This window comes from Buteo buteo, chromosome 18 (genome assembly GCF_964188355.1).
Source record: "Buteo buteo chromosome 18, bButBut1.hap1.1, whole genome shotgun sequence".
Classification (NCBI taxonomy): Eukaryota; Metazoa; Chordata; class Aves; order Accipitriformes; family Accipitridae; genus Buteo; species Buteo buteo.
This window is the reverse complement of record NC_134188.1, coordinates 20,405,709-20,527,093: the sequence shown is the minus strand read 5'-3', so window position 1 is coordinate 20,527,093 and position 121,385 is coordinate 20,405,709. Positions and strand designations below refer to the sequence as shown.

Below are 121,385 nucleotides of genomic sequence, written 5' to 3'. Positions count from 1 at the left end.
GTCAAGTCCAGGTCAAACTTTTAAACTGCTTCAGCTGATCTAAAAAACACATTGCAAGAGAAAGGTCCTGAAGCAGTCAATCAGCCCATTAAGCAGATGATCACAGTCAGTACCGGTGCTGTATGCTGACTTTTCCAGAGACCCGATTTCTATTATTCTGTCCTTCTTTTATAGATAACCTATAAATAATCTCTGTATGTTCATAAGGGCCAAGCAAATGTGAACTCTACAGACTGCACAGTATTTTGCAAGAGAAGATGACCTGAACACCTGGCCAGCAGCGCTCAGTGACCCGAAACGCTTTCCTTGTGTGGAGGAACTATTGCTGTTCCTGTCCATGCTGCCTAATGAAATACCAGGCAGCAGGTTTAAACCAAAGGGATTACTCACACTACATGGGATTATCTGGTGAAGCTCACTGCTACAGGAACTTGTGAAAGGTGAAATGGGTTAAAAAAGGATCAGACACATGCAAGGAGTGCTCATGCCTAATGATCCAGATGCAACTTTTCATTCAGAAAGTCCTAAAGCACTTGGGAATTAAAGCATAGGTATGCATGAAGGGATTAAGACCTACCTGCTTCATTCCTTGCTTTAAGCATTTGCCATGGAGAGATTATTGGGAAAGCCAGCAATTTGCACTCTCTCATTGTCGTGCTTTCCGCTGAATAGACAGCCCCTTAAGTGCTGCTGGTGGTCCCCTCTGTGTGTGCACTTGATTGAAACCCATGAAAATTAATAAATAGATCTTTAAGAGGTTGCTTGTTTTCTGCTTTAAACCAAGATAATGATTAAATATGTCAATCACAGGTCTTTTAAAATAACCAAAGTTGCTTGAGAGCAGAAATAGTTTATCCTGCAGTGGTGTCATTCAGAGGGTAAGAGGTGCTGTGCAGCATCTGCAGAGAAGAGCTACTGCAGTGACCCCACATTATTCCTAAGGAAAACAGCAGCAGGATGAGGTTCTGGAAGATCCTGACTGGGTCTGAAAGTCACTGAGGACTTTGTGCACCTCCCAGGCAATGCTGTAGAAACCCCTGAGGAGGCAGAGCTGAAATGTCCAGGTGACACAGCATCAAAAGCAGCTGGGGACCTCCTCCCTGCAGCTGGTAGGAGTAGGATATATGCAGCATGGACTGTTTTTTCTCTTACTCTAAATTCCTCTATTTTCATTCATGGGATTTTTAACGTATAGTTAAGAGAGCCATTAAGAGAGCTGAATGATGGTGAACATCATGGACTTCCCTACGGCAAAGCAAAGACGACAACACTAATTAAATGAAATACAGAAATCTTGCTTCTGCTATGCCATTCTCTTCCAAGTCGAACCAAAGTGCTGCGTTCCTCACTGAGCAACACCTGCTACACAGAAATTGTCCCTAGAGAAACCAGTAGGAGCTGAATTTAGTGAGCAGGCTTTTTTAAGGCAAAAGACTGTTTCCATTACACCACTGAGCCTACAAATAGCTCCACTAAAGCAAAACTGGCTACCATTCTACCCTGTAGTTTAGCTGCAAGTCTGTGGTATATTAGAGTTGAGCTCTTAGTCAAATTCAGCAGTTCCTTCTGTTAATCACTGTCAGCAGGAGGAACTTGGAAAGCCTAAATGGTTTAGGAGCTGTCTGTCCCACGGATTGCTTCTGTACTTGCTTGTGCCAGTTATAAGCTGTGAAGTCAAGGCAGCTCCTGTCAGTGTCAACACAGTTTTTGTCCTGATGGATCCTACACCTTTAAACATCATCTTCCTCATCCAAGAAAATCTATGAGCTCTTCTTCAACCCGACCTGTAAGGCACATCCATTTTCTGGATGGGCTTGGGGAGCTCAAAGGAGGAGGAGGAGGAGGAGGAGGAGGAGGACTGGTTTGTTAGGCGTCATGCAGGAGGGGCTGGACCTGGTTCAAGTAAAGTGCAAACACGTTACAACCTTCCATAAAGGGAAAGAACAGGAGAGGCGATAATGGGAAAAGCATTTCACAGGAGGGTATCAGATAAGAATAGACTTGCTGTGTTTACATGGCACCTTCCTCAGATGTGCTTTGCTAGCTTGCTGACAGTAAGCTGCTGACGCATTCCTGATGCTGCCATCCACTTTCCTCCAAACTTGGCTGTATTTTTAGCAGGAAACTCAAGCCACGGTTGCTGGACACCACAACTGTTGTGACAACACACCCTTAGGTAACCCATAAGCAGCAGGACGTCAGGCTGGGGAAACATGGTCAGCTGCGAACACCGAACACTGAAAGATTTAGCTCCCGCTGAGATCACTCATCCCTTCAGATATTCCTGGAACCAACACCCCCCTCCTCAAGCACGGCTTTTGCTTCCCCAGCTCTCTCCGCCTCCCAAGCCATGTTTCCATACTCTTCCCACTCCAGCCGACATGCCCTGGCACCTCCTGCCTGCGCTGAAGCTCCATCTTCAGCCCGCAGCTCAGACGGAATTATCCCAGCACCTGGCCTTGCACAAGTGTGGGCACTCGCGTAGCGTCGCCCACTGCCACAGCAGAGGAGTAAAACACGAGGATCGTGCCTGTCTTATTACGGGCAGAAAGAAACACGCTTTGTAGGTAAAGACAAGTTCACTGTTAGTATACTTGAAATCGTGACTGTGTGATCAAAGAATATTTAGTTGCTATTTATTACAGAAAAAGAAAAAACAAAGCATACTATTACAGACAAGCCTTTCAATAATGAAGCAATTAAAATGGTTACGAGCTGTTTATCTTCCTGGGGTCTCCAGTATCATCCTGTGCCCCTGCTCTAGTTGTCCCATGCCCACGGTCCTCTACACCACATGCCATACCTCAGCTGTCAAGGCCCCCGCTTCTATCAGGCTTGTATGCCCCTGCAACATGATGCTAGAATCATAAATATGTTGTTCTACACAGAAAAACTGCTTCTCACTAGTACCTGTATAAAAAACAGGGTTATACCATATAACTATAAAAGGAGAAACAACAGTGAAACGAGTAAGGCAATAGCCACCTGGTCACGAGAAAAATTCTAACAGCCAAACAAGCTACCACAAAGCTGCAGGCAGGCGGAGAGAAGTTTGGACAACGCAAGCCTGGCAAGTCCCGAGATGCTGCAGGGCTGGCACAAAGCTTGTGCCCTGCTGCTAGCCGTGGCAGTACTGTATTTATCCAGCTGTCAGCAGAGATCGGTGCTCGAGGACTGCTTGGGGGAGATCCCAAGTTTTTGAAAGAATAACCATTAAGGACAGCTACTTACATGTAGTCATATCTGTGCTTAGTACCTAGTCCTGGCAAATCGGAGAAATGGATGAAACGGTCCTAGCTCTTCTTTCTATATTTTCAAACCACCCCAGTTCACCTAATTCAGCCTGATTGGACTTCGGTTTGGCAAATATCATTCTTGTCATCTGCAGTCTGATAAATGATAACATGCCTGAGGACTAGATATTTATATAGGATTCAGAGTGTAACTGCAGCACTCAGCACGTGCCTCTCAGGCAGTATTATACTCCGTTTTGTGCTAAACCATAATTACCAGAACATGGAGAAGCTCTGGCAAAATCTATTAGCTCTCTCACAGCTACTGCTCATTCTGCAGATAACTGTACTTACAATTTCAGTGAATACCTACAATGTATGGAGGGAAAATGAGGAGGTACAACACTACAGATTGCAATATACCCCTGAAAAGTTATGTTAATACTTAAGTACCCCTATGGGACAGTTTCAGATAAAACATTTGTGTGTTGTATAATAAAACTGAAATGCAAAAACTCATTAAAATGACACATGCTTTAGCTTAAGAATTGTGCGCTGAAGGTTTTGGTACTGCCACTCAACCACGCTGAAGTTTTTAGCCACTTTTCATTGTACAAGTCCCAACCACACTGCAGTCTTCAGGCAATGTGCATCGATATAAAATGGTTCAATAATAAATGCAATAAACTTAACTGTCTGCATTCTAAAGCAAAATATTGTTGAGAAGAAATAACAGTGAAAGAAGAAATGCTGAACAATGCCACTGTGCTCACAGAGCATGTAGCAACAACGTGAACCTTTATAACGATATGGAAAAAAATTATAGAACACGGATTTAAAAGTTTCAGTGCTTTGGCTCATTCACAGAGTTGTTGCTTTGTATTAACCTTCAGTCTTAGCATGTCTTCTATGAACTACTTCATTTTTTCCATAAACATGTGAAAACCTTTCTCTTAAAAAAATTATTTTCAACTATGTTTTAATATTCTCCATTCGTTTTACCAGCTTTACCTTCTTTACAGCTGTTAACTGTTCTTGGAAAGCATAAGCATCCCATTTAAGTTATAAATCCACTGAAGTAAACATTTTGTAACAAGTGCCGACAGCCTTCCGATTTGCAGAGCTACAAATAAAGAATAATTCTGAACTGAATGCTTTTGTTGTAGGTTTTGTTCACGAGTAGACACTTCAAATGTTAACTGCTTTCGTGGATGAAGGCAGACATTAGAAGTTTGGGTTAATGTTTATGTATACAACAATGTAACTTGAACTACAAGGCATCCCTTTAAAAAAAAAAAATTAAGTCCCTTGGGGTCTAGAAGCGCACAGTATCAACTCTGCCTCTTGTACATGAGTCTGATTTTCAATAAAGAAAGAACAAATTAGGTCAAGCATATTAGGCTAGAAGCACATTAGGTTAGTTTTCCTCCCAAGCATTGAATTCAGCAGTAATATGGCAGTATCAGTATCATAAATTTAAAACACATTTCAGAGAACAAGGTTTCTGGACTAAAAATAATTCATAGATGGTTGTAAGGTAACAACTCTGCCTCCAGCTAGCTTTGAATGACTTTTGTTGCAATGCAGCTTTTATTAATACTTTACCAGGAACTAATTTTTCAAATATTTCTAGTAGGTAACAAAAATGTTTTATTCAAGAGGATGCTTCCTTCTCACACAGAAGCACACTGGCTGCAAACAAATCTGCACACTTTCTGGATAGCCAGAATCAGTCATCATATAGGTTGACTAATGAAGCTAAAGAAAAACACGTAGATGCATTTCACGTACCTCCAGATCACAGGTACCTGTTCCTACAGCCCCTTTCCTTCTAGGCTCATAGGACTGACTACAGACGCGTAGCTGACAGCGGTCATGTTCAGTAGTTCATTCCTGTTCATGCCAACATCGTGGTAGGAAACAAAATGTTCAGAAGTTGGAACAGAAAAATATTGACTTTATGAACATGGGTTGAAATCTGCGCTGCGTACAGAGAAGTCTTAAGGACCATACTCTGTGCCCGCCCACCCTCCTTACCACTAACAACACCTACCCTTCATTCTGCAGACAAACTCGGGAGAAACTGAATTTGCTTGACTAACAATCATTTGGCGCAGTAACTGTGGATTAGTTTATAACGTCCGTGGCAGTATTTGGGTTATATTTGGTTAAAACACTTACCCAAACTTTGAGAAAACACCAAATTTTTATTACCACAGAAAATTTCAGGCCCCAAGAAGTGAATCCTTTTTCTCTCCCATTTTGAGAATGCCAGAAGTTTTGACAGGTATCTTGTTCCATTTTCCAAAAAACTAGTAAAAAGCAGCAAAGCTATAATATCTTCAGCATTCTTAGAAACAGCCCAAACATTGTATTTTGAATTATTCCAGAAAGCTAAAAATTCTTGGACAGAACAATTTCTGTGAATGAGACAGGCTCCCATCTGAAGTAGCCACACTTACTCAAATTGCTGCAAAACTTACGTATCTTGACTGGACTGTTGTGTTAGAAAGCAACAGGCAACAAAAGAAACCAAGGGGTGGGGAAAAAACCACTTTGCCACACAGTTTCCCTCATATATAACTTGACCTGTGTAAAATGTCCGCTTCCATTTTATTTCAACCATGTCACAAATCCAAAGGGAAGTTCTCTCCCATAACAAAAGTCAAAAAAAACCCAAATGCAACCAGCATGTAGTAAGAATTTTATTGAATACATTTAGAAAAAAACTAGAGCATGAAGACATGAGATTAATTTCTGCATATAAGTTTTATGAATGTGCAGAATCAAGCAACCATGCATGAAGACATCTCCCCCCTTCAACTGTAATTCAAGACTCATAATGGCAAAATTATTACCACCTTTAAAAAGTGTTCCAGACACATAACTCATTACTTTAAAAAGGATCTCATTCCTGAATGGAGATAAAAAAATTTTAGTAGCAATTGGGAAAGACCAATGATTAACAGGTACAGTATTTAACCAATACTCATGCCATGTTTAAAGAATGCAAGCAAAAAATGCATCATTATACAGAATAAGTAGATTTTTTTTTTTGAGGCAAAATTCCTAGTAAAACTAATCCCTAAACTACTGAAATGGTGACTTGATAACGTAGATGTTCCAGAAGATCATACGACGGCAGATATTTTGTCAAGTTCCATCAGTGCCATGTAAAATGTTAAGAGTCAGAGCAGCTGAACAGCCCAGTGCTTAACAGTATATTAACAGTAAAAATAAATTCCAACTCCTCCAAGAAATGTTGTTACAGATATAATATGTAATGCTAGGTAGGAAAATGGGCTTATACATGAGGGAAAAGATTAAGATTTCTGTCACAAACTTGTATAACCATGCAATTTTTCATATTAAAAAGGGATTGTGAAGGACAAGTTTTATATGGACCTGGACAGTCAGTTCTGAGACATGTAATATGCTGCCTACACGTGTAACATGTAAACCCATACTGAAACACACTGCAGCTTTTAAAGACTCACCAATTATAAAAATATAGCTAGACTGTATCAAGTTAACCAACTTGTTAAATACAGCACAACTTCTGAAAACATGAAAAAAAGGGTAAATTTGACAACAAGTATTCCAGTACATACTTGTTTGCAATTTAGTTTCACCATTATGAGACAGGTGAAAGCCTATGTGATCAAAAATCACTTAGATCTTGCTTTTGAGGAAGTATTGATTGGTTTGGTACACTACAGTAGGTCTCACCTTCTCTCCACATCTACTAATAAAAGTTACAACCAACCCAATATTCCACTGAAGTGTCAGGTACCGCTACCTATGTCAAGATGTCATTTCATGAGATACCAGGATCAAACATTGGCGTGTTGAAGCCTGTAGGTGATATAGCTTTTGCAGCTTCATGATGCAGATATATAGTTATCAAAAGCTGCTAAGAATTAACGCAGTTAAACAAGAGACTTTTAGCAGCCTCTGAAAGTTTATCCTTTTACTGAAAAACATCACAGGCCATAGAAAACTAGGCTATTATTTGTAAAACCTACACCTTCTTGCCTGATCAAAGCAGGTCAGTTTGGGTTTTTTTTTTTTTGTTTGCTTGCTTTTTTAAACAGGTGAATTTTAAAAGCAGTTTCATTGCCACTGATAGGGAAAGTCATTATGGAACTCCTGAATTATCTTTAATTTTGTGCTGAAAGTATGAACAACAAGAAACGAGTAGGAAGAATGAATAAAAAGAAGCAAAACCAAGGACCATGTTCACAGGAGCTTTCTTCTACTCATGGCCAAGTTGACTCAGCTACCAGCAGGACGTAGTTTGAAAGAGTCTAAGAAATAGTTATGGGGTCCCAAAGTCTGAAGCCTTAACACCAGAAGGGCCATTCACCCACATTTCTCTCCATTTAGCATTTAGTATACTAAGGAAGAATACAACTTGCTTAAAAACAGAAATTGTTTTCCAAACCTACTGCATGTAAGGATGCAAATAAATTGAAAATACGTTAAAAAAATGTGGAAGACACAAGATATTTAGGGTATATGTATGCATATGGACAGACACATGTTTGAACTTGCTTGTTAAATAAGAACTCTATCCTGGGATTTAAACACTGCTCATTTTGCTGTCCAAGTTCAGAATTCTGCATACAAAAACACATATGGCATGCTACTAGCTATAGCTATCTAGAATTTTTCATTCATTGAAGTGATTGTTCTCAGTATTATACAAATAAGAGCTCCACTTGTTGGTTCAGTACACATCAGGGAACATCTGTTCAACTTTTAAAGGACCATTTGCAGGCAAACATTTTTGTACCCTATAACCTTACAGAACCTGGCATGTTCAAATTTCTAAAAAAAAAAAAAACCCCCAAAACCCCCCCCCAAAAAACCCAGAACAAAAAAACAAACACCCCCCCCCCCAAACCAACACAAATAAACAGCAGCATTATTAGAGGTTAACAGAATCTTTTAAGCAGAAATTAGAGCTAGAACTCTTAATAGGGGCCCAAGGGAGTAAGCAACCACACTCCCTCCAAGTCAATGAGGAAACAGGATCTTGAAATGAAGGTAAAAAAAGCACCAAAACAAGTTTCATATATACAGCACTGCTGTTACTTTCTTGGTGTTTAGGGATGGTTTCTTTGGTAAAGTATTTCCTACAACTTTAAGCATGAAGTAGGATTTCAAGTACTGCTAGAGACAGAACTCTGAGCTCAAGTCAAATTATACCAGTTGGAAAACAGTATGATTCTTAGAAATCCATATTTAACTTCAGAAAGCCTTTACTACGTTCTGTGTTTCCTTGGCATTACTCCAGGTCTGCCAAGGTAGGTAGATGAGCATCCACACATTTCAGCAGTCCACAGGAATGCCTGTTTACATATACAAGTTTTGGCACAATAACTAATGGCGTACATTTTACATGACTTGTATACAAAAACATTGTTCTTCTTTCAGCTGCAACCCAAAATTAAGAAACTATTTCAAGCAGAAAGAGAAAGCAACTTTACTGCATGTATTGCTGCTTGGGTAAAAGTCTTGTCTTTAAAACTATCCTGTTTTCAGCCACAAATATTTGCTGATGGGGAATTGAAAACTAAAATAAGGTCTTGATTTCTAATTAAAGTGTTTTGCTTATGTTGTTCAAAAGAAGTATTTTTAAAATATTTTAATTCAAAAGGTACAATTATGACTTGAGACAGACATTTTAAAGCTTATTGTTGTTTGTTTCTTCTAAGATTTGTCCTGTAGATAAATTTAGTTCTTAGATTACCACCCTCAGAAACAAAAGCTATGCATATCTACATGGAAATAATTTTCCTGAGACACCTACAGTGTGTACTGGCTTCTCCTACTACACATATCCATCTACTCTGAAAAAAGATTCATAATTTTGAATGTTGTAGAATAGGACAGAATATACATTCTAAAGACTGTCAAATATATACAGCACCTTGGTAATTTTACAATAGACTGCTGTTTGTATGCTAAGTTATTCAGCTGTTTCACAGTCCATTCACTTTTATATTTAACAATTCAAATACCAAATGGTACATGACTAAAAAAAAAAATCCCCTCTTGCCAACTTTGCTTTTATTTTAATCTGATCTCCTGCTTTTATACATGAAAGACAGCAAAAGAGTCAGCAAGTACTGAAATCCTTAGGAAAATACCATTTATTCCATCCCTTCGCAACCAACAGGTATTGAAACAAACCTCAGTTTCAGAAGACAAAAATGCAAGTCTACAAGTGTTCTTTCCTATTTATGTTTATGCACCTTTTTATTCTTGATGTAGAATTGCATGCTAACCACTTTGTAACCTCAGATTTTTGTACCTGTATTACTGTATGCTTTATAATGAACAGTGCTGAATTTAACACGTGCTACCCAGTAGATCCAGTCTAAACCAAACACCTGAAAAATTAACACACACAGCGGACTGAGAACACATCTATTTGGATAGTCAGTGCATGGCAGGTAAGGTTGTAAGCAAAGGGCAATAGCTCTTTTACTCTAAATCCCCATGGAGACACTCCAACTAGAATAAATATACTCATGGGAGCAAGAGCAGAAATAGCTATTACCCTTCAAGTTTACACCCCCGTTTACTGTGCGTCAAATTTCTTTGTAGAATGGAACATATGATCTAGCATAAAAAAAAGAATCTATATAAAAGTTAAATATTTGATTACAGTAGCAAGTCACCACTTCATAATGGGAGATAATTTGTCTCTTGGAATCATTATTGATCTGAATTCTCTTTTTTTTGCTGTGTGTTGGATACCGGTAATTCAAGACTTGCCCATAATAGGGGCTCTGCTTTTCTCATAGTAAGCTCTATCTTTGTAGCTGTCATGTTCACATAACTCCTCTTTACATCGATTACCTAGAACAGAAAACATATTTCACAGTTCAATTTAAGAAACAGACTGCAAGATATTTGGGAATTAAGTTAGGAAGAGTACCTTATCACTAAATTTCAGCAGATGTTTAGGTAGATGGAGTTCCCCGTTATCTAGAAAAGTCAGCCCTCTCCCATTGCCAAGCTATGAACATATGCCCATGCATATATAACATATACATTGGGTCTAACACATCCATAAGCATGCAACTACATAGTGTCAAGGCTGTTCTGCAACACCACTATCATGGTATTGAGATCAGAAAGGAACCCAGAAGGTCATCTTCTGCTCAAAGTAGGGTCAACTATGATGTCATACCTGATCACTTGGGGCATTACATCAGATTTAAACGTAATTATTGAATGATATGCAACTGAATTTCTCTTAATAAGCAGAGTAATGAGGAAAACCAAACTGTTTTGAAAAAGGAAGCTGAGGGTTTGTGTTTTGGTGTTTGTTTTTTTTTTAATAGAAAAATTCTTATACTTACTCCCCATAATTTCACATTGCGATGAAATTCCTTTTCTCCTTCAAATACAATATGGATATTTAACTTAACAGGAAAAGCAACAGAAAATTTTGTCAGGCTAATAAAAACATTTGACACGTGATATATTTTGCTTAAATGTACTTGACATTAGGACTCAGATCACTAAGCAAAATGATCAAATTGTCCCTCAGACATAGAATTGAAAATCTATTCTAACAGATTCTGATACAGTATCATAGTCAATAGTGGCCATATATACATCCTGGAAGCTGCATCATTTTCTCTAAATGCACGATTAAGAAATCAGAGAAGCATTTTAACACTTGTTTAATATTAATAGCTGTGAAACTGCATACTGTGAAGAATGATATTAAACTACATTAAGCCAAACACAATTAAATTATGAATCCATAATTATTTACACACATGGTGATGCAAATCCACCACACTCAGGTTTTAATTGCAGAAGTCAAATTAAAGATTTTTTTTGGACATATTATATTACAGCTTTTAAAAAAGCCCCAACTTTAAAGTACAGATGTCCAAACAGAAGGGGGGTGGGGAAGCTATACATACTTGAACAAACACAAATGCCAAGAAAAAGCTGTTTCTCAAAAAAGATTCTTACGCTACCTCTGCCTTGTAAATAAAGTAGAAGCCAGATCTTCCTAACTTCAAGCTGCTGTAAGAATTTAAAAAAATAAATTACATCTTAAGGTAGATGCTCACCATTGTGCTATTTGCTTCTACGTAGCTCAGATCAGGAACAGAGTTTTTAGCATACACAGAAATAGTCACTTCTCCTCCAGTCTGGTGCCAATCATGCCTGCATGGGACTACTTTCTTACCCTATATAAGGAAAAAGGTACAGAAAAAGAGACTTAAAATTGCATTCAGGAGTATTTTTACAAGACTAATCAGGATAAAAGCCCAGGACTATTTTAACAGCCAATAAGCATAGCTAATAAAGGACTATATTTCATGTTCACAGAAGATTGAAAGACTCCACCTACATCTCTTTTTACTCAGTATTTCAGCTACTGGTCCCCGACAAACATTAGAAGCAAGAAAACCAATGCTTATGACAGAGACTACAGTAAGAAACCAGGACATTGTGATAGAAAAAAAAACCCTAAAAAGCAAACCCAACCAACCAACCAACAAAAAAAAAAGTTACATGTTGGATTAACTTCCTTTCCAAGACTACAGTTGTCCAGCAGGTTGTAGAAAGTAACTGAAGAAAAAGAAGCCATGACTCTAAGAAACTTACATAATACTGCAAAAAATTATTGAATACTACCCTCTGTTCCCTGATGCAGGAAAAATAAACAGTAAAAAAAACCAAAATGGCAACAAAAACGTAAAGTCAAAAAAACCCTGTTAGCTAGAAGCCCATTATCTCAATATATACCTATTTAATATACACACAGTTTCTTAACATCTGGGTTAATTCTTTACAAGAACACTCTCCTGCTTTAGGCTCGCAAATTCAGCTTTTTGTTTTTTTTTTTTATCCCTCCTTTCTGTATTTGAAAATAATTCTTAAACACAAATGTAAATCTTCAACACAAGCAGCAACTCCATGACTTAAAGGAAGTAAAGGACGTGTGAAGTAATTGTTGTAGAACGAGGTAACAGAACTACACTTTCTATAATACACCCTTATTTTCTTCTGTTAAATGTTACTGATGTTTGCAGTGTCAAACTCATTTTGCCTCAGCAATAGACAATATATTCATAACAAGAATGTTGTGTTCACCTGCATCCAACATGTGACCAGCTAATGTTTTTGAAGTGTTCAGTTCCATTATTACATTCTATAACATTCTCTAAGAATCTTTCTAAACCTTGAATGGGAGTATTTTTCACCTTGTAATTCTGCAGTTTGTTCCCAACATCTCAATGAAATACCTACAAACTAAGCAGATGCTGTCTCTGTATTTGTTATACTGGTAGCCAAACCAAAACACTCAATCAGATTCAGACCAGAAAAATATTCAGATGTGTAAACAGAATCCAAATTAAACAGGAAGAGACCCTTCCATCCCCGCCCCCCACCCATGGAACCTCATTGACCTTATCCATCCTGCCATCCCCACCTAAACAACAACTCAACTATTCTGAATGAAACTGGAAGTACAGTTATTTTACTACAGAACATGTATGGTTGCTCCCTTCATTGTCTTTGGGAGAGGAAAGACTTCTAATAATCTTATTTTAAAGTCTTACATATTGAATATATTCTATATGAAATACTATAGACTTTCCTAACTAACAAAGCAGAAAAGACTGCTATTTTTTTCTTAATTTGCCAAAACCACTCTTGCTATAGTGATACTATACGTATCACTAAAAAGAAAGGTTGTACTCTCTTACAAGCATACTTCTACCACAGATTACTTCAAACTCCATTTCTCTGTGTATACTGTGCATAATATCCTCCATATTATTTCAGAAGTAATGATCTGTAACAGCTCAACTACAGTAATAACTCAAACAAGCTACTAACTACATTTCAGTATTCAAAATTCAGAATGGCCAGCTACAGAACACAATGGTAATGCTACTTACCGCATCCTTTTTAGTCCATACGTGTGTTCCTGTTGTGCAGCCTTCTTGAGCTAAAAATGTATTGAAGTCAGATGTTTTTCTTTTACAACAGCTCCAATACTTCATCCTTGAAAGTTTGCAAAGCAATTAACAAACAATATTTAGGACGCTATTTACTGTGAATACTTAAGATCTTTCCTTTATGCACTATTACTGTTAATTTAGTATACCCTCTTCAAGCATTGCTATTTTTGACTGAAGAAATACAGAATGAAAACAAGGCAACATCTACAAAGACAGCAGGAACACATAATAGACTAATTAAAAAAAATTTAAAGTTAACTGAATACTAACCCTTCATGGAATATAGGTACACCAGAATGGTATATACATACTTCTTCTGTGCTGTGTGGTCCTTCGTAGGTCTAGTAAAACAAAGCATTTAAAATGTATTACTATTGCAGGATGTGGACCAAAGGAAAAAACAAAACAAAACCCAACCCACAACAGAAACATTGAACAAAGCACTACAAAGCTTCTGAGTAAATAATCTAGATCTAATGGCTTGCCCTAGCTTTTCAGAGTAACCATTCAGCCTTCATTCACAGATGGTTCCCTGGCACTCCTTCTAACAAGCTATACTTTGCATTAGTTCAATGGCGTACATCAATGGTGACATCACCTATGCTCATAAAGGTCACTTCAAATATTCAGAGACATCCATCTTCAAAAATACTCTGAATATTCAGAGAAAACAAGTACTTAACTTGAAAATAAATTAAAATTAAATTTATCATTCATAAAACACATGGATTCTCAAAAGGAAATAAATTAAACAATATACAACTCTGCCACTAAATATCAGATCAGTTCTTCCCAACACAAACAAGAGACTGCTCTAAGTTCTACTCGCCCTAGAGTTTCAGTAGAAAATGCAAAATGTGTCAGATGTCCAGTGAAATACTTATTTAAATTCTACTGTCCCATTCTGGACAACACAAGGGTGTCACTGTAAAAAACTTTCAGTTTAAATTACTATGTAACATAAAGACTACTTTTGATGCTAGAAGTGTTAAAACATTTTCTTTGTGGATTCTTCTGGCACGAAGCATTAAATCGTAAGATCTGTAGATGCTTCTGACCTATAGACGGGTTATCAAGAGCAATCCAAGTGTTATCACCTCTCAGCAACATTATATTTAACATTTTAAGTTGAAACATGTCAGTATCATGGGTTTGGCAAGCTTACTACTTAGAAGTTCAGGCCAGGGTTAAAAAAAAAGTAATCTTAGGCTTACTGCATGCACAGTACAAAACAGCCCACATTTGTCCATACTAAAGTGTGTTATCACATGTGCATTCATTAAGCCTGGTGGACTTTGAGCCATTTCCAAATCAATTTGTAGCACACGAAGAAACACCCAAGAAAGGAAAACAAAACTGTGCACTTTATAGTTTAGCAGCTGGGTTTAAGAGTGGAACTGAACCACTTACTTTTGAACAGCCTGCATTTTTACACGCTGTCCCAATCTTGATTTCATCACTGTCTTCCTCTGTAAACAGAATCATATTATAGAAAATAGCAACTGAATTGTATAATGTACTAAACGTTTTGCTTTTATTAAGAATTAAAATGAGCTAAGGAGTAGATTAGAAAAAAACCCCAAACTCTCAAGCTGTCTATTTTCTGCCTGGCACTGAAGTCTGCCAGAAAGGTACAAAGAAACAGAAATTACACAAACATTCCAAAAGTTGTATTACCTATGCATCAGATTCTAGGTTCTGTACCTTTACACTGTTTTAAACGGGGCAAAAAAAAATTGATGAAGAAGATTATTACAATCATAGGGGAAGAGAACTATCACTCATTTGGTTTTGTAAAACTAAGAATGTAAAAGCTCCAACTGCTGTCTATAAATACACACAAGAAAAGAATTTGGATACCAAGTAGAAAGAAGAGCTAAATGACAGTTCTGGCACAAGAACAAAAGTGTATAAAATAGCCACAAATGTAGGTTGAAATTAGAAAGTGTTTCTTAAGGAGCAGTGTAGTTCTGGAACCAAATTCCAAATAATCTGAGGGAAGAAAAAAAAAAACAGAAAAACAGACGAGGGAGCACCAACTAGTCTTCAGAGGAATTTCACCAGTTTACGAAAGGCTTTAGATGACATCATGTTTGCAGTAACATAGGAGTAGAGTTCATTTATTGGGAACTCTTTTGGTCATATATTCAGAAATGGATGTTCCCATCATGTCCATTCTAACCAGGAAATCTTATAAAACAGGCAGTTCAAGTAATTTTAATGGCAATGGTATTGCTCCTAACACCCAAGGCTCCACATTGTTCAAATTTTGATTATCATTCCCTAGACTGGAAGGTATTTCCCAGATTATTAACAACAAGAACATAATTACATGAAATAATCACTTCAGAAACAACAGTATTTCATTTATTTGTGTGACAATTAGCATCATATACCTACTTAACCTCCCTATAACCCTTACCTTTTTTCTCTTCATTTTCTGATGACAGTTTCAGTTTATCTAGTGCTTGCTTCAAGGAAGCCGACACTTTCAGCTGCAAATTTGTCATTGGCTCATCTGGGCTAAAAAAATGTCCAGGTATTCATGTCAGCTTCATGAAAAAAAATTTACAAAAGATGACAAAGTAGTAACTTTTAATCTTGCTATAAGTCTCTTCCTTTCCAACTTCCCTTACAACAACAAACAAACAAAACTAGATTTGTAAATGCCAATTCTTACTGTTCATGGAAAAAGAGACTAGAAATTTAGAAGGCAGTCTTGGCTTTCAAGAGGAAACTCTAAATACCCTACAACAATAAAAATCAATCAAAGATATCAAGGAATCTAAATACAAACACTCTAAAATCATTTTTGATGAATGTTTAAAACACTAAACACAACTGCTAGTGGCATTCTAAGCTATGAGGCTTGAGACTGCAATTTTTGTTTCCTGTGAAGCTAAATGTCGAGAAATCCAGTACTACCTTGTCCTAACCAGAATTCTTTTATCTCATTTTGAAGCTTACAATAACATCATCACGGCTACCAAACACAAGATCTTTTAAAGTTAATTTGGGAATTTTTACACTATATGAAATCTGTAACACTGAATAACCAAACGAGCTTTAACTTGGCTAACTGATCAGAAATTTGGCAAAACTTAGTATCATATACTGTACCTTGGCCTTTTAATTGTTTCCAATGGTTTTGGTGCCTGAATTATGTGTTCTTGAAATTTGGGTTTCAGTTCAGCTAGCTCCTTTCGTTCAGAGGTAGTCTTGACTTCTGGTTTAACAGGCTCAGGAGGTTTTTCACTGTTATGGAGACCCTTTGTACAGCCCTATTGTGGAAAGCGTATGTTTATATATATATGCAGTGTAGTTAAGTGCCTACGATTAAAAATTATCAAGAACTGCAACAAGTTTTCTAGATTTATTTCTTCAGCCCCATCTTCTCCTTTAGCCCACTCTAAACATTGGCTGCAAAGGAAATCCTACAACTACAGTGGAAAATATCTTCATTTGGATATATATTAAAGAAAAATGCATACTTCCTGTAAACAAGCAAAGTAACAAAAAATATTGACCTTCCTTCACTGTTAACAAGCTTCTAAATAGGTTTTCATAGAACTAATTATAACCATTAAAGCTTGAAAATGGGACCCAACTTTAAAATTTTATCACGAAAAATAGTGCATGCAAGATTTAAGACAGTTGTAACAAAAGTACGTCAATTTTAAACACGTAAATATTAAATGGTACATGTTCTTATCACTGTCATTTGGCAAGTGTAAAAACTGTAAATAATCATGAGTACATACCACAATGCTTAAGAAGTCAGAAAAGTCTGTTGTTCTTCTCTTACAACATGACCAACCCTATAAACATTTTGGAATAAAAACAAAACAAGCATGATGACTACCTTACTTGCCAACAGCTTATAAAAAGCAAAAGACTAATTATATTCCTTTACAAGATGTGGCACGTCCTGATTAGAGATTATTTTCTTCCCTTCTTTGGACAATATTATCATCACTTGGATTTTTAAAAGCCAGAGAAACCTGTTACAGCTGCCTTTTCTAGTTCACTCATGCTGCCTTAATCAGAAAGCTCGGTAAACTTGAGGCAATATTTCCATGACAAGTTAGGTGCCAACTTTGTACAACAGAAAACAGAAATATTACTTTATCTCATAAAGTAACATGTAAGCAAAACAAATACTATACCTGAGACTAGGCTCACCTGTGGCAGAATATACAGGCCCCCTTCCAAAAACAATGAGGGTTTTTTGTTTCCTTGAGCACTAGTCAAGTCTTTCAGCTGCTTATTTCCAAGCACAAAGCCGGGTATCCGCATTGCATAGCCATCTATCCAACTACATCAATCCAGAGCACTTTTTATTACATAAACCAGAAATCCAATTTTAGAGAAAATTATCTTGCCACTGTGAATAATGCATCTTAGAAGTCGAAGAACCTTAGTAAAGGCAACACTTTGACTAATAAATGCACGACAGCTTTGAGAGCTTAAGTGGTGTGACACAATGGATTTTAGGTAGGTGGTTCTAAAGTATCCTCAAAATATTAACCATTTCCACAGTCAAGGAGACAAAAGGTTCACCCTGCCCACTTAAATTATCCAGAATTCATAGCAGGAAGAAAACTGCTCGTGCAAAATTGTGATGATTTTTTTAATTAGGCTAAGAGATACAATAAGGAGAGAGGGGAAAGTAGTACTCGTTTTAAAAACAGTGTGTATATAAGAGAAAGGGAGTAAACACAAGCTTTTGAGGTAACCGTATAATTTCTGTCTCTATAATTAGGTAGAAGTTTTATGTGCTGTGTTATGAGTACAACCATAATTTTGTACAAAACAACCTGCCATAGTCTAAGTAACTGTATCATATTTGATCCAACAGCATCTGTCCCAATTTGCTAGTGGCACATGGCGGCTGATTCCAGTCATGTACTACAGTATGAGCAGTAGCTCACAGAAAGCATGCTACCCAGCATACATGCACAAGCCTCCATGAGCCCAAAAGATACCACATTATGGGACAGGGATGAGACGCACTGCCAGTAGAAGCAGTTCCTAAATACCAAGAAAAAATGCTTGCCCCAAAGCTCAGTTAAATAGCAGTTTGGTGTCCTAAGAAAGGTCACTTAGGCTACAACTGTACTGAGTAAACAGTGCCAGGCTCCATTTCTAGACACCAGATTTCTGACCATACACAATTAAATGGTTAGAATGATTTCCAGTACTCTTTTGGCAGTTGTGTCTCAAATAATTCCCTGTAGCCAGTTTGGATGCATCCAGCAGATCCTGAAGTAGGAAGACAGTTTAATATAACAAATATGGGCTATGCGGTTGGCCTAAACACCGGAGACCAGCCACAGGTATATTTAATTCACTACTGAAGATGTAGCCCAAGAATCCTGGACAGCTGCATCAGAGGCATGGGTGACCAGTCCCAATCTAACCAACATTCTTATTTGGCCAATTAACAGAACACAATTATTTTTTACAGTAGGCAAATGTCACATACACATTAGCGCTCTAGCCACGTAAGACCACAAGCAGCTGGTTTGAATTCCAAGCAGGTTAATTAACTGAAAGAGTATAACACCTCTCAATGCCTCCAAAGACCTACTCAGAGGACCTAATTAAACTGTTGAGACACCTAAAGTCAATCAATAGGAAACATGTATCATACAGACTTGTATAACATTTAGACCATAGAAGTACAGTTTTTAATTTCTTCTTCAGGTTTGAGTACATGTGCTTTTCTAATTTCATGGCATTGCTCAAACACCATAGGCTGAACACCAGTTTCCGCAACACTGAAAGATTTGGAATTAAAAATGAAAAAATGCATACTGTTTAACATGTATGGAAAAAAAGATAAGACTTAAAAGGATAGTTGCATACTTACTTTGAGAGCATCATGAAAGACTGGCACACCTGGATGATATGTGCATGAATCTAGAAGAAAATCACTATTATTACTATTCAAGCATACCAAGAATCTTTATTCATCTGATCACAAAACCATTTCACACTTGCAATTCATGTATGCCATGAGCTGTCCCACTTCCCTGAGTGCACATAATTATGAAGGAAAATACAGACTCCACAGAACAAGCTGAGAGCATATATTAAACATAAATAATCAAGATTTTTTTTTCCTTCTGTATTATATCATACAAACCAGAAAGCAGGCACCTAAGAGAAACTTCTGCTTCCATATGGCACAAGTAAACTTTCTATGGACCATCCCTTGTTTTTATCAAAAAAAAAATCAGTCCTTACTGGTAATTCAGCAGAAGTAAAAAGGTGGCCCTGTGGCCACCCGACAGACATAAAATACTAGTTTACAGCATCAAATACACCTATTTGCATCTGATCAAGGCCACCTATCTAGAAACACTGTTAAAAAGTTCTCTTAACACAAATCTTGAGTTCATTATTTTATCCATGATAATGAGCTTGTTCTTTTTTTCAATTTTTGTAGTATCCTAGGTCACTTAAGGACTTGAACCCAAAGGCTAGTCTTCCACATACACAACTTAGACATGTCAATACTATTAATTATTAATAGGTTCTGGACAAACACTACACTGAAACACAACATCCATTAACAGAACTGTTTACATTCATAGATGTTTATAAACATTACATCTTTTTATGTAGCAACTGTTCCTTTTTTACTTAACATATGTATTTTTCCCATGTGTATTATAATTGCTCTGATTATGTAACTTTTCTTTAACATGTACTGCATGGATAATATTTTAATGACCTGACTCTAAAAGCAATGGGAAACACTAATTATCTTTTAGCCTTTAAAGCAAAATTTTTATTGTTGTCAGAAACGTCTAAAATTAAGTGACACAGACAGTAACAATTTTATAATAAGCTTCCAAATAACAGAAGTGAAAAATATCACAATACACATGATAGGAAGCAAAAGAGAAAAGTGATAAATAACTTTTAGTAATCTGCCTCCAGATATTAAATAGGTAAACCCCCCCCCCCGAACTTTGTTGTTTTCATTTTTTATGAATATGTAGATTTTTAAGAAATACTGCTTAGTATAATTTTCTTTAATTTTATGTTCAGTGCCTAAGTCTAAGGCACTAATACAGTCTGAAAGACATCAGTCCCCACCTTAACTCAAAAGGCACATATTTTGGGACATTCAGTCCTTTAGCAGGACTTAGAAGCATATTCATGAACTTCTACCAATTCGTGCAGGTTCAGGATAAAAAGTTAATGCTGGTAAACCTCAGAGGAAAATTAAAAAATGTTGGTATTTTACATAAAGAACCCAGGACTTCACTGCTAAATCAAATAAAAATACAGGTTATTCTCTTCCAAAAGTATGAAACTATGTCATCATAAGCATCACGGTAGTAAAACTAAGCTCTGTTTGCAGCAAAGCTTATTTCTGAATCAGAAGACTTAAATGAATATTTCTAATCCCTCACAGGCACGTGGGTTAAATGAGAGAGGTGCTGTTAATCAGGGTAACATTTTTAGAGACTAAAAGCATCTTATGATCAATTAACTCAGGGGCGGCTATCCTCCAGCTCATAAGTCAGACACAGACAAGTGTCTATTTGTCCACTTGGCCAAGGCCAATCCTTTTTCCTTGCTTCCTGAAGCCCTCTCTGCAGGAGGTATATCATGGAGCAAATGACAGCCTACTTTGCTGCTATCTCATGAGGGCCATGCATGTTCCACAACAGAAGATGCTGAAGCAAGGAACTCTGCAATGCATCAAGCAGAGGCAGTGGGACTTGCCCACTAAGCAGTCTGACTATTTTGCATACCAGAGGACAGTAAGACATCAACTCGTTTTCACTCACACTGAGTCAAACAACTCTTATCTGAGTAAAGTGTACATCCATAAAGTATCCCATCTCAAACTAGGTGGGGAAAAATGGGAATTTAGGATACATTGATAGTCACCTGAGCAGTTAAAAGCATGTTCTATTTCTGATTTGTCCGAGTTCAGATTCCAGCCTTTGGTTGCTATTCTACATTTTTCTCTGCAAAAAAATCAAGTTCTCTCTCTACTGCTGTTAATATCTTTCCTCAACCAAGAAAAACGTAAGGGTTTTCAAAGCAAGCTATTTTCTCTCACCCTCAGGTAATTTTTGGAGATGCAAGTACCACAAATTTTCAGGTTTGCTTTTTTTAATGCTGATTTCATACCCAAACCAATCCCACTCTCATAATGCACACATTGCTGTTTGCTGTTACCTTACTGCTACATCCTTGCTTATTCACTGAAGCACTGTATTAGTCTTTCTGTTAAATGTCAAAGTAGGAAATGGTACAGGTCACCCAAACTTAGAGGTATTTACAATGAAATCCTGTTGAATTCTTGAGGATGAAATGAGAAATCTGTCTATATACAACCTGCAAACCAACCTGCTGTCCTGTAGAAACACTGCGATACTTTGCAAGCTATGCTTTACAGCCCCAAAGCAATGGAAGGTCATTAAACCTGATGAGGTTCATTCAGTATCTTGAGGAAGGTGATGCCTTCAAGTGGTTGCTGAAGCTAGGAAGCTAATTCCACTGAATTTCTCACAGCATTGGAAAAAACCCATAGAAAACAGGACAAACGTGGTACAGCAGCGAAAAGAAAGGCTCAGCCTGAGAAACAGAAAATGGTGGGGAAGACAGAGGATTACGGGGTGCACTTTATAGGAACAGAGTTTGAACTGCGAGGACCAGACAAGGTTAAAAAAAACCTGACTCTGGGCAGACAGACTCCAAAAATCTAAGCTAACTTCTCTCACTCATGTCACCTCAGAAATACATAAAGTAAGTTTTCATCAGCTCGGTGATCACACTTATCCTGCGAGTGCAACATCACTAAGTTTGATCTAAGGAAAAAGGATATAAACAAACACAAAAGAGTATGTGCTTCTGTTCTGGCAATGGACCAAATTAAACCACATTAAGAAAGATCTGAATTATAGCCTAAATGAAAAAAAACATTGCAGTACAGTGAAGAAACCAAGACAAACACATATAACATACACAATTTCAGGCTGGTTTTGCACACCATCTTTTCAACTGTCTTTAAGCAGCACTGATTTCAAACCTATGCCAAAGTGTGCATGTATTACCTCATACCACTGTTTTAGTCACAAAATTTGACCAGGCCTTGAAATGGATTAGAAATGTTCATATAGTCATTGACAGGTTAAAAAAAAAAAAAGTTTAAAAAAATTAAAAACCTACTACCACTTTAGGTTAAATTCTACCTTCTACATCAGATGCTACACCAGTCTTTAACAGTATGGATTAACTAGTAGTTAACATATCTCAAATGCATGTGAAATTTGTACCTTGCCAGGCATGCCACAGATGAATTCATAACTGTGCACTTGGTCACAACTGTGTAGACATACCTTTAATGCTTTCCCTCAGGCTGTTTTTTCTGCCTCTCTTTAAGAGGCATATAGTCCATGCCAGCCAGTTGCCACTTGCTCATTTTTTGGAAACAATGAGAGTTTCTACAGAAAATACATACATATATTATTTCAGCCATCAGATTCTGAAGAGAAGATTAACGGCCTCTTAAATCAATCATCACTATGGGAATATCTACACCGCAGGCTGAATGTAGACAAAAAAACCTGAAAGATCTAAAACTGCTTTGAGGCCAGAAGGCCTTATTTTCTACCTATCTTCATTTGAGAAAACTTCCTAATAATATATTTATCCTAAACTTAACTATTAGATTATGTCTATGCAAAACTTCTTAAAGGGATAAGTATTTTGGTGTGTGTTTAACACATGTTCTAGCTTTATTCCCCACAATGTTTTTGAGGTAACTCCAAACACAGTTCTGAAACACAAACAAACATTTGAACCTGACAGCCATACACAGATAAATGTGGATTTAGATACCTAAGTAGTAATCATCCCATTGACCTTTGTCACGTTTAAGGATGCCAAAAGTTATAATCACTCTTCTTCCGCAGAAAATGTCAAACTTGATTTTCTGAAGTGGTCTGTGAATAACTATGTTTACCTTTAGAACTGCTTAGTCTAGGAGACAGTAATTCCAGTAAGTATTCCAGTCACTTACTGAAGCAAACTTCATCTCAAGAAGTTGTTTTCCCCAATCCAAGCACCACAGTTAGCATAGGACCAGATCGAGCTTACTACAACTTGATCACAAACACAGGAGCACATGGCAAAAACTGTTATTTTAGTAATAAGTAGAGGTCGTGAAGCCCCAATAAGAATTTTTAGTCTGAAACCCCCTGCCTGCTTTGTCTTTGGGGGCAAAGGGGCGCAGGGGATGGTGGTGGAAGAGATCACTAAATGGAAGCATTCCACGACCGTGCCTGCTTTTGCTGTTACTAACATTAGTGAGTCTTACTCAAAATGCTGCCCCTCTCTCTGGAAATATTTAGCTCAGAAAAATAAACACACTTTATACCATGGTTCTTAATCACAGAATACGCACATGTTAGAACATACTTCTAATCTTGTGGGTTGCAAAAAATTAAGCTAATGCAGAGAGGCCACTCTAGAAATTCAGCCAACAGAGCTACTTCACAAACCAGTTGAGGACAAGCCTACTGCATACTCAGATCACCCTTTTGCAGCCTCCACGGAATTATGAAACTTAAAGCGACAGCGCTTTAAAGATGTTTCGCTAGGTACTGGATTCCCGGTATACATAGGGGGAGCGCTGCTAGAGCTTACAGCACTTGGCAAAGCAGACGTATCATAAGATAAATTTAATTACCTGCTGCAAGTCCACATACTACAATTAAATAAAAAAAAAAAGGTAGTTGATAACTGCTATGTATGCAACACCCACGGAGGCCCTCAAAGGAAAAACGTGTGTCGCTGAAGGCCTCCCGTTCCCACCTTCAGAAGGCAGGGCAGCACCGTACGGAACTGCTCCGCACCGCCTCTCCCTCACACACCGCTCTCCTTCCACCCCCTCAGCGCCAGGCCCACCGCCAGCCCCGCAGTTCCGCACCGAAGGGACGACCCCCAGCCCGGGCGGGTTTCGCGGTCCGGCTGCAACCCGCAGCACCGCTTTACCACACCGGGCCACCCCCGAGCGACAGAAACCACCGTGTAAAAACGCGAGGGGTCTCCGCGGGGAGAAGCCAGCCCGGACCGGCACCCTGCAGCGGCGGGCAGGCGAAGGCGGGACGGACACAGACCCCTCGTAACCCCCCCGGGACGCCCTCCCTCACCCCCCCAAACCGAAAGCTGGGGGGGGGGGGGGGGGGCAGTGAGGGAGGCACCCCCCGCTTCCCCCTCCGCCGCCCTTCCCCGCCGCTCTCACCCACCCTCCGTATTGGTTTCGGGGTCGAAGCGCTGGCCGCAGCCCCGGTTGTAGCACAGCAAGGACATGGCGGCGGAGCGGCCCCGCCGCTCGGGAGAAGCGAGCGCAGCCCGGCGGAGCGGCGGGCGGCAGGAAACCGGGCAGCGCCGGGGAGGGCGGAGGCGGGTCGGCTCCCTCAGCGGAAAAAGCCGGTCGGAGCCTTCCGGAATCTTCACGAAGCTTCGGGGGAAGGGGAGAGCGGGCAGCCACGGCTGCGCAGGCGCCGCCGCCCGGCGCGGGAGCCGCTGCCAGAGCGAGAGGAGGAAGAGGAAGAAGGAGCCGGGGGAACCGCCGCGGCGCGCATGCGCGGTGAGGCAGGTGAGAGGGGAGCGCAGGGCGAGGCGGGAGAGCTTGGGCGGCGGTGGCGGCGCGCATGCGCGGTGGGGCGGGTGAGGCGGGAGCGTGTGTGGGGGGCGCGCATGCGCGGTGAGGCGGGTGAGGCGGGATGGCGCCGGGCAGGGCGAGCGTTGCCGTCCCCGGGCGGCTCTGCGGCCTCGCCGGCCGCGGCAGGGCTGGCGCCGGGGTGAGATATCCCTGGAAAGCCCTTCATCCGCAGCATGAAGGAGGCGGGTTGTCGCCGCCGGCCCCCCCCGCGGTGCTCCCCGTCGCGCCGGGCCGGTCTCTTCACGGCCCCGTCCGGCGGCTGGGCCTGGGGGGTGCTGAGGGAGGCTGGCCGCAGCGGGGCTGTGTGTGGGAGTGCCGCTGAACGGCGGTGCTGTTCCGCGCTCTGGAGTCGCCAGGAGACGGCGAGCACCTCAGCTTGTGAGCGGTGCTGTTGCTGGGCTGGTGGAGGGGATGGTCAGCCTCTGGCGAGTTTTAAACTTTTTTCTTTTGAGAATGTTAGGTTGTCTGAGTCACTTCAAAAAATATTTGGCCACATAAAAAGACTGGTTAGGAAACTATGAGTGCTTACCTCCTAAATGCCTATGGTACATGTGAGTTCATTTTTTAAAAAGTACTTTTGTGTGTGTATTAGATTGTCTCGTTTGCACAGAAACAAAGATACCAACACCAGAAATGACTGTGAAGAAGATAATTTTCTAATTATGTTCTTGCAGTTCCCTGCAAGTTACCCTGAATGCTCCTGTCAGCTGACCGATTTATGTGTCCTCTATAGTGTGCCAGCTTCTTTGATGTATTATAATAGGTTGTATTTAATAATTATAGCTAGTTACATTTCTGCAGGCAAATACAAAGTGGTTTCTTATAATTAAACATCTACTGCGCAGTTTTTAAAATAGAAGTGCCTAGGTGTTTATATGGCATACAACAAATCCTGAAGCACATGTGCATAGAATGAGCAGATGAAGTGATCCCTACAAGTGCTCCTTTAAAGGGAGTTTAAGGATGCAAAAAGGATAATCAGGAGACTGCTGCTAATGTAGTCCTAAACTTCTGGAAACTTGTAAGTTTGTGAGATGCTCTCCACTTGCTTTATTATCTGTATATCTTGCACAAAGATACGCGTTTGCTTGAGCCATCAAACAGCAAGTGCTTGCTTCTGATCTGAGCTCCCGCCATGGCCTGTCGTGAGACTGGGAGGATAAGGTTTCAAGGAGAAAAAAATATTCTTTTGCTGTTTGCCAGGAGTGTTTAAAGTATAAATACATGTGGTGGTAACAATTTGGAAAGAAAGGGGAGGAGTAAGAATATAACTAACTTTTATGCTTCCCTTTTTACATAGAAAGCATTTAAGTTGTTTCTGTTTGTTGGATACCTTATTTTATAAGAAGACGACTGATGGAAATGGTGCATCATTAAAGTAGGTGTATTTGCATTGTTATCGTAGGGCCCAGAATTGTTCTTAAAACATGAAATTCACATTATTTGCTGTCAATGAAAGTAGCACATAAGAATAAAAGTCTGATTTATATCCATAAAATAAGTTTTGTGCTATTTCTGTGACTGTGGTTGCATTTCATCCATAGTGAGCAAGCATACTTCCATTTTAGAAGGAGCCAACATTTTTGGCTTTGTGCAATGCAAATAAGTTACGCTTTTGCAGAGGTAGCGTCAATTTGTGTTCTGAGAATATTTGTATAAAAATACAAAAAGCGTCACTTTACCAGCATGATATTTACTGGGTTAAACAGTAGCATTCCTATGACCTTAGTAATAGAGTTTGGTTCAAACACTCACAGAGGAAGCTTTTGGGGAGAAAAATAAGATTTAAAATCCATATAGTTCACAAAAAGTATCGGGTGGTGCTATTCCATGCCTAGTTACTATCTCACTGATAGGGAGACGTGCCTTTAGATCTTTCAGAAACAAATCCATCAAGAACGTATTTGCTTCATAGTTCAAAATTCTGTAATGTATCACATTAAAGAAAATGAAAAACTAATCTGAAAACTCAGTTTGTTGTTACCTTTAACACACACACACACACACATACAATCAGTTCTCTGAAGGGTTACTGAGCTGTATCTGTCTTCTTTGTAGGTGATGTTAAATAGAATGAGATTTTTGTTTCACAGAACAGTGTACAAGCAAATAGTGGTTTGTAATTAAGTGAGTCTTTTGAAATAGTGAATGTTCTGCCTACACAAAACACTACAGATTCAAAGTACACAATAGTCATCTCACAGAAGTCCACATGGCTTAAAAAAAGCAGTTTCTGTGCTTGGAAGGTGTAAGATTGTCAACCCAGGTTTGGAAATACAGGGAGTAACTTGTTCAAAGATTTAGGTAATCATGTTCTTGTGTGCATAATAGATTTGTCATTTATTCCTGTATATTTTGGGTAGAAACCTCTGTTTTTAACCGAGATTCAGAATGACAAGGAATGGTGTCTAATGGTTGATCGCTGGATTTTGGGTCCCTAGAACTTAAAACATGAAAAGTACTTACATAATTCAATGAGTTTAGTCCTTTACTTACAGTTGCAAAATCTTCCAGAGTATTAGACAAACTTTTAGGATGTCTTTAACAACGGGATCTTGAGATACCTTATCTGAGAAATAGTCAAAGATTTGTGTTCATACAACTTTATTTTATTTACACATGCTCTATTTTTCTCACATCAGAAAATCTACACTTAATAAAGTATGGAAGCAGTGTTTTGCAATGAACAGACATACACAGGAGAATGTGCTGCTGCTCTGGACTTGTGTGTATGTATGCAATTGGATAGACTTAAAAAGTTGATGGGAAATAATATGTCAGTGCCAGTCATACTGTTGGTAAGAACACAGGTGGTTTTTTTCTGATCATAGATGATTACAAAATGTCAGAAATGTTCTCATTGAAGTGATTCTAGAGAAGGTTAAGACTTGGTCATAGTTTGTATAATTCCATGGAAAACTGCCATTTTTGATACAGGGTCACTGATGTTAACAGAAAGGGATAGGAAAAATCAGTGGCTGGAAAGGGAAGCTACACAATCTGTAATCCAGAAATCAGATGCACATTCTTAAGAGTAGTGACGAGTGATGGGATTATTTTTATTATTTCATTGCTGGAAGCTTTAAAAGGATGATTGGTTTTGTATGGTATCTATTGGTTTTATGTATATATATATACATATACGTACACATATATATAAACCAGTGTCTTTCAAGCACAAGTTATATGACTGAAGCAGGAATTGCTCCAGGAAATTCCTGTGTCTTGTTACTCAGGGGGTCAAATTAGACGATCAGACAGTGAAAATGAGTTTCTCTTGTGGTGAAGGAGTTCAATCTCTTTTTTCTCAGAGAAAATCCTTTTTAATTTGAGATTCATTATCCACAATCTGGACCAGAAGATTGAAGCATCACAGCAACACATTTGCCCAAAGTGGTAGTTGGACAGATTGAACTAGTACAACCAGGAATGCATGTTGCCTTTTAGAGTGCAGAGCTATTGCCTGTCCTGTGGTGTTGAGAACCTGTGAAAAATATTTTCTTATTACCCCCTGGAGATGACCACTGTCATGTGAAGCTTTCTCATCCTTTACACCTGTCTACCATGAAATACTACACATTGTATTATTGTTAACATTTATGTTCCTAAAAACAATAGTTCAATACTTTAAGGACTTGTTATGGAAGTTTTCAGTTCAAGGCACTCTGTACCAAGTAGGAAACCTCTACCAAGAACTGTATTTGGTGCTTTGGACCAAACAGGTAGGTGAAATGAGCAGAACATGGTGTTGAATTCTGTCAGAAGATAGATTGCAAGGCAATTCTTTGCAAAGACAGCTTTAGGCAAGCAGAAATGGTGTCTATTTGTTGTGCTCTAAGCTTGAAAATTTATAATCAGATCTGATGTGTTTTAGTAACGTTACCCTCTGTTGGCTCTCACTGCTAGGTAGAATGTCAGTGCACCCTTCTCTTGGACACTGAATGCTTTCTGTATGTCCTGACATGCTGGATGTGTTTTCTGGCTGATAACAGAGGGGTTTATATCCCCCTTTTTGCACAGAGAGAGATTCTGTACAGAGATTTCCTCTGCCAAAAGCCATCCTGAGTTTCTACCAGTCAAAAGTTACCCCATCTCGCCCGTGGTTAATGGAATTTACACATGAGATAGTCACGCATTTCCAAGCATTTGAAATGGCAGGGTTTCACTGTAAAACCCAAAGCTGTAAAGAAACGGCATGTTTCAGTTCACTTTGCAAAATGCAGAATCTGCTGATTTGCTTGCCAGTTTGTTTGGTGAGGAGCCTTTCATCCCGCTGTCTGCAAACCAGGACATTGTTCATGCAGAACTGCCAATTCAAGGATTGCAAAAACCCCCCCAAACTAAACCAGATTTGAATAAAACTGAGGGGGGGCTGGGGGAGAAGATTGTCGGGACTCTAGCTCCAGACTAGGGCTGCTATGTGGGTAGCACCTGTTGCAGCTGAATGTTTTGGATTCTTGTCAGTGGCAAAGGACATTTTGGGGTCCTTCAAATTCCTTGGAACAGACAGGGAGTCCTTGAATTTTAAAGGGATCCTGGGAACTCATTGACAGTCAAGGCAGGTAGCTCCATTTCAGATCTGGAAATATCAAAATATGAAATAATTAAACAAATCCTTTCTTTAGGAAGCTTAGCAGAGGTTTAAAATACAAATGTAAATCCCTCTAAAGCTAAGAGAGTCAAAAGCCTGCAGAGTTTTCAAGAAACTGTCCAGTTCAACTGAATATGCTCAGATTTGATGGGCAGAACATCTTAAAACATCACAACTCATGGAGAAGCAGAACAACTGGCTTTTTAGGAGAGAATACTTTTCTCCTCCTTCTGTGATTGCTGTTGCTAACATTTTTTAAATGCCAGTTTTCTCCCAGGAGGTGAGAGAGATTAAACAGCACCCGTTTCTAATAATCCACCTGAGTGCTTGCTGCCAAAACATGGCCTAAATCTGAGTAGATGCTTCATTAAGACTCACCACCTGCTTTTGATATCTGGCTTTAGCATAGGTTTGCCGTGTGATCGTAAGAATTCATTTAAGGCGGAATTTTCAAAGGTGTCTTCTAAGTAACCTAGGTGCCTGCATTTCATTTTGAGAGGCTTAGTCACTTATGGCTGGATTCTCAAGGGGCCTTTGAAACCTAGAAAACATTATAATTTTTTAATCAGTTTTCAGAAGTCTGCTTTCAGGTCCTGCTAAGGAGACTGGAAATTTCGTTATTGAGTTCAATAGCATACGGGTTAAGTCCGAATAATACATTGGTGCCTTCCCATTCAGGTTTTTCTGTGCCTTTGACCTAGCTGCAGAGAGTAAAACCTCTTCGATGCAGTCTGTACAGCCTTTCTGTAGAGTGGTACTTTGTAATAACTTGCAGTGATGCATGTATTATAATGATCTTTTTCATTCTTCCTGCATCTGAAACAAGGGTGAAATACAACAGAATCTGTGAATAATGAAACATAAATGCTATGATGAAATTTTAAAAAATTCAGCTCCCTAGATGAGAGAAAATACTCAGGTAGTTCATATAGGTACATATAGTGCACTAATGCTGTGACCCAGAGCAATTTGAAAATAAAGTTGATGGATTATATAAATACTAGTGGGAGAAGAACAAAAACTAAATATAGATTGGATACTTAAACGTTACACTGTAGTAACGTTCACTTTAATTTGGTGGATATTTTCACAGAATGTTTAAGCTTCCATTTGCCCCAACTCCAGCTTCTTGTCCTTTTTCCTCTTTTCACCCTGGAGGGAACTAACACAACTAAATCTGATTTTGTGCATGGTGAGGGGGTGTTCTGATCACCTGTTTCAGCAACAGAAAGGACTTATATTAGATGAAGTGACCTGGTCTTAGTTACAGAAAGTAATGATGACCTTTATTCCTGTTCTCTTTGCTCATGTGATTACTCCCACTTCGTCAGTGTTGCCAGACTCATTCAAGGTGCTCTCTTGGACATTTCTCAACATCAGATGTTGTTTTAAAAATAAAAGTATTTAAAATGTTTAAATACAAAGTTCTTTTTGTTTATCATCATGTCTCTGAACCTTTAATCTTAGAGCTTCAGGCTTTTCTTGAGCTGAAGGCTGGATAGCTACTTAAGAGCAAAAGACGGAAGTGCTGATTTTGTTACGTAACTCCAGAAGTTTTAAGAATAAATTGTGGCAACGGTAGAAAAGGTCATAACACAGCTAACAAGACTGTGATCTGGTTATGCTTTTTTTTCATTCAATTTGCTGCAAGCAGTTGTATTCAAGTAAAAGCAGCCATCCAGCATACTGATTGTCTTTGTTTCTGGTGCTGTGAAGTTAGTGGGACTAAGTCACATGTGCAATGGGAAAAGTGTGCGAAAGACTTTACAAGAGTGCACCTTTTGTGAATTATTTTTACAGTGATGTAAACAATGGATTTCTCTGTTCATTGATAACTAAATGAAATAAATTGGATTGAACCACAACACTTTTTTGGGAGGGATAAGAAGTGGGAAAAACCCACTTAGTTTTATGTCAAGAAGTTTAATTTTGATTATGATAAATTTAAATCTTCTCAGTTACAAAACTACGATTTTCAAATCCTTAAAAACTTTCAAATTCATTATTTAGGCTTTGCAATTTGTTTTTTTCTTTTTATCAGAAAGGTTTGCAAAATGAAGGTGTAACTTTTTTGTATTTCCTATTTGCGTATTAAAGAAAATGGGGCAGTAATGTGTGAAGAGTGCAGACTGAAAAAATGGCAAACGCATTACGAACTCAGTGTACGCTGGTTAAGTAAGTGCTAAGTATTTCTGTCAGCCAGAAGGTGGTAGCAAAATTCTCCTGTAACAGCTCTGAATTGTGTTCCAGCAGGCATTCTCAATACAAAGTGATTTTGAAATGCAGTTCAGAAAACATATTTTTTTTAGTAGCAGGAACAAATAGCATTGACATTTTTTTCATTTGGCAGCATCTTTGAGTAGAAAAGTGTCTGCACTTACGCCTGAGATGTCATGTGTCGGGAATGCATGTGGGATCTGTTACTTGGGTTTTGTCTCTGTTTTTTTGCAATTGTAATTATGTTTTTTACAGACTTTTTAATGCCAAAGGGAGCCATTTATGGGCTGAAATGACAAGAGATTTGTTTTCCTCATAGCATTGCAAGACTGGAAGATGTCAGTATCATGAGAAGACCAGATAACACATTATTTCCATCCAGAGGAATTCTGTCATTCTTTCACAGATACGAACACAAATGCAGGGAATATTATCCACCGCCTGGGACTGATGTAGCACCCCAGTCATACTCTTAACAAGTGTAACAACTTGAAGATGCGAAGGGATAAGTTTTATTACTCTGTTTTATTATTTTGTGATGGACTTCTGATACTTGTGTGACCCACTGATAAGTCAGTTCACTGTGCAAATAGCCATTCCTATTTTGGCAGAGACACTCTTCATCACTGCAAGAAACTTGTGAGAAATTCAGGCTCTGGAGCACAGCCCGTCCCTCATTTTCTTCTGAACCATTGTATCACGGCTCTGATGATACTCAGTACTCCTCTGCAGACTTTTAAGAAATTGTTCTGTATCTTAGAGATAGTTTCTATGGCAACTATGATTGTGGTTGTGTTTTTTTTTTAAAACTTAGTGGATAGTTTGGAAATAGAGGGAGCGGAGTTTTAATTTGACATTAGGAAAAGTCACCACAATAAAATAAGCTAGAAAAATAAAGCATTCTGTGCTTGATCTGTTTATCAGTAAACTGAAATGGCAGTTCAAGAGAGCATCAGTCTCACTGCCTGGCTTATACGGCAAGTAGGCTGGAGCTGCTAGAACTCTGCAGGAAAGCAAATTAAAAGGATGATCCTCAGAGTAAGCCCTGCCACTCCTAAAATTTTGCAACTGGTGGTCTTTTTAAAATTAGCAGCTTTTGAGAGTGACCACAGCTTTCATAGTCTCCTTTTGCTGAAATTGTGACAGAGAAAAACATTGACCCAAGATTGCAATAACAGAGCATTATTTCAGTGTGCTGCTCTCCCCGTTTCTTGGTCTTCATAGTATAAACGTAAAATTGTTTGAGGCAGTATGTATAGGGCAGTTATGTATGGAATTGGTAGTAGAGCCACAACAATTACAGTGATGAAGATACTGAATGAGCTGATTTTGAACACAGCAAAAGATGGCAGGAAATACAGATAATGGGTAGATATAGATACCAATACAGATACAGAATGTAGATATTAGAATACAGATATAGAAAGCATGGTTAAGACCCAATATGTATGTACTATGTGGAAAACATGCCAAGATACTGAGACAATCACAAAGTTCAGACATCTGTTCTGTACATATGCAGGGAAGGAACATTCACAGGTAAGGTGTCTTTTAGGCAAAAATGTAGGTGTTGCAAAGATGCCAGAGGTAAGATTGACTGTGGATTACACCATAACACCTGAGCATTTGAAAAACCCCAGAGTAGTTTTGCCAACAGCCCTGTTTTTTCTGTTGAGGCAGAAGTTTGTAGAGGGTTAACCCAAAATGAACTTATTCAATGAAAATATAACTGTTAGGATAATAAATAATACATTTCCGAGGATTATATTTAGAGAGCATTACCATAATGCTTACCAGTTCCCTGTCTATATTTAAGTGTTTCAGCACAAAAGAAGGGGACAAAATGTTTATTTTGGGGAAGTGAAACAATGATATGAAATCAAAGGGAATTGATGAAGGATGATGCAAAGGAAAAGCTGCTATTAGTAGAGCGCTCTGGTGTTTTGTCAGTACTGTTACAAACAATACATTATCCTTCTGTTTCTTTGAAATATAGGGGAAAAAAAGACCACATTATTAAAAAATGCTTTGCAATTATGGAGTTCAGTTCAGCATAGTAAAGTGCAGTGACTGCACTTTCAAATGTGCAGGGTACAAAAGCATAATTTCTAGATAGGCATAAGTGAATATTGTAGAAATAATATAAAATTCCTTTATCTCCAAGTCTGTGAGAAGTCCTAATGAAACCCAAAGGTGTTCGTGCTTGATTTAATTGGTACTTGGCATCTTCTTTGAGATTATTGAATGTTATTTTATCTTCGTATAATGCCAAATGACTATTTGCTGAAAAATTGAGGTTCTTTTAAGATGCCTTATGTTGGACGCCAAATTAATTGGGGTATCTGAACTCTATTAGTCATCTGAAACAACTTGGTCTCTATTTCCTGCTCTTACTGACTTATTAATGTGGTTGTGGCAAGAGAGTAAGAGGGCAAAGAAGAAAATGTCAGTGCAGTTATTTGCGGGTAATGCTTCCATCTGGAGAGCAGTGAACACCGCTATTCTTGCAAAGAGGCTAGAGTGTACAAACCTTCTGTAGAGTTGCTTTCCTAGAACTAAAGTGAAAACCTTATTGCAGTAAAAAGTGGAAAAAACAACATTCTGTAGACTGTCCTAGGCTGACCACTTTGCAATTTTCCATTGCTGGCAGTGAGAGACCAAGCGAGGAATGACGAGACCCAACTGCTGCTTGTCCTCCACGCTGCTCATATTTCCCTTTATCCTGTCACACTGATGGAAGTGAAATCTGTAGCCTGTGTCTGTAACTGTAAATAAATGGATGTGTCAGTCAGTGAGAAATTTTAAAAAGGAGGAAAGCTGTACAATTGATCATATATAACCAGTATGAGAAAGTAAGCGCTGAAACTGCTGACACTGATCATGTTGTCAGGCATGAGTGATTAGAAGTAGAACTGGCAAAACCAGGGTACCTGTAATTTAAGCTGCCTGGCTGGACTTGGAATTCTCCAAAGCAGGATGCAAATAGTGATGTGACCAGCTGTTTAAGCCTAACTCTGTTATAAAAATAATGAGTTACTGCATAAAGTATATGAGCAGGCAATCAGTTATTAGAGGTCTAAAAGAAAGTATCAATGTTCTTTGTGTAAGAGAAGCTGCAGATCCTTGTCTTCAGACTCTTGTGGTTGGAGAATTGGTCCTGGGGGATGCAGGTGCATTGCACACTGAACTTGCGCTGGCAGTAGAAGACAACAGAGGCTTTGGAACAGCTGTTCTGAGTGGATGCTCGGCTGGAGAACAAGTGACGTGGTGGCCAGGTCTGCCTTAGGATGGTTTCAGCACCGTAGATCAAGCCCTAAACAAGAACAGTGCCCTGCAGTAATACATAGTGGCGGATATGCTTCTGAGCAGTGGGCGCATGTAAGCTACGTGGTGTAGTCTGAGCACGACAGCACCTGCCTGAGGATGGGTTCATGGTCTAGAAAGGCTGGCACACTAAAAGGTGAAGACATTACACAAGATTAGACTGACAACAGATTTTCTTAATTTTGAGTTTATTTGGTGAAATTGTCTGGGTGTTTTTTTCCCAAGTTGTTGCTCAGCTCTCTATAGTTGATGGCAGCTTCCTTTCCATGTCATTTGCCTTTATTATGTTGTGCCATTATCCCTGCATAACATCCCCACAGAAAACTATAGCAGCGAGGAAAATATTTGTCTCCACACTACAGCCTGTTTCTGAGCTTGAGGTGATGAGATGTGTATTTTCCTTACAATCTTCTAGTAATTTGAGCTACTATTCCACATTGGAAAAACAATCTCATCAGTAAGAGCTGTGAGATTTCCCTGTTTTCACAGTTATGTGAATGCCACCCTTCCTGAAGTAATAACCACTCGTTAACCTTACATTTGCTGCTCTTTCAGATTTCACAGCCAGAACTGACACTGCTGACAGCTTGATAAACTGTTTGCCACTTACGATGGCTTTGCCTCTTCCAGGAGCACTATTTTCTGCGTATACTCACGTTGAAGAACCACCCTGATTTTAATCTGAAGCTTCTGTGCAAATTAAGCAGCCTTTGCTGCTGAAAAATTACCGAGGGTAAAAAAAAGTGAAATTCTGGCTCAAGAAAACGTTGCCTATAGTAAAAGAATGGTTCGCGTGGAGGAATAGTTCTGTGGCACTAATAATATGGGTGCCCCTTGGTGTGGGTCCTGGTTTCACATATGGGTCTTGGCAGTAAGACGATACAGTTGAAGATATAGTTTGCAAGTTATATCTTAGCATTTCATTTCATGGTCTGCTTTGATAATTTTCTATTTGCTTTTTAGATAACTTGGTGACAAATTTACCGACAGGTGGTGCTGCCGCACTAAATCCTGGGTATTCAGTCCTGGTTTCGGAAAGGAATGCTGGCACTTGAATTTCAACATCCCAGCGATTTCTCAGGCTCTAAAGAAAAATATTATGAAATATGACTCGGGTATAATCTTTTTCATGTATTCCTGGGAAGAGAATTACAATAATGAATCAGGATCTTTTATTATAACAACGTTATTGTGCTTGTATATAGCATTACTCAAAACAATTGGACTCATCCCACATGGGAAAGATCTTGGACTGTCTGACTCTTCTTGCCATAGTCTTTTGTAACATGCAACGAGCATTTTCTTAATACTCGCTGAAGTAAGTAACTATTTCCATACATGATGCTTGGGAACAGAGAGACAGAAAAATGACTTGTCTGAGTCATGTGGGAAGTCTTCATCAAGGCAAGGAATTAAATCCAGGTAACCTGTGTCATACCTAATTTACTTGCTGTTGGTCAGGGACTCTTTCCTTAGGAAATAATTTGGGAAAGGATGTCTGTCCTGTCTGGCAGTGATAGAAACATCAGTGTAATGTCAGAATGCGCAGGAATGTGGTTATGCTACCTCTGTCCTCTTTTCCAGAAGCAATGAGGCATAGCTATTTTATTACGTTTGTTGTCATTAGTCAGGGCTACTGCTTGTTTGTCTGAGGCTACCATTAAACACAATGTGATTCATGCAAAACTGCTCGAGGGATGGCTTGACTCCAAAAGCACAGTTTAGCCTTTATTTGGCAGTTGTTTGCTTAATGCAGAAAAATGTGTATGAGAGCTGTGAAAAAAGAATCTGTGCTGTAACACACAGCTTGTAAAATCCACTTGATTTATCCTGCAGAAGATATTACAGTGTAAAGGAATAATAAAGACAATGCCTACCTTCATTTTCTTTTATTTTTTGGTTATGCTGTCATCTTCCATATTATTGCAACAGATTCTGACCTATATGGAGTCATCATAACTAACAAAATGTCTTTATAATCAAAATTGATCTGTGATGCTGAGCTTTGAAAAGGACTTTTTTTTTTTTTAATCTAATTGTAACATATGTGGAATTTTGTTTCCCTTCTATAATTACTCTGATTTAATCCTGAACCGTATGGGAGAGATGCAGTGGCACAGAGTAGTAGAGCATTTGAAGAGGCATCGTTACCCCTCCAGAAGTAGGGCATCGACCGTAAGTACTACATTACAATCATAGGCTGAGTATTGGCCCTGTCCTTTGTTCTGTGGGTAGTCTAAAGCAATGGTTTCCTTCCTGGGGCCTCTGAATCTCTGGAGATCCTTGGGCCACTTCCTTGGGGTCCTTGGCCTTGGAGAAGGTATCAGAGAAAGGCAAGCTTATTGTTTAAATGCGATATACACAGACTGCCATTTCCAATGAAAAAATAAATATATTAGGGTTCTACAAAGTAGGAAAGTTTGAAAATCACTGATCTAAATGATGCTCCCTGCAGGAGCTGGAAGTGTGGAGGTGAGTAACTGTTGTGGTTTAACCCCAGCCGGCAACTCAGCCCCACACAGCCGCTCGCTCACTCCTCCGCGGTGGGATGGGGAGAGAGAATCAGAAGGGTAAAAGTAAGAAAACTCGTGGGCTGAGATAAAGACAGTTTAATAGGTAAAGCAAAAGCTGTGCACACAAGCAAAGCAAAACCAAGAATCCATTCCCCACTCCCCATGGGCAGGCAGGAGTTCAGCCATCTCCAGGACAGCAGGGCTCCATCACGCCCAACGGGGACTTGGGAAGACAAACGCCATCACTCCCAACGTCCCCCCTTCCTCCTTCTTCCCCAGCTTTATCTGCCGACTGTGACGTCCTACGGTCTGGAATATCCCTTGGGTCGGTTGGGGTCAGCTGTCCCCCCTGTGTCCCCTCCAACTCCTTGTGCCCCCCCAGCCTCCTCGCTGGTGGGGTGGGGGGAGAAGCAGAAAAGCCCTTGGCTCTGGGTAAGCCCTGCTCAGCAGGAACGAAAACATCTTGGTATTATCAGCACTGTTTCCAGCACAGATACAAAGCATAGCCCCATACTAGCTACTGTGGAGAAAATTAACTCTATCCCAGCCACAACCATGCAGAAACAAAAGGGCTTCATGCTAGGAAGGAAGCCCAGATTTTTCTGACCCAGCTGAGGAGGGCTAAGAAGACAATTGCGCAGCAACTCTGAACAATTCAATTAATCTCCATTAGCGTTTTCATTTGAATCGAGAGTACACTTTTGAAGTGGCTCTCCCAGCCGTCCCCAGTTTCTCTGCTTTGGTCAGAGTGGTCTCAGAGCACCTAAACTAGAACCGTCTCAGATGAAACCAGGCTGGAAGAGGTACTCCAGCAGCACACCTAGCCCATTTTAGTTGGTAGCGAGCATGCGAGAGACAGGACTGGACTAGATGTAATCTGAAATCCATTGGGGCGTGCATCACATCCTCAGTGACAGGGCTTTTGGTCTGCTGATCCACCCGCGGTGGTCACCGCTACTTGCTTGCGCAGGTGCAGCTCAGCAGGTAACGTGCAACGGGGTCCCACCACCGCCCGCGGTGAGCCTGTGGGCAAGTCTTCACGTGGAGATGCGTGACAGCCTTCACGCTTTCAAAGGAGCCTTCTCTGAAAGAGGTTGGCTCTCACAGGTGTTTCTGTTATAGGTAAGACCTGGGTGGGCACTAATTAACCCCGGCATTGCCGGGGAGAGAAGAGCGCTGGGCTGAGCTGAGCTCCAGCCAACCGAGGTGATCGACATGGGTGGCAGGGGACTGTAGCGGGTGGGTCCTGCCGTTGAGAAAGGGGATGGCTGAAGGGCCAGGACCTAACTGGGTGACCAGCAAGAGAGCAAAGGTCTCACGAAACTTGAGGAGTGTGGCTTTCTCCCTGCTGGAGTCCCAGTCATGCATTGTTGTTCTCCTAAATTGTTCATACTGTCTTGCCCAAGTATTTTCTTGTTTAAAATTTGCGGGTCCTGGTAAACGCAAGTTGGTTTAGCTCTCCTGCACAGTGTGAATAATTCTCTTCATTCCTTGGTATTGCTTCCTTCAGGGTATTTAAACTGTTTTATCATTTCCCTTCAGGCTCTTTTTATCTGACAATGTATATTAGACTCCTGTTTTCTCTATTTTTATGTCACAGTCTCCAATCTCGCTCTCATTTATTTGCCTGTCTCTGTCTTTAAATATGTGGGATAAGGTAGCATACTGATATGGCATTTTGCTAAGGTAATAGAAAATTTCATATAATTCTAGGTAGATCATTACTGCATCATATAAAGCTCCTCAGGATTCAACCTGGACGGTTTTAAAGACACCTGCTGTTCCACTTTCTTTTACATACCCTGCTTTGTGAAATTACATATCTAACAGAGGGGTTTTTTATGTTTGTTTTTTTTTGTTTTTATTTCAGCAAGTGAGAGCAGCAGAAAATGTGTTTATTTAAATGAGAAGTTGAAATTGTCTGAAATAATTTTTTTTTTACTTGGTATTTGTCCTCCTTTGCTTACAGAGAAAGTCTGCAAAGTCTGCAGTCCTGCAACAGGACTGGTAGCACTTGGGCATAATCTCATTAGTATCACCAGGGCTTTTTACAGGCATTAAGGTGCACCAGTATAAATCCAATTTAGGGATTAAGACATAGCTATGACAACACACAAACCAAAAGAAAAGTCTTAGCTAAGGAAGTGATGCATGGTTGAAGGATGAGAGACAGCAGGTATACGTGGAAATGAGACGGATTCACAGGGTGCCCAGAGAGGTTGTGCAGCCTTTCTCTCTGGAGGTTTCCAAGACCAAACTGGATAAAGCCCTGTACAACTTGTGTGATCTCAGAGCTGACCCTGCTTTGGGCAGATGGTTGGACTGGAGACGTCCTGAGGTCCCTTCCAACCTGAATTTCCCTATGATCCTGTGAAAAATAATGGCTACAGATCTACATGGTGATGTATGGGAAAATAGTAATAGCCCACAGGAGTAAATCAGTGTTTACTGAGCTTCCTTCCATAGTCATTATTATATTAAATTTGTACAACCTCAAGAAAGAACAGATTTTCATTTCTTTTAATGGTTGGGATCACCCAATTGCTCCCGTAATACATATTATGGAATATTTTGCTGGTCATATCTTCAAGATGGCAGAACCCAATTTTCAAACATCCATAGATGTTTACGGTTGAAAATAGAGCCTGATTTTGGAACCACAGCACATTTTATAGGTAGCTTGCTGAAGCAAATGCCCTTTTATATGACCATTTGAATCAGTCAGGATTTATCACTGTGAAGGGGCCAGGGCCATAAAATATAACAGGGCATAGACTCCCTACTAAAGATTCTTCTAGTCTGCTTTTTTTTAAAAACGTATAGCATTTTATAATCCTATAGCAAATTCTATAGCACCTTTCTGTAAAGGTGCGGACTGCCTCCTCACAGAGAAAAACCTTATGTTCTGAACTACCAAAACTACTGGTTTTTTTTGTTTAGATGTGTTTTTCAAAGCATCTTCCATCTAAGTGTAAATTTAGTCCAAGGCTGCTCAGAATATGAAGTCAGAAGAGATCATGACACTAGACAGCACAGAACAGACTCGTGAGATAATTCTAAATGTGCTTTAAATCAAGAAGGAAGGGGTCAAGTATATTACACCATGGTAGAATGAGATGAAGGATGTTGCTGTATTCAGGATGAAGCCCCTGAAAAAAAACTTTTAAATAAACAGAAATAAGGCACAGATTGATCAAAGCGAAAAATTTTAGATGTAAACATGCTTGTTATCCACAAGGGTTTCCATAGAGGACAACTGACCGAAGAAACCACCTCTTGACTTGTGATTTGATCTCCAATTCCCTCAGCTCCGTTTCGCAGTGCAGTCAGATCTGTTGATTCCTCTAGCCACAGGGTAGCTGCCCGTTTTCCTTCCTTCCTCCCTCCCTTTCCCTGTTCCTCCTCTCAATTTTCTTTTCCTTCCTGTATTTCTGTCTTTTTCTCTCCCTTCCTCTTTGCCTTCCCCTTCTTTTACCCTCTGTCTCACATATCTGTAAATAACTACATGCAGACATGACTTTCCCAAACATCCAGTATGTTACTACTATATTAATACAGAAGTAAAGGCATTTGTAAAGTAAAATATTAACCATAAAATCATGGACAGATCAAGAAAAAAACTGGTGTGTATCACATGGGACCACAGCACTCAGAATAAGGTGGGTTTTTTTTATTTCTAAGGCAGAATTATGATATGTAAATTAAAGGCAGGAGTAACAGAAGAATGTAAGCCCAGACTGCTGCATGAATAATACTTCTGTAGTTCTGAACAATGAATTTAAGAGTTTTTCAGATGGCTCGTACAGCCACTTCTATACCGGTCGTGTAGGAAACCATATCATGTTCTGTCCAGACATTTGAAGTATTCATCTGGGGCTTTCTGTTCAGGAAGCATTCCTGACAACCTAACACACCGGTGAAAGGAACATCAGAAAATTGAAAACAGAGAACATTTTTGAGTCAACCTGGACAAGTGTAGGAGATGTTGTTGCTCACCTTTCATAGACAAGTAACCGAGAACATCAAGTCTAATGTTCTTTAAATTATGAAAAGAATTATTAATTGTCTTATGGCTAGAGAGTGGTATATTCACAGGCAGGACTTTTTGTTTTCTTTTCGAGTATGGTGCTGAAAATAATTGAGCAATGAAAAATCCTGTTTAGGCCTGTAATAACAATTAATCAAAACTGGGTATGTTATAAAATATGGCTTGGATGTTCATCCGATGCAAATCAGCTCTTGTTTGAAATCAATAGAGCTGTGACAATTTATGCCAGCAAAGGGCTTGGCTCTTTTTCTTTTGAATGAATAATATACCCAAACTATTCATTTTTCTTTCTTATTATAAGTGCCAGATTTCAACCTGTTCATTCACAAAGCTGTGGAACACAACCAGTTGTAAACCACTCTGTCTCATGTAATTCAGTGCTCTCTAGGATAGAGTTCGTCATTGTCTATTTTTCTCTTCAGTGTCACCCAGGTGAAATGATGTGAGTTTAGTCAAGCTGCTAGTCTGAAATTAAGAGTTAAACAGGACTGGAATCTTTTCTTTTCTACACCTCCAAGAATCTGGTGTAATGCTCATGAAGTCTGGAGTGTTACAGTAGTGCGAAATAATTCCTGCCCTCGGATATTTACTGACATGAAAGAAAAGAGAGGATGATGCTGATGAGCTGTTTTTTGACAGGGACAGAGAAGTACTTTTTTGGAAATAATGGTGCAGCATTGTAGCAACAGCATAGCAGATCTCAGCAGGACACCTTAGAGAGGGAAAGGCAATTATATTTTAAAACAAAGCTGACTTGATTCATTCATCCACACATTCCCACAAGCACGTACAACACCGAAACGTGTTTGTCCAAATAGTCCGTCTACCCTTGGAGCGCAGGAGTGCAGGTAGGCAGACCAAGATTCCCTGTGGTGACACAGAGGACAAGAGAAACAGGCCAGTTCCTCTTCACATCTTCTGGGTTCATCTTAGGTTGGTGATTTTGGATACGCGTTTTTTGTTCCCCTTACAAACTGACAGGGAGTAGTCTCTGCATCCTGCCCCACCTGTGAGTCATCAGGATTTACTTACTATCTTTTGTTTCTCAGGCTGGGTGTCCTGAGAAGAAACACAGAGATGTGCTGGGATCTTGATGATCTCCTACCTAAAGTGACATCAATACATGTCATTCTTCTAACCCTCCTCCTGCCATTTGATCCTTCTGGTGCTCCCACACCCGTACATTTTTATTCAGACCAATCTAAACATCACTACTGCAATTCTTTACAACATGAGACAGATGCTGTTCTCCTTATATTTAATGCAGACATTTATGATGAACTGTGATGCTGAAAAATATGTTAATAGGGGCATTACAGAACTGATATCCAACTCTTGTCATAAATTGTCATATTAAATATCAGTATATCATCACTGGTGTATTACTTCCCAGTAGAAGGAATGTTGCAAAAGCAGGACTATTATGGGCTTGAAGACAAAGGTACATTAAACTTGTTTCTTGCTTAATCCACAGTTGACTATACCTTATAACATGGGTAACTGGTGTTAAGAAGCATTAACATAATCTGCATCTCTTCTTATTCTTGGGACTGAATTAATCTCATCTAACTATAGACATCTGCAGTGCTGAAATTTACTTTTCAGCTACCCACCTGAAGTTCTGTGTTATTGGTGAGGAGAAACGGGCATTTCTAAGGTGCAGTTCTTTTGATCTATTTTAGATGCCTACTTTAGCATAAGAAAGATAACAACTGAAAACGTTTCTTTTTCCCCACTGATTGTAAAGGAAGCCTACAGAGAGTAGTTCAAATATAGAAATCTACATTTAGTTAGTAAATATCACCCCAGATGTCTGTTTTGTGTAATAATGGCTCCACAATTATTATTGTGACCAGGTGTGGACAAACCAAAATTTGCCTGCTGCCCCCAGAAGAGTCACATCAGTGATGGAAATATTTCTGGAATATGAAGAATTTGAATTGAAGTGTCTTTTCCATTGACTTCCTTTTGGGTATAATTAAATGTATTTCTGTTTAATGTGGGGGTACAAAATCCATTTATACAAGGGGAGGATTTGATCCAGAATCTCAGTTTTTCATCTGGCACTTGATAAAAATCAATCAAATGTCCCCTGCACATGGAAGCATTTTGTATTCAATTTGCTTCTGAATGATAACTAAATTGATAACTCGTTTAGCTCTTCTAGCAGGTAGAGATCAGCACCCATCACAATTATGAATGGCAATTACATTGTAGCTGCTCTGTTTTTTATATTTCAGTTTTCAGTGGTGACTACCATAGTTTTGAACTAATGCTGCTTTTGCTAGTTTAAAGGCTCAGATTTTAACTTTTCCAGATGACTGATGACTATTTTTGTCATCACTGCTGGTAAATTGTAAAGGCTGCACAACTCCTGTTCAAGCATTATGGCCAAGAATTGCAAATGTGGCTCCTGATTTCCAGTGCTCACTCTGAAATACTTGTGTCCAGCCAGAATGGTGTGGGTCTTCCTGACGACACAGCTGAAAGCTCCATACTGATGTTTGAATATCCTAGTGGGTCCAAAATAGTGCTATATGCCTAAGTTTGGGCAATTGAATCCTACTCCAGCTGCTTTTGAAATTTTTGGACAAAAATACCGAACAGGTTTTTTTGAGCCCTGTTTTAGTAAGGTAAAGGAGAAAATAAATAATTTGTCATGAATGGGATTCCCTTTGAATGACTCAAGGCTCATTCCTCTACTGAAAGCCACCTTTCCTGCCCCCTCAAAACCCCCAAACCCAAGCTCTTTTCAGCATGTATAATTACTATTAAATCTGATCCAGATGTTAAGAAATAACAAACTGGTATTAAAACCTCAGTGGAAACATTTCAGCAAAATGCAGTGAAGATGGTCACAAATGTATACTGTCCAATGCTGCACTGCAAATGCTGAAGCATTTTTCAATTTTTGACTGTAGCACACATGTTAACAAAGCCAGATTCTTTCTTTTTTCTTTCTTCTATTTTTTTAATGTTAATTTCTTCATACAAGAGACCTTAGCAAGTCATCCACTTGTCATGTTCAAAGAACTTGCCTACAGGAAAGACTGAATTCTTTGAAAAAGCGCGTAGGATCAGGAACACTGGTTAATATTTACTGGCTTACAAGAGCAGATGCTAAATAATAATTGGTTGCACAGCAACACTAAAGTCAGAATATTGCACAAAACCACAATTAGTCCTTGAGCCTTCCTATCATATTGAGTCTATTGTTATAATTTGCACCAAAATTGACAACACACTTTTTATGTGCTGACTTAGGCCCCTGTTCAGCGTTATTACTAAGTCGAAAACTATGGTTTTAGCTGTACTGAAGAATGCTGAATGCAGGTTCTCTTACATTATGTCAATACTCTTGTGTCATTAGTGCCACACTTTCATATTGCTTATCATACTGTAGTCCATGCTGAAACTTTGCACACCGATGGTCAGGTCTCGCTCTCCTTATGTACACAATGCATTAGAGCCAATGGCTCAATAGCAACTGGTTGCAAGATCAAACCCTGAAATTTGCAATAACCTTTGACAAATCCATAGTCAATGAAATCAACATTATGAATCCTATAGTTTCTCCCATCTATAACCAGAACTCTGAAGAGCACATTTCAGATAGTGCAATACTTAACGAAATCTGAATTTTATATGTGGTGGATACTGGCCCTGAATGAATAAGGCAGAACATATTCAGTATTCTCAGGCAGAACATGTAATTGATGCTAAGGACAAACCTTCCTTGACCTAAAGACATCTCTTTTAGAAGCTGTATCACCACCTCTCTTCCAAACCCCTATCATTCTTAATTAGATGACAGTGAATATTGATAAGAGAACAGAATAAATATCCACATGGTGGTGCTTTATCAAGACCTCTCTGGATTTGTGCCTTCATCACATACTTATGTTTTCATGGTCCAATGCATAGAAAGAAAATGCTTAGATGCTGTTGTGCTGCATATTTCATGTCAGAAATGCTGGGAAAATATGCAGGGGTGGAGAGGGAATTCTTTCTGCAAATGGCCAATATAAGCTGCATACATCATGTAAACTCTATCCCATGCTACCAGCATGACTTAAATAACTGAAGGTCCTCTGCTGGCTGTCTTCATAGAATAACAAATTTTACCAGCGTCGTTAAAATGAGCATTTAAAAATATGGACAGGAATTTGAAAGATGGCAGTGGAGCTCTTGCTCTGAAATGTTTCACACAACGCTGAATCTGTGAAACTAACTGAATGGCAGGTGTGGAAATGGGGTAATTTACCTGCCCTAACTCAAGCAGCTATAAATTTGAAGACAAACCCGAATGAATCATCACAGGCTTCTTCTATAGTCAGGGTATGATTCATCTCATGCTAGCACAGAAACTTTTAAACTAGCTCCCAGGACTCCAAAGTTTCAGAATTCACCTGTTTACATCCTTCTGCACTGCATGTTTCCAGGACCCTGTTATTACACCCATTAAGAGTTTTTTAGCACTTTCTTTCAAGTGCTCAAAGATAGTTATTCCATAATATTAATGAGCAGACTTTTACTGCTGACAGATGTGGTAGTAATTTGAAGTTATTGCCAAGACTTCTGAATTCTCAAGAAGGTGGAGACTCCAAAGATAAGGTATTTCTATATATGAATTGACATTAGAGTGATTTACACAAAGGCATTAGATGATAGAAGGAGGCACTCTAAGTCCAAAGCATGAACGTAATTCTCATTCATTGAATTCAGTGATTTTGCACCTGTTATAACTTGGTGTCAATAGCAAGAGCGAGGCTCCGTGTTTACCACACACCTCACCTTTCACAGGGATTTTCACAGTAATGATTATAACAATTTTGTATTGCCAAACATCAGCAAAGTGTCTTGGGGCTGTATTTTGACTGTTGCCAGGTTGCCTAAGCAGTCCGTTGCAAAATAACTCTTGCTCTGGGTGCTTTGCCTCAGCGGCAGAGGGAGTATTTTTCTGTCTTCACTGTATATGGAGCCAAGACCTGGAAGTTGTGGACAATAACGTAAATTAGCCACTTGCTGGGGTGCCACCTGCTCTTTGAGCTTTGGCACGGCAGTAGTTATGATGATGAGGTTCAGTACCTCTGTTAGGTGGTCTGAATGTGGCCTGGAGTGCCTTTTCACTTGAAAATCAATTGACAATAACAAAATCCCTGGGTGGACTTTTCTTCCTCTGAGTATTAAACTCTCTTACTTTAGAAAACTGGTTTCATGGTTTAGTTAGTAATTATTACTCTTTTTCCTCATAATGTGACTTAGATCAACATTTCATTTCACAGTACCAAAGTGAGCAAATGCTGTTGTGCAACTAAGCCTTCGCATACAACAACAGTACCATCAACTGCCTTTTTGGGGATCAAGTAACTGAGAAATGTTTACACAACAAATGAACATCAGAGCTATATATTATTTCTTAGTAAACAGAGACATAGCAACCTCACAACACTATAAATTGGTTTCTTAATAGTAAATAAACCAATCTCTCACTTTGTCAGTCAGCAGTGGAATCTGATATTCCCTGCACTCCAACTCCGATAATATTGTTTATTATATACCCCCAGAGGCTGTTTCCACACTGATCTAACAGGCATTAACATCAACCAATCTACTTGGTAAATAGCTCTGAGATGCTTTATTGCCCAGCTCCCTGGTACTCCACTTTACTTACGTACTAACACCAGCCACTTTTAACCTTCTACTGACAGAGGGAATAAATCATGGAAAGTCTCTTTCCTAAAACAGGGAAGTGCTGTTTTCATTTCATTTCTTTTGGAGAGTAGTTGGATGCCCAGAAGCGATGGTGGTATTGGAAGCTAAGGGCTGGTGCTTGAACAGGTCGAAACTGTGACAACTCTAACAGATGCAAAGGAGCTATACTGACCTATACCAGCCAATGTGATAGCTCGGGGGACAGGTATAGGCTGGGCTATAGCACTCCAGCCGCCTTCTGTGCGATCAGCTCACTGCTAGGGACAGCAAATCTCAGGAAGAGAAATCAGCTTCTGCTGGGTTTCTCATTTCGTGCTCTCCTTGCTAAGATCACACACACAAAAAGAGGTTTGGTGGACCTTAGTTTGAATAATAGGGTTTGCAGTGTGAATCCTTGTTCCAGAGTGCATTTCCCAAGGCACTGGGAGACTGCAGCCCTTCAGCTCCCACGTATTAGCTCTCCTGGGTGGAAGAATGCTCCACATTGTGGGAAGAAGGGGATATTATGCCAAGGTGTCATGGCTGTTTAAGATGCAGGCAGAAACCTAATCTAAAAGCAGGTGGAGGCTTATGAATAGAAGAAGGGTAGAAAATTTCAGTATAGGGCTTGATGACTGCACCAATACGGACACATCCCTTTTATGAGTGAGGAAAGGAAACAAAGTAAGACCTCTTTGAGCTATTATAAAATGAATGTTTGGAGCAAGAAAAAAGGGGAACCAGAAACCTGAACTAAAACTCTAATCTGTGCTAAGAAATATTTCTGTGGGGGCACAGATGGGAGGAGTCTTTGCCATTCATGCCAGAGCACGTGTCCTGTTATATCCATAATCAGTGCTGCCATGACGGAAATAATTGAAAAATGCCATGTAAACTGCTCAAGTGGTGGATGGAGAGAGTAACATCCAGCTGGTGTGTGGCAACATGCAGCCGAGGTAGCATCATCCGTGGGGCAGCTTGTCTGCTCCTGGCTTTGAGAGTCAATGAAATTGGAAGATGAGCTGGGAAATACTTATTCCATGGTGGAAAGGCTGGTGGAGGGACAGCTGGCTAAAAACATGGAATATCCATGTTGTTCGGTCTCCTCACCTCTTCTCCTACGTTCTCTTTGTGCTTCCTTCCCTGCCTCTCTCTCTCTGATAGAACCTCTCCTCTTCCTGCTTATCAAGAAATGTCTCTATGCCTTGAAATCTCTAAATTTTCTTTCTCCACTGCTTCCTCTGCCTGAGTTTTTCTGCAAAGAAAGTAATCTCTTGTGTCTTCCCGGGACACCTGAATTTCCTCTGCTACAAGGAGCTATTACAGGCAAGACCTTTGTTTTTTAATTATTTCTAATTTGTTTTGCAAAGCCAGGATGTAACTTGAAAGGCCTCTGTAAATAACAGCAGAGTACAAAGATAATCTCTGATACCTATTAACTGCATTCAAAACTAACCTGACTGAAGAATCTAGGTATATTGCTTAGGGAAAAAAAAGGAGAAAAAGAAGGAAATCTGGTTTTGTCTAAATATTCCCTTTAATTAAATTAGGTTGTAGGTATATCATAGACAGCATCTAATGTGCCTAAGCAAGTGCTACATATGGGGACTTTGTACCTCTAGATATTTAGAAATCAGGTACTCGAGTTGCATCTGACAAGGAAATTTTCACTTACAGTATTTCTCAATCACACCAATAGATGGCAATCTGTCTTCACGTCCCTTCACTTCAAAAGTGAACTAAAAGGTGAGGAGGAAAGAGAGAAAACAATTTTTCTCAAATGCTTTTTCCCTTTTATGTGTCAGAGTTTCAAAGCTAAATGTTCAAATGCCCTGGAAATGAGAAATTATCTGAAAACTAGTACACTGCATACTACCACAGCACAAATTACCCCATGCTGTCCTGTCAGATTTAATCTGCCTGAATCATTTTTGGAAGGGTTTATATGGGATTTAGTTACCTGTGAGCTAGTAAACTGAGATTAGCACTGTTCTTGATACTATTGCATATTTTAATCTATGATTCAGTTTATTGCCCAAGTTCTACATTGTGAAACCTTCAATAGATATCAAAAAGATTAGAAAGAAAGAAAAGAAAAAGAAATCTCAAGTCATATAAAAGATCCCTGATCTTCCCATCTGATTCTGCTCTGTACCTCGGTACTGTAATTCAGCAATAACAGCAAAGAAAATATCTTGGTGTCAGAGTAGCAGATGTGATGGTAAAATTAAACCCTGGCTGTTTCGCTTGTTTGCTCTGCTGTGATTGTGGGAGCGCTTGTGGAGTTAGGAGCTAGTTTTTCTGGTTTTGATGGCCTCGGTTTTGCTTAGAGCATCTGATTGTTGAATTAATTTAACCTTTTTACTTCCTTTATTTACTCATACACTACTACTACATCCACAGAGCCCATGGGCACGTGAGATTGTTTTTAGGAGCTATTTCCTACAAAACCTAATTTCATTGCTGCCGATTTGGTTAAAAAGTGAAAAATAAAACGGGCATCATCTGCCGGGCATCATCTGCCACGAGCTCTTCACCATCTTCACCTTCTGCTTCCTCCACAGCCCTTCTCCTGTCCTTCCCTCGCAGCACAGGTCTTCACATGTCCCGCTTCTCTCCCGCAGTGTTTGCACCGGGGTCTGGCTTTCCGGCGATGTGTGTGTGGGTCTCTCATTCAGTCTGGCACCATGCGGAAGCTTCAGGCTGTTTGGAAAGAAATTGTGCGCTTCGACGCTACGTACTCGTTTCTGTTGAATTCTTGGCATCCTGTAATTTATTCTGTCCTTCCTTTCACCAGCAGCCAGAATATTGCAAGTCAGTAAACAGGCTTTAATCTAGAGCCATTGTTAACTAGAGAATGCAGGTAGTGCTGAAAATAAATTGCATCTAGTAGCAGCGCACGGCGTGAAACCAGAAGTTTCTTATGTGACCCTCCTCTTTCCCAAAAATAGAGCCTCGTATATAAAGAATAGCTATCTTACCTAAGTTGCAAGTATTTGGTTTTGTGAGGTGCTCATAGCTGATGAATAGGGCTGAGGCTGGAGAGGGTATTGCGGATGCTAACGGCAACAATAGGGCAGGTAGAACCGCAAGCTAAAAGAAAATGAAGTTTCATTCACAATTTACCCATTCTTCAGGCTTCCGAGTGTAAACACATTGTGCTTCCTGGGAATAAGATGGCCGTGGGCCTTCAGGTACAGAAAATGGTAGGAAGGGCTTTGCACTGTTCTTTACCTTTCACAGCATTTCTGCTCTGAATGAATTCTGTCATTTTATGCAGACATTTTATGTATTGCATGCATGTCAGAGGTTAGGTGTTTTTGTAATGGGACATCCATTTACTTCCAGAAGGAATATTATTCTGCCTCTTTGCATTTTATGAAGCTTTTCCCTTTAAGAAAAAAAAACCCAAACCAAAAAAAGCCCCAACCACAGTCAAGGATTATGTGAAGTGGGGAGACAACACACAAAACCTGGCCTTCAGCTTCAGAGACGAATTGCCATAACCCGAAGCCAGTACCAGATGAACTGCTGAAGGGTTGCTATTTAAGCCTTGATACCGTTACCTCTCATCTTTGACCTGAAGGGATTGATTACCTACTTCTGGAGTATTAATGAATTTGCTGAGCTTCTTTGCAGCAAAACTGTGGGCAAGAACTTTCTCTTGCCTGAAAGAATGGAGGTGAAATCTCTAAGCTTTTCATGGCTCCAATTTAATAGCTGAGACAGGGGATTTTGTCATCTCTGCAATGAACGGCAGCAGAATCTACGAGTGTTACATTTCCTCCACAAAAAATGCAGGGCAGGGAAAATGCGAGGAGGGAATGGGAAAAAGGGGAAAACACACTAGCATTATTTTCCTGCTTTCAGAAACACATTTGCTAACACAGTTAATAAACATTAACAAGGCATAAGTCTCCATGCGGCCCCTAGCCAGTTCCCCAGTAGTTCCATAGCACTCTGATCCAAGTGAAAGGGTGTCAGCTTCATTAATGGCAGCATTCTCCAGATACACACAAATTAATCAAGCATGTTATGAGAAGTTAATGGGTATAAAATTAATAGGGTATTTTCGCTACCTTTTGTAGATATTTCTGAATAAACCAGGGTGCTTATTCCTGGAGCTAAAGAACAAAGTCCAAAGACCACTAGGTCAGTAGTTGTCTTTTTATTCATTGTCAGTGAACTTTTGAGCAGGATCTGGTAGTATAGGCACAGCAGAGAAATGCAGTCCTGGGTACAGGACCAGGCTTAAAGTTACAAGACTCAGCTTTAAAGTCAGACTGTTCGTCTGCTGCACCTTTACGGGTCGCTTCACCACTGTGCCTCAGTTTCCCCCAGCAGCTCCTTCTGTCTTTCTTCAGGGTGGGATTGATTCTTCCTAGTGGGGATTTGCTGAACCCCAATTGTGAGGGGGATGTGGACTTTCTGGGAGACCGTCAGGGGGTACTGTAACACAGATTGTCAGGCTCTGACTTGTAATCAGAGGTTAGGAAATTCCTGGGCGGCAGTCAAAGCCCAGGGTGCGTTGCTGACATCCACACGCTCTGTTCTGTCTCACTGTGGACCTTTGGCATTTCCCCTGTTTCGGTTCTGGATCCTTTCTGAGCAGATTGTCAGTCCCACCAAACAAGGGCAAAAGGACTAAATACAAGCAGTTTTCAAAACAAATGCATCAGTTCATGCAACATGAAGTTTACTGTATGAATGCTCTCTCAGAGTTGCTAGCTCAGCCATGCTGCGTGTCCTGTTTATGTCATAGCGTGCTTCCACATTTCATCTATGAGTTTGAAAAGGAAAAACTAGCTTAAGGAATGTAACTTCACCTGTCACCTGGGGAAAGTTACCTTGTTAATTTTCTACTGGTCAGCATTCTGAGCTCTTGAGGAAGAGCGTCAGGAGATTTATCCCTGCCAAAGGATATGGCCTTTGGTGAACTGAGAAACACAGCATGCAGTTTCTGTCTTAAACTGACTGCTGCATCGCTTGTCTTATTTATGCAGATGTCCTCTGGCATAGCGCGAGAAACCAGGAAGGTTCACATGCAAACTCACGGGGATTATGTTGATTCATTCCCTAAAGAAATACATAACTTCCACACAAACACAGCTTTTCCCATAATGTAGGAATAGGAAGAATGCTTGTATTGAATTGGAATGACTGACTATCAAATGGAAGCTACATCTTCCTCTGGCAGGGGCAATGGGGCCATGATTGGTCCCACAAGTGGAAACTGGAATTATTCTGAGTCATCGCTCCTATTGAAACGTCTCTGTTTAGCCAAGGATCTGTATGTGGGTACAGGAATGATAGATAGTCATATCAATTCTATGCTTAGTCTAAGCTGAGACAAGCAACATTAAAATGTCACAGCATTTTTTCTGTATCACCACATCTCCCTAGGCAGAGCTCAGTTTCTGTGCATCTTCTAAATGTAGATTTCCATAATATGGCATATAGTGATGTCTTTAACATGTTGCCTTGGCCCTGATTTTTCTGGGTTTATAGTATTGCTGGGCTTAGGGAAAAAGTCCCTTTAAGAGAGAAAGCTTTATAAAGAAGAAATAAAATAATGATCCCTTAAGAACCAAAAGGGAGATACAGGATCCATTGCAACCCCTAAGAAGAGATTATGCAAATCAACCTTTTTTTTTTTTTTTTTTCTGGGAAGGAGAAAGGGAGCACTGCAAGGGAGCTGGTAAAATAGCTTCTGAGAAAGGAAGAATCCTTCTGTCATGCCAAGGGCAAGCACCTTTTCTTTCATACTATCCTCTCGATGCTTTTCCCAACTTCCTGATATCTCTTGTGTCAGCAGTAAATTAAAATTTATTGAGGGTTTGGATACAGTGAGTGTCCTTTCATGTTCCCCAGTGTTTTCATGGCTCAGTATAGTACATTCTTCCTCTTCAGCCTTTAAATCCACTTCTGCTCCCCTTCAGGAAAACCTCTGGTACTTTCAGAGAATCTCTGGTGGATTTTCCCAATCTGCTTTGGCTGTTTTTCTTGAAAAGACTGCCTCTTGCATTAATAGCTCTGTCCCCAAGCTGCAGTGAGTAAACTTAAGATGGCAGTTTATGTCCAGATAATTTTGCAAAAAGGTCTTATTTACATGAACCTCTTCTGCCTAAGCAGCAGGACTCTAAAGCATCCAGCAAGGGTGGAAATATTTCAGTAACAGAGATGGGATGCACAATTTATTGTTGTTTCATATTTGTATTTTACTAAGAATATCTGATACTTCCTGTAATAAGACTTTGCCTGTTAATTGTAGCCCTGGCTGCTGGAGAACAGGGTGTGCAGGGTACCAGACATGAAAACATGGGCAAGGAAATGATGGAGAATGAGTGAAAACATGACCCAAAGGATACAGGTTGGAATTACAGGACAAGGAGCAGGTCTCTGGTGTACTGGAGGTGAGATGGGGATGTCTTGGACAAGGATTCAAGTTGGGAGGGACCTGGGACTGACTGGGCAAGGAGCCTGGAGCAGGAGAAGGAGCATGGAGTTGAGAACTGGACACGACTGATGACTGTTGGCTGGGATTGGGGTGAGAAGCCTGAATGGAAACCGGTGTGGCAAGGAGAAGGGATGAGGATGAACCATGTGGAGTGGGATGGAGAGCAAGAGGAGAGCAGGGTAATGTTAGAGTCGGGCTGTGGTGGGTGAAGGGAAGGGCAGACACTTCTGCATTCACTCGCTGCTTGCCTTCCCACACCGGGCAGGAGCACAGGCTGGGGTTTCCAACCCATGTTTCCTTGTTCTCTGCACATGTGAAGGCTTCCAGAAAAACATCTTCACCCCTATCCATGCTGATCCACATCAAAGATGACAATCAGCTGTTGCTATCAATTACTCCATTAGTTTGAATTGGTTGAAAGCTATTTTGGTATACTTACAGGATCCAGCTTGAGCTTGAGCTCTGTGATTGACACCACGTGATAGAAAAGCTTCTGGGTTTTTTGATTGTGCAGTTCGCCTGCATATTGCAGCAAGAAACACTTTCCCCAGACTCCATTCCTTCATTTGCACATTTCAAATTAATCTCTTGGCCATTCTTACAAGCTGAATCTAGTCTGTTTATTTAGCTGGATAAATGTCTGATATAAAATCTCATTAGCCCTAAAATTACCTTTGACACCGTAAATGAACAAAGTCTCTTTGCCATGTAAATTAGGAAGTCACACCAAGTCACTTCCAGTTCTGAGACGGCACAGTTTTGAAAGACATTCAAAATGCAGAACAGTTAAAGTCATTAATATTTCTGCGGTGAGTACAGTTCATATTGGACAGCCTGGATACCACCAGACACAAGATTCTATTATAATTCCTCATGATAAAGCTGTCCTTATGCATCATATGCAGACCAAAAGCCCCATTGTGACATTAATCATTCCACTTGATGATTCTTTCAGCTCTTCCTCTATGGCATTTCTTTGGAAAATAGCAAAAAGAATGAGAAGAATAACGACTGATCTTCAGAGGAATGGAAAATAGGAAGGAGAGTCCATTCTTTGCAGCACCCTTATTATCAGTCACCATTATTAACCAGTATTAAGCACTATTAATGCAAAAAATGACTTACAGTACCAGAAATTTAGATTTGGGTCTAGATTCCCTCCTGCACTTCTGTATTTTCTCTGATGTGGTGAAGAGTTTCTGCTTAGTGAGTGTGCATGAAGCTCAAGATTTGGGTACTGAGGGAGCTGGCAGAAGTGCTCACCAAGCCACTTTCCATCATTTAGCAGCAGTCCTGGCTAACCGTGGAACTCCCATTTGACTGGAGGTTAGCAAATGTGATGCCCATCTGCAAGAAGAGCCAGAAGAAGGATCTGGGGAACTATAAGCCCATCAGTCTGACTTACTTTGGTGCCGGGGAAGGTTATGGAGCAGATCATCTAGAGTGCCATCACACGGCATGTACAGGACAACCAGGCGATCAGGTCTGGTCAGCATGGGTTCATAAAAGGCAGGTCCTGCTTGACCAACCTGGTCTCCTTCTATGACAAGGTGACCCGCTCAGTGGATGAGGGAAAGGCTGTGGATGTTGTCTACCTGGACTTTAGTAAAGCCTTTGACACTGTTTCCCACAGCATTCTCCTGCAGAAACTGGCTGCTCCTGTCTTGGACGGGTGTACTCTTCACTGGGTAAAAAACTGGCTGGATGGCCGGGCCCAAAGAGTGGTGGTGAATGGAGTTAAAGCCAGTTGGCGGCCGGTCACAGGTGGTGTTCCCCAGGGCTCAGTATTGGGGCCAGTTCTGTTTAATATCTTTATCAATGATCCAGACGAGGGGATCGAGTGCACCCTCAGTAAGTTTGCAGGTGACACCAAGTTGGGCAGGAGGGTTGATCTGCTGGAGGGTAGGGAGGCTCTACAGAGGGATGTGGACAGGCTGGATCGATGGGCCGAGGGCAGTTGTATGAGGTTCAACAAGGCTCAGTGCTGGGTCCCGCACTTGGGTCACAACAACCCCATGAAATGTGGCAGGCTTGGGGAAGAGTGGCTGGAAAGCTGCCTGGTGGAAAAGGACCTGGGGGTGTTGGTCAACAGCTCCCTGAATATGAGCCAGCAGTGTGCCCAGGTGGCCAAGAAGGCCAACGGCATCCTGGCCTGTACCAGAAAATTGTGACGAAGTGATCGTCCCCCTGTACTCAGTACTGGTGAGGCCGCACCTTGAGTCCTGTGTTCAGTTTTGGGCCCCTCACTGCAGGAAAGACATTGAGGTGCTGGAGCGTGTCCAGAGAAGGGCAACGAAGTTGGTGAAGGGTCTGGAGCACAAGTCTTATGAGGAGCGGCTGAGGGAACTGGGGTTGTTCAGCCTGGAGAAAAGGAGGCTGAGGGGAGACCTGATCGCTCTCTACAACTGCCTGAGAGGAGGGTGTAGCCAGGTGGGGGTCGGTCTCTTCTCCCAAGGAACAAGGGATAGGACAGGAGGAAATGGCCTCAAGTTGCAGCAGGGGAGGTTTAGATTGGATATTGGGGAAAAATTTCTTCACCAAAAAGGGTTGTCAAGTGTTGGGAGAAGTTGCCCAGGGAGTCACCACCCCTGGAGGTATTGAAAAGATGTGTAGATGTGGCACATAGGGAGAAGGTTTAGTGGTGGACTTGGCAATGCTAGGTTAATTGTTGGACTTAATGAACTTAAAGGTCCTTTCCAGCCTAAATGATTCTAAGATTCCATGATTCTATGATTCTGATTTCAAAGAAGCCCAAGTCCCATTCATAGTCAGCGCCATTTGGGTGGCTCTGACACTTTGCTGTTTTGAAAATTTGGTGGAATCTTTCTGAAGTAACAGGCATTGATATCTTCAGTATTTGGTTTCCCAGTCCTTTTACAAATATTATCCAGACGGAGTATTGCTTGGAAGTGGGAGCTTTTTTAATGGGCTGTGTTTGTTCAGAGAACCTGTATAAGCTAACATGAAAGTGTGTGTGCATAGGAGAAAAAGAGCTTTGTATGAAGTTTTCCATTCATGCAGCTGTGTTGTGGCATTCTTTTTTAATAAATGGAGCTATGTAGTTTTTCCCACATAGCAGAAAAATAATTGGATTTCAAACAGACATGCCTGAGCCTTGTTTACGCAGATGTTGTTCCTTTATGGTACAGCATCTCCTCTAATTCTGTAGGGCTGTTCTGGCCATCCGGGTCACCAGCAGCCTCATTAAAGAATACAAGTACATTATGCCCAAAGTGAAAACTATGACTGGTAAAAAGAACACATTGTAATTAACCATAGCATGGATCTCAATCTGGGTTGATGGTTTTTAATATTTAAACGACATTTAACCACTCCAGTAGAGATGAGCAGAAAGCAGGAGAAGTAGAGAGAAGCAAAATAATTATTTGACTAATATTCACACTGTAAAGATTTCACTCTTCCCATCTGACAGAGATCACTGAATGTTCCATACCTATCTGTCCATAAATCAGAAGCAGACTGACAATTTGTAAAAAAAAATAGCCATTTATTCAGAGAACTGTACCTTTCTTCATGTTTTAGTTTGTTGTCTGTTATCTTGGCTTAACAAATGTGGTTAATTGTCCATAACTCTTTCCTGATTTTTTTGTGCAAATGTATTTTCAGCCTTGGTCAGAAAGTGATTGTGCAAGATTGTCCTATTAAGTGTCGTAGATCTTGACTGTTAAGTGCAGCTCTAATTTCTGCTGAAAGCAGTGGGGTTTACAGCAATGAGCTTTAAAGACGGTTCTCCTGCTAGGTCTGGATCACTCGCTTAATCTCTACAAACTATATGGCTTTTGCTAGAGTAATTTCTTTGATCACTACACAAATCTTTTTGATTAAACAAATGTGTTCTGAGCCCAGAAGTCCTTTATTGCAAACATTTATACTGTTGTCTCCCTGACCTGAGCAGTTAGCATTTGGGGCCTGGCCAGGTTGTTTCCATTAAGAGGAGAAATTGATGACAGGAATTAGACAGGTTTTTTTGGTGCTGTCCTGCTTATTTACAATGAATATCCGCAAAGTTATGCTTCCCTGAACCTGGCAGAAACCACTAGAGGCAGCTTTGGAACACAGTTTAAAAATCCAGTACCTCAAGTACCATTAACTTTGGCCCTCTCTCAGGGCCACCCGCACAAAAACGTTTCATTTTTTCACCACCGGCTTTTGTCTAGCTCCTCTGTCACCGAGCAGTGTGTCCTTGCAAAAACTGTCCTGCTGCCTGCGGTGCCGGACTCTCAGCCTACCCACGTCAGTCATGCCGAGCTTCATTCTTGCTTGTCTTGACCATCAGCTACTGCTGCCATCAGGTACTTTCTTCCATAAAGGAATGTAATTTCCTCCCCTGTAGGTGAAAGAACAGTCTTTAACTAATGCTGTGGTAAATGGCAGCTGCTGATACCTTTTAATGACATAATATAAATTCACTATCACTCACACGAAGTTATTGGATGCATAAAAATTGGTGGCAAAAGAAAAAAGCTGTGAATCAAGACTGATTTTTTTTTGTTTGTTTCTGTTAGAATTTGCATATAAAGGTGATTGCAATTATTTTTAGGTGAAAAATACTGTTTATACAATGTCAAAATGTTACGCTTTTTAAAAAAAAATTCTGTTTTAGAAAACACACTCTCTTTTCCTGGGTAGGGTCTAGTAGGATTATTTTAGGTAAAGTTGGTTCAGCCCAGGTAAAAGTGTTTTAGTTTGTTGAGCTGCCTCAGAAGATTTAGCTTGCTCTGTTTAGCAAATTGTTACACTGTGTTCCCACTTTGTGCATTGGTCCATGAGATGGCAGTTTGAGATGCTATCACCCCGATGATCTAGAGGTCTCCAAAGGATGGTTTCCTTCTTTCACAAGACAAAATGGATTTCTTTCCGAGTATGCTCTGTGTTTCAAGGTAGAAATCATCTGACTCCGGTGCGTCATAAAAGATGATAAAACAATCCAACTTGTGAAAAGGAACATGGGCATCACTCTCCTGAGGTATAATGCTTGTGCAGTGAGGTGTTATAATGAAAAAGTCCTATGGGTGTATTAAATTAATTCCAAACAAAGCATGTGAGATCATATCAGTAATCAACAGTGAAGCTGTTCAACTGAACTTCAGTCAAAATATTTTATTCCAGATGACAACGTCAAAAGAAAAATTTGATTTTTGTATAAAAATGCTCTTAATTCAAATTTTTTGTCAGCATGCAGCACAAAAAAAAGCTGGCATGCCTGTTTTTCCTTCAGACGAATTCTGAATTTTGTTCATCTCTGAGTGTAATCCCTTATTTGCAGATATAGGCCCCTTGACTGTCTATATTGTAGCTTATTTTTATATTAAGTGTTGACATACAGTGCCAGTAAAATACAGGTTTCGGAAGAATCTATGAGTTGTTGCCCCATTTTGTTCTTAGCCTGTGAGTTCTCAAGTTGGAAGCCATCTTTCAGGAAGGTCTGTATGGACACTAGTTTCTCCTTTAGACTTCCGGATATTAACAATTTTATAACTTACATTATCATGCATTCTGTCTCTCTCTTTCATGTGTCTCGCCACTCCTGTGGCTTTCAACTTCTTTCAGTTTTGAACCCCTAAGATTTTTTTCTCTGGAAATGTAGACCTCTGTATACCATATTCTAGCCTCCTGACAAAAGCCTTTTATTTCTTAGTTACCCTCTGCAGAACTCTTAGAAATTTTCCACGGGCTGCCAGACTGAAAACCCACAAATCTGCTGTCAGACCCACATCCATTGGAATGTCCTTTTCTCTTTCCCCACTGCATATGCACACTTTTACTTACAGTATATATTCTTGACAAATGCAGAGTTCATCTCTGGCCAAGGGAATCCAAAAGAAAAACCTTTGCCACAATTACCCTTTTCAGCTTTTATTGACTTTGAGTCTTAAGAGATTTCCTGCTAAAGACTACTGAGGTCTTGTGCTAGTTAGAGAAAGAAAAAAAAAATGCTCTTTTTTAATCAAAAGAAAAAGCAAACTTGAAACAGTCAAACGTCAAAGTTTCCAAGGCAGTCTGAGCACCAGGAGACTAGACATTGCTCAGAACCAGTAGGCTCAGTTTTCAATACTCCTTTACAGTATTGTTTTCAGTCCAAACACTCTTCCAGCACAACAATTGTTTTCTACATCGCTACAAGGTCTTTTGTACTTTTGTTAATATTAACAGGGATTCTCAAGCTCTTAAACCCTATGTCTTACTGTGAGGACTCTACCTAGACACCTGTCTGAATCAAGACCACACTGAAGAAATATTGACCTCTCTTTTGTGTCCACGTCAAGTATCTCAGCAGTAGAACTTCAAAGTGCTTGTGAGACCTCTAATGGTGCACATGGCACTATATATTACAGAAATAGCCAGAAATCAGACAAGAGAGATTGAAAATATATAGTTAGGAATGCTGCGTTTGTGTATTTGCTGTAAAAAGTTATATGAGCTATGACTGTGCCCTTGTGTCTCCTTTGCCTTGATTTTTTACTGTGTGAACAGCAAAAGACCCAAAAGACCACAAAACCCCTGCCTTTTGTGCACCTGTTTTATGGAGAATCCTTTGAAATGATGCAGTATATGGTGTGCAGGCTGGTTTTGTGGGGTTGTAAGGACTTCTGTCATCTCCTTTGGGTCTCTCCGCACAGAAGGGTACTATCATACTGGCTGACAAGAAAAGTGCTTAAAACAAACTCCATATACCTGTTCCACCTATATCAGTATAGCTGAGGGGATACTCCTAGCTGCAATTCCAGGCTCTGCCTGGACCCCCTGTATCCCTCATTCAGTCTATTGATCTCCCTAGCATGAGCTTATTGGTGATCTTAACGATCTTTCTTTCTGAATATAAGAAAGTTACTAACTCCGAACTGGCTTCCCAAAAGAATAGCAAGAATCTTCAAAGCAACGGGTACAATTTATTGTAGCCATTGGGAGCAGCCAAACTGGCCCAAAGAGGACTTTAGAAAGGTATGCAGCTCCCCAGGTGCAGAGAGTATCTCAGAAGGCATTGCATGAGCTTTGCTCATTATTCACCTTGTCCAAGCTTAGAGGTGCAGTTTGAGACAAGATGGTGTTTGGAGCTTTTTAACGAGCAGGAGCAATCATTGTGCGTACATATATGATTATGGTGGCTGTGACTCCTTGACACAGCTATTTGAATCATGGATGTTGCATGGAGTAGTCATCAGACCCCACGGACAGTGGCTACGAGGCAAATTCTGAACAAGGAGAGTACAGACTGTCTTTGCACTGGCTCAGGAATCTTCAATTTTGCAAAATGGAAATATGAAAAATTGAATGGGAAGAAATCCAGTTTTGAAGCTCTCAGAAGGGAATTGCAAAAGAACTGATCTGTTTTTAAAATCCTTAAATCCCCTGAAGCTTCTGATTAATTTATTGAAAAAATGTTCATAAAAGATGTAACCGAATCCAAATCTGTTGCTTCAGTAAAGAACGTATTCAGAATGAAAAGCCCAGGGCTCTGCCCTGCCAGCACAGAGAGAGCATTTCAGCTGTCATCCGAGTAGGGACCTGTCACTCCCATCAGAGGAGGAACAGCGTGATTTCTGGCCTAATTTCTAGAACGTCAGTGATATTGAATGGAGATCAGGGTGCTCAGAAACTATGCAAACCAGGACCCAAAACTACAAATGCGGCTGCTTTTTCTTTTTCTCTGCCCCTGTGAAAGCCTCAAGGAATATGAAGTTATCCCTAACTCTATTTCTGTCCCCCAGGCTTTTCTTTCCACAGTGATGGGCTGATCCTCACATATTTGCATGATGGTCTGACCCACTTTGAACAAAGTTATATGCTGATCAGTGAAAAACTCCTTCACTGATCAGAATACTCTTTCTTGGCTTCTGGATTATTATTCAAAAGGAAAGGGAGGCCCAGAGCAGCATGCTATGTTCACGGCTGCATGACAACATTTTTGAGTAGCCAAGTTGTAGTAAAGCAGACACATGGAGAGACAGGAGTCTGCCTTATGGTACAAAAACTCTCCAGTCATCCAGCTTAGTACCATCCAGAACACTGTTGTGGCAAGAGCTGTGGGATGCGAGTTCTATGTATGAAAATGAAGTTTGCTTTTTAGTTATAATTGTGGTTTAGCTGAGTGTCAGGGCTGTGCAAACCCAATGCACTTAAGACATTAATTCCTTGGGTAGTCCAGCAGCTCCTCCTGGCTTGTCACCTGCAGAGACGAGACAATGGACTGATTTGAGATAATGGACAATTTGAGGTAATGGCTTCAAACTTGGTGACTGACTGAAACTTTACGATTAGGTATTTGGCTGTCACAGGAACTCTCCAGGATGATTCTAGACATTCCCCAGCTCAGATCCTGCTCCATCTAGTCCACTTTGTGTACTTAAAGGTGTTAATTAACATCCTGAGCTGAGCGTCCCAAAGACCCCCCTAGATGTTCCTGCTTTAGAAGTGATAAAATTTTACATCGATAAGACATTTATAAACACTCAATAGAAACTGTTCCTGCAGATATTGTCACAGAAGACAGTCTTTAGTATGGAGTCGAGATGGATTATGGATGTGCTGGGCTGGTCACATAGGACTGTGGCCAGCTGGGTTATAAGAGCTGATCAGAACAGAGATTTGGGGTGTCTCTCTCAGTCCAACTGAAATCACTGCTGCAGACACCAGGTACCCTTGCAATGGAGACTACTGTCACCATTGGTCAGAAGCCTGCTGTCGCATTGGGAGACTTTATTTCCTATGCAAGTGTTGCCCTGTGCCAAGATCCTCCCAGATTATTTTTTTCCTTTAACAAAGACTTTGTCCTGAGTGTCCGTGTGACACCTTGCTCCTTACGCTGTGGCATGTGGGAGGGGAGGGAGCCTGCAAGCAGAGAGAAGGGGCTTCCTTGAAGACAAGAACTTCACAGCCAAACCTCCGACCACCACAGCAGCCTGCGGGGATCTCCCTCTTATAAGCTGTCTGCTCGGGGTCATTTACTTCATGGGCACCTCTTCTGCCTACTGACTTCTTTCTCCACTTTGTTTACATATAGGGACCGATCCAAGTCTGAGAACCTTAAACTGCACCAGGTAAATTGTTGAGACAAAGCAATTTCCCTGCTGGGAAATCAGTGCCGGGAAATCAGTGTGCTTCAGTGATGAGCTTAGGGCTTGGGGCAGCAGTGATGTGCATGGAGGTGAGAGCCTGTCGGACACTCCTCTCCTCCCTGTCATGCCACCATGATGCCATAGTTGGCATCAGGCTGTACTACTGGAAAGGGCTCGGGCTCCTTCTTCTCATGGCAGTCAGTAAATTCACCCTGGATCTCTAAATAACAGAGTTAGAGGAAAATGTTTTTTACTTTCCATATAAAACAGAGATTAAATATCTGTGGGAAGCTTTAGGCATCTCATAATAAGTATAACTGAATACTAAGAACCTGAATACATGGATGATTTGGGAGTTTTGATTTTTTTACTCCTACAAAAAAAATCAAGATTTTTTTATTAGGGAAAGCAGATGCATTCCACAAAATAGTTCATTCAGTCAAACCCCTAGTTTCCTACTGAAGAAGTATATATTTTGATGGGGATATTTTTGTCATCCCTTCTAAGTATGAATTTGGGGGTTTAATGTTAGGTGAACAAATGGAATAATAACAAAAAAAGGTAAGGTTTTTATCCTTTGTATTCCCACTCTCTCAAATTCCAGTCCCATTTAATCAAAGGTCATTCCACCTTCCTTATTACCCTGGTTAGGAAAGGAACAGCTGTATCAAGAAATCACATAATATGTGGCATTGCTGTGAACTACCAGACACAATGTTCAGGTAACCCCTGCCACCAGTTAGAGTGTTGTTCTGCACTAAAAATCTTTCAGGAGACCTAGTCCAAACCTACTGCTTGCACTCTTGAGTCTTGCTGTCCTGTCCTGTTCTTTGTGCATACTTAGAGTTCTATTTTGGGATTTAATATCTATTTTCTCTATCAAGTCTGTAAAGATTAAAGTAAAATTTAATTGATAAGAAGCATCTTATCCTATCCTAGATTTGATTTAACTGCAAAGTGAATAGGGCTTAGTAAATATTTTTTTCCCTGGACAGTGCTTAATATAGTTTTAAAAGCAATATTCATAAATTACTAGGCTCTTTTATGTTTCACACAGATGATTTTGTGTTATGTTTATGTCACTGCCCTTGTGACTGTATTAATTGCAGGGACTATGCAACATCTGATGCTAAACCAATATGAGCAATGGGTCTGCAGTTCACCAGATCAGTGCAAAGGCTTCCTTTTGATTGCTCTTACTTGAAAGCAAAAGTAGAGGTCCTGCATGTAATGTATATAAAAAGGAGAAGATCAGCTCCACCTGGAAGGTGCGGTCCTTCAAGGATTTGCTTCACCTTGCCTCCCAAAGACTTTCTGTGTCAGAAGCTCCCACAAGCAAATTTCCTGACATTCAGAGATCTTTGGAGAAACAGATACTTGGTTGTTGGCTTTATGGGACCCAGTCATAAAAACAGTAGTAGAAGCATGGCTTTGTGACAATTGTAATGTGCCAAACATTTGGCAAATCATTTGGAAAGCTGTCTCTATGCCTTAACTAAACTAGCACTCCTTCTTGATAGCAGAAAACCCCAGCAAAGATGGCAGTAAATAAAACTTAGTTTGAGATTGTCCCAAACTAGTTTGACTTGCTAAAAGTACCTTATTACTTTTGAGACAACTGTTCCTGTGCAGGTTACAGTTTCCGTAAATGAAGAATGTCAGGACCAGGCCAAATATTTCTATCAGTCAAGCAAAATGGATGTATTAGGGCCAGTCCTGCAGGCTCTGATACAACAAAACACTTAAACACACGCATACATTTAAGTCTGAGTATATTTTTGCAATCTTCAAAATTGTATAGAGTAGAATAGGGTATTGTAATTGTATAGCGTATAGAGTAGAATAATTGAAATAATTGAATAATTGAAAAATTATTCACAAATAAAGCATGTGCTTTGCCAAATTAAAGTTGGAAATACATAAGCAAGCTACTAGATTCCTTTTTTGGGTCATGCTACTCAGGTTCAGTATGCCTGAACACAACCTTTTAGGCTGCTGCATATCTGCTGCATACTTTGGTTAATAAGATGGTTAAGTAAAGGTCCCCCTTTTGTATTTACATTTGTCCTGCACTGTAAACTTTGCAATCAGTGCTATTTATGAGAAATGGACTCGTGGAAGCTGTGATACCATCCTGAGTGAACACAATTGCTTGGAGCCAGACAGTAAAGCAGGGAAGTGAGTCACAAGTAACCTCCTTGTTCCTTTTTCTTTCTGCTAAGTACAATCTCAGCCTTTCTCAGCTCTTAATCATACTGTTAATTTTGCACCTAAATTTGGCAGATCTTTAAAGTGCCAAGAGCTAAGTAGGTTGAAATGGCACTTCCTCTTCTGGTTGTTTTGGAACTAAAGTGATGGTGGCTACCATGCTTCATGCTGAAATCAGAGCTCCCGGCACATGTGAGTGTGATCTGAGCACAGCCACCAGATCAGATCTCTCAGGTTACTTTACACAAAAAGACACCGATTTTTTGAATCCCAAAGGGCCCTAAGCAAGCGACGTGCTTGAACCCAAGCTGGGATGCGGGAGTCCAAGACGTGCAGCATCACAGCTTTAAGCACTTGACTGTAGGTGGGCAAAGCAGGGCTGGCGGGTTGCTCAGCTGAAATAACAAGTCAACAGCCTGACGGTTTCTTTGGCTCTTGCTCCAAATGCCCAGAAATGAGGAGTTCTCGATGTGTTTGCAAAAGGGTGGGATTTAGTCCTGTGCCTTGCCTCCTCTGGCAACGCTTCCTGGCCAAGATGTGGTTAGTGGCAAATATCAGTGACAACAGCTTCTTGTCATTGATATACAGGTAATGTCTTGTACGTGCGGGATGTCACAGCTGTGCACATCCTTTGTGTTTCATACTTAAACAAGTGAGAATTAAACCCTTCTCCATGGAAGTTCACTTAGAATCACTGAGGTTAGAAGTGAAAATGACTAGGCAATGTTTTTAATAGTCATTAATTCATATGAATGGCATCAATAAATAACATAGCAAAAATAAATATGGTAACAATAAATTGATTTTTGTTGTAATTTGTGCAAAGAGTAAGGAGTCATTTGATCTCAACACTACTGCTGTGACATAGGCAAATATTTATAGCCTCATATATAATGTGCAATATGTGGTGCAGAGATGATGTATTCTTTACCAAAGTCAAAGAATCAGTAGGGAAGGATGAAGTTGCCTATAGGACCAGACATGCTGACACCCATAAGTAAGCACTTGTGAATTCCCTATGATTTGGTCAGTGTCTCTGTTAAGTGAGTTAAGAATGAGATTTTCAAGCCTCTTTGAGACATTAGTTGTAATTAGAGCTATGCCTCCGAGTTCCTTTTGTCCTCTTAGGAAACCTAAGGCGTTTTATTTTTATTGGCATTGCAGCATCTGTAGTTATAGACCGGGGGCAAATATGTCAAAAAAATCCCCCAAACAAACCACAAAAAAACAAACACAAAAAGAAGACAATTTCTGCTTCTAGCAGCAGCACAGAGCTAATCCCTGAAGTGTGCATTTGTCCTGGCTAGCTTTAAATAGCCAAAACAGTGAAGGCTTCCACATCTTTTTAAACTATTTCACTGCCTTTGCTGATTTCTAATCAGACTGAATTAGCACCTTCTTTATTTTCTAGGGGCTGCATCTTAGCATCAGGGTTGTTGGAGAGTAGGTGAGAATGAAATCGTGTAGCTGTGCGCGGAGAGAGGAGCAGCCACCGGAGCTGCGCAGGCCTGGCTGGAGTTCACAGAGCATAAGCCAATTTTTGCGCCCACAGAGCAGTTCATTTCTTGGCAGCTGAATCAGAATAAAGCTCCAAGGCTACAGCAGCCCACAGCCTGCTGTGACTTGGTGACCACAGAACCTAATTTGTGCTGGATAAAGCCCTAAAGAGATTAACTGACTCATAACATATGCTACTTTACCTTCTACAAATGAACCTCTGATACAGTGCCATGTTTCTGATCCCTCTCTAAATTTTGCAAATACTCCACCACTTAGTCACAGATAGGGGGGAACCTAAAGAATAAAAAACCCCACCCCCTCTAGTTTATCACTCATACATTTTTTGCAAACACTTCAAAAGACTATATGCTTTTTCTGCCAGGAATGTGACATTTCACATTAAGGTATCTATAAAAAAATGCATACCTTCCTTTTAGAGAATCTCTGAGAAACAGCAGTGCAGGTGCATTACCTGCGGCACAGCCATGTAGGAGAGGCAGGTACATCCAGTGTTGAGTTTAATGAGGAATGGGCCATATATCAGGCTATAAAAGTCACTGAATTTCTACAGTCTTCCTAGGACCATAAAGAGCTCATTGGAGGTGGTCAACAGCTTAAAAGAGGGACCATCAGGAGCAGGAGTGTCAGCCAACAGGGTCAGCGTGTTTCTAAAACAGCCTGATGAGTGTCTGAGCTGTGGAGCAGATACAGTCTGTGGTTCAGCGGTTCCTGACTCCATGCTGTGGAACTGACCAGGATGAGTTATTCTTCCCTGGTAGCCCACACGCAACAGTATTACACTGGGGAGGAGGTGCCGGTATTCGTTCAGATCTCATTCCAGCATGGAATTTGAATGTGGGTCCAGGGAAATGTGGTATATATAGCATACAAGACAGTGAGGCTCAATTAATTTCCATGTCGTGAAACCCTACCTTCCCAAAGGATTCAGAGAAAGGCAGCCAGTATGGTCACAGGTACAGGTCATCTTCCACAAATGCAATGACCTGACATCATTGGTCTTACGTTTCATAAATCCTTTTGAAAACCCAACCCTGTTCTACACCGTTGAAGTGAAAGGCATTTATTATCAGTGATTTCAAGTACAGCTAACTTGATTAAATTCAAAGCATTACATCCTATCAAAATAAAAACAAATATCACCACAAACAGCCATTATAAATGAGCTGATAAATACTGAATCAGATGAATGATGTTGCTGATTAACAGCTTCACATTTTTAGCCTACTTTACTGTCGTAACTTCAAACCAAATATATCTGCAGACTTTAGGAGCAGCATCCAGATGAGGCTTAAGTAGGAACGATTCTGTATTAAATGACGTATTAGAAAGGAATTTGGCTCTTTTAAGGTAATAGAGACCCCATATGCTAAAACCTCTCTGTGTCTACTCAGAATTGGAAACTTCATGAATTTAAAGTTACCAGTTAGGATCCTCCCTGATGTCCTTTTTTTCCTGAGATTTTTCCAAAGGCCCTTAAAAATCAGGGCATCCAAATCCAAGTGAGAACTGAAAACCTAACTCCTTTAGTGTCTTTTGAAAAGCATAGTCTTTCTTACACTGCTGTTCTCAGCAGATAGATGTCAAGAAATCGAGTTATTGCAGTTTACCTTCTAGCCATACGCTCCAAAGACCGAGCAAAGTGTGTCAGCTGCTATGATGCGATTGCACTCATTTTGCTCTTGTGATCATGGTCAGTGGCTGTGGGTGAGCTGATGAGCTGGAACTCGTGCTGCAGGAGATCGGTTGCCAGCCATTGTGCGAAGACAGTCTAAAGCCCAGCTTAGTGAAGTTCCCAGTATCAATGGATTCGAGGGGGCAAATTCGACACCATATGGTACCAGTGTGCCTTCAGGCTGATCCAAACACACAATTAATGTTCTCTCATAGATCAAACTTGGTTTTCAGCTCAAAGAGATAACCAGCCTGCACATTTTTGTGCTTAGAAAACTCTTTGATTTTTGTGTCTGGAATCTTCTTGACTTATATAATCATTGGTCTCCTAAAATATAGTGGGCTGGGCAGATCAAGTCTTTACTCTAGCTGGTTAACTGGGGGTCTTCTTCCTCTCCCTTTTCTTTCCAGATGTCTCCTAAAAACGAAGCTGGGTCTTAGAGCTACCAGAAGAACAAAGCTCAGAAGGTGTCAAGCTGGTAAGAGGTGAAAAACAGAGTTATTTTTGCAAGTGAAACCAGCTCAGAAGTGAAACAAGCTTCAGAAGTTTCACCACCTGAGCACAGACCTTGTGCTCCCCAGCTGCTAGATACATGTATTGAGTCTAGGCCCAGGTGAACAAGTCAATTCCTTAAAGACCATAAGATTGGCATAGACCCATTGGACTCAGTGGAATCTATGAAGCCAAGGATGCTTATTTAGCTCCAGTGGACTGGTATGATTTTAATATAGAAGTGTTACAACCTCTCTGGTAAAAACTTGGGAGAAAGAAAAAAGGAGAAAAAAAGAAAAGAAAGAAAGAAAAAAAAATGAGAGAAATGCAGAAAGGGAGAGAGATTGTAAATATCATTGGCAGCAAGCAGACTAGAAGCAGCTGTCTCTGGCAGACGTGTTTCATTCAGATCAAACAGAGAGCTGTGATGTTTGGAAATAACCCACATTTACTATATATTTAACTACAAGCTTTCGGTTTGTTTGAAGGCAATCAGGGATTTATGCTCAAACAAGAACTTTTCTCACCCAGGTTTTGTTCAGAAAGCACTGTTTTCCCGTGGCACTGGCGCGTGAGTGCCAGGATGCCACATGGAGCACAGGCAATCCACGGCGGGAGGAGGGCTCCTGATTTCACAGCTTTTGGTCACACAGTCCTGGAGGTAAATGGAGCTGTTTTCAGAATGTGTCTTTCTCCAGGAACCTAAATGCTTTCATTAGCCAGAGGGAGAAAGGTGAAGACGACCTTGTGCTTTGGATGTGGTGGTTGTTAAACCACGGCATCTGACAGCCATTACCACTGCTAACTCCTGCGAGCAATATTTCCTGCGAGGGACTCCGCCATCTGCCACATACTCACAGGGACGGCAATCAGTCTGGGGACTCGGAGCCCATCCTATATCATCTGCAGACATCCTCCGTCCTCCTTAATAAGAACATTGAAAGGCTGTAATTTTTGCTTCACCAGCTCTGTCACATTTCCTCCCTATTCGATTTCTTTTCTTTTCAGTTCTTCCCTATGTAAATGTTTTTTTGTTTGTTTTTTTTTTTTGCACACGTGCACTCTAGCATTTTAATTCTAGTGTTTAAGGCCTTAAATAATATAGTAGTGCTGCTGTCTACTTGCAGAACTGTCTATGGACTCTTGTTGCATCACGGCTATTAAGATCAATTGCAAGGAGAATATAAGATGATAGAATGTAATTACCTGTGTTGGAGGCTTGCCCAGACTGCCAGCACCTGAATTCCCTAAAAAAAAAAAAAAAAAAAAAAAAGAAAAGAGAGAGAGAGACTTTGGAAAGTCTAAGTGGCACCAGGCAAGCTGCCTTGGTGTGGACCGTGCTCTTGGCTAGTGCTCTTGAGGCAGGTCTTGAACCTGCCTTAGGGCTTCACTTTGCAAGCCATGAGGCTGCTTCAAGGATGTTCAAAGTCAGGTTGGACGGGGCTCTGAGAAACCTGATCTAGTTGAAGATGTGCCTGCTCATTTTAGGAGGGTTGGACTAGATGACCTTTAAAGGTTCCTTCCAACCCAAACCATTCCATGATTCTGTGATTCTGTGTCCCAGTCTTGCTAGAAGGAGAGCGGGTGCACCTTGCAGAACTGCTCTGTACCATGAATACAGTTGTCCATGGGATCTCGCAGTGAGACTAGGAGAAAACTGCAAATCCCTGTGATGGTTAAGTGGGGAAAAAGGGCCTGATGATCTTCTCGCATTAGAAAAACAGAGTGCTACTAGAGATTGTTTGTACAAAAGTGGTGGAAGTTGTTTGCTTTCCAAAACAGATCGCTTCACTGATCTGTATTAGTGTGTATCTCCAACAAAAAGTATAGGGAACAGGCAACCAGGCACAGGGAACGGCAAACATCTTTTATGCTGGTTTTGCTTTATGGGCAGAAGTCAGCATGAAATTATGCCCTGACATACCATAATGTGGAACTGCACTGACAGTGTCCTGAAGATCACCTCAAGATAATATGAGACAAATTTTCAAAAAGGACTGAAAACATTCCCTCAGCAAAAAGTCACTCTTGTTTCTAAATTATACAACAGAAAGACTGCTTCCCCAAATGATTACACACACCAGAAATCTGTGTTCCTATTAAAAAGGATCACAACTTTGTTTCTTATTCAAAGAAATACATGCATATGGGCCTGCTATTTATGTGTGTAGGCACCATGATAAATCCCCATGATAAATCCCCAGATGAAAGTAACAGTTCAGAATTTGCTAAAACACTGTGGTATTATGGAACAGTTTCAAAAGTGTGGATTTGTTTTCCATCTTTTTCCCCAATAATAAATATTAGACTCAGCAGTAAGTGCTTATAACAGAGCCACAGTAGTACTGTAAAGTGTAGGATTTACGAGCCAGATCTGTAGAACATAAATTTTCCAACAGGGGCTGTAATTATATAAAATGCTACATGAATCCAACAATGTGAAGAAATCTATTTTTAGGGCAAAAGTTTTCCAGTTATCAGAGTTTCAGTCTCTGGCTGGGAATTAAAAACTTTGCAGGACTGAGGTGCTCAACAGCTTGTTGGAACTGCCACGTGTCTTCTGCTAACTAGACACAAATCCCTCTCAAACCCTGGGAAGGGCCCCCCATTAACTCAACCGGTCAGTTCTGGCATGTCTCTGGTACCAGCCCTGGGGTTAGCACAACAGATAGTCCAGATTAGGGTGAATAAAAGGTTTAGAGCTTGTGGAGAGAATCAGGGTTTCATATGAAGAAGGGACCTGACCGAAGTATTTTCATATCCTAACGGTTCTGAAGTGCTATCAAGTCTACCGCAAGTCTTTACAACATGTAAAGAGCTGCAAGTTGTCTCCCTCGAGCAGGTAGCTATGTAGCCTAAAACCAGGTCATACTTTTAGGTCAGTTCCAAGGAAATGCCAAATCTCAATTCCTGTTAAGTGCATCTCAGTGGATGAAACTCTTCATTAAGTGTTGCTCTTCCCTGTCCATGCACAGGCTCTGTGCTGGCTTCACAGGGAACAAGCAGATTTTACTGTTCTTTTCTCACCCCAGATCATTAGTGCCAGTTGTGAATATGAATATTGTGCTAGTGAAATCAGCTAGAAATAACCTCAGAACTGTATTTTATATATCCTCATTTGGGCCATGCTTTTTATAAAAGCTTCAGTGTACTTTCTCAGATTTTCATGTCCATCTGTCCATATGTAAGCCAATTAACTCCTACAACGGATTGCTCTCAATGCTGTTTCTTTCTCCCTTTGCTGCCTTTTCTTTTTGCTACAACTCATCGCATAACTTTTGAAATTAGACCCACATCCTGCAGGCAGGTCCACAGAAGTGGAGGACTAGGCTACTCAATGTTTTCTCCAGGTAGGTGTTGAATCTACCTAGGCAGACCCAGTTACAGCTTTGCAAGTTCATTTCCTTTAGTTCTCCAGCTATGTTCATAGAGTGCACGAACATATTGTGCAATATCTCAAAAAAACCCATCTCCCCCTCACTATCATCATGACCATCATCAGTAATTTGGTGTAGTTGGGGAGTAACCACACCTTTTTTTTTAAGCCTGATTTAGGTATCTGAAAAAGGTACTTCAGATCACCACTCAATAACACCTGATTGTTTGGTTCCCACATGGGCTTCTCTAAGTTACACTGGAGCCAAATGTCTAAAGAAAGCCAAAGAAGGTTGTGGTCATGCTCACCAATGTATAAAAAATTTTAAAGAAAAAAAAAAGTAAATCTTAAGAAAAAGTGGATGTAAGCCATAAATCTAGCTGCCATAAGGTGCCTTCAGCTCTTTCTCTTTGTTTCCTCAAACCAGGGAGCACAGGATTATCCTACCTCACAGAAAGGTCATGGTAATAAATCCATTAAAGAGTAAGGTGTGGATAAAGTAGCACAACAGAAACCACTTGAATGCATGTATATTTATCGTTTGCAGACACACATAAAACAACTCCAAAATACTTATTCTTAAAAATGACTCCTTGCTTTTTTGTACCTATTTCCTAGTTTCCTGAAGCCTGGTTCATGAGATTTGGAAGTGACTCCTCTGTGGTTTGAAACAGTCTCCAGACATCTCCCATTGGTTCTTCACACTAGACAAACCTCTAGTGGAATCTCGCCACTGAACTTTCAAAGGATATTAAAATCTGCCTTTGTGTTCTTTTTTATAAATTTAATCTACCATTTGCTGTTTGCACATTTGTGGTACTAAAAATGACTATTTGGTACTTTCCCCTTAGAGCTGTGCATTTTTTCCTCCATAGATACTGTTTCCAAAGCTCATATTTGTCACTCTAGCAAAGCAGAGCTGAATGAGCTATTTAGCCATATAATAAAGTAACAATGAATGAAGCAAGAGGACCAATTGAATTGGTGCTATTATTTCAACAAAATCCTTTCAGCAATTGCTTCTCTCTTCATAGAGACCTTCACGGCATTATTTCACTAAATGACACCATGAATGTAATTACTTTGATTCAGAGTGTTGGAATCACACAGGTAACAAATTACACTGCCCCCTGATGAGTAATAATTCAATTATTCAGTGGCCTTATAACAATTTGAAATAGCCTATTCTCATTTCACAAACATCATATTTACTGCTGGAAATAAACCATTTCTACAAAGTGAAATATTAGATCTATATATCTTAGCACATGTAAGCTCCCAAATGGATCACCACATAACTGCATACCTTTGGTGGTTTTAATATTAAAGGGACTGCAGAGAAGCTGAGCCTCTTGGGTTACTCCATCTCAGTAGATGTGTACATATATTTTGCCTATTTACTACCTGGTGAATCAGGACTTTATTATAAATATCAAGCAGCAATTGTGCACAGAGTAAGGTTTGATCTCAGTGGCACCAGTGCTATTGGAATTCGTCCCCAACTGGGAGCAGAATCTAAATGTGTGTCCAAAGAGGCATTCCTCGGACATGACTCTTCCCTTCTGTGCTCCAGCAGAAACGAAGCCTACAACACTGCTGAAGCCAAGATAGTATAAAACAGGGGTGAAGAGGGGAAGAAACAACCCTGCTTGCTGAAAGGTCAATTCAAAGTTAGACTTTTGGGGTAAAATGTATGTGTAAAGCCCAGTGAGATTTTCAAATGCATTAAGTGCCAAACTCCTAATTATGCAATCTCCAAATCGTGTTTAGACACCTAGGAACTTGTGAAAAATCCCACAGACAGATGTCTATCTTCATCTTTAAGTGCCTGAATAGTTTTAAAAACTTCAGGTGTCTTAATCTGCGGTGTTGTGATTTATACAAGCTGTATTCAGCTCAGAAGTGCAACATTCCTCCAGGCTGACTGCAGGAGGCATCAGTGAGGAATTTCCAGACCGTAATTGCTGGGTTTGGTCCTGAATAAAAGCAGCAGCAGATGCTGCAACCCCTTTTGTATCTGATACTTGGTAGCTTAGGGTTTTTCTGCAGGATGTGGCAGATGTAGATTCCATTTCTGAATTTGCCTGAAGATGTCCAAACTTCTACTTCCTTGGGGACAACCTTGACACCTGGCTTATCAGTGATTTGATTGAATAGTTTTCAGTCTTTCCCATGGAAGCTGTGCCATTATACATGAAGTATTTAAAGATGTGTTAATCTTGTAAGAGCAAGATGGGCTCCACAAGTTCTCAGTTGAGAGACAGCGTACACCGCTGAGAGTGGAGGGGGTAGAGGGCTGTCTGCCAGTCACTTCTATTAAATTATCATTACAACAAGGAGGTGATTTTCCTCTCAGGTGAGGACTCAGTCCCTAGATGATAGAATCATTCTGTCTCTGCCAAAGAATTTCCTCAACCAGAACTAAAGTCTGGTATTGTAGCATATTTTTCCCAGCTTTGTTTAAAAGCAATGGTCATTAGGATGGTTTTGTAAAAGTCAGTGTCACAAGGTGGATGTAAAAATATCACTTTACAACTTGCAATAACTGCATTCCACTAAGGAAATGTACCAAAACTTTGCAATAAATGGCCACAAAGTTGTAATAAGATGAGGGATGAGTCAAGGGAAAATGAGAAAAATGAAAACAGATGAAGAAGAAAATTAAGCTGATTATCTACCAAGACTCAGTGCTGCTCACCAGTATTCAGACACACATCTCTGTAAGTCTAAAAAAATCTGCAAGATCATGAGCGTGCATAAACACTATGGATTACTGTGCACATATAGAAATGCAAACCCACATGCAAGGAAGGGTAATCAAAGACCAAAAGTTTTTCATGTGTTTTTCAGAGGAAGAAAGTTTCTGGTGACCTCAAGTTTCCAGGGATAATGCCTATCTTCTCTAAAAATCTGGCCATGTACTTTAACACTTACAAGTCTGACAACCCTTTCTTACGTGATAATTTCCAGGCAAAGATCTCAGTACAAGTTTAGCCTCAAACAAAATTTAGTTACCTTGATAATACAGCTATGAAATTCACAAATTCTGTTCACACTTTAAAATGAGCAAACTGAATAATGAAGATTGCAAGAGAGCAGGTCATTGCAATTAGCAGCATAGAAAAGAATGGAAAACTCAGTCCAAACTGAGCAGCCCTTCTGTAACACTTCACATCCTTAAAGCTGAGCATGTTGTATGTTTTTGTAGGATTAAGAACTAAACTTTTGCTATGATCTACCATGCTGAGATCTCTGTCTAGCATAGAGATTTTTAAGTAGCACTCCTATTCTTAGAGAGGAAGAAACTCAGTCATTCTTGTAAAAGTAAGTGCAAGTTTTAATCACACCTTTAAAATCAATAGCAAAACTCTCTGAGTTAGTGAGGCTGTGAATTGACCCATCTATGCCACGATCCAAAACACTGCTGACTTTTCCCCACCATGTAACATCTACGACAGTTCTTTCAGCTCTCAAAAGCATAAAATGACTCCTAAGGATAAAGATTTCAATTGATTGGAAGCCAGAAAAGTCAAGAGTAGCTAGTCTGCTGTTGTCTGTCCTGTCCTGATTACAGCTTAAGGATCCAAGTGTCCGATCCTGAAGTGGGTTTGAAGTAGAATTCAATCCCAAAACGTCCTGCTATGTTGCCACCCAATTCTGAAGGTGAGTAACCCCGGCAGCTGTCTCAATTTTTTAACTTTGATGTACCCCAGACAGCTACAGAGCAGCTTGGCCTCTCTGTCCTGCTTAAGCTTGACTGTGATCCCAAGAGCAGACACTCCTGTGCCTGTTTCCCTTGAGGGATTTTCTCAGGAAGAGAACAAGTCTGGCACACTTCGGTAAGACTAGTCTACATTCAAAGAGGAATGATGTTTGCTGCTGTCCTCTAAAAGTCAGTTGAAAAAGAGTTTTTACTTCTTAAACAATAGCATTTGGATGCAGAAGACCCTTATCTTTTTGACAGACATCAGCTCCCCACTTGCCATCACTCAGGGAAATTCTTTGCCTACCCAAGTGCACACAGGAGTTGAGGGGAAATCAGGAGGAGGAATTCAATCCCTCTTCTCAGTGCTTTTCAGAGAACAATTCAAGATTGATTGCCTTGGTGAAGCAAAGGAGCATGAACATGGCTGTGTAGTTTATTGAGTAAGGCAGTTGTTCAGGGTAGGAGAGAACGGGGATCTCTCCCATAATTATTCTAATGCTTTCTCAAATGATTGTTTAATATTAAATTCCACTCCAGAGCCAAGCACATGAAATTTAGAGGTCAGAACAGTCACTGACTAAGTTTATTTTTGGAGCTAGTGTTGAATATAATGTGTTTGCAACCTTGTTTTGGCTAGATGGAGACATTTATGTACAGTAATACATTTGAAAACACAAAGTTCTGTGGGAAGGAATTGCCACGCTGAATACCTTGGTTTATGCTAGGTGAGACTGCCTGCCACAAATTGTGCAAGGCTTGCCAGGGTGCATTTGACAGTCCTCCTTATCAGCTTTTCCTCCTGATCAAATAAAATCACCCTCTGACTGGTATGATGCTGATGACCTAAATTCCAATACTATTGAGGGTTGTTGAAACTGAGGGAAATGGATTGAGGACTGAGAACTATGTGTTTACAAAGAGACGTCACCTGGCAGCACACTGTACATTTTAAAGATTTCTTTTTACTGTGAAAACTGGGCATTCAATAGGGGCACCCAGACAGCTTTCTGTTTTATGGGAAATCGGTTGAGGGTTGCTCATCCATATTCCAAGCATAAAATAAAATGACAATAAACAAGAGTGTTATATAACAAAATGAAAATAAATTCTGCTAGACCTTTTCAAAACAGAAGTCTCAGCTTTTCTCACCCATTATGCAGGTTTAGTACATTTCAGATCAATATTTTATATGTGGTGTAATAGCCCTCTTTTCTCTTTAAACAGAGTTGATTTGAGAAAGGAAGGCAGAAAGGTTTTATTGCTGTCTAACTGGTATTGATTTCATAACTGCTGAATTGAGAGCAAAAGAGACTCCAGGAAAGGAATACATTTTTATTTCACGTGACATATTCCCTAAGGAAAAGACAGCAAAAAGAGGGCAAAGAAGGATTTGGGGAAGCTCATTAGCACAGATCATAAAAATCAAAGAAATCATAGGGAGAGAATTCAGGAAGGCTGGCATGGCCACTCCAGAGGAAGGATCAGCCATATCTAGGTCTTTCCTGACAGATGATTCTCTGAGCTGCTGTTAAAAATCTCTAGTGACAGAGAGACTAAAATCTCCCTCATGATCTGTCCTCATGTTTAAACAACCTTATAGTCAAAAAGATTTCACTGACACCTGACTTAAATTTCTGTGGCTTTAATTCTACAGCTGTCTTTTAGCTTTGACTTGTTTCCCACACCTATGAATTCTCCGAGTTTGATATTTTCTTGATGTCTATTGTCTTTATTCTCCTTCTTTCCTTTCCTTAGACAAGAATGCCATTATTCAATGGTCAGTGCCACCTTACCCTCCCTCTACTTTCACACTGTCAATTTTCTGTTGTTGCAATAAACTGTAGAAGACTAGCGTCCTGTCTCCAGTTCTGCTGTATTAGCTGGCATCTCCATTACTCCCAGCTTCTGATGATTTTTCTGTTTGCTCAGACGAAACCTTTATTCTTAATCTTTCTGGCTTGGTAGTCTAAGGTAGCTAGAAAGAGAAACTGTGGGATACATTCCTATTGTTAAACTTCTTGTCATCATTATTCAGACACTTTCAGTGAGTCTATTCTCTTTTTCTGCTGAACCTGCAACAAGTATATATATCTTTTATAAAGCAAAACTCTTCAGACTTTCCTGGTCTATTCCTTTGGAGCAGTAATTTTCCATATTAATATTCTAGCTATGCCAGTTATCCCACTATTTTTAGCAGTTAAGTTGTAGTTTTTATTATGCATTATGCTTTTAGTCCACGTGGTTTATTCTCAATATATCTTGCATTGGAATATAGATATGAAACTACAGTCATCAAAGATGTAATTTTGAGCCATTATTCTGCCGTTGATAATGGACTTGGACCTTAACTCTTTTCTCTGATCAAATGTGTATTGGTGTCTCCTTGTACCATGCAGGAACTTAGGAGGATAGCGAAAGGTATGTAGATGCATATCACCTGTTTCATTGCCTATGAAAAAAAAGGCCTGATTGAAATACAAATAGTGCTATTAGACCATACTTAAATATTATAATGGAAATAGTAACTATAATACTTTAGGATTTAATAAAGTTTATAATTTGTTATTTAAAACTATCGATCATGTAGTTTTACTTGTTTATAGCTTAGGTTTGCTTACAAATTTTTCATTTAAAAGTATGGATATTCAGCTCTAAGCCAATTTCCCATAAAGCTGCAAGGGGTCTAAGCTGTTATATGAATGAATCTTAAGCACCTAGATTAGGAGGCCTACTGATACAGTAAATCGTTTGACTGCACCGAATACAAGAAATATAATTACTTCTCAGAATGGGTGGAGTTAGATGGACTGGATGCCTCCCTAATATGCAAAGAAGTATTTAGAAATATATACTATGAATCTATAGGCCCTTTGGATTTCAACGGGATTTTGGCAAGTGAGTTACCTTTGAAAATACCATTCTTACTATTTATATAGGATATAAATAGTACCATTGCTAATTTTCAGTACAAGATGCTTTATAAAAAACTGACAACGTGGTCACGATGTGTGCAAGATCCAGAATCATCTTCTTTCTCTCAGCACTCAATATAACAGAAAGGGTTTTTCTTGTTAGAAGACCAACCTTTTAATCTTAAAACTTTGTATAAATATTATTTCTGTTTGTTTTCAAATGCTCAGTTTTGGGCAAGGAAGAGATATCATCCAACAAGGCTGTGTCTCACAGAATATCTGGCTCTCTACAGTACTTCTGTGGCCACCAAAACAACCATCCACAAAGACAAGGGGAGCCTTATGCCAAGACAGTTGCCTGTCTCAAGCAAGGGAGGTATTTTGGCATAATTCACTGCTTCCATAGTTCTGCATTATTATATAATTTCAGAGTCTGATACAAAGCTTGTTAAAACAAAGAGTCCTGTGGACCACGGGTCGCTTTGGATCAAACTGAAATCAAAGTTCCAGCTTCTAAAACTATGCCAGCCTTATGCTATGAAATACTCTACCTGCATTTCTTTCATTCCAAGATGCTTTGTAGATCCCTGATCCAGAGCCCACTGACCTCAAATCAAGAAAAAATGGATATGAGAAATCAGGAGGAATTTTCCTATTCCATAGATTCACCTGACAGGCTAGAAATTCACTATGAACCCAGCCAAGATAATGAACAAAGCTAATGGAGAATTTCCTCTCATCTAAAATGAAAAGTTTCCCATCTTCTCTTCTTCAGAGAGTTTGTGTTTATCGTGGTTGGTTTTAGTCAGTGCCTGAAAATTACTGTCAAGCTTTCATTTTTTAATTAACATTGGTTGCAAAAAAATGAAATGTCTTTGGATGTTGCACTTTAGCAACTGGAGAAGCAATTTCAACAGCTATGAAAGGAGAACGATTTTTCTTCCAGGTAAATTAGGTATCTGGGGAAAGTGATATATTTTGTGACCAATACTAATACTATTATGAGGACATTTGGATTCACTTTTCCTACTGTAACTCTCCTAGATACAAACATTACGTGACAAACTAATAGAACAGTTAGTATGGGCTTTAAGAGCAAAATTTTGTCCCACAGTAATTTGTGTGATTTTTGCCATTTTATTTCATCTCAGATTAAGAGATTTTTTTTTTCAGATCACATTCTAAAATATTTCATTTATACTCATCTACATTGTTCTAACTTTCATAATATGTTCTATAATGAATCTTCAATGTCAGAATGATACAACTCAAAACATTTTAATTATATCAAAGTGTGAAAATTAAGAAAATCACTATATGATTGCTAAATGTTTTTATTGTATGGAATCAGCATTTTCAGATGGAAAACTGTGCCTGTGCAATATATTTTGATCATATTTTATTATTTTGACATGTTACTATGGGGAAACTTTTTCTCTCATACTGTTATAAAAACATTTCCACAATTGGAATGCTAACTTATTATGGAGCCTGGTATACGCACCAATATTCTGAAACTTCCTATTCTTGTTCTGAAGAAATATACCTTGTCTATTCTGTAAACAACATTCACAGGGAATAGGAATCTGTAAATAGAAAAATAATTATTTGTTTAATTTCTTTTTTTTGTGGGAGCTTTTAAAGATCAGTATCAGTCCTGAAATTTAGGGTTCTTCCAGTGGGGAGCCAATCACAAAGGACAAAATCTATCCATGATCATATTAATAAATTTTGTATTGCTTTTATTCAGTTGATTGCGGAGCATGCTGCTGTCACTTCTCCGATTCGAGAAATAGGGAAACTAAGGCACATCTGAAGACAGTGAGTGACTTGGCTGTGTCATGTCTTCTTGAGCCTTTCATTCCACCTGCATTCTGAAAGATACTGGTGTATATTTAATAGTGTATTTTTCCTTTCTTTCACCAGTATATATATATATATATGTATACATAAAAAAGAAAAATGTTCTTTTCTCCTCTGTGTTGAAGGTGGAATTAAGCCAAAAGGCATAATGCCATTGAGCTTTGTAGAGTTGTAGGTCCTAACGGAGACAGGTACCATTGCTATCATGCACTCTGACATAACCACACATTTAAATTTTTTTACTGTCACAGGAGGATATTTTTATCTTCCTGCCGTATCTATTGAAAAGCCATCCAATCTTAATGAAAAAACACCTGAAGATGGAGATTTTTACCTCCCATTATTCTATTGCAAGAATATTTGGATTAAGAGAGATTTAGGCCTAAGACCAGGCAGGCGCAGTGTGTTATTTCTCAAAGTGCATAATGTCACTATAGCATAATCTGTGTAGACAGTTCAAGTGGGAATGGATTTTTTTTTTAGGATTGTATTTCAAACCTGTGTGTAAGTATGATATTTAGAGGTATCAGAACTGAAATGTCAGATGCCTCCATTACTAGCATCTTGAGGAAGATAAAAAGGAATTTGCCCTAGCATGCAGTTCAAAGAGGACCTGCTACAGCTCCGAACCTGATGTGCTTTCACCTCAGAAGCACAATCATCCCCTCCAAAGTGTACCTGTGTAGCTCTGTAATACACCATTGCTAGTTACAGCCACAGGGTTTCTAGAGTTTGCAAGTCCTCGGGAGGGAGGTTTTTCGGCCTTGAACTTTGTTTGACCTGCCTGCAGCTTTGTTTTACTTCATTTAGCTCAGACATCAATTTCTCTTGTTGACCAGGTGTCAATGGCTAAATCGTGTCACTTCTTTATCTTTTCATGGTACCACTGTATTTTTATGTAGATAGTAGTAATGAAATGTAAATAAAATATTTCATGTAAAATGAAATATTTATGACTCTAGCACAATGATGTTTTGTAGAGAAATACAGGCCTGGTACAAGAGCAAAGGCCTTGAGAAGTGGAGACAATGTATGTGGTGCAGACAACAGGCATGGAATGATGAGAGATGGGGCTACAGACAACTCAATAATGGTTGGTTAAAGAAACGCAGACCTACAGCTGGACCAAGCAGACTTTAGGGGTAACAAAAAGCACAAAGAAACAGTATCTAACATATGTATAAGGCACCAAATACTGTAAATTCAGATGCAACGTGGAGCTGGAAACCAATGAAGAAAAACCAAGGTGTAAAAGCATGTTAGAAAACAGGGAAAAATGACCCCAAGTAGCTCCTAGAGGGAAGAAGAAGAAACCATCTATGTGTACATCATATTCCTCCTGGCAACGGACTCCAGAAGCTAATGACTCTCTGTCTACACTCTCTGGCAACCTGAGTCTACTAATTTTAAGACCAGAGGATCAACAGAAGGGTGAGCATAACCTCAAGAAAAAAAGGGATAAAAACTAAGTGTGTTTGTTACAATTTACATAGTAATATTGCCATTATTGAGATTTCTAACTGTATTACTCTGTGTTCTTTCTTTTCCTGTGTTAATTATATCTAGACTAGTAATGATTCTTGAATTAGACTGTTAAGATTTCATTTATATTAAGAATAAAATTTTGTCTTTATATATAAGGTGTGTTACTCTTTGCCCATAAACAAGATTTTGTGCATAACAGAAGGAAACCTCTCTGGGGTCAGCATGTGTATTAGAGTATTATTTGTACCATAGATTTCCAGGCTGTTTGCTTCCGATAGTACATAACTCTTAGTTTACTGACACCCTGCAGCTCTGACTCGGTTTTTAGCTGTGATTTATCCCACTAATATACTGGCAGAAATATTCCTTTATTTTAGCTTTTTTTTATAGACATTTTTATAACCAATCCCTTTAATAATTCAGATCAATTGCTTATCCTCTTTCTAGGATGTTGCCAAAATAAGAAAAAACATTTTTACTGTGAGCATGATTGAAGACTAGAACAGGTTGCCCACAGACATTGTGGAGTCCCTGTCCTTGGAGATATTCAAAACCTAACTGGACACAGTCCTGAGCAACCTGCTCTACTTGACCTTGCTCTAGACAGGGCATGTTGGACAAGGTGATCTCCAGAGGGGTCTTCTTACCTCAGGTCTTCTGTGATTCCATGATTTTGACTGCTGCTACAAAAAATGCCACAGTAATCTGTCATGATTCTGCTTCCTTGCTGGCTGTTTCTAGACAGTGTGAACAAACACAGTCCTGAGTTGAGATGTGCCAAATGATTTTATTTTCTTTCTCTGGGAGACAAGTTTTGCAAAGAACAAGGCTCCTTCTAACAGTCTCTGGCTTCAGTCAGAGTACAGATTGCTCAGCACCTTGATGGTTACCCGCAGGATCAAATTAACTGGCAGGTGACTGCATTCTTATTCCATTTGGCATGCGACCCTAGTCATGTGAGAACTCTTTGTTCCTTTATATAGATCTGTTAAGGCTGATGGCGTGACTTTTGTAGATAAGGGCTTGTAAGAATGTCACAGGGAACATATTATTTAGGGAAGCTGGAATTTTTATCAGCAGAAGTCATTAGGAACAGTTTAGACAGATGTAAAGAGTTCTGATGGCACTTGGGACTAGACTAGGTAACCTCTTCAGACCCTTTCCTACCTTTTCTGTAATTTGTCCACACAGGGAGGCTGAAGTATAGCACCTCGTCACGTGTCACTCTTGTTCAAGTGGAGTTTTATTTTCCTGCAGGACTAGCCTCAGCTACAATCACTAGCATAAGTTACAGGCACTTGATTACATCTGCTCAGTTACGCCATCAGCGATTACAGACCCAGTCCGAGCCTCACTGGCAGTGATATAAATGAGTAGCAGATCCAGTGTGCAAGCAGTATAATATTTTATGTGACTTCTGTTATGTAAGGGAACAATTTACAAGTTTCTTTGACCAGTTTTGCACTTGTGCAGCTACTAGTATCTACAGAAGGTGTTGGCTATAGATTTCTGATGGCAGGGTTTCTTCCTGCATATTTACAAGACGAGATCTTGGCAAGTCTGAATTAGAAAGGGGCAGGTCTAGACTTGTTGATAGTGGAAGAGCGGTCTGATCTCAAAGGGGCTGAGTATTGCCAGTGTCACACGCCGTCAGTAGAAGGAAGCCTGGATGGCCGCTTCCAAACTGAACTGCCGGCAATAGGTATCAGCAGAAAAGGTAGTGACGAACTTCTGCTGATGTGCATTGTGTTTGGAGGGTGGAAAGAAAACTTAGTAGCCTTCATTTCTGTTTTACTCTGTATAACAGGTACAAAGATTCACGGCAGCAATGATGAAAGGGTAAGCACTGTGGGATATTGGTGACCGGGAACTTGGGTGTAGCCTAAAGATTCATTTCTCATAACCAATGACCACGTCTTTTTGCTGGATAGTATGAAGACATGTGCTAACGTGGTTTGTCAAAATAGAGAGCTGTTTGGTCTTCAGTAAATATATGGATTGCCAACAGTTAGAAGGAAAGCAGTAAAAGAACAGAGCGTGCCTGTGGAATACTCTATGGCAGGAGCTCAGTGAGCCAAAGCCTAGAGCTGGCTGTTGGGAGGAGGGGAGTGAATTTATGGCTGGCTGTAATATTTGTGTCCATGCTAAATACCCAGGGGCAGGCACATAAAAAGGTGGAGTATCAAAAACCAACTTGCCTGAGTCTTAAAAACTTACTAAGGGAGGCCACACAAGGATGAGTTATGGAGGCTGTTCTTTCTCATCGTCTTCAGGAGCTGTGCCAAATTCTCAAGGCAAAGTTCCCACCATCTTGAATCCCCATCTAAGTTTCTTGTGGTCTATGAAGAGAAAGAAATCCATTTGAAAGTTTAGTTCATAGAGGGTTTTGTATTAGTATTCTCTCTGGAGAGGGCAAGAATGCTTTTTAACAACAGGGGGATATAAAACTCAGCAAGACTAAACTGTTAAGTTAGAAGCCCTAAAAGTAGACAGTGTGAAAGCCCCCACATTCTAGCTTCTGGAAATACATCATTACCTTTTGATTGCCATTGCTCTTGACTGCCATTGTGATATATAAACCTTCTCTAATGTTAACAATAAAAGAGCAGTGGCAGAAACAAACTGTATGTTTCACAAAGACACATCTCTGGCTCCTGCAATCTGTCATCCCCTGCTGTGTTAGGGCTTGACCCAAACCCTTTTGGAGCCAATGTACACACTCACGCTGTCTTCAACAGGCTTCAGTCAGTCTTGTGAAATCCAGCACACCTTAATAGCTGTAAAAAAAGTACCTATTAAAAAGGGAGGTAAAAAAGAAGCATTTCTGGGAGAATCAGAGCTAATGAGGCTTGATTGCCCTTGAATTTGCTGTTTGTGAGTTCCGTCTGAAGTAACCCATGACTGGAGTGTTGGGTATTGTTCTCCCCTATGTGCTTGGCATTTGCTAAAATGTGAAACTTGTTTCAGCCTTTCCCTTCATCTGAGCACTTAAAAGGCAAAAATGTACATGAATTTAGTTATTTTAGAGAGTTCTAACCCTTTGCCACATTTGAACAACACATTGAAATGTGATTAGAGTAGGACACAGACAAAGAAATAAAATAATAACATGATGACATGAGCTTTTTTTCTTGAAGTGAGCTAAAAAATTTTCTCTCACTTTCCTTGCTGTGACACACCCAACGGACTGGGTAAGTGCTGGGATAACAGAAGCTATCCAAATCAGCACAGATGTCTTTAATAGGATGCAAATGTGAGGGAAGAAATATGCTGTTCGAAATCCCACAAGGCAGGTTTGATTAATACTTTTTCTTTACCCAGCCATGCCAATGTTCTGATAAATGATATTTAAAACTAGCAGCTATTTTAAAAATATGTTCCGTTGTTGCTGTTTTGATTGCCTTTATAGGTATTGCAATCTTAATATCTCCCGGTCTTTGTGTTCTCAGTGTTTTTTTTAGATGAAGATTCTTCCCTCATGGTGGCTGCAGACTTCTAGTAGTTCAAAGGTTTGAATTACACTAGGCTAGAGTAGTTCAAAACCTTCCCAGGTGTCATCTAGCAATGAGTGTTTAGATTTAAACAATAGAAGCACCCTGCAAAAAGCTCCAAGCTTCAATTCAATTTACAATAAGATGCTAATGACAATCCCATAGCAATAAAAATTCATTTGCAGGTAATGTGTTAACTCAGCTATCCAGAAATGTGCAGTAATCACATAAAGGTAACACATTAAGTTAGCCAGTCATTAATTTCAACCTGTTTTCAATTCATAGTGTCCCTTCAGACCAGGTGAAACGAGTGGTTGTGGCAACCCAGCAGAATGGTCATGAAATGCTATTTTATCCCAAGGAGAAAAATGGGTTTGAGTAACTAGAACTACTCTATGCTCATTCCCCTTTTTTTCTAAGAAGCTTCAACTTAAGCACATCCTAGAAAATCTTCTTGGCCTAAAATTACATGAATATAAAGGGTATTAAAAGCCATCCTCTTACAGAAGTAACTGATCCAAATCACTGGGAATTTCCAAGGGATAAAAAAAGGCAAACAGAAAACAGGAAAAAGGTATTCATGTTCTGGAGGTGAATTTCTATGAATCATGATCCAGCTGTTACCTAAGGTTATAATTTTTCTGATATTTCCACGTTAGTTCATCTCCCCAGCCCTAAAACATTAATTACCCAGCAGGATCACAAAGGACTGTTCAAGATTTCCTAGGGAAAAAAACTTACTTAGATAAAATTTGATCACGATCTGAAGCCTCATGCTTGATGAACGTAAGTCTTGTCTGAGCAGTAGTAAATGCAAAATTGATGTGGTTCCAAGTCTTCTTCCTAGCAGCTCATCCCCAGAGCAAAATGGGAGACGTCCTTTCGCCTGTTCTGGCATCATGAAAAGGCCAAACATCCAGCCAGCTTTCCCCTCTTAAAGGTTATTATGTTGGTTGAGGGAGGTCTCATTGCTGAAAATCACTGCAAATTCAGAGATGTGGAAGCTGGTCCAATTTGTATTATGAGTAAATTTGCCTTTTTCTTAGCCATTTATTCTATGTTATCTTGCACCAACTCGCTTAAGAAACATTCAATTCAGAGCTGAGCCTCTGAAGCAGGCAGATTCCGGCTTTTTGTGACAGCAAATGAGCTGCATTGTCCTAGTGGCTTCAAGTACTATATAAGGAAAAGCTGTGAATGTTTTTCATATTCTGGAAAAAGTCTTCAGGCAGAAACCCTCTTCCATCTTGACTTGCTTCTTCCCTTAAATGATTCTACACCTACACCTGCTGCTAGCAAGAAATACTGTCAAGTCCTCTGCTTCTGCCTATCTGTTGTCTATCAGTACATTTGACTATCTTTTACAGGCTCTTCTTTCTTACATATGTGGAGATCACCTCCTAGTAGCAATTCTGTGTGCAGCTGTCAGAGCTGTCATGAGTTTGGCATACTTGTGGAACTTGCCACAATAGTACTTGATAATCATTGATTGATATAAGAATATAAATAAATGTAATTTTATTGAGGCAAAGGTAGCTCCTATTGGCATTGCCTTGTGTGGTGCAAACATCTGTGGAGCAGCTGGATCCAGCCACTGGATAAAATTCTACATAGAAAAATAATGCCTCGTTATTCCTTTCCAATAATAAAAAAAATGAGTGCTTAAAATCTAAAAGGACCTCTGATGATGTGTTTCTAGAAGGTGGTGATGCAGAACCATAACTCATATGTCCTAGTGACGAGGATGCCCTTAAGGTTTACGCTGAGTATTTCAAAAAGGCAGCAGTTTACACCAGGATTAAAATAGTCTGTTTGCCTGGAACATCCATTTAAGCAGTGCAATATCCATTTCTGTCTCCAAAAGTGATTTCTAGCATGAGTCTTTTGTAATTTCTATTAATATTGCAGAATGGAGAAGATTGATACTGATTCACTCACCAGCTCAGTTAATTTTTCTTCAAGTATGGATTCCTATTAGGAATGTGCCCATGTAATGTAATAAAACTTGCTCATACCATTTGCAATCAGGTCTCAGTGCATATATTTTCCCCAGCATCTCCCCTTTAATAATAATTGTCAGACGAAGTGGACGACATAAATGAATACTGGATGATTCACTGGCCTCCTGATAATTCTGTCCATTGTGATACAGGAAAGCCTGAAAGCTCAAGAAGAGCAATAATTACTGGTGAAAGAGGAGTGGATTCACCGATATTTTAGGCTCAGTTTTGCTTTCTAATATGTAGAAAAGAAGTAAGAAAGAAGAAGCTAAAAAAGTCTCTTTTACTGCCTTGTGGATTTGCTCCTGTCAGCCCTGGCCACATGTCTCTTGCTTGCTACGTTGATCTCCATCTGTGTCCTCCAGTTGTTTAGATACTTTAATTTGACTTTTTCTATGATAAATAATACATACAAGAATTTAACACAACCCATCCAAAATGTGATGCTTTTATATTATCATGTCCCCTCTCCTCTGAAAATAATTTTTCCTGTGCTCTTCTCTGGTATTTATGGCAAAGACCATTATAAAGTCAATGTCTACTGGTCAACTCCATAGAACAAAAAAGAAATCAGAGGGTCATAGCTGCTCCTGTGTGATTGGCATTGGAAAACATTGAGCTTTTGCCACTCATTTTGCCCCTTTGGATTTATTTTAATAACCACCTTATCTCCACTGAAAGATTCATTCCTACATTTTTACGGCTACAGAAGCCAAATTTTCTGGTCTATTACTCTCATCTCTTCATTCTTTAACATTGGCACCACACTTAGATTTCCTCTGGTCTTCTGGTGACATCTCTGATTTTAATGACTTTTTGATCTATGCCAGAGAATATGCTGACTCCCAGTTTTGCATCCCATAGTGAATCCCATCAGGTCCTACAGATGCTGATTTGATGTTTGCTTGTTCCACTAATAAGCCTTGTAGTTTGGATGTGATCCTGGCCTTCTATTCCCAGAGCAGTAGTTGCCTTCTGCTCTGTCTGATCTGTTATGCTAATGTAGCTTGTGACTAGCACAAACCAAAAGAGTGGTGATTTCCCCTTCAGGGGACATAATAGATTCATCAAGCCACTGTTCTGTGCTCAGTAGTGTCTGATACAGATACATCTGTTCAATAAATCATATATCCAGAACTATCAGTAAGACAGAGGCATTTTTCCTGGAAGCATGAGATTTAATTACCTTAACATGTGTAATTCTAGCTTTTATTACCAGTAATAAAAAATGTATCATCTTAAAAACTGAACCTCAGTGCTTGACTCTGTGACTACCAACAAGAGCAGACTCTTTGCCTTGCATGTGTTTTACTGTTTTTGTTGAACACAGGAAAAGTGCAAGAGCATCATCAGATTAACAAAAGAAATAGTTTGAAAGGACACTCCTTTTCAGCTGAGATGTGGTAATAAGTCATGAGCGTGCAGCTGACCCACCACAATATGCAGCAGAGAGAGATAAACTTAAACCAGTGAATGTCGAAATGCTGATTTGCTGCTGTAATAGGCATGTGTGAGAGCCCCAGGAGGTTTTTTCTTTAGTGCTCTGCATCTCATGGCCTTTCCAGGTCAATAGAAAGCCCTGGTGGATATTCTGTCTGTAAATGAATTAGCTCGCAATGATGTCTGCAGAGCCATGATGGCATCCAGAAACCATATCCTTGTCTAATAGATTAAACAAGTTTTATTTTCTTGCTGGGAAGAGCAGAGATTGTCTTCCTGTGTCCTTGCAAGTAACGCTGTTGTCTCCGTTGTAATATTTGGCTGCCACTGCCTTCAAGACAAGGATGAAATGACTGATGGGAAAAGCACCTCACTTAGGAAAACTTTCCAATCATAGGAAATACATGGTGTATGGTACCCACAGGGAATTAGCTATTGCCCTGTGTGGTGTAAATGCAGTGCATGAAATGTGGGTAGTGAGACCTGGGAGCAGCTGCCCGTGTGCCAGACTGCAGTTTCTCTCCCCCAAGAACTTGGTAGGAACGAAAAGCCATGAGACCTTTCTTCCCAGAGACCGTGGCTCATGGAAGCGATCGGCTGAACAGCCTGCTGGTGTGTTGCTTCTGTGGGAGGCAGTGGTGTTCCTGAGTTCCTGCAGATGCTCCAAATTCAAACTCTTCTGCCTTATGGTATTTCACTGTTCAAAGAAAAAGTGGTGGTTTGGCACCCTTTTGTGCTTACATCTCCTTGGGTTTCCCACATTTGTGCCAGACTCACCAACACAGCCTTTTATTGTTGACTTCTCTCTAAGCACTTTTTCTCTGGGCTAAATCATTCAATTGGTTTAATCTTTCAGTTTATGGCCTTTTAGAAGGCATAAAAATTCTTGTCTCTCCTTGTGGTGTATCAGTCTCAAATAAAAAATGAATAGTAAAATAAGACGATAGACATCTGTTCTTCACAGATCATTCCTCATTGTAGACTGGATTGTAAACAAAATTGCAGGTCCATACAAGAAATCAGGAGAACTAATAATCTCCCTTCTGTTCCTGTATCTAGTCTTCAGTCAGATCATGGGGAAACAGACTACACTATTTACGTGATTTCTCAACCTCTAACACACACGGTGAGCATATGTCTCATTCTGCCTTTTGTATTCACTGGCCAGCAGAGTTTAGCTTGTGGGGCAGTGCAGCGTCAGCTATGCTTGATCAAATGGGGCAAAAAAAAGCATAAATTGGTTGTATTGGCAACATGGCTGCTCTCTAGTTTATCAAAATCTGTGTCGGTTCAAAACTACCATGTAATACATAGGAGTCAGTATAAAGTATCTGCTTCTATAGTCTTCCACATTTAATGATATCTTTTTTCTCCTTCAACAAGCTTTTAAACATATTTCTAAGAACAGATCTTGTAGAGAATCCAGTTTTCACAATTTTCTGCAAAGAATTGACCTGCTTTCACACTGCTCTGTTGAGATGCTGCCTTACAACAACCAAAGAATTTGTGCTTACACATTCTTCAGATAAATGCTTTAATTCCTCATAGTTGCAGCAGGAAACTGATACCAAGGCTCAGATACTCATATGGAGTTCTGAAGCTGTCAATATTATAATTTTGTCACTATTACCTTTATGTTAATTGGTGTTAGTATATAAATATATAACTGATATATTTATATTATATTATGTTTTAACACTATATAAATATATTAGTATTAATTTAAGCAAAAAAGTGTTCTAAATTGGTGGTGAGGATAATTGCTGGTCAAAAAGAGACATCCGTGTAATCCGTGGGTTTTTACTTCTGAATTGCAACATGTTCCCCATCATGACCTCGATCAATGGCTTTGACACGCTGCTCAAAAGGGATTGCAGCACAGAGGTGGTGGTCTGAGAGGTGAAAGAGGTGGCATCTCCCTTACAGCTCCAAAGTGACTCAGCAGCAATATTTCTAAATACAAAATTAAAGGTAACCACATGTGTTTTTTCATTAAAAATCAGTGCTTGCCATGGAAAGCAAATACAATTTTCCTAAGTATTAAAGGTTCTGTCAAAAAGAAATTGTTCAGGAGGAAAATTTGTTACACAGTTGCAAGGCTCCTGTGGTAATCTGAATTCTCTAACAGGTGTGAGTTTTTTCTAACAGTTGTAGTATTAATTAAGTTAATTTGAGTAGAGGGTTTCGTGTTGGGAAATTGTTTGTGAGGGAGGGTTGGTTATACCCTGATTCTGAACTTGGACTGCTGTTGTAAATGTGAGTGGACTCAGTCTAATTTAGTTTTGTTGCTTCTAACGCTTTATCGGTTAGGGATATGTCTGCCCATTCATTGCAGGCTTTGCTAATTAGGTTGCAAGACATGTTAGGTCAGGTGCATGCTGGAGTGGATCTATAACTTCTGAACTAGAGCTGAATTGTATCTGATTCATTCGGAAAGTTAAGCAAGGGATGATAGAGTTCATTTATTGTTGCCTGGAATGAATCAGGCAGACATTGCCTGAATGTCTTGTATAAAATGGAAGAACAAAAAAGAGGTTGTAAAAATATGAGAATGAGCATAGGCCCGTGTAAGTAAATTTAAGAGCTCCTCCTCTGGCTGTCTCAAATATTTGAACAAGAGGGCACCCAGTTAAATGGAAATGAGGAACAGTCAACGCTGATAAAATACAAAATTATCTACAATTATAATTATCTACAAAATGTACAATTAGCCTGAAGAACTCATTGCCACAGGAAATTACACATCTCCACTACAGAAGAAGGGGTGTACTAGGGTTGCAATAATATACAGAGTTATTCTAATTAATGCTAACAGTACAGCTACCATAATTAATGTCCCAGGCTACAAGACTAAAGCCAGTCACTAATACAAGGGAAATATGTTAACCAATGTGAAGAGTACTTTATTCTACAACTGCCTTAAAAATTTAATTTTTTCCAATGTATCTGCTCCTGATATAGGAGACAAGATACTAGGAGAACCTTACACCTGATTAATAGGGCAGAAACCATGTTCATGTAAGAAGATCTTTGAAAACTAAGAAAAAAACCACCCCAGCTAATTTAGTACTTAATGCTCCCTTCTCCACTTTCAGTTAAACAACAAGTACAAAAAGATATTTTTTTTTTTAAGATCAGTTTTCAAAGTTGCAGAATCTTGTTTGTCTTTCAAACATTTACTTTGAAAATTTTGGTCTTTTCCTGTCCTTTTGTATTTATTTCTAAAGCACACAAATACAGCTTTATAAAATCACCATTCACTGTTCTTGATACTGCCATCAAAGGAGTTACTGAATAGCAGAGGCTTTTTTTTTTAATTAGTATTTGTAAGATATTTAATGAATAAAATGGCAGATCTACTTATTTCTCTACTTTTCAAAGTTATTGAAATAGTTTGAATATAGACCTGGAATGGTACAGCTTTCATTTCTATCAGTGTTAATTCCTCTTAAAGTGTACTTGTCTCCTCTCTGCTATCTTTGTCTTCAAAAGATCTACATGATTTGTGTCATCAGTCCTAAATTTAAGCATGGAATCAGTACTCAGGAAAAATAGGTAGCTGCTGATAACAAGAGATTTTTATCATAAAATCACAGAATACTTGAGGTTGGAAGGGAAGCTCTGGAGGTCATCTAGTCCAACCTCCTGTCCAAAGCAGGTCAAATTAGATGAAGTTGCCAGGGACTATGTCCCACTGAGCTGGAATACCTCCAAGGACTGAGATTTCATTATATCTTTGTGCAATCTCTTCTAGTGTTTGACCATCCTTATGCAAAATTTTTTTCCCAGTATCTAACTAGAATTCCTCCTCTCCAGGCTGAGCAAGAGCAGCTCTCTCAGCCTCTCCTTGCATGTTCTGTGCTCCGGCCTCCTGTCCAGCTCGGTGGTGGGAAGTTGAGGCTGCACTTGCTCCAGTAGACCAATGTCTGTCTTGTAATGGGAAGTCCGTAATGGGAAGTCCCAAACTGAGCACGCTGCTCCAGATGCCCAGGTAATGAATAGAGGATCACTCACCTGCATCCGTTAGATACATCCTCACTAACGCAGCCCAGGAGGCTGTTGGCTTTCTTTGCTGCAAAGGTGCATTGTTGGCTCACGTTCAATTTGGTATCCACCAGGACCTCCATATGGGTAAGCTCTGTGGAGCTCCTTCCTAGAAGACTGGGCCCCAGCCTATGCTGTCGCACGGGGATATTCCATCCTAGATGCAAGACCTTGCACTTTGCTTTTTTGAACATCATGAAGTTCCTACTAGCCCATTTCTTCAGGCTGTCCAGGTCCCCCTGAGTAGCCACCCTAGTATACTGACTGCTTTCCCCAGTTTGGTGTCATACCCAGATTTGCTGAGAGCGTATGCTGTCCCACCATCCAGGTCATGGCATTAAAGGCCATGAAGACATTAAAGAGCCATGATTCCAGTACTGATCCCTGAAGGACCCCACTAGTTGTGCACTGCCAGGTGGACTTTGCACTACTGGTCGTGACTTTTCAAGCCCGGCAGTCTACCTTACTCTTCACTTATCCAGCCTCCACACACCAATTTGGTGATAAAAGCATAAGGAACTGTTTCAAAGACCCTAATAAAATCAAGGCATAGAAAATCCACTGTTCTCCCCTGGTCCGTAGCACCAGTAACCTCATCATAGAAAAGAATGAGGCTGGTCAGGTGTGATTTGCTGTTGGTAAACCTGTACTGGCTGCTCCCAATCACCTTCCTGTCTTTCATGAGCTTAGAAATAACTTCTAAGTGGATTTGTTCCATCACCTTCCTAGGGACTGAGGTGAGGCTGTTCAACCTGTAGTCCCCTGCTATTTCTGAAGATGAGTGGCATCTGCCTTTTCTGCAGCCCTCAGAAACCACCCATGACCTTTAAAAGATGATGCAGAATGGCCCCGCAGTGACATCTGCCAGTTCCTTCAACACCCTTGGGTACATCCTATCTGGTTATGTGGACTTCTGTGTATCTAATTGGCTTTTCATTTTCCCTATTCACTCTCTAGTTAATCTAGGATTATTTTTTTTTTATGGTATTGCCCAATATTTTAATGATGACATATTAGTCACTAGACTGAAGAAGATATTTTTGTGCATCTCTTTTTTAGCCCAGGAACTGTTTTTACATAGGACTCCAAGATATCATTCAAAATTTATGTGAACAAAACAGTAAATAAACCAACAGTATTTACCAATCTGGATATAACACCTTGTATTGTCTCCCATCATCAGTTCTCTTGATTCATTTACTGATTAATATATTCTTATTAGTACCTACTTTTGCTGAACACAAATAAGGTCACAAAGCCATAGGTAAAAATGCTGAGGCTTTCAAAACAAGATTTATACTATATCACTTTGTAGAGAAGCCTACTTAAGCATTTGTGCAGCAACCTAGAGACATTAATTTTAAAAAAAAAGAGCCTCTACTGTTTGTGGCAATAAGCCAACAGAGTTGTTCAAGAATAGTGTTTTAATTTCAAAGGCCTCGTGTAAGACTTTTATTATTAGTGCTCAGAACTGCCAACTTATGTGGAACTTACCTTTGTAGCATATTTTTTGGAGTTCATAGAACAGGCCACTTAGCACTAAGTGAAGCATGAAAACAATCGGAATTAGCAAACTATAATGATTGTGAAGCAACTACACTTGTAGTTTGACCTCTCTATACATAACCAGCAATGACTGGGAGAAATAAAGTGGACATTAAAAAAGAACAATTAAGAGGCAGCAAAAAAGGCTCTGAATTAAGCCAGTTGGAGGAAAGGTGCAACCACAAAAAGCCGGTACACTGTTCGGAATTGAATTATCCTTGTTGTCTCTCCTTTGTCACCTTGCTAGTCTGGGCAGATCTTCAGTCCATTTAAAGATAAATAACCGAAGCTTGAAGCAAAGTGGGTTGTTTATGCTGAAGACAATGGCTCTACTCTGATTTTACGTAAGTGGAGAATCTAGCTACTTTATATCTAGGGTCTGGTATGTGTAAATTGTTAATTGAAAATCTGGTTTATTCAGTAGAATTGAACAAACCTTGGAGAACGTCTGGAACAGTGTCTGTCAACAGCTTTAAAAACCCTAACGTGAGAAGACACAAGAAGATCTGTGGTAGGCTAAAGAATCAGGTGCTGGATTTCTAGGGAGTGATGTGGCTAAGATAAAATTCAGTCAGAGCAGTCAAAGCAAGGCAATGTTCCTCTTTCTCACAGTTTTTTCACCAAGAATGACTACCTTGTCTCACAGCCTCAACAGCTGACCCCAAACCCAATGTAACTTCCTTTTCCCAGGTAATAATGTTTCTTTACATGCATGAAAAAATGCAATCAGGTGACACCTGATGCAACAGACAGATCTAGTGACATTGTCACCTGTGGAGGCCTTTACATACAAGTTGGACAACAATTCATGTAATCAGGTATCTGGAACAGCTTCGGAACTGCCCCCATCTTGAGGCAGGCAGAGGGAGTTCACAAATTTTGAGGATTCTTTATGTATTTTCTTTGTTGCTCTCAGCAATTATTTTTTAAAATTAATGTCTCTAGGATGCTGCACAAATACTCACCAATTATCTTTAGACAGTTCTTGATGAAATTGATAAATAGTTCTATGAAAAAATTGTGTTTGGATTTTGGGATTTCTTATGGATGTATTATATTCTACAGGCAGCAGGACTCGAGTGGTGTTATGGTTTTATTATAACTCATCAGCTGTAGTGCTTCAGCTTTTCTTCTCAATGATATTAATAATAGCATTAATAACAATATTGACATAGATATGTAGAATTTATTTGTGATAAAAATAATGTTACGTACTTTCTTCAAACAATCTATGCCCCTTGGGCATATTGGGATTACTTTGGAAAATTGAAAAGGTAAAGTTTATCGACTGATTGCATTCAGAACACATTATTTGCTGAATTAATGACAAATCAGCTTTACTGGAAAATTTCAGAGCGAGTAAAAATGCTCACAGAAGCATGATTAAAAACTTAAGAAGATTGTCTAATAGGGTGATTTTTTTAATTCTTTGTTGACCTCCAACAGACAAAGACAAAGTTCCTAAATACTGTATTGTTGTTTAAATTGGTTTTGAGTATAGTCAATAGCTGTTCATCTAAAAGCAGGAATGGAAAAAAGAAAGGCTGAAATAAAGAGGTGATCTGTTCTTTGTCATCTGATTGAAGTGTGTGGAAAGGGGAAAGGTATCTTTTCTTCTGGAGTTGTGAGAAAACCTAATAGAAGCAGAATTTAAATGAAAGCATTTAGGGGCAAGGTTGGTTTATGCCCCTGGAATGCCTCAGGAGTAACAATAAAAAGACCAATTTAGAGCTGGAAAACATACTGAATTTAGTTGAACCACAACTGCAGGCTTGTATTTGGCCCACGGAGCATTTATTAATTATGACTGATAATTTTATACGTATAGAAGTAGCATCAGAGCACAACTATGTGTAAGTAAATGATCTATGAATTCAATATCTGACTTTCTCTAAGTATTTACAGGTAATTACCAAAATTATTTATCCTACTGAATGAGAAGGAAAATATAAATAATTTGATTAATTTATAGAAGATTTTATTTGGCAAATTAATTTCTATAAATGCTCTGTGGAAACTCAGAGAAAATCAAGGCAAAATAATATGCTCTTAAATTTTATATCAGAATTGTTTGTTTAGTGGCGATTTTTCTTCTCTGGCAATAATTATAATGTTTTTATGTTTCAGTTTGTCTTTTTAGTTTATAAAACTACTTAAAATGCATATAAATTACAAAATACTGTAAATGCAACTTCATTAGATTCTTATCAGAAAATGTCCAAATGCAATGGTTTGACTTGATTGAGATGCTCCATTTAAATTTTCTTCAAAAGTAAGGGAACACTATTTTCTAGTAAAGGAGCACTCCATGAGAAAATGTTGGTGGCACTTTCTTCTCAGACTTTTGCTGCTGGTAGTCATTTGCAATGTTTCGTTGGGATGTGGACGTTATGGGTGATCATGGGTGTGGAGTGGAGAAGCTAAGTCACAGGTCACATCCAGATCTCTGAAACTTGAGATCAAATTTGAACTTAGAAATTGGTGCAGAAGCGTGAATCAGCAATGTACTTTATTCCAGATTGATTGCTGTTGCTAAGGGACAGAACTGTGTTTTGAACCAATAGGAAATTTTCATGATATGTGATTTTATTTTGTGGTACTGTGAACTGAAATAATGCAGACTGCAGGTCATAGTTGTGTCCAGTATGCGTAACAGGATGGGCCTAATATCTGATTAGCTAGCATAAGAGTGAGCATATTCAACAACTACATCAGGATTGCATCTCTGTTGGCATGCTTTAGGGAAGTGTAATAGCGACCACTTGTCTACTCTTTAATTTTCTTTGAAGTGATTTGGAGTGCTTGGTTACAAGATACAAACAAAATGCATTTACAGTACACTTTAAATGATTTTTAAACAACAAAAGAAAAAAATAGTGTATATAAACCTAGGAATCTCTTTGGGATGTTAAAGCTGAATTCTGTTTTTAATTGTCAGAGAAAAGTGTTACTAATAGCCTGGTAGGGTTTTTTTTTATTATTATTCTTGCCACACATACCCAAATAGCATCCTGAGAGCAATTCGCGTGTCATACCAGGCACTGTGGAATAGACAAAACAGAATCAAAAGAACAATAATGCTTCCTGGCATAGCTATATGTTGCCTAAAACAACACAAAATGAGGATTTTAGGCGTGGATGCACAATACACATTCCACTTCAGAGTCTGTCTGCTACAGTCTAGCTTAAACCAGCCCATGTCATCACTGAAGGAAAATAACCTCCCTTTTTCATACCTCTTGCTCCTCTTTCCCACTCAGTATACAGTCCATCCTTTTATATCTTTACAATACTCCTGTGAACAATGATACTGATCAGATATACTCAAGCCCTGATTCAGCAAAGCGCTTAAGTATATGAGGACATAATTTATCTTGTTGAGTTTAGTATGATGCTTGAACCACATATACCTTTCTTTTTTTTCCTGATTCAAAGTCAGTTACAACTTTAATGGGCTAACAACCACATTTAGCATAAACTGTGGATTACTATAACATAGGCTTTTAAAAATAAACACAATTTAAAGTGCTGAAAATTCCAGAGTCCCCATCTCAAAGGCTTGGTCCTGCAATGCTGGTTCTGTTTTAACTGGAGCTGGTGATGAAGACGTTTAACTGGGTGTCCTAGCTGAGGACCCCCAAGTTAAGTGTCTTGGAGACCTAACCAAAACCGGTGGTCTCATCTTTGTAGCTGATAGAGAAGTTTTGGGCACCCCCAAGGGAATGGGGACAGGCCAAGGTGAGGCCAGGACATAAGCTGGCCATGGGAACGGGGATGGGGACAGACCAAGGACAGGCTGGGACATCAGCCTACTCTAAAAATACTTTATACCGGTATTAATCTTGTAATTTATACTACTGCCGAGTGTCTTTTACACAAAATTGAGTTAAAAGTTCTATTCACGACAACAAAAATTAAGCAATCTCACTTCAGTTTTTCTAGCAACAGTTGCATTCAAAGTTACGGCAAACTGCAGTGAGGACGGTTATTGTCAAGGCCCTGGGGCACTGAGAGAATTCCCACCTTGACCTCGGACCTGCCCCATCACCACAAACTCCCCTGGTGCTGGGGGCAGCCCCCGCCTGCCCCGATCCCTGTCTGGAGGCGGTGGGACAGGCCCTGCCGGCCCTCACAGCCGGCTCCCATCGCTCTTGCCCCAGGGAGGTGCCAGCCCACACGGTGCCCTGGCCCACGTCCTCCCACGTCCTCCCACGTGGTGGGAACTACCTCCATCAGCCTGGGGTGGAGGGGGAGTTTCCCACCTCCGTGCCTGGGCTCTTGGGCTCTTATCAGTGTCCTGTTGCAATTCAGCAGAAGATAACTAAAAAGTACGCTACGGTGCTACCCCGACCAACTTCTTGCACTCGAATTTTGTATCTGAAGACAAGAAATTGTTGGGGGAGACACTCTTTGTGACTGCTCTGAACTGTAAGTTTTGTCATTTATAAAACGGGTGACTTTTTGAGGGATCTTGCCTCTCCTTGGCTTGCTTTTCTCCTCGACTGCACTGACAAAACAGCTAACCATTGAAATACTCCCGGCTATGAACTATGCTCTTAGAAAACACGTTTGATGTTCATATATGGTCTCTTGGCTGCCTATGCATATGCTCATCTGCTAGGATGGCACACACAGTGGCACACCAGTTTTTTTGGGCAAGGAGGGCCAATCATGACCGGTTTCATACAGGCAAGCTGCTGAATGCTTCAAGCACCATCTCTTTTGGAGGAATCCTTTCTTTTGTTATGGGATTGCCACACTGTTGCCATAGGGCTCTTTAAACCATTGGTAGCTTTGTGTCCTAATACAATACTTGACTCTCGAGGAGGAACATAAGAGGCTGAAGAGCACTTGAGACTAGCAAGTATCTTTTGAAATGTTGTCTGACTTAGATGCACACGAAACACTGATTGCTTGAAATAAAATCTATGGATATGTTAAAGAGGAGCACTGAGTGGTTCTGGTTTTATGTACCATCTTTTTAAGTGATGAAAACAGAAATCCCAGCCCTGTGTGGCACAGAAGCACTTGCCAGCATGGTGTGATCAATTAATCACAAAGCTTCAGTGTTTCCACAACAGTCAATAACCAATTAAGTAATTCTGAGCACAAAGTTGTCTCAATAAAAATGGAGGGCATATGGGGACAGGAATGAGAGGTCAGATCATAAAGAGAGAGGAAATTTAACACAGGATTTGAATTTGAAAAGAAATCAGTGAACTGGAGAAAAATAGCATAACTTTCCAAGGAGTGCAACTTGGGACAAAACGAGAGGCTTTCTGCAATGATGATCAGTTACTGATGGATGAGAATATGATGCTGAGGGTGTAAAGAGAAGAAAACAGAATAGAATAATGCAGTTCAGATTTAAAAAAAAAATACAATCATTTTAAATGCAAAAAAGCTTACTGTAAGTTGAAAAAGGGTTCATTTTACATAACCTTTCCATGATTTCTAACTGGAGAAGAATTGGAGTTTCCCCTCTGCTTCAGGAATGTTTTGCAATCTCTTGCAAGGCATATCTTGTTCTGCACTGGATGAGTGCCCCAAGCCTTAGGCTAGCTGCTGTTAGGGAGTGGCAGAGCTGTCTTTCTCATTCTCACCAGAAAATTAATCCATGTTAGTATTAGTATATTTATTCCTGAGGAAAACTTCATGGTTTTTGAACAAGAAGCTGTTGTTCAAAATCTCTCTTGACAGAGAAAAGATATAATTGATAAATTCTCCAAAGACAGTTAGATTCAGATGAGTGACACAGCTAGAATCAGAGTTGTACCTAAGTCTTAACAATGCAAAGGCTACCTAAGGGTAGTAATGTTGTCAATACAGCCACTTCAGCTGCCTTTAGAATGCACCAAGGAATTCATCCACTAGGGCTGGGGTCATACTCCTTCCCAGCCTCCTCTGTGGCCCTAAACTGTTCTAAAGAAAATACTTTTGATTATTTTCATTTGACTCATCTCTAAGTTCCATTTTTCCCTTTTCAAAATGATAATCTAGTTTTCTTCCTCACCAAATCAGTTGCCAGGTTTAGAGGTTTGTGATACATTGGAAACTTTTTGCTGAACTTGGGCTCTCAAACCAAATTATTACCTTCCCTCTGAAACCCCTCAAAGCCCAGCAGCTTAGTGGTTTGCTCGCTCTGCTGGGGTATGGAATACTTAGCTTCATGTCCTCTGCTTTGCTTACCTAGACAATTCACAGTACCTTCAGCAAGAAACATCAAGGGACAGCCACTACAGAATGTATTATTTCTTGACAAAGACAGAACTAATAAAGAGACATCTGGTTTCAAATTCTTCCTTCTAACTGGGCACTCACTAGACTTACAGAAATGTAGAAACCTCGAGGATTACATGGGCCTTTCAATAAATTTTGTATTTAAGTACATATGACTCAAAATAATTTAGCCATCTAATTTCCAGCAACTATGCTGAGGGATGAGTACCACATTACCTTTGTGGATTTGGGACATAAAGTGGTAGTTAGGTCCCTTCCCCTTTCTAAATCTCCTTGCTTACAGGATCTAACAACATCTAACTCCTACAACAAAGCCAGTTAGGATGCAGCTATAGAAGGAATAATGATGCCTTTTATATCTGACAATTGTGTAATAATTTCTATTCCACAACTTTCTGAAGCTGAAATTGTCAAGGCTTTGTCCAAGAGTGGCCTTATTGCTGAAAATATACTCAATAATGGTTCAACAATTTTACAATATGAAGAGAAAAACTACTTTGCTATTATAAGAGTTAGACCTCATAACTTTTTGAACAGCTATGCCGCCAAACTATCCCGTAATAAAAGTTGGAGGTTGGCATGGAAACCACCCTCTGAGGAGAAGGGCATTCAGATTAATTTTTCTGGCTTTGTAACTTATGTAGCAATTTACACTTCTGCAATGCTGAAAAAACCCCACAGGTATTCAAATAATTTTGAGCCTCAAATTGAAGTAAGAGTTAAACATGTTCACTCATTACTTTTATAAGTATTTTCATTATATTTATTTAATTGACATAACCACAAAATGAGAAGCTGCTTCTATGCATCAAGATGAAGCATCAAACAAAATTTTTCCAAATACAATTATCTTGTTCAAGGGAGCTGAGAACTGAATGACTTAACATGGTGAGGGAAAAATGAGATATTAAGTTGTTAATGCTCTGGCAATAATTACTATAAAAAATGCATTTTCAATACTGATTGTTGGTTTAGTTGGTCAAAATCTTCCCTTTAATGTGCTTAGTTGTACTTTCAGACTCAAAGACATATAAAAGATGGTGTTTTGTACTAAGATGAAACATGTTAGCATTCAGCTGATAGACTTAGTATAAATTTACATAATCCCATCAAAGGTGATAAACCCACATTGACTTAAACTGGGAAACTGGTTCTATGTGAACGTCTATGCCTTCAGCATATGCCTACACCTGTTCCAGCACATCACTGTTTTCCCCAAAAGCTTACATGTGACACCCTCGATGCCTACATTTACAGTGTCATTCACAGAAAAAGGCCCATGCATTAGACTAGGCTCTTTGAGAGGCACTCAAAGCTATTTCTGAAATGTGGAAAGACTGTTGAGTGGACAGAAGGAGAACAAAACGTTCACAGTAGATGCCTACAGGACAACTCCTGGAACAAAATAAATAGCAAATGTAGGGAAGTTGCATTGTTGGGAAGATTGAGGATGATCCCAGGAAACTTCCAAAACATTACATGCAGAGATAGTCTGAAAACTTTAGCACCAGACCACTTGAATGTGGAAACTCCTACAGATATGGAAACAGACTACTCTAGAAGCTGATTTTTATTGTCTCAGGTCAGCAACTCGTGAGCTAGGTGTTGGCAATCCTGCTGTCTAGTTACTGTTGTGAGGCATTTGCAATGTAATCCTTAAAGCTGGTGGTTTGCAGAAGTGGTCCTGAAATAATGACTGGCTTCTGCTGAGGGCACTGGTTCCACAATCACCTTTTTGAATAAGAGAGGAAATACAGTAATCGCATAAAATAATCTTTGCTCTGTTTGCAACGTACTGCAGAGATAGGTTTATGAACGCAACTGTATGTAGTATGGGAAAAGTGGATACTGGTATTTCTCCTACAAAACCGTTTCTATGTCCATGTTTCAAATGTCTTCAGCATTACTGTGGATTGCTTGTTCTTCGACCAGCTGCCTGTTTGCCAGGTATTGGTTCACAGAGAGGACAGAAGGAAGTGATGGTTTCTGAAGCAAGTGCAGTCAGGGACTGTACAGCAGGATCAAAGTTGTCCCTGCCTCTGACACATTTTAAAGACAGATGGGACACGCCCTATTCCTTCAAAAAGCCATTCCATCTGATGATGAGAGAATTGTCTGGACCATCACCCAGGGTGACTTCGGGTGTTTACATTTATATTTATTCATTTTTCAGCTTAATTCTCCTTTTAAGGATAGATATATCCACTGTATTGTGCTGAGGAATCCTGGCAATGTGTTCTAGGAGACAGGGGTGTTTTGAGTTGTAAATTTCCATTTAAACGCACTAAACCCCCAAGTTTGCATTCCCTTTTTGACTTGCAAATGCATGAAAAAGCTTTGAAATTTATTTAGAAAAGCACTCACTGACTTTGTATTCCTAACTTGGTGAAGGGTTTGGGGTCCAAGTATAGCACAATGGCACAGAGCAAGCCAGACAGAAAGAGAAACAAGAGAGATGATAAAAATCTGTGGGAGAAATAGATAATCCGTAAGTGAGCATTTTTACAATGCAAACATAATATACTTTTCTAGATATTTAGGTAATAATTACCTCATTATCTTTCAACAATGCATTCTTTATTCCTGCTCCTTTTGGTACCTGACACTAATTTTTGTAACTACAATAATGTAGAAATTACTGTACACACATTGTTACAGCTTGAGCCTCTTTAATTAGTTGCCTGGAAAAGAGAGATAATGTCTTATTATTTGGCTGGGGGTAGTCAACTTATCCTATGTTTGGAGATAATCACCTTCACTCTGGAGTGGGAAGACATCCTGCAATTACCACAGAGATATAAAAGTAGTTTCTTCCAGGGAAAGCAGTGAGTCCTGAAGGCAATGACACCTTCCAAACCTCAGCTATCATTAAAGTATTTTAGGCACTGTAAGACTCCATTTTGTGGTGGTTATTCTTGAACATATTTTAAGAACAGTAACAACTGCCTTCTCCATTTGTTTCATAATGCAGTCTTAAAATTCCACTTGTCTGCAGGATTCATTAGCGATGTCTTTTTTGTGTACACACATGTGCTGGCTTTGTGTGTGGTCTTCTAGAATGTATAAACCTCCTTCCTATCTGATTGAGAATCTGCCATGCTCAGCCCATTAACTTGACTTCTGTGCTGAAGACCCATCCACTGAGACGTACTGAGCTCATTTCTTATCTTCTTATCTTTGAAGATAAATAATAGGTTAGAACATTACCATTCAGCTTCCTTAACCTGTTCCCATAACTATAGGACAGTCCTGCAGAACTGGCTCTTGACTGCAAGAAAAGTTTTCAACTGTAGGTCTGGACAAGTCGTTCAATGTGCTTCTTACTATATTTCAGTCCAACCTTGTTGAGGCTGTACAGCACCGTCTGTATCTTAGTAATGCTATAGTAGCGTCTACCTACCGTAGTGGAGCTCCAATTATTGTTAATAAAAATGCATATGAATAAACATTTATTTTTTTCTTAGAATGCTTAGGCCTGATGTTTCAGTCACTTTTACATCTGTACATTTTGTACACCTGCTTTGAATAAGGGGCACCAGCTTTTTGAGACTTGCAGCTGGAATACAGTAAAGCAAGGTGCTGTGGAGACACTGAGGCAAGGCTTCCAAGGTGGCACCACTCCTTAGAGCAAAATGTCCATCCTGGATGTTTCCTGATGAATCTCCTCACCAACATCTGGCAATCATTATTGGTACAAAAGAGCTATTAATCTATAAATGGGAATCCTGCTTCTGTCAGGAGAGGAGAATGTCAAAGCCATGGTTTGTCAAGGGAATCTCAAAAAAAACCATTCAGGGAATAGTTGGAAGTCCGTTACCATTAGTAATGTAGCTGAAGATCCCTCCCAGCCATTTGATTCTGTGAAGCAGAAAAAAATCCTTCTTTCTTTCCTACTGGAATTTGTTCATTCGTCAGAATTGAATTGCTTTGTGGAAACCATTTGGTTTTGAGCAGACAGGTATTGTGAAACCCTGCCTGCTAGGCAGTTGTTGAAGCCTGTTTGGTGTTCTCTCTCATCTGGCCCTATACCAGCTGCATAATAAGCTGCTGGAAAATCTGTTTCTGGGCTTCAAGCTTCCCAGTAAATTAAACTCCTATTTACTATAACCTCTGGGGAATTCCACCAGGCAGACCATCCCAGAGCTGGTGCTCCATTCCCTTTCACAATAAATTTCAAAATGCTGTTTTTCTTCTGCCTTAGAAAGCAAGCTAATAATGAAGTCCTGAGATTCTCTCTGAAGCAGAACTCTGTCCAATTCAGTCTTTACAAACCATAGTTTATACTCGATTTACAGTGAACATCTGAGGGCATGCTTTACCTCTCATTGTGCCCTGGCTCAGTTCAGACAAAGCCCTTTATAGTGCACCAGTTTCATCCCTAATACAGGTACCATGTGCAACAGTTCACAGTCCTTTTGACCCAGAGCAGATTTCTTTGGTAACTGTGGGAAGTTAAAACTAAAGCGCTTGCAGGTAGAGTGGATGAGGTCCAACAGACACAAGTTGTAATAAGGGATATTCTCGTTGGACATGAACCCCCCCCACAAACTAACAGGTTGGCTAGAACACTCTTGGACTCGACAACCTTACGGATATTCAAAACTCAACTGGACAAGGCTCTGAGCAACCTGATCAATGAGCGCCCTGTTTTGACCAGGAGTCAGACTGGATGACCTTCACAGGTCATTTCTGGTGTAAATTATTTCATGATTCAATGAATTAACAACTATGGGTGGAGTACAATTCTCACATGAAATCCTGAGTGCTGCATTCAGAGGTTTAGATGCACCCAGGTGGACTAAGGAAGAAGAAAATATCATGTCAGCATGGCGTTTTCTCATAGACACTCACCAGTTATTGACTTTAGCCCTCATTATGGGCCAAAAGAGCTGCAAGATCTGCTTTCAAATTCTGTGGTTGATCCTGTGTGTACCTCTTAGAAAGATATTTAATTTCTCCATAAATCAGGACAAAACGTCACTGGAGGGATGGAGGAACTTATGGATTAATCATTATTTGTAAAACATTCTGCACAAATAAAGAAGTGTTTCAAAGCAAAATAAAGTGAAAAGTTCTTCTGCCAAGCTCTGTTCCACTCCATGAAAACAGACAGGAGAATTTTTGTCTGTAAGTGGAAAGTATTACCCTTTTGCTTTGGTATGTGTATATGCAGTTCTAGATAGATAAATAGATTATAGTTAGGGATATATTTACCCCATTTTTCAGACTTAATATGCTTGTAACTTGGATAGATCTGGTAGATTGCCACATGTTCTTTTGCTGTATATAAAAGCCTGATAATGATAAAGGCATACAAAATTCAAAGTATTTGTTGTTTCTAACTAGAGATTTTAATAATTGCAGTCCAGCTTTGCTGCAAGAACATTAGCAGTGAGTAATATTCATCTGAGATCTTGACCAAGGCACAGTAGTAGCTCATTCCACTGATTTTATTTAAGTACTCTCCACCTAGGAGAGGTTGAACACATTAACTGGAAAATTAATGATATTTTTGAGTTTCAAATTTTAATATATGCCTGAAAACTGTACTGCAAATCTAGTAGGAAAAATGTTTATTGCTGCTGGAAATGGTCCATAGTGGAATACACTGCTACTTTACACTTAAAGATAAGCAATCATATTTTAGTTAATAATCCTGGGGAGTCAGCCAACCTAATCCTTTTTTATTCATAAACTTGATTCTCAGTAAGCCATATATGTTATCATCCCAGCACTGTTGGAGGGTTTTTGGTTGTATATACTGCAAAAATTATTCAATCTTGGGAGCAAAGGCTTCTACATTCTAGGAATATATATATTGTTTTGGGGCTCTGCCCAAAAAGAAAGATATCTTAGTGTTAAAATCAGCTCAAGGAATTGTGGTGTAATCCTTAACTTTAACAATTGAGATAAACTATAAAGTGAAAGAGTTTAACACCTTAAGAAGTCATGGGAGAATTCTGGGTGCTACTGTGAAAAGTGATTCTAAAAGAGGTGCCTTTATTTGGCTCTGCCTTTGTTGAAAAGGCTTCTAGCATGTGCCTACTTGATTTATGGTATTTATACATGCCAGGATTGCAAGGAGCTGACTGACCTGTCTCTGGTATTGGAATCATCCTGAATATGTTTGTGCAGCAGTCCTCCTGATCTAATTGCCCTGAGGGGATATCTGGATTAATTAATCATAATGACTGTACTTTGATATATGCATCTCTGATACATGTTAATGTGGCTGTTTAAAACTCTGGAGAGCCAGCATGTTCCAAATGTCTGCAGGAGGCAAGGGTATGCTGCATGGCAAATTCCCAAGTATAATGAAGCTAGATGTTGGGCTGGAGGCTGAGAAAGTAGCAGAGGCTCCCAAAGACACAGTGAAAACCGAGATTAAAAAGGAGGGCTCTTTGGATGTGAGAAGGGAAGAAATGGACAAGTTTCTGTTGTAGTAGTGGGTTAGCTGGACTTCAGAAAACAAACTATGAAAGGCAGGAGAAGGAAAAACCAGATGACCTTGCCCTGAGCCCTAAAGTTAGATTTGATAGCAGTTACTGGTTTTGGCTTGTTCTGCGGATTTATTCTACTAAGTAAAAAAGAAAATAATGTTTCAAAATGCTGTGTGGAGTCATTTCATGTTTGTCTCAAGGTATGGACAGAAGTGTTCTGGCAAATCGTACTAGTACAGTTCAATATGTTGCTGTCCCAAGTTGCCTATCTTGCCTCGCTGCTGCTGTTTGTCATCCCTGTAGCAAAGGTCAGCAGAATGCGACCTGTGTCTATGTCCTCGCTGATCCAACTTACCACCCTCTGCAACCGTCCCAGGTCTCAAGCAAATAATAAAAGAACGTGCTTACAGGTTTTGAGCCAGGGCTCTGTCAAGAAATCAGGATCTTCTGGTACGTGTGGCCTGTGAAGCAGCACTCTCAGCAGTGCATACATAGAGGAGGAAGAACACTGATGATGCCAGAGCTGTGTGTCCCACAAACTGGCTCATCATCCACATCTGCTTTTTGATGGGTTTTGATGGGTTTTTGATGGGTTTGAGCCCTTCCTCCAAGCATCCTGCACTGGCCAGTGTCAGAGGCAGGATATTGGGTGAGAAGGATCCAGAACAGTGAAACTAGATCAGATCCAGCCTGAATAGGGCTATACTCAAACATGCTCTGAGCAAAACAGTCAGATGAGCTGAAGATTTTACTAGTTAAGGTTAATAATAGCCTCTATTTAAACTGATAATTCCTCCATGCAGCTGTTACATAAAATCAACATAAAGCTTCTTGGTGGTTTGCCTGAGGAATCAGCCATATAAAAGCTATTCCCCAGTTAGTCCTAATTATTTGCTGAATATACACTTTTCTGTGTGCTTCAATCAGCTTCCAGCTCAACACTTTGAGGAACTGCAAAACTGTTAAGAGCAAATCCAATTCACTTGGTTTGAGGTCAGTCATCCCAGTGGTAAAAAAGGGGTTTTTAGGTGAGCAGGATTTGGGTCTCTGTATAATATCTGCTTCCTTCAAATAAATGCAAGTGTTTGTCTCAGAGCCATAGCTTTTTCTCAGTATGAGAATATTGTCTGTCTCTCTCTGTCTACCTAGTTCCTCTGATCTTTCACATGGTGCTCATCACTGCATTGTGCAGGTTTGAACAGTTCCTTGAGTAATTTCATCTGCAGGGTGAAGTCTTAACAATTTAAAAAAAAATATATCGTTGATTTACTAGAAACTGTAAGAAATATTAGAAGAAAATGTGTTTTTTTTCAAAGATGTAGAAACATGTTTAATGGAGCGTACTTAAGTGACAGTAGGCAAAGCACTGCACATGTTCTGATGTATCTTCAATTTTGTTAAAGTTTCTGCTTCTTGAATATTATGGACATGAGAACAGTACTAACTTCTTTAGAGATGGTTTTTACTCAAGTTTTTTGCATCCTCAGAAAGCTTAGGTAACAGTTTGAAAATGATTGGCCTGAGGAGTCTGTTGTGTCAGGCAGTCAAAGAAGGAATCATATTCCAGTGTAACGCTCCATTGTAAGGTTCATCACAGCTACACTGAAACTGGAGGAGCTGAGGAATGATTTCTATATTATTCAGCAGTCACCCACTCCTCACAGAGGAATTAGCACCTAACTGCCACCTTTATTAAATTAACTTCTGGTAAAGCAAGTTTTTATATATATATACAAAGTTTATGGCACGAAGGGCAGCACAACTCTGTAAGGAAATAAGTATCTTAAGAGACACACAAACAACACTGACCAAATCATGTCTGCTGTCCGTCTGATGAATCAGTCATGGTTAACCCCTTGCCCTAATATTAGTGAGGCAGCTTAGACACCCAGCAGCCGCATATGATGAATGTGCCATGCTGGCCAGCACTGATGGCCTCTCTTTTCTTCTCAGACCCGCTAGCTCCACATCAGATGAAACCAGACTATTTACCATTTCCACACATTAGATTCACTGTTTCAATATTTTTTTTTAATTCTTGGTTTTATTTAAGTGAAAGCAGATTTTGTCCGCGTGGGGTGGAAACAAGGTTACTATTATGTTGAGGGAACATTGTTCTCTCCCCAATTTGACTGAAGGCAAAACGGCACTGAAAAAAATAAATTGTGTGCAGATATGTATGAGACAGTCCTGAGTTTCCATACTCTAATGTGAGGGTCCTATGAAATGTATAAGAGAGGTCAGTTTTTACCAGAGGCCCTGAGGGTATAATCGGAGTACCTCCTCTGGTACCTCAGGCCATCTGCTATGGCATCTAATAACCTCGTGAGAGCAATGAACAGCTCAGACTGTGATTTAGAGCCGTGGTCTGACTGCCTATTCTGGCTGCTATATGAAATGAAACTCCAATTACAGTGTCTAAATTCAGAAGAGAAATGAGCAATTCAAACCTCTGGCTATTAAGGACTGGCATCCCGTACTGCCCGTGGAGCAAGACGGAGGCAATATTTAGACCACCAGAAAGAGTCACATAAGTTAATCATTGTGACTGTTTCTTTCCTGTGATGCTACGGGGAATTAGGGCCTGGCAGTCCCAGCACAGCGTAAGATCTGAATTGCTCATTTTAAACTTAGGTGCTGTGACTGTCTCTCAGTCCATCTTAAGTGTCGTAACAGGCGGGCTGAATGCGGCCCTCCTCCTCCTCCCCTTACTGCTCTGCTGGGATTGTGGAAGGAGGAAAGGGAGGGAGCGAGAGGAAAAGCCATCTGTGCATCCCATCAAGTAGTGAAACAGGGGGGAAAGATCCTGCTGCTTTCAGCTCTGTTTCCATGAGTGCAGAAGTGCTGACTGGGATAAGACTGAGAAAGAGTGATGGAGAGTGAAATTGAAAAGGAGAGAGAGATATCCATGGAACTCAGCGGGAGTTTTGCCACCGACCATAATGGGATTATGATTTAGGCCAGTCTGTGGAGATTTTAATGAGTCAAATGAAGACAGCTAAATAGTTTAAGCGAGCTATGTGCAGACTCCTTTTTCAATATCCAGCATGCTAAGTAAGCATACCAAATCTCATCCAGTGTCCATTATCCAAACGATATCATTATCCCCCAAAGAGCACTTCTCTCCTGGCAGGGCTATGTGACAGGCTGCCGCCCAAAGCACTCTGCAGCTCATGGCATAGGGGAGATTATGATTAGGCTGAAGTACAGGAACTCTTACGATTCACTTGAAAATTGGTATTAATACATATGCAGATGCATTTGCACGGTATGAAAATCAGACTGTGCATTTCCAGTTTTGCCACATGACACTGGATTTCCTTTTCCTTCCTTGGTGACTCAGGTATTTGAGAGTTGTACAAGATGGGGATGCAGGCTCTTCAGTTTACCATTGCACAGCCCTCACTGTGCTCATCCTTGAGCACATATACAATTGGCATAAACGTGTTGCCCAAACTGTCAATTAAGTTTGTCCACGTGGGCCAATGCAGTACTTTGTTGAAACACTGACCTGGGCCTTGAAACAGTATAGACAAGTGCTGTATCCCAGCACAGTTCCTCTCAGGGGGACTGTTTACCCATCCCATCATCCGTCGCACCGGTGGGTTGTGTCACCTGGGTTGCATAGGTCAGAGAGTGAGAACAGATCTCTCTTCAGTGACATGCATGAAGTCTTCAGTCCTGGCTTTTAGAAATCTTCAGTCCTCCTGACACGTTCCCAAGATCCTGCTGCAGCAACCTCCCTGTTCTAGCCACAGGTACAAGTACCTCGTCAGTTTGGCTCAAACGTTCTAGTCCCTTAATTATTTGTATTATACAACGTGCTTTCGGGTTCCCAGGGAATTCAGAAAGATCAAGGGGAAACAGGCATTGTTAAGGCAGACTTATTAAGAGCATAAAGGTCCCAGTAGCCTGAATAAGCATTATTGACCTCTAACATAGGGGCCATTACCCTAACTTACTCTAATAGTTAGACTTTTATGTCTGAGCTTGTCACTCTAGCTTTATAGTCAATGGAGAGAAGTAGACAATTTCAGAGAATGATTGCTTTCTTCCTAAAACCAGTTTCTAATACAAGGTAGATGAATTGCCCTCTGGAGCTGCCTATTTCTCTGCCTTGATTATAAAGAGAACCTCGAATACCGATCTTATCAGCAAATGTCTGACTTCTAAGTGCCTTAATTAGGTGAGAGGAGATGGGAGATGTTCGGAAAGTCTCTGACCTTGGCAGTCTCCATTTAGGAGGGCTGCCCAAACTGGAAGCGTCATCCCTCAAAACTGATTGGTTCTGAAAATAGGAGCCACATGGGATTTTATCCATGAGAAATAATAACAAACAGGAATAAAGGAACAAAAATGAATAAAATCATACATGTCATGTATGATTTTGCTTTTCTTCCCTTCATGCTAGGAAGTCTGGGGAGCTGGTACACAGTATCCCACAATAAGATTCATCCCAGTGATAAATGATTTTTTTAATAACATATTTTGAAATGGCAACATCAGACCAACACTAGGTCCATGAATACAACCGAAATACCTGATGCATCACTCTGACAGGGAGAACATGAGAGCCAGGAGGGTCGGCTGCTCCCTGATGCTTTTGGGGAAAAAGAGTGTCTCTGGCCAGTGCAACAGGAAAAAAAAAAAAAGTAGCACCTGAATAGCAGTTGGCATCAAAACACACACACATACACAGCACTGACCTTGGATGTTGTCAGCAGCAGTGGATGGGAAGGGGGCCGCTAACAGCTACATTCGCACTCTGGCTCTTCGAGGAGGTTATATCTTTTTAAGTATGTAGTTAGCCCTCTGATGACCCTAAAGGAAAATGCATGTGATAATTGGACAATCTGTATCTGTCAGAAACTGAGATTTTAAACAAAAGTTTGTTTGGCATTCTTTCTCCCTCCCTTCACTTGATATATGTTGTATACATATTTATTAGGTAGCCTTTAAAATCCCTTTTCCTCTCCCAACAATTACACATGTAATAAAAATGATAATCACAGTGGGTGGAGATTGAATTGCCTTTCCTTTTAACAGAAAGGACAGCCTGGTAAAAAAATAAATGGCATTAATTAGTTGAATATAATTGCAAATTCCTTGGAGTTAAAATGCGCTGCATACCAGCAGAAAATGCTATTTGGCATATGGTATTGGAACACTCTGGAACGATGTCTTCTCCTCTACTATTTTCTGCAGACTGAGCATAGACTTGGATTATTTGTGGCTTCCCAAGTATTTGAGTTATGCAAGCCAGCTCACTGAGTGCCCCAAAACAGCAGAGAACCAGGCTTGTTCATTTCATAATAGGTACTAAAAAATCCACAAACAAAAAATCTTGGTTTTGCAAGCTTTTGATGAAAGCCTAAAATTTCACTTTTCAGTGGTTTTAGGAAACTTTCAGAAACTTTTTTCTTCTAAGAGTCCAGTCAAGATCCCCTAACTCACTACTGAACAGTGTTATTAAGAGCAGTGGAAAAGGCTTTGAGGGAAGTTCTCAAATACTCGTAGGAAATGGTTGTGTACTTAACATGGAAATCATTTAGAATAAATAAGAGGTTAAAACCAGAGGAAATCATAGACAGTTGCATCTTTATTTACCATGGTTTTCAGAGTGAAAAAAAATAATTAAAAATGAGAGTTTGTTATGCAACCATGTGTATTTATTTATCTAACCTTTCTGATCAAAAATTTCAAGTTTGCCAGCCTTGATACAAAGTCCTTACCAGTGGACTTTGATACTGGTCCTTACCAGTGATTTTCTCTTGTTCATTTTTAAGATACACATCAACACCCCCCCCCAAAAAAACCTCAAACCTGCTAAGAAATAGCCATTCTGGTCTCTTAGTTTTATACATCTCTGGGAAAATGCTCTCCAAGCTCCTAAGCTTCTTTTCTTGTTGTGAAAGAGATACACGGGGACTCACACTAGTGCTTACAAACTGTGACTTAGAAGTGAAATAAAAGTTCATTTTCAAGCTATAAAAATATATTTGGATCTTACAACAGCAAGATTGCCTTAATTACACTTGTAGCTCAGTTTTTTGGTCTTTTCTTCAGTTTTATTGCCCTGTTAACGCTATCAGGTCAATAAAGTTAGCAGTTTTAACTGAAAAATTGGCAGTTAATGTTTTCAAGCTTCATTGCTCAGATAGGATAATTATTGTGATGTGTAGATTTTCTTCTCTTGAAAGTAAACACTTATATCACAGGAATAAGTAGGCCATCATTTTAGTTGTTAAATCTGTCAGATGGACAAGTTGGGTTTTAATCCATCCAGTGTGTAAACTGATGGTAAATTATACATATGAGCAAAGCCAGGATTAGGAATGCTAAATTTCTCCAGAAAAACTCTCCAGACATGGAAGAACTCACAGAAGTACTGCTAGTAGCTTCATAGAATCATGGAACAGTTTGGGTTAGAAGGGACCTTTAAAGACCATCTGGTCCAACCCCCCTGCAATGAGCAGGGACATCTTCAGCTAGATCAGGTTGCTCAGAGCCTCGTCCAGCCTGACCTTGAATGTTTCCAGGGATGGGGCATCGACCACCTCTCTGGGCAACCTGTGCCAGTGCCTCACCACCCTCATCGTAAAAGATTTCTCCCTTATATCTAGTCTGAATCTACCCTCTTTTAGTTTAAAACCATTACCCTTTGCCCCATTGCAACAGGCCCTGCTAAAAAGTCTGTCCCCATCTTTCTTATAAGCCCCCTTTCACTACTGAAGGGCTGCAATAAGGTATTCCCAGAGTCTTCTCAGGCTGAACAACCCCAACTCTCTCAGCTTGTCCTAATAGGAGAGCTGTTCCATCCCTCTGATCATTTTTGTGGCTCCCGCTCCAACAGGTCCATGTCTCTCCTGTGCTGAGGACCCCAGAGCTGGACACAGAACTGCAGGTGGGGTCTCACCAGAGTGGAGCAGAGGGGCAGAATCACCCCCCTTGAACTGCTGGCCATGCTTTTTTTTTATGTAGCTCAGGATACGGTTGGCTTTCTGGTCTGCAACTGCACATTGCCACCTCATGTCTAATTTTGCATCCACCAGTACCCCCAAGTCCTTCTCGGCAGGGCTGCTCTCAATCCCTTCATCCCCCCAGCCTGTACTGATACCAGGGGTTGCCCTGACCCAGGTGCAAGACCTTGCACTTGGGGGCAACCCCCACTATCAATCAGCTTCAGGGTCTTTGTGATTCGAACCAGCAAGAATTTACATTATATAGTACAATAAAACATATAATTTACAAATTAGGGCTGGCCATGCAGATTGGCTTATGCCACTCAAAAATTTTGAAGTTTTAGCACCTCTTTACTGAGGTTTTCAATGATGTTCACAAAATGCTGTGCATTTTCCCACCATAGTTCTAATATTTATCCCTCCCAACTTCAAGGCAAAGTTGAACTGAAAGTGAATAAAATTGCTTACAAACATTAAAAGCATTTAATATATTTTTCTCCTCCTGTTTTCTTTTGTGAGGCTTATCAGTGGCAGGTTTCCTTTAAAACAGGTAGTTGATGTGATTAAAAAAATAAGGAGAAAATATGTTCACATGCCTCTGTCATTCTGATTTCATTAAAGTCAAATTTTTGCTTATTTTTGAATGGTCAGTTCTGTCTTAGTGAAGACGTGGAATTATTCTTAGGACTTCTCTGAAGTCTTAGGGAAGTAAGAAATTATTGGAAGGTAGAACCTGTCAGAGAGGCTTTACTAGCAATAACAGGCTTTAAAAATATGATCCTAATTTTCCATTTTCCATTAAGAAAATCACAGATGATTTCTCTCTGGCTGACTTGAAGTCAGCAACCTAAAGATTAAGCTGTCAGTTCTTGCTAAAGCAGACTTTTTCAGAAATCGTCAAAAATGTTTGCATTTATTCTAAAGAAGATGAATTTAAAAACCAGACAACTGTCCACAGGATAGAAATTTCCTGCTTGCTTCATAGCTTACCTAGCCTCTTGTTCCATTCACTACAGTGTAAAACACCATCTTTTGCTATTTCCTTGCTACTTGATGTGGCACTGCATAAAGGGATGTGCATCGTGTTACAAAAATCTTAGTTTCTGGAAGTGTTAGCCAGGGACTGGGCTTAATACAATTAGGTCTGCTTCTTAACTTTGCTAACTAGGAATTGTGCAGCTAAAATGCATTTGTTGCAGGAGCTAGTGTCTGGGGCAGTTCCCTGGGGGTCTTCTGATCTCTCCATATTACAAAGTGCAGACACGCTCTTTGGTTCTTTCCTGTCTCCAGTCATGCTCTGCTCACAATTCAGCCACGCGAGAGACTGGCCTGCTGAAATATTTTGATACCATCAGCCTGATTGTCTGCTGCTTTGCACACAAGTTGTCATTGCCTTGTCAGATGTTGTTCTGACCTGCTCAAAATGGGTGTAATTTACTACAAAGCAGAGTGGTTAGTTGTCATTTCCAGTAATTTTTTGTATGAGGATCCTAAGGCGGATGCAAATGTATTTTAAACTTACTTATGACCCTTAACATACCACAATACTGTGTTGAGGTGTATGCGATCCTGTTCTTTGTACTATTTCAGCTAAGGATATTTTCTTTTTTCTTTTCCCTCACACAATGACACTCCAGTTCTATCTATGTGAGAGAATTCTATATCAAACATTCTCACAAGATGGAAAAATTTCCTTTTATGCCTCCTTAAGCAAATGAAAATCCTGTGCCCTGGAGCACTGGGCTGAAAGACCCAGTCCAAGCACTGCAAATTCAGGAATCCACCTATGCCACTTATTCTGCTGGAATCTGTTGACCTGGAATATGTTTAGTTGCTATTACTATTATTACTGATAATTGCATGACACTAAGCAATTATAAAATTTCCCATCCCTTCCCACAGGATACTCATGAATTAATTCAATCACAGTAATTCTATTATTAATTTAGTTTCCTGAAGCCCCGATTGAGACTGCTGAACTGTCACTGAACAAAGATACAGTAAAAGACAAATTTCTGAAAAACACTAATGTAGTTTGAGGTAAAGGCAGGTAAAGGTGGAGATTAACATCAGTTTGCATCATCCAGAATTTACCGACTTGTCTCAGTTCAACCTTGAATACAAAATGGGTAAGTTTACTTGCTTATAGCCTTATCAACCAAAAAAGATGGGAGAAAAGTGTTCATCATCATTTAACAGATGGTGAATAGAGGCTCAAAACATTAAGATCAGATTTTAAAAGACGTTTAGAAGCCTAAAGAGGCAGACAAAGATGAAATGTTATTTCTGAGGTTAAAGTTAGTGCCTATGTGCGTCATGAAGTGTCTATACTTTTAGAAATACAGCTTTAAGAAATTTACCTAAGGTCGCTGAGAAAATCTGTCACAGAGTATGTGCTAGGACCAGTTTGTATGCCTGTGAGCACAAGAATACCTTTGCTGCCTTGAAACACAAAACACCTATTCATTCTGCAGAAGTCCAGTAGTGGTTCTCCATCCTCACTTCAGCATTGCAGACAGGCCTCACTTGGTGCTGTCACTCTGCCTTGGGCAGAGTTTCTGCCATTGTGGTCATATGGCAAGGAGATGGGTTGCCACAGATAAGTTATGCTTTAAAAAAATCATTTATTTGATTACCATATCTGTCCACTAGCAGTGGCAATGAAATCTCTCCTTTAGTTTTGTTTCAACAATGAATAGAGCCATTACAGTGATAAAATAGGTAAAATCCATAAGGAAGTAGACTTTTTTGGAAAAAAAGCCCAATATTGGTTAAGCACTTTCAACATCTACAAACCCTGCTGTAGTGGGATCGTAAAAGGAGATGAGCCAGACAATAATTTCACTGACTAGGTGTGCATTCCTGGCCATAAAGACACCAGAAATGCTTTTGAAGACACCTAAGTATTCCTGAGAGAGTACAGCATCATCCATGTCATTGAGCTAGATAACCCACCCGTCACAAGCAATGGGGATTGTTTGCCTCAGGTTTTCTGCAGTGAAAGCACATCTGGAGTCAGGTAAAAGAAAATGAGAGAAGATTTTAGAGTGGGGTCTGGTATTCCAACTTGAAGAATTTTGCACAGGTAGAGCAGCTCTTCCAGCTTTACTCAACAGATTAAAAAAAAAAAAAGGCCGAAGAATGTCTTGTTCATGCATAAATGAATTCCTCTATTGCTGTGTCAGACCAGTGCATCCAAACAGACACATCAGGCCCTGTTGATCCCATAACAGAATAACCCTTTAGGCAGCAGAGTTTCCCTCTCACATCCTCTCTGATTAACATTGCTGCTTTGCTCTGTGGTCTTCTATATCCATCTTGACCCTGGAGGCCCAAGAAAGAGGAGAGACTCCACTTGGACCAGTTAAAAAAGCTAAAAAGCTGTAGGAGTCGCAAGAGGAAAGGGATGTGCTGTTGTTACCTGATCAGAAAGTAACTCCCCAAACACACAAAGTATGTTGAGAGAGGAGACATTGCTTTATTCTGCACAGGGTGCATGGTGGAAGATCTCCACAAATGGAGCACACCTACTGAGGTTTTTGGTCCATACTTACACACTACAGTTAAAATACCATGCCTATCTAATACATATGTTCTGTCTAACTATTGCATATTCATTATGTTGAGCAAGCATGATGTGTTGTTCTCTTGAGCAATCATCCCAGAGTCTTCTATGCCTGCCCCAGGGGTCCCTGGTGGTCTTCGGTGGTCCTTTGGGGAAGAATCCCCCTCCTCCTTTTGTCCTCTTGTGGGCATGTGTCATCTGAGGACACCGGGGTCTTTGTTTCTCTTGCCAATGGCATGCATGTCCTTAATTAGAAAGTCTGTAACTCTTTAAGCATCCTCTATTGTAAGTAGAATCTTAAACTAGATAAGCTTTACCTTGAGTACACGTAATATAAACAGTCCTTGAATAGGAAACATACCACACTTCTCATGTTTTAGTTTTTTTTTTTCTTTAAACTACCATTGCCTTCTTATTTCTTAAACAGTCTTTTGAAGGCTTGAGGCAACACTGTGAAGTGGGAAAAGTGGGATCAGGTAAGTCCATAAAGGGATCCTGAGCATGGGCTGACTCGAGGGATCACTTTATTGGCATGTTGTGGCCTGAATAAAAGAGCTGGAGTTGTCATCTTTCTGTGGCCAGGCAGAACTGCAGTACAGGAGGCAAAAGCAGCTTGCAGGGTGTGCTTAGGAGAGTGAGAATCTGTATAATAAAGTGGCTAAGAACAGATTAAAAGAAGCAGGCAGAAATCCCACTATCTGTCTTGCAGACCTATTCTTAATTTTGTGCTTTTGGATCCTGTCTTACACTGATGACAATGACTACCATTTTCTAAAGTTTGAAGCTGGCAATTTTGAATGAGTGGAAAAGAACAGACATTGTGGGTGCCCTGGACTGATCCATGCATTGATGGAAAAGTTTGAACAGTTTCTTTGTGTTACCTTGGCTGTCTGATGGCTCAAAAATACCAGAGCAAGAGTGGGAGTTTGATATAAATGACAGGGAAGTTTGTTACTCAGAAGAGCCCTAGAGTTACAGCATTTCACTCAGAAAGTGAAGTCCCCTGTAAAAAATCCTCATTCTGACTAGGTTGAGGTGCTTTAGATATCGGCTAATCTGGGCTGATCTTTTCTCTCCTGAACTCCTTCAAGGCTTGTAAATGAGTGAAATATACACTGGGAAAAAAGTGACAGTCTTCATAAACCAGTCCTGAAAACCTAGCCAGTCATATTTATATCCGTGCTCTTCATCAGACATAGAAAATGCTTGAAGAGATTACAAAATGACTGTGCCATCAACTGCCTTCAAGGAAGTTGGTCTCTTTCTCACAAATTGTCGTGGTCCTTCTCCAGTGTTGAATAAAACCACACGCTGAAACCTCCTGTTTTCCTAAGTTGCAATTTTTGGCTTCTTTCCAGCCCTGAACTCCTGCAACATTCCTTCTTCTCTCCCAGCTGAATAAGGGATTAGTTGCTGCTTCTTTATCAAAGTGGGGATGGTCCTGGGATGACAGTAATACAGTAGGGGCAAAATGGCTCATCTGTTGCCGTTGATAAATTCCTAAACTAAAGGCTGTATGTAACATGCAAAGACTTTTCTTAAGGTCATGATCTCAAACCCTCCTAAGTCACTTGGAAGCTGTCATCTGACATCAGAGCTCTTCAGGTTTGGTTATATTATTATTCTCGTCACATGCATAAAACAATTGAGACTAATAATGCTTTGAGGTCAAGGACACTATCCTTTTCAGGGGCTTTTTTGTTTGTTTGTTTGGTTTGGTGTTTTTTTTTACTTTTTATTCAATTATGATTTATCTTCATTTAAAAATTAACAATAAACCAAGTCTCCATCCCCCAACAAATACGTTCCATATGTACATAGAGTCTTAAATAGTGTCTGCACAAATTAAAAAACTTTCTAAATAAAAACTTCCTGTTTGGTAGATCAGAAACAAAAGATCCATGTTTTCCTGTGATTGGTGGCAGACACTGAGTCGTTTACTTACAGATATGATTATGTTCAGTTGGTAGCTCAAGAAAATAATGAGGTACATTAGAAAATAAAATAATGACTGTATTGTTGAAGCTATCTCAGAAAGTTAGCTAAATAACAGACGAAATCCAATTCCTGCATCAGAATCAGGTAGTAACTGCTTCTGGACAGATGGCTGAAGCGGGAAGACCTTAATTGTCTGAGAGAGAATACCACTGGGTTAAGGTCTTCCAACAGCTGACGATTCTTACTTTGAGTTTAATGCTTGTTAAATTATGAGCTTTCGACTAGGAATTCAGTGAATGTTCTCCCTTGCAAGCTCTTCAGACTGCACTCACTCACCCACTGACCCCCTCTATTGTACTTTTCCCATTGGGTCACAGCAGAAAGTTCTTTGTATATCTTCTAACTTTGAAAAAGATAGGCTCAGAGGCAAGTTTGAGAGCCCTATGACCTTTTTTGCTCAGGTTAGCAAATTTAGAAAATCTGAGACAGTAATTACAATCTGATTTAAAATATTCCAACTCACCTGTAACCCACCTCCCCCTTTTCCTTTCTTTTGTTTTGTGTTTTGTTTTCCCCTCTCCTCTAGTGTTAGTCGATACAACACGGTGAAAATGTTTGGATGATTGAGCAAAACAAAGTGATTTATATGTTAAAAACTGAAGAAACTACCATGTGGTGCCAGTCTGCCATCAGCCCTGCTGGGTTTGACTTAAGGTATTGACAGAGAAGAAGTGAGAGAAGCCCAGACCATCCTGTGTTTCTGTGTGGCTTTGATTTAACTTGATCTTTCCAAGCCTCTAACTTCACAGGCATCAAATCACAGATTTGTTTGGTAACTTCTGAACTTTACTTAAATATATTGACTTTTGGTTTATAAAGCTTAGTTTCAGTTGTATCCTAGAGGATAAGAATTGAAGCATGCAAGTTAAATGAAATTACCAAAAAATTCATTTGTGGTTTAACTATGCAACAGAATAACAAGTTCTCCTTAAATCGGAATAAGCTTTGGGTCAAGTGGAGATGCACTACTTGCCAGAGATGCACTGTACCAATTTTGACCAAGTTCAGTAATAGTAGAAAGATCAAAGATCCAGTAGGCTTAGTAAGCTCAGTGAGACATAGACCCATCAGATTATAAATAAGAAGAAGGAAGTGACCTTAATGTTTAAGGCCTTAATGATCAAATGCAGACACTGAGGTAAAGCACCTACAGAGAGTGACAATAGAGAAAGTTCAAGGCATCCTCCTTTCCAAAGCTGCTTAAGAAAAAGACAAGCATGTTGAACAATATCCACTGTGACAACAGATATAAAATGGTGGCTTGGTTATGCATCAGTGTTAGGACTCTAACATGAAAAATTACATGTACTTGATTCACTTGAAAACGCCACACCAGATTTGTACCTGACAGAAGTCATTGGCATAATACTGGGAATAATGAATTTGGCTCACACCCTAGATGAGACACTGTTCAAAATGACTGTGTCACCCACACTTCTTTAGCTTTTATGGTTCTGAATGAAAATTAAAATCATGCTATGATGAACTACATCCCAGGGTATTTAAACTCTGTTGTTCAAGTTAAGTTCAATTTCAGAGTGTAATACCAGAAAAATCCCGCTG

General features: G+C 39.8%; 1 protein-coding gene and 2 long non-coding RNA genes across 3 annotated transcripts; 1 reads left to right on the top strand and 2 right to left on the bottom strand.

Moving 5' to 3' along the window:
- Positions 1-5,924: 5,924 nt before the first annotated feature.
- On the bottom strand, positions 5,925-24,801 carry CHORDC1 (cysteine and histidine rich domain containing 1). The gene is made up of 11 exons (XM_075050111.1): positions 24,523-24,801; positions 19,116-19,165; positions 17,005-17,061; positions 16,364-16,524; positions 15,666-15,766; positions 14,654-14,712; positions 13,514-13,584; positions 13,181-13,286; positions 11,339-11,458; positions 10,610-10,672; positions 5,925-10,103 (listed from the first exon to the last, which is right to left on the bottom strand). Exons 1-11 carry the CDS (start codon positions 24,584-24,586, stop codon positions 9,960-9,962), a joined length of 996 nt encoding a protein of 331 aa, XP_074906212.1. The 5' UTR covers positions 24,587-24,801; the 3' UTR covers positions 5,925-9,959.
- Positions 24,749-73,070, top strand: LOC142041369 (uncharacterized). The gene is made up of 3 exons (XR_012653435.1): positions 24,749-24,875; positions 68,674-68,741; positions 72,750-73,070. It is a non-coding gene; the product is annotated as an uncharacterized LOC142041369 (long non-coding RNA).
- LOC142041370 (uncharacterized) lies at positions 57,641-68,303 on the bottom strand. The gene is made up of 2 exons (XR_012653436.1): positions 68,199-68,303; positions 57,641-61,973 (listed from the first exon to the last, which is right to left on the bottom strand). It is a non-coding gene; the product is annotated as an uncharacterized LOC142041370 (long non-coding RNA).
- Positions 73,071-121,385: the final 48,315 nt, after the last annotated feature.

Coding starts and splice junctions, on each gene's coding strand:
- CHORDC1 (XM_075050111.1), bottom strand. CDS start 24,586: ATGTCCTTGCTGTGCTACAACCGGGGCTGCGGCCAGCGCTTCGACCCC. Junction 17,062..19,115: donor TCTTTCATGATGCTCTCAAA/GTAAGTATGCAA, acceptor AAATGTTTATAG/GGTTGGTCATGTTGTAAGAG. Junction 13,585..14,653: donor AAAATGCAGGCTGTTCAAAA/GTAAGTGGTTCA, acceptor TTGTTTTACTAG/ACCTACGAAGGACCACACAG.